Here is a 144,179-nt window from a genome sequence, read left to right as displayed (position 1 = left end):
CTAATTCTCTTTCTAATGATAAAAACCCATCTGTTTCCTCCGAAAAAACTTTCAGGGGATCGTTTGCAACACTTTGGCAGCATTTTTGAGTGAATTGCAGAACGTCAGATTTTTAATGAAATTGTGACCGCGCGGCTTAGGGATTTTTGCAAATAATAGTTGTTCAGACGTCGAGGTCTAATTCTCTTTCTGATGATAAAAACCCATCTGTTTCCTCCGAAAAAACTTTCAGGGGATCGTTTGCAACACTTTGGCAGCATTTTTGAGTGAATTGCAGAACGTCAGATTTTTAATGAAATTGTGACCGCGCGGCTTAGGGATTTTTGCAAAAAAAAGTTCTTCAGACGTCGAGGTCTAATTCTGTTTCTGATGATAAAAACCCATCTGTTTCCTCCGAAAAAACTTTCAGGGGAACGTTTGCAACACTTTGGCAGCATTTTTGAGTGAATTGCGGAATGTCAGATTTTTGCTTAAATTGTGACCGCGAGGCTTAGGGATTTTGCAAAAAAAAGTTGTTCAGACGTCGTGGTCTAATTCTCTTTCTAATGATAAAAACCCATCTGTTTCCTCCAAAAAAACTTTCAGGGGATCGTTTGCAACACTTTGGCAGCATTTTTGAGTGAATTGCAGAACGTCAGATTTTTAATGAAATTGTGACCGCGCGGCTTAGGGATTTTTGCAAAAAAAAGTTTTTCAGACGTCGAGGTCTAATTCTCTTTCCGATGATAAAAACCCATCTGTTTCCTCCGAAAAAACTTTCAGGGGATCATTTGCAACACTTTGGCAGCATTTTTGAGTGAATTGCAGAACGTCAGATTTTTGCTGAAATTGTGACCGCGCGGCTTCGGGATTTTTGCAAAAAAAGGTTGCTCAGACGTCGAGGTCTAATTCTCTTTCTGATGATAAAAACCCATCTGTTTCCTCCGAAAAAACTTTCAGGGGAACGTTTGCAACACTTTGGCAGCATTTTTGAGTGAATTGCGGAATGTCAGATTTTTGCTTAAATTTTGACCGCGCGGCTTATGGATTTTTGCAAAAAAAAGTTGTTCACACTTCGAGGGTTTATTCTCTTTCTGATGATAAAAACCCAGCTGTTTCCTCCGAAAAAACTTTCAGGGTATCGATTGCAACACTTTGGCAGCATTTTTGAGTGAATTGCAGAACGTCAGATTTCTGCTGAAATTGTGACCGCGCGGCTTAGGGATTTTTGCAAAAAAAAGTTGTTCAGACGTCGAAGTCTAATTCTCTTTCTAATGATAAAAACCCATCTGTTTCCTCCGAAAAAACTTTCAGGGGATCGTTTGCAACACTTTGGCATCATTTTTGAGTGAATTGCAGAACGTCAGATTTTTAATGAAATTGTGACCGCACGGCTTAGGGATCTTTGCAAAAAAAAGTTGTTCAGAGGTCGAGATCTAATTCTCTTTCCGATGATAAAAACCCATCTGTTTCCTCCGAAAAAACTTTCAGGGGATCATTTGCAACACTTTGGCAGCATTTTTGAGTGAATTGCAGAACGTCAGATTTTTGCTGAAATTGTGACCGCGCGGCTTAGGGATTTTTGCAAAAAAAAGTTGTTCAGACGTCGAGGTCTAATTCTCTTTCTGATGATAAAAACCCATCTGTTTCCTCCGAAAAAACTTTCAGGGGATCGTTTGCAACACTTTGGCAGCATTTTTAAGTGAATTGCAGAACGTCAGATTTTTGCTGAAATTGTGACCGCGCGGCTTCGGGATTTTTGGAAAAAAAAGTTGTTCAGACGTCGAAGTCTAATTCTCTTTCTAATGATAAAAACCCATCTGTTTCCTCCGAAAAAACTTTCAGGGGATCGTTTGCAACACTTTGGCAGCATTTTTGAGTGAATTGCAGAACGTCAGATTTTTAATGAAATTGTGACCGCGCGGCTTAGGGATTTTTGCAAATAATAGTTGTTCAGACGTAGAGGTCTAATTCTCTTTCTGATGATAAAAACCCATCTGTTTCCTCCGAAAAAACTTTCAGGGGATCGTTTGCAACACTTTGGCAGCATTTTTGAGTGAATTGCAGAACGTCAGATTTTTAATGAAATTGTGACCGCGCGGCTTAGGGATTTTTGCAAAAAAAAGTTCTTCAGACGTCGAGGTCTAATTCTGTTTCTGATGATAAAAACCCATCTGTTTCCTCCGAAAAAACTTTCAGGGGAACGTTTGCAACACTTTGGCAGCATTTTTGAGTGAATTGCGGAATGTCAGATTTTTGCTTAAATTGTGACCGCGAGGCTTAGCGATTTTGCAAAAAAAAGTTGTTCAGACGTCGTGGTCTAATTCTCTTTCTAATGATAAAAACCCATCTGTTTCCTCCAAAAAAACTTTCAGGGGATCGTTTGCAACACTTTGGCAGCATTTTTGAGTGAATTGCAGAACGTCAGATTTTTAATGAAATTGTGACCGCGCGGCTTAGGGATTTTTGCAAATAATAGTTGTTCACACGTCGAGGGTTTATTCTGTTTCCGATGATAAAAACCCATCTGTTTCCTCCGAAAAAACTTTCAGGGGATCGTTTGCAACACTTTGGCAGCATTTTTGAGTGAATTGCAGAACGTCAGATTTTTGCTGAAATTGTGACCGCGCGGCTTAGGGATTTTTGCAAAAAAAAGTTTTTCAGACGTCGAGGTCTAATTCTCTTTCCGATGATAAAAACCCATCTGTTTCCTCCGAAAAAACTTTCAGGGGATCATTTGCAACACTTTGGCAGCATTTTTGAGTGAATTGCAGAACGTCAGATTTTTGCTGAAATTGTGACCGCGCGGCTTCGGGATTTTTGCAAAAAAAGGTTGCTCAGACGTCGAGGTCTAATTCTCTTTCTGATGATAAAAACCCATCTGTTTCCTCCGAAAAAACTTTCAGGGGAACGTTTGCAACACTTTGGCAGCATTTTTGAGTGAATTGCGGAATGTCAGATTTTTGCTTAAATTGTGACCGCGCGGCTTAGGGATTTTTGCAAAAAAAAGTTGTTCACACTTCGAGGGTTTATTCTCTTTCTGATGATAAAAACCCAGCTGTTTCCTCCGAAAAAACTTTCAGGGGATCGTTTGCAACACTTTGGCAGCATTTTTGAGTGAATTGCAGAACGTCAGATTTCTGCTGAAATTGTGACCGCGCGGCTTAGGGATTTTTGCAAAAAAAAGTTTTTCAGACGTCGAGGTCTAATTCTCTTTCCGATGATAAAAACCCATCTGTTTCCTCCGAAAAAACTTTCAGGGGATCATTTGCAACACTTTGGCAGCATTTTTGAGTGAATTGCAGAACGTCAGATTTTTGCTGAAATTGTGACCGCGCGGCTTCGGGATTTTTGCAAAAAAAGGTTGCTCAGACGTCGAGGTCTAATTCTCTTTCTGATGATAAAAACCCATCTGTTTCCTCCGAAAAAACTTTCAGGGGAACGTTTGCAACACTTTGGCAGCATTTTTGAGTGAATTGCGGAATGTCAGATTTTTGCTTAAATTGTGACCGCGCGGCTTAGGGATTTTTGCAAAAAAAAGTTGTTCAGACGTCGAAGTCTAATTCTCTTTCTAATGATAAAAACCCATCTGTTTCCTCCGAAAAAACTTTCAGGGGATCGTTTGCAACACTTTGGCAGCATTTTTGAGTGAATTGCAGAACGTCAGATTTTTAATGAAATTGTGACCGCGCGGCTTAGGGATTTTTGCAAAAAAAAGTTCTTCAGACGTCGAGGTCTAATTCTGTTTCTGATGATAAAAACCCATCTGTTTCCTCCGAAAAAACTTTCAGGGGAACGTTTGCAACACTTTGGCAGCATTTTTGAGTGAATTGCGGAATGTCAGATTTTTGCTTAAATTGTGACCGCGAGGCTTAGGGATTTTGCAAAAAAAAGTTGTTCAGACGTCGTGGTCTAATTCTCTTTCTGATGATAAAAACCCATCTGTTTCCTCCGAAAAAACTTTCAGGGGATCGTTTGCAACACTTTGGCATCATTTTTGAGTGAATTGCAGAACGTCAGATTTTTAATGAAATTGTGACCGCACGGCTTAGGGATCTTTGCAAAAAAAAGTTGTTCAGACGTCGAGATCTAATTCTCTTTCCGATGATAAAAACCCATCTGTTTCCTCCGAAAAAACTTTCAGGGGATCATTTGCAACACTTTGGCAGCATTTTTGAGTGAATTGCAGAACGTCAGATTTTTGCTGAAATTGTGACCGCGCGGCTTAGGGATTTTTGCAAAAAAAAGTTGTTCAGACGTCGAAGTCTAATTCTCTTTCTAATGATAAAAACCCATCTGTTTCCTCCGAAAAAACTTTCAGGGGATCGTTTGCAACACTTTGGCATCATTTTTGAGTGAATTGCAGAACGTCAGATTTTTAATGAAATTGTGACCGCACGGCTTAGGGATCTTTGCAAAAAAAAGTTGTTCAGAGGTCGAGATCTAATTCTCTTTCCGATGATAAAAACCCATCTGTTTCCTCCGAAAAAACTTTCAGGGGATCATTTGCAACACTTTGGCAGCATTTTTGAGTGAATTGCAGAACGTCAGATTTTTGCTGAAATTGTGACCGCGCGGCTTAGGGATTTTTGCAAAAAAAAGTTGTTCAGACGTCGAGGTCTAATTCTCTTTCTGATGATAAAAACCCATCTGTTTCCTCCGAAAAAACTTTCAGGGGATCGTTTGCAACACTTTGGCAGCATTTTTAAGTGAATTGCAGAACGTCAGATTTTTGCTGAAATTGTGACCGCGCGGCTTCGGGATTTTTGGAAAAAAAAGTTGTTCAGACGTCGAAGTCTAATTCTCTTTCTAATGATAAAAACCCATCTGTTTCCTCCGAAAAAACTTTCAGGGGATCGTTTGCAACACTTTGGCAGCATTTTTGAGTGAATTGCAGAACGTCAGATTTTTAATGAAATTGTGACCGCGCGGCTTAGGGATTTTTGCAAATAATAGTTGTTCAGACGTAGAGGTCTAATTCTCTTTCTGATGATAAAAACCCATCTGTTTCCTCCGAAAAAACTTTCAGGGGATCGTTTGCAACACTTTGGCAGCATTTTTGAGTGAATTGCAGAACGTCAGATTTTTAATGAAATTGTGACCGCGCGGCTTAGGGATTTTTGCAAAAAAAAGTTCTTCAGACGTCGAGGTCTAATTCTGTTTCTGATGATAAAAACCCATCTGTTTCCTCCGAAAAAACTTTCAGGGGAACGTTTGCAACACTTTGGCAGCATTTTTGAGTGAATTGCGGAATGTCAGATTTTTGCTTAAATTGTGACCGCGAGGCTTAGGGATTTTGCAAAAAAAAGTTGTTCAGACGTCGTGGTCTAATTCTCTTTCTAATGATAAAAACCCATCTGTTTCCTCCAAAAAAACTTTCAGGGGATCGTTTGCAACACTTTGGCAGCATTTTTGAGTGAATTGCAGAACGTCAGATTTTTAATGAAATTGTGACCGCGCGGCTTAGGGATTTTTGCAAATAATAGTTGTTCACACGTCGAGGGTTTATTCTGTTTCCGATGATAAAAACCCATCTGTTTCCTCCGAAAAAACTTTCAGGGGATCGTTTGCAACACTTTGGCAGCATTTTTGAGTGAATTGCAGAACGTCAGATTTTTGCTGAAATTGTGACCGCGCGGCTTAGGGATTTTTGCAAAAAAAAGTTTTTCAGACGTCGAGGTCTAATTCTCTTTCCGATGATAAAAACCCATCTGTTTCCTCCGAAAAAACTTTCAGGGGATCATTTGCAACACTTTGGCAGCATTTTTGAGTGAATTGCAGAACGTCAGATTTTTGCTGAAATTGTGACCGCGCGGCTTCGGGATTTTTGCAAAAAAAGGTTGCTCAGACGTCGAGGTCTAATTCTCTTTCTGATGATAAAAACCCATCTGTTTCCTCCGAAAAAACTTTCAGGGGAACGTTTGCAACACTTTGGCAGCATTTTTGAGTGAATTGCGGAATGTCAGATTTTTGCTTAAATTGTGACCGCGCGGCTTAGGGATTTTTGCAAAAAAAAGTTGTTCACACTTCGAGGGTTTATTCTCTTTCTGATGATAAAAACCCAGCTGTTTCCTCCGAAAAAACTTTCAGGGGATCGTTTGCAACACTTTGGCAGCATTTTTGAGTGAATTGCAGAACGTCAGATTTCTGCTGAAATTGTGACCGCGCGGCTTAGGGATTTTTGCAAAAAAAAGTTTTTCAGACGTCGAGGTCTAATTCTCTTTCCGATGATAAAAACCCATCTGTTTCCTCCGAAAAAACTTTCAGGGGATCATTTGCAACACTTTGGCAGCATTTTTGAGTGAATTGCAGAACGTCAGATTTTTGCTGAAATTGTGACCGCGCGGCTTCGGGATTTTTGCAAAAAAAGGTTGCTCAGACGTCGAGGTCTAATTCTCTTTCTGATGATAAAAACCCATCTGTTTCCTCCGAAAAAACTTTCAGGGGAACGTTTGCAACACTTTGGCAGCATTTTTGAGTGAATTGCGGAATGTCAGATTTTTGCTTAAATTGTGACCGCGCGGCTTAGGGATTTTTGCAAAAAAAAGTTGTTCAGACGTCGAAGTCTAATTCTCTTTCTAATGATAAAAACCCATCTGTTTCCTCCGAAAAAACTTTCAGGGGATCGTTTGCAACACTTTGGCAGCATTTTTGAGTGAATTGCAGAACGTCAGATTTTTAATGAAATTGTGACCGCGCGGCTTAGGGATTTTTGCAAAAAAAAGTTCTTCAGACGTCGAGGTCTAATTCTGTTTCTGATGATAAAAACCCATCTGTTTCCTCCGAAAAAACTTTCAGGGGAACGTTTGCAACACTTTGGCAGCATTTTTGAGTGAATTGCGGAATGTCAGATTTTTGCTTAAATTGTGACCGCGAGGCTTAGGGATTTTGCAAAAAAAAGTTGTTCAGACGTCGTGGTCTAATTCTCTTTCTGATGATAAAAACCCATCTGTTTCCTCCGAAAAAACTTTCAGGGGATCGTTTGCAACACTTTGGCATCATTTTTGAGTGAATTGCAGAACGTCAGATTTTTAATGAAATTGTGACCGCACGGCTTAGGGATCTTTGCAAAAAAAAGTTGTTCAGACGTCGAGATCTAATTCTCTTTCCGATGATAAAAACCCATCTGTTTCCTCCGAAAAAACTTTCAGGGGATCATTTGCAACACTTTGGCAGCATTTTTGAGTGAATTGCAGAACGTCAGATTTTTGCTGAAATTGTGACCGCGCGGCTTAGGGATTTTTGCAAAAAAAAGTTGTTCACACTTCGAGGGTTTATTCTCTTTCTGATGATAAAAACCCAGCTGTTTCCTCCGAAAAAACTTTCAGGGGATCGTTTGCAACACTTTGGCAGCATTTTTGAGTGAATTGCAGAACGTCAGATTTCTGCTGAAATTGTGACCGCGCGGCTTAGGGATTTTTGCAAAAAAAAGTTGTTCAGACGTCGAAGTCTAATTCTCTTTCTAATGATAAAAACCCATCTGTTTCCTCCGAAAAAACTTTCAGGGGATCGTTTGCAACACTTTGGCATCATTTTTGAGTGAATTGCAGAACGTCAGATTTTTAATGAAATTGTGACCGCACGGCTTAGGGATCTTTGCAAAAAAAAGTTGTTCAGACGTCGAGATCTAATTCTCTTTCCGATGATAAAAACCCATCTGTTTCCTCCGAAAAAACTTTCAGGGGATCATTTGCAACACTTTGGCAGCATTTTTGAGTGAATTGCAGAACGTCAGATTTTTGCTGAAATTGTGACCGCGCGGCTTAGGGATTTTTGCAAAAAAAAGTTGTTCAGACGTCGAGGTCTAATTCTCTTTCTGATGATAAAAACCCATCTGTTTCCTCCGAAAAAACTTTCAGGGGATCGTTTGCAACACTTTGGCAGCATTTTTAAGTGAATTGCAGAACGTCAGATTTTTGCTGAAATTGTGACCGCGCGGCTTCGGGATTTTGCAAAAAAAAGTTGTTCAGACGTCGTGGTCTAATTCTCTTTCTGATAATAAAAACCCATCTGTTTCCTCCGAAAAAACTTTCAGGGGATCATTTGCAACACTTTGGCAGCATTTTTGAGTGAATTGCAGAACGTCAGATTTTTGCTGAAATTGTGACCGCGCGGCTTAGGGATTTTTGCAAAAAAAAGTTGTTCAGACGTCGAGGTCTAATTCTCTTTCTGATGATAAAAACCCATCTGTTTCCTCCGAAAAAACTTTCAGGGGATCGTTTGCAACACTTTGGCAGCATTTTTAAGTGAATTGCAGAACGTCAGATTTTTGCTGAAATTGTGACCGCGCGGCTTCGGGATTTTTGCAAAAAAAGGTTGCTCAGACGTCGAGGTCTAATTCTCTTTCTGATGATAAAAACCCATCTGTTTCCTCCGAAAAAACTTTCAGGGGAACGTTTGCAACACTTTGGCAGCATTTTTGAGTGAATTGCGGAATGTCAGATTTTTGCTTAAATTGTGACCGCGTGGCTTAGGGATTTTTGCAAAAAAAAGTTGTTCACACGTCGAAGTCTAATTCTCTTTCTAATGATAAAAACCCATCTGTTTCCTCCAAAAAAACTTTCAGGGGATCGTTTGCAACACTTTGGCAGCATTTTTGAGTGAATTGCAGAACGTCAGATTTTTAATGAAATTGTGACCGCGCGGCTTAGGGATTTTTGCAAATAATAGTTGTTCACACGTCGAGGGTTTATTCTGTTTCCGATGATAAAAACCCATCTGTTTCCTCCGAAAAAACTTTCAGGGGATCGTTTGCAACACTTTGGCAGCATTTTTGAGTGAATTGCAGAACGTCAGATTTTTGCTGAAATTGTGACCGCGCCGCTTAGGGATTTTTGCAAAAAAAAGTTGTTCAGACGTCGAGGTCTAATTCTCTTTCCGATGATAAAAACCCATCTGTTTCCTCCGAAAAAACATTCAGGGGATCATTTGCAACACTTTGGCAGCATTTTTGAGTGAATTGCAGAACGTCAGATTTTTGCTGAAATTGTGACCGCGCTGCTTCGGGATTTTTGCAAAAAAAGGTTGCTCAGACGTCGAGGTCTAATTCTCTTTCTGATGATAAAAACCCATCTGTTTCCTCCGAAAAAACTTTCAGGGGAACTTTTGCAACACTTTGGCAGCATTTTTGAGTGAATTGCGGAATGTCAGATTTTTGCTGAAATTGTGACCGCGCGGCTTAGGGATTTTTGCAAAAAAAAGTTGTTCAGACGTCGAGGTCTAATTCTCTTTCCGATGATAAAAACCCATCTGTTTCCTCCGAAAAAACTTTCAGGGGATCATTTGCAACACTTTGGCAGCATTTTTGAGTGAATTGCAGAACGTCAGATTTTTGCTGAAATTGTGACCGCGCGGCTTAGGGATTTTTGCAAAAAAAAGTTGTTCAGACGTCGAGGTCTAATTCTCTTTCTGATGATAAAAACCCATCTGTTTCCTCCGAAAAAACTTTCAGGGGATCGTTTGCAACACTTTGGCAGCATTTTTAAGTGAATTGCAGAACGTCAGATTTTTGCTGAAATTGTGACCGCGCGGCTTCGGGATTTTTGCAAAAAAAGGTTGCTCAGACGTCGAGGTCTAATTCTCTTTCTGATGATAAAAACCCATCTGTTTCCTCCGAAAAAACTTTCAGGGGAACGTTTGCAACACTTTGGCAGCATTTTTGAGTGAATTGCGGAATGTCAGATTTTTGCTTAAATTGTGACCGCGTGGCTTAGGGATTTTTGCAAAAAAAAGTTGTTCACACGTCGAAGTCTAATTCTCTTTCTAATGATAAAAACCCATCTGTTTCCTCCAAAAAAACTTTCAGGGGATCGTTTGCAACACTTTGGCAGCATTTTTGAGTGAATTGCAGAACGTCAGATTTTTAATGAAATTGTGACCGCGCGGCTTAGGGATTTTTGCAAATAATAGTTGTTCACACGTCGAGGGTTTATTCTGTTTCCGATGATAAAAACCCATCTGTTTCCTCCGAAAAAACTTTCAGGGGATCGTTTGCAACACTTTGGCAGCATTTTTGAGTGAATTGCAGAACGTCAGATTTTTGCTGAAATTGTGACCGCGCCGCTTAGGGATTTTTGCAAAAAAAAGTTGTTCAGACGTCGAGGTCTAATTCTCTTTCCGATGATAAAAACCCATCTGTTTCCTCCGAAAAAACATTCAGGGGATCATTTGCAACACTTTGGCAGCATTTTTGAGTGAATTGCAGAACGTCAGATTTTTGCTGAAATTGTGACCGCGCGGCTTCGGGATTTTTGCAAAAAAAGGTTGCTCAGACGTCGAGGTCTAATTCTCTTTCTGATGATAAAAACCCATCTGTTTCCTCCGAAAAAACTTTCAGGGGAACGTTTGCAACACTTTGGCAGCATTTTTGAGTGAATTGCGGAATGTCAGATTTTTGCTTAAATTGTGACCGCGAGGCTTAGGGATTTTTGCAAAAAAAAGTTGTTCAGACGTCGTGGTCTAATTCTCTTTCTGATGATTAAAAACCCATCTGTTTCCTCCGAAAAAACTTTCAGGGGATCGTTTGCAACACTTTGGCAGCATTTTTGAGTGAATTGCAGAACGTCAGATTTTTAATGAAATTGTGACCGCGCGGCTTAGGGATCTTTGCAAAAAAAAGTTGTTCAGACGTCGAGGTCTAATTCTCTTTCCGATGATAAAAACCCATCTGTTTCCTCCGAAAAAACTTTCAGGGGATCATTTGCAACACTTTGGCAGCATTTTTGAGTGAATTGCAGAACGTCAGATTTTTGCTGAAATTGTGACCGCGCGGCTTAGGGATTTTTGCAAAAAAAAGTTCTTCAGACGTCGAGGTCTAATTCTCTTTCTGATGATAAAAACCCATCTGTTTCCTCCGAAAAAACTTTCAGGGGAACGTTTGCAACACTTTGGCAGCATTTTTGAGTGAATTGCGGAATGTCAGATTTTTGCTTAAATTGTGACCGCGAGGCTTAGGGATTTTTGCAAAAAAAAGTTGTTCAGACGTCGTGGTCTAATTCTCTTTCTGATGATTAAAAACCCATCTGTTTCCTCCGAAAAAACTTTCAGGGGATCGTTTGCAACACTTTGGCAGCATTTTTGAGTGAATTGCAGAACGTCAGATTTTTAATGAAATTGTGACCGCGCGGCTTAGGGATCTTTGCAAAAAAAAGTTGTTCAGACGTCGAGGTCTAATTCTCTTTCCGATGATAAAAACCCATCTGTTTCCTCCGAAAAAACTTTCAGGGGATCATTTGCAACACTTTGGCAGCATTTTTTAGTGAATTGCAGAACGTCAGATTTTTGCTGAAATTGTGACCGCGCGGCTTAGGGATTTTTGCAAAAAAAAGTTGTTCAGACGTCGAGGTCTAATTCTCTTTCTGATGATAAAAACCCATCTGCTTCCTCCGAAAAAACTTTCAGGGGATCGTTTGCAACACTTTGGCAGCATTTTTAAGTGAATTGCAGAACGTCAGATTTTTGCTGAAATTGTGACCGCGCGGCTTCGGGATTTTTGCAAAAAAGGGTTGCTCAGACGACGAGGTCTAATTCTCTTTCTGATGATAAAAACCCATCTGTTTCCTCCGAAAAAACTTTCAGGGGAACGTTTGCAACACTTTGGCAGCATTTTTGAGTGAATTGCGGAATGTCAGATTTTTGCTTAAATTGTGACCGCGCGGCTTAGGGATTTTTGCAAAAAAAAGTTGTTCACACGTCGAAGTCTAATTCTCTTTCTAATGATAAAAACCCATCTGTTGCCTCCGAAAAAACTTTCAGGGGATCGTTTGCAACACTTTGGCAGCATTTTTGAGTGAATTGCAGAACGTCAGATTTTTAATGAAATTGTGACCGCGCGGCTTAGGGATTTTTGCAAAAAAAAGTTGTTCAGACGTCGAGGTCTAATTCTCTTTCTGTTGATAAAAACCCATCTGTTTCCTCCGAAAAAACTTTCAGGGGAACGTTTGCAACACTTTGGCAGCATTTTTGAGTGAATTGCGGAATGTCAGATTTTTAATGAAATTGTGACCGCGCGGCTTAGGGATTTTTGCAAAAAAAAGTTGTTCACACGTCGAGGGGTTATTCTATTTCCGATGATAAAAACCCATCTGTTTCCTCCGAAAAAACTTTCAGGGGATCTTTTGCAACACTTTGGCAGCATTTTTAAGTGAATTGCAGAACGTCAGATTTTTGCTGAAATTGTGACCGCGCGGCTTCGGGATTTTTGCAAAAAAAGGTTGCTCAGACGTCGAGGTCTAATTCTCTTTCTGATGATAAAAACCCATCTGTTTCCTCCGAAAAAACTTTCAGGGGAACGTTTGCAACACTTTGGCAGCATTTTTGAGTGAATTGCGGAATGTCAGATTTTTGCTTAAATTGTGACCGCGAGGCTTAGGGATTTTTGCAAAAAAAAGTTGTTCAGACGTCGTGGTCTAATTCTCTTTCTGATGATTAAAAACCCATCTGTTTCCTCCGAAAAAACTTTCAGGGGATCGTTTGCAACACTTTGGCAGCATTTTTGAGTGAATTGCAGAACGTCAGATTTTTAATGAAATTGTGACCGCGCGGCTTAGGGATCTTTGCAAAAAAAAGTTGTTCAGACGTCGAGGTCTAATTCTCTTTCCGATGATAAAAACCCATCTGTTTCCTCCGAAAAAACTTTCAGGGGATCATTTGCAACACTTTGGCAGCATTTTTGAGTGAATTGCAGAACGTCAGATTTTTGCTGAAATTGTGACCGCGCGGCTTAGGGATTTTTGCAAAAAAAAGTTCTTCAGACGTCGAGGTCTAATTCTCTTTCTGATGATAAAAACCCATCTGTTTCCTCCGAAAAAACTTTCAGGGGAACGTTTGCAACACTTTGGCAGCATTTTTGAGTGAATTGCGGAATGTCAGATTTTTGCTTAAATTGTGACCGCGAGGCTTAGGGATTTTTGCAAAAAAAAGTTGTTCAGACGTCGTGGTCTAATTCTCTTTCTGATGATTAAAAACCCATCTGTTTCCTCCGAAAAAACTTTCAGGGGATCGTTTGCAACACTTTGGCAGCATTTTTGAGTGAATTGCAGAACGTCAGATTTTTAATGAAATTGTGACCGCGCGGCTTAGGGATCTTTGCAAAAAAAAGTTGTTCAGACGTCGAGGTCTAATTCTCTTTCCGATGATAAAAACCCATCTGTTTCCTCCGAAAAAACTTTCAGGGGATCATTTGCAACACTTTGGCAGCATTTTTTAGTGAATTGCAGAACGTCAGATTTTTGCTGAAATTGTGACCGCGCGGCTTAGGGATTTTTGCAAAAAAAAGTTGTTCAGACGTCGAGGTCTAATTCTCTTTCTGATGATAAAAACCCATCTGCTTCCTCCGAAAAAACTTTCAGGGGATCGTTTGCAACACTTTGGCAGCATTTTTAAGTGAATTGCAGAACGTCAGATTTTTGCTGAAATTGTGACCGCGCGGCTTCGGGATTTTTGCAAAAAAGGGTTGCTCAGACGACGAGGTCTAATTCTCTTTCTGATGATAAAAACCCATCTGTTTCCTCCGAAAAAACTTTCAGGGGAACGTTTGCAACACTTTGGCAGCATTTTTGAGTGAATTGCGGAATGTCAGATTTTTGCTTAAATTGTGACCGCGCGGCTTAGGGATTTTTGCAAAAAAAAGTTGTTCACACGTCGAAGTCTAATTCTCTTTCTAATGATAAAAACCCATCTGTTGCCTCCGAAAAAACTTTCAGGGGATCGTTTGCAACACTTTGGCAGCATTTTTGAGTGAATTGCAGAACGTCAGATTTTTAATGAAATTGTGACCGCGCGGCTTAGGGATTTTTGCAAAAAAAAGTTGTTCAGACGTCGAGGTCTAATTCTCTTTCTGTTGATAAAAACCCATCTGTTTCCTCCGAAAAAACTTTCAGGGGAACGTTTGCAACACTTTGGCAGCATTTTTGAGTGAATTGCGGAATGTCAGATTTTTAATGAAATTGTGACCGCGCGGCTTAGGGATTTTTGCAAAAAAAAGTTGTTCACACGTCGAGGGGTTATTCTATTTCCGATGATAAAAACCCATCTGTTTCCTCCGAAAAAACTTTCAGGGGATCTTTTGCAACACTTTGGCAGCATTTTTAAGTGAATTGCAGAACGTCAGATTTTTGCTGAAATTGTGACCGCGCGGCTTCGGGATTTTTGCAAAAAAAGGTTGCTCAGACGTCGAGGTCTAATTCTCTTTCTGATGATAAAAACCCATCTGTTTCCTCCGAAAAAACTTTCAGGGGAACGTTTGCAACACTTTGGCAGCATTTTTGAGTGAATTGCGGAATGTCAGATTTTTGCTTAAATTGTGACCGCGCGGCTTAGGGATTTTTGCAAAAAAAAGTTGTTCACACGTCGAAGTCTAATTCTCTTTCTAATGATAAAAACCCATCTGTTGCCTCCGAAAAAACTTTCAGGGGATCGTTTGCAACACTTTGGCAGCATTTTTGAGTAAATTGCAGAACGTCAGATTTTTAATGAAATTGTGACCGCGCGGCTTAGGGATTTTTGCAAATAATAGTTGTTCAGACGTCGAGGTCTAATTCTCTTTCTGTTGATAAAAACCCATCTGTTTCCTCCGAAAAAACTTTCAGGGGATCGTTTGCAACACTTTGGCAGCATTTTTGAGTGAATTGCAGAACGTCAGATTTTTAATGAAATTGTGACCGCGCGGCTTACGGATTTTTGCAAATAATAGTTGTTCAGACGTCGAGGTCTAATTCTCTTTCTGATGATAAAAACCCATCTGTTTCCTCCGAAAAAACTTTCAGGGGATCGTTTGCAACACTTTGGCAGCATTTTTGAGTGAATTGCAGAACGTCAGATTTTAGCTTAAATTGTGACCGCGCGGCTTAGGGATTTTTGCAAAAAAACGTTGTTGAGACGTCGAGGTCTAATTCTCTTTCTGATGATAAAAACCCATCTGTTTCCTCCGAAAAAACTTTCAGGGGATCGTTTGCAACACTTTGGCAGCATTTTTGAGTGAATTGCAGAACGTCAGATTTTTGCTGAAATTGTGACCGCGCGGCTTAGGGATTTTTGCAAAAAAATGTTCTTCAGACGTTGAGGTCTAATTCTCTTTCTGATGATAAAAACCCATCTGTTTCCTCCGAAAAAACTTTCAGGGGAACGTTTGCAACACTTTGGCAGCATTTTTGAGTGAATTGCGGAATGTCAGATTTTTGCTTAAATTGTGACCGCGAGGCTTAGGGATTTTTGCAAAAAAAAGTTGTTCAGACGTCGTGGTCTAATTCTCTTTCTGATGATAAAAACCCATCTGTTTCCTCCGAAAAAACTTTCAGGGGATCGTTTGCAACACTTTGGCAGCATTTTTGAGTGAATTGCAGAACGTCAGATTTTTAATGAAATTGTGACCGCGCGGCTTAGGGATCTTTGCCAAAAAAAGTTGTTCAGACGTCGAGGTCTAATTCTCTTTCCGATGATAAAAACCCATCTGTTTCCTCCGAAAAAACTTTCAGGGGATCATTTGCAACACTTTGGCAGCATTTTTTAGTGAATTGCAGAACGTCAGATTTTTGCTGAAATTGTGACCGCGCGGCTTAGGGATTTTTGCAAAAAAAAGTTGTTCAGACGTCGAGGTCTAATTCTCTTTCTGATGATAAAAACCCATCTGTTTCCTCCGAAAAAACTTTCAGGGGATCGTTTGCAACACTTTGGCAGCATTTTTCAGTGAATTGCAGAACGTCAGATTTTTGCTGAAATTGTGACCGCGCGGCTTCGGGATTTTTGCAAAAAAAGGTTGCTCAGACGTCGAGGTCTAATTCTCTTTCTGATGATAAAAACCCATCTGTTTCCTCCGAAAAAACTTTCAGGGGAACGTTTGCAACACTTTGGCAGCATTTTTGAGTGAATTGCAGAATGTCAGATTTTTGCTTAAATTGTGACCGCGCGGCTTAGGGATTTTTGCAAAAAAAAGTTGTTCACACGTCGAAGTCTAATTCTCTTTCTAATGATAAAAACCCATCTGTTGCCTCCGAAAAAACTTTCAGGGGATCGTTTGCAACACTTTGGCAGCATTTTTGAGTGAATTGCAGAACGTCAGATTTTTAATGAAATTGTGACCGCGCGGCTTAGGGATTTTTGCAAATAATAGTTGTTCAGACGTCGAGGTCTAATTCTCTTTCTGTTGATAAAAACCCATCTGTTTCCTCCGAAAAAACTTTCAGGGGAACGTTTGCAACACTTTGGCAGCATTTTTGAGTGAATTGCGGAATGTCAGATTTTTGCTGAAATTGTGACCGCGCGGCTTAGGGATTTTTGCAAAAAAAAGTTGTTCACACGTCGAGGGGTTATTCTGTTTCCGATGATAAAAACCCATCTGTTTCCTCCGAAAAAACTTTCAGGGGATCGTTTGCAACACTTTGGCATCATTTTTAAGTGAATTGCAGAACGTCAGATTTTTGCTGAAATTGTGACCGCGCGGCTTCGGGATTTTTGCAAAAAAAGGTTGCTCAGACGTCGAGGTCTAATTCTCTTTCTGATGATAAAAACCCATCTGTTTCCTCCGAAAAAACTTTCAGGGGAACGTTTGCAACACTTTGGCAGCATTTTTGAGTGAATTGCGGAATGTCAGATTTTTGCTGAAATTGTGACCGCGCGGTTTAGGGATTTTTGCAAAAAAAAGTTGTTCAGACGTCGAGGTCTAATTCTCTTTCTGATGATAAAAACCCATCTGTTTCCTCCGAAAAAACTTTCAGGGGATCGTTTGCAACACTTTGGCAGCATTTTTAAGTGAATTGCAGAACGTCAGGTTTTTGCTTAAATTGTGACCGCGCGGCTTAGGGATTTTTGCAAAAAAAAGTTGTTCACACGTCGAGGGTTTATTCTGTTTCCGATGATAAAAACCCATCTGTTTCCTCCGAAAAAACTTTCAGGGGATCGTTTGCAACACTTTGGCAGCATTTTTGAGTGAATTGCAGAACGTCAGATTTTTGCTGAAATTGTGACCGCGCGGCTTAGGGATTTTTGCAAAAAAACGTTGTTCAGACGTCGAGGTCTAATTCTCTTTCTGTTGATAAAAACCCATCTGTTTCCTCCGAAAAAACTTTCAGGGGATCGTTTGCAACACTTTGGCAGCATTTTTCAGTGAATTGCAGAAGGACAGATTTTTGCTGAAATTGTGACCGCGCGGCTTAGGGATTTTTGCAAAAAAACGTTGTTGAGACGTTGAGGTCTAATTCTCTTTCTGATGATAAAAACCCATCTGTTTCCTCCGAAAAAACTTTCAGGGGATCGTTTGCAACACTTTGGCAGCATTTTTGAGTGAATTGCAGAACGTCAGATTTTTGCTGAAATTGTGACCGCGCGGCTTAGGGATTTTTGCAAAAAAATGTTCTTCAGACGTTGAGGTCTAATTCTCTTTCTGATGATAAAAACCCATCTGTTTCCTCCGAAAAAACTTTCAGGGGAACGTTTGCAACACTTTGGCAGCATTTTTGAGTGAATTGCGGAATGTCAGATTTTTGCTTAAATTGTGACCGCGAGGCTTAGGGATTTTTGCAAAAAAAAGTTGTTCAGACGTCGTGGTCTAATTCTCTTTCTGATGATAAAAACCCATCTGTTTCCTCCGAAAAAACTTTCAGGGGATCGTTTGCAACACTTTGGCAGCATTTTTGAGTGAATTGCAGAACGTCAGATTTTTAATGAAATTGTGACCGCGCGGCTTAGGGATCTTTGCCAAAAAAAGTTGTTCAGACGTCGAGGTCTAATTCTCTTTCCGATGATAAAAACCCATCTGTTTCCTCCGAAAAAACTTTCAGGGGATCATTTGCAACACTTTGGCAGCATTTTTTAGTGAATCGCAGAACGTCAGATTTTTGCTGAAATTGTGACCGCGCGGCTTAGGGATTTTTGCAAAAAAAAGTTGTTCAGACGTCGAGGTCTAATTCTCTTTCTGATGATAAAAACCCATCTGTTTCCTCCGAAAAAACTTTCAGGGGATCGTTTGCAACACTTTGGCAGCATTTTTCAGTGAATTGCAGAACGTCAGATTTTTGCTGAAATTGTGACCGCGCGGCTTCGGGATTTTTGCAAAAAAAGGTTGCTCAGACGTCGAGGTCTAATTCTCTTTCTGATGATAAAAACCCATCTGTTTCCTCCGAAAAAACTTTCAGGGGAACGTTTGCAACACTTTGGCAGCATTTTTGAGTGAATTGCAGAATGTCAGATTTTTGCTTAAATTGTGACCGCGCGGCTTAGGGATTTTTGCAAAAAAAAGTTGTTCACACGTCGAAGTCTAATTCTCTTTCTAATGATAAAAACCCATCTGTTGCCTCCGAAAAAACTTTCAGGGGATCGTTTGCAACACTTTGGCAGCATTTTTGAGTGAATTGCAGAATGTCAGATTTTTAATGAAATTGTGACCGCGCGGCTTAGGGATTTTTGCAAATAATAGTTGTTCAGACGTCGAGGTCTAATTCTCTTTCTGTTGATAAAAACCCATCTGTTTCCTCCGAAAAAACTTTCAGGGGAACGTTTGCAACACTTTGGCAGCATTTTTGAGTGAATTGCGGAATGTCAGATTTTTGCTGAAATTGTGACCGCGCGGCTTAGGGATTTTTGCAAAAAAAAGTTGTTCACACGTCGAGGGGTTATTCTGTTTCCGATGATAAAAACCCATCTGTTTCCTCCGAAAAAACTTTCAGGGGATCGTTTGCAACACTTTGGCATCATTTTTAAGTGAATTGCAGAACGTCAGATTTTTGCTGAAATTGTGACCGCGCGGCTTAGGGATTTTTGCAAAAAAATGTTCTTCAGACGTTGAGGTCTAATTCTCTTTCTGATGATAAAAACCCATCTGTTTCCTCCGAAAAAACTTTCAGGGGAACGTTTGCAACACTTTGGCAGCATTTTTGAGTGAATTGCGGAATGTCAGATTTTTGCTTAAATTGTGACCGCGAGGCTTAGGGATTTTTGCAAAAAAAAGTTGTTCAGACGTCGTGGTCTAATTCTCTTTCTGATGATAAAAACCCATCTGTTTCCTCCGAAAAAACTTTCAGGGGATCGTTTGCAACACTTTGGCAGCATTTTTGAGTGAATTGCAGAACGTCAGATTTTTAATGAAATTGTGACCGCGCGGCTTAGGGATCTTTGCCAAAAAAAGTTGTTCAGACGTCGAGGTCTAATTCTCTTTCCGATGATAAAAACCCATCTGTTTCCTCCGAAAAAACTTTCAGGGGATCATTTGCAACACTTTGGCAGCATTTTTTAGTGAATCGCAGAACGTCAGATTTTTGCTGAAATTGTGACCGCGCGGCTTAGGGATTTTTGCAAAAAAAAGTTGTTCAGACGTCGAGGTCTAATTCTCTTTCTGATGATAAAAACCCACCTGTTTCCTCCGAAAAAACTTTCAGGGGATCGTTTGCAACACTTTGGCAGCATTTTTCAGTGAATTGCAGAACGTCAGATTTTTGCTGAAATTGTGACCGCGCGGCTTCGGGATTTTTGCAAAAAAAGGTTGCTCAGACGTCGAGGTCTAATTCTCTTTCTGATGATAAAAACCCATCTGTTTCCTCCGAAAAAACTTTCAGGGGAACGTTTGCAACACTTTGGCAGCATTTTTGAGTGAATTGCAGAATGTCAGATTTTTGCTTAAATTGTGACCGCGCGGCTTAGGGATTTTTGCAAAAAAAAGTTGTTCACACGTCGAAGTCTAATTCTCTTTCTAATGATAAAAACCCATCTATTGCCTCCGAAAAAACTTTCAGGGGATCGTTTGCAACACTTTGGCAGCATTTTTGAGTGAATTGCAGAACGTCAGAATTTTAATGAAATTGTGACCGCGCGGCTTAGGGATTTTTGCAAATAATAGTTGTTCAGACGTCGAGGTCTAATTCTCTTTCTGTTGATAAAAACCCATCTGTTTCCTCCGAAAAAACTTTCAGGGGAACGTTTGCAACACTTTGGCAGCATTTTTGAGTGAATTGCGGAATGTCAGATTTTTGCTGAAATTGTGACCGCGCGGCTTAGGGATTTTTGCAAAAAAAAGTTGTTCACACGTCGAGGGGTTATTCTGTTTCCGATGATAAAAACCCATCTGTTTCCTCCGAAAAAACTTTCAGGGGATCGTTTGCAACACTTTGGCATCATTTTTAAGTGAATTGCAGAACGTCAGATTTTTGCTGAAATTGTGACCGCGCGGCTTCGGGATTTTTGCAAAAAAAGGTTGCTCAGACGTCGAGGTCTAATTCTCTTTCTGATGATAAAAACCCATCTGTTTCCTCCGAAAAAAACTTTCAGGGGAACGTTTGCAACACTTTGGCAGCATTTTTGAGTGAATTGCGGAATGTCAGATTTTTGCTTAAACTGTGACCGCGCGGCTTAGGGATTTTTGCAAAAAAAAGTTGTTCACACGTCGAAGTCTAATTCTCTTTCTAATGATAAAAACCCATCTGTTTCCTCCGAAAAAACTTTCAGGGGATCGTTTGCAACACTTTGGCAGCATTTTTGAGTGAATTGCAGAACGTCAAATTTTTAATGAAATTGTGACCGCGCGGCTTAGGGATTTTTGCAAATAATAGTTGTTCAGACGTCGAGGTCTAATTCTCTTTCTGATGATAAAAACCCATCTGTTTCCTCCGAAAAAACTTTCAGGGGATCGTTTGCAACACTTTGGCAGCATTTTTGAGTGAATTGCAGAACGTCAGATTTTAGCTTAAATTGTGACCGCGCGGCTTAGGGATTTTTGCAAAAAAACGTTGTTGAGACGTCGAGGTCTAATTCTCTTTCTGATGATAAAAACCCATCTGTTTCCTCCGAAAAAACTTTCAGGGGATCGTTTGCAACACTTTGGCAGCATTTTTGAGTGAATTGCAGAAGGTCAGATTTTTGCTGAAATTGTGACCGCGCGGCTTAGGGATTTTTGCAAAAAAAAGTTGTTCAGACGTTGAGATCTAATTCTCTTTCTGATGATATAAACCCATCTGTTTCCTCCGAAAAAACTTTCAGGGGATCGTTTGCAACAGTTTGGCAGCATTTTTGAGTGAATTGCAGAACGTCAGATTTTTGCTGAAATTGTGACCGCGCGGCTTAGGGATTTTTGCAAAAAAAAGTTGTTCACACGTCGAGGGTTTATTCTGTTTCCGATGATAAAAACCCATCTGTTTCCTCCGAAAAAACTTTCAGGGGATCGTTTGCAACACTTTGGCAGCATTTTTGAGTGAATTGCAGAACGTCAGATTTTTGCTGAAATTGTGACCGCGCGGCTTAGGGATTTTTGCAAAAAAAAAGTTGCTCAGACGTTGAGATCTAATTCTCTTTCTGATGATATAAACCCATCTGTTTCCTCCGAAAAAACTTTCAGGGGATCGTTTGCAACACTTTGGCAGCATTTTTCAGTGAATTGCAGAAGGACAGATTTTTGCTGAAATTGTGACCGCGCGGCTTAGGGATTTTTGCAAAAAAAAGTTGTTCAGACGTTGAGATCTAATTCTCTTTCTGATGATATAAACCCATCTGTTTCCTCCGAAAAAACTTTCAGGGGATCGTTTTCAACAGTTTGGCAGCATTTTTGAGTGAATTGCAGAACGTCAGATTTTTGCTGAAATTGTGACCGCGCGGCTTAGGGATTTTTGCAAAAAAAAGTTGCTCAGACGTCGAGGTCTAATTCTCTTTCAGATGATAAAAACCCATCTGTTTCCTCCGAAAAAACTTTCAGGGGATCGTTAGCAACACTTTGGCAGCATTTTTGAGTGAATTGCAGAACGTCAGATTTTTGCTGAAATTGTGACCGCGCGGCTTAGGGATTTTTGCAAAAAAAAGTTCTTCAGACGTCGAGGTCTAATTCTCTTTCTGATGATAAAAACCCATCTGTTTCCTCCGAAAAAACTTTCAGGGGAACGTTTGCAACACTTTGGCAGCATTTTTGAGTGAATTTCGGAATGTCAGATTTTTGCTTAAATTGTGACCGCGAGGCTTAGGGATTTTGCAAAAAAAAGTTGTTCAGACGTCGTGGTCTAATTCTCTTTCTGATGATAAAAACCCATCTGTTTCCTCCGAAAAAACTTTCAGGGGATCGTTTGCAACACTTTGGCAGCATTTTTGAGTGAATTGCAGAACGTCAGATTTTTAATGAAATTGTGACCGCGCGGCTTAGGGATCTGTGCAAAAAAAAGTTGTTCAGACGTCGAGGTCTAATTCTCTTTCCGATGATAAAAACCCATCTGTTTCCTCCGAAAAAACTTTCAGGGGATCATTTGCAACACTTTGGCAGCATTTTTGAGTGAATTGCAGAACGTCAGATTTTTGCTGAAATTGTGACCGCGCGGCTTAGGGATTTTTGCAAAAAAAAGTTGTTCAGATGTCGAGGTCTAATTCTCTTTCTGATGATAAAAACCCATCTGTTTCTTCCGAAAAAACTTTCAGGGGATCGTTTGCAACACTTTGGCAGCATTTATAAGTGAATTGCAGAACGTCAGATTTTTGCTGAAATTGTGACCGCGCGGCTTCGGGATTTTTGCAAAAAAAGGTTGCTCACACGTCGAAGTCTAATTCTCTTTCTAATGATAAAAACCCATCTGTTTCCTCCAAAAAAACTTTCAGGGGATCGTTTGCAACACTTTGGCAGCATTTTTGAGTGAATTGCAGAACGTCAGATTTTTAATGAAATTGTGACCGCGCGGCTTACGGATTTTTGCAAATAATAGTTGTTCAGACGTCGAGGTCTAATTCTCTTTCTGATGATAAAAACCCATCTGTTTCCTCCGAAAAAACTTTCAGGGGAACGTTTGCAACACTTTGGCAGCATTTTTGAGTGAATTGCAGAACGTCAGATTTTAGCTTAAATTGTGACCGCGCGGCTTAGGGATTTTTGCAAAAAAACGTTGTTGAGACGTCGAGGTCTAATTCTCTTTCTGATGATAAAAACCCATCTGTTTCCTCCGAAAAAACTTTCAGGGGATCGTTTGCAACACTTTAGCAGCATTTTTGAGTGAATTGCAGAAGGTCAGATTTTTGCTGAAATTGTGACCGCGCGGCTTAGGGATTTTTGAAAAAAAAAGTTGTTCAGACGTTGAGGTCTAATTCTCTTTCTGATGATAAAAACCCATCTGTTTCCTCCGAAAAAACTTTCAGGGGATCGTTTGCAACACTTTGGCAGCATTTTTGAGTGAATTGCAGAACGTCAGATTTTTGCTGAAATTGTGACCGCGCGGCTTAGGGATTTTTGCAAAAAAACGTTGAGACGTCGAGGTCTAATTCTCTTTCTGATGATAAAAACCCATCTGTTTCCTCCGAAAAAACTTTCAGGGGATCGTTTGCAACACTTTGGCAGCATTTTTGAGTGAATTGCAGAAGGCCAGATTTTTGCTGAAATTGTGACCGCGCGGCTTAGGGATTTTTGCAAAAAAAAGTTGTTCAGACGTTGAGATCTAATTCTCTTTCTGATGATATAAACCCATCTGTTTCCTCCGAAAAAACTTTCAGGGGATCGTTTTCAACAGTTTGGCAGCATTTTTGAGTGAATTGCAGAACGTCAGATTTTTGCTGAAATTGTGACCGCGCGGCTTAGGGATTTTTGCAAAAAAAAGTTGCTCAGACGTCGAGGTCTAATTCTCTTTCAGATGATAAAAACCCATCTGTTTCCTCCGAAAAAACTTTCAGGGGATCGTTTGCAACACTTTGGCAGCATTTTTGAGTGAATTGCAGAACGTCAGATTTTTGCTGAAATTGTGACCGCGCGGCTTAGGGATTTTTGCAAAAAAAAGTTCTTCAGACGTCGAGGTCTAATTCTCTTTCTGATGATAAAAACCCATCTGTTTCCTCCGAAAAAACTTTCAGGGGAACGTTTGCAACACTTTGGCAGCATTTTTGAGTGAATTTCGGAATGTCAGATTTTTGCTTAAATTGTGACCGCGAGGCTTAGGGATTTTGCAAAAAAAAGTTGTTCAGACGTCGTGGTCTAATTCTCTTTCTGATAATAAAAACCCATCTGTTTCCTCCGAAAAAACTTTCAGGGGATCGTTTGCAACACTTTGGCAGCATTTTTGAGTGAATTGCAGAACGTCAGATTTTTAATGAAATTGTGACCGCGCGGCTTAGGGATCTTTGCAAAAAAAAGTTGTTCAGACGTCGAGGTCTAATTCTCTTTCCGATGATAAAAACCCGTCTGTTTCCTCCGAAAAAACTTTCAGGGGATCATTTGCAACACTTTGGCAGCATTTTTGAGTGAATTGCAGAACGTCAGATTTTTGCTGAAATTATGACCGCGCGGCTTAGGGATTTTTGCAAAAAAAAGTTGTTCAGATGTCGAGGTCTAATTCTCTTTCTGATGATAAAAACCCATCTGTTTCTTCCGAAAAAACTTTCAGGGGATCGTTTGCAACACTTTGGCAGCATTTTTAAGTGAATTGCAGAACGTCAGATTTTTGCTGAAATTGTGACCGCGCGGCTTCGGGATTTTTGCAAAAAAAGGTTGCTCACACGTCGAAGTCTAATTCTCTTTCTAATGATAAAAACCCATCTGTTTCCTCCAAAAAAACTTTCAGGGGATCGTTTGCAACACTTTGGCAGCATTTTTGAGTGAATTGCAGAACGTCAGATTTTTAATGAAATTGTGACCGCGCGGCTTACGGATTTTTGCAAATAATAGTTGTTCAGACGTCGAGGTCTAATTCTCTTTCTGATGATAAAAACCCATCTGTTTCCTCCGAAAAAACTTTCAGGGGAACGTTTGCAACACTTTGGCAGCATTTTTGAGTGAATTGCAGAACGTCAGATTTTTGCTTAAATTGTGACCGCGCGGCTTAGGGATTTTTGCAAAAAAAAGTTGTTGAGACGTCGAGGTCTAATTCTCTTTCTGATGATAAAAACCCATCTGTTTCCTCCGAAAAAACTTTCAGGGGATCGTTTGCAACACTTTGGCAGCATTTTTGAGTGAATTGCAGAAGGTCAGATTTTTGCTGAAATTGTGACCGCGCGGCTTAGGGATTTTTGAAAAAAAAAGTTGTTCAGACGTTGAGGTCTAATTCTCTTTCTGATGATAAAAACCCATCTGTTTCCTCCGAAAAAACTTTCAGGGGATCGTTTGCAACACTTTGGCAGCATTTTTGAGTGAATTGCAGAACGTCAGATTTTTGCTGAAATTGTGACCGCGAGGCTTAGGGATTTTTGAAAAAAAAATTTGCTCAGACGTCGAGGTCTAATTCTCTTTCTGATGATAAAAACCCATTTGTTTCCTCCGAAAGAACTTTCAGGGGATCGTTTGCAACACTTTGGCAGCATTTTTGAGTGAATTGCAGAACGTCAGATTTTTGCTGAAATTGTGACCGCGAGGCTTAGGGATTTTGCAAAAAAAAGTTATTCAGACATCGTGGTCTAATTCTCTTTCTGATGATAAAAACCCATCTGTTTCCTCCGAAAAAACTTTCAGGGGATCGTTTGCAACACTTTGGCAGCATTGTTGAGTGAATTGCAGAACGTTAGATTTTTGCTTAAATTGTGACCGCGCGCCTTAGGGATCTTTGCAAAAAAAAGTTGTTCACACGTCGAGCTCTAATTCTCTTTCCGATGATAAAAACCCATCTGTTTCCTCCGAAAAAACTTTCAGGGGATCGTTTGCAACACTTTGGCAGCATTTTTGAGTGAATTGCAGAAGGTCAGATTTTTGCTGAAATTGTGACCGCGCGGCTTAGGGATTTTTGAAAAAAAAAGTTGTTCAGACGTTGAGGTCTAATTCTCTTTCTGATGATAAAAACCCATCTGTTTCCTCCGAAAAAACTTTCAGGGGATCGTTTGCAACACTTTGGCAGCATTTTTGAGTGAATTGCAGAACGTCAGATTTTTGCTGAAATTGTGACCGCGAGGCTTAGGGATTTTTGAAAAAAAAATTTGCTCAGACGTCGAGGTCTAATTCTCTTTCTGATGATAAAAACCCATTTGTTTCCTCCGAAAGAACTTTCAGGGGATCGTTTGCAACACTTTGGCAGCATTTTTGAGTGAATTGCGGAACGTCAGATTTTTGCTGAAATTGTGACCGCGAGGCTTAGGGATTTTGCAAAAAAAAGTTATTCAGACATCGTGGTCTAATTCTCTTTCTGATGATAAAAACCCATCTGTTTCCTCCGAAAAAACTTTCAGGGGATCGTTTGCAACACTTTGGCAGCATTGTTGAGTGAATTGCAGAACGTTAGATTTTTGCTTAAATTGTGACCGCGCGCCTTAGGGATCTTTGCAAAAAAAAGTTGTTCACACGTCGAGCTCTAATTCTCTTTCCGATGATAAAAACCCATCTGTTTCCTCCGAAAAAACTTTCAGGGGATCATTTGCAACACTTTGGCAGCATTTTTGAGTGAATTGCAGAACGTCAGATTTTTGCTGAAATTGTGACCGCGCGGTTTAGGGATTTTTGCAAAAAAAAGTTGTTCAGACGTCGAGGTCTAATTCTCTTTCTGATGATAAAAACCCATCTGTTTCCTCCGAAAAAACTTTCAGGGGATCGTTTGCAACACTTTGGCAGCATTTTTAAGTGAATTGCAGAACGTCAGATTTTTGCTGAAATTGTGACCGCGCGGCTTCGGGATTTTTGCAAAAAAAGGTTGCTCAGACGTCGAGGTCTAATTCTCTTTCTGATGATAAAAACCCATCTGTTTCCTCCGAAAAAACTTTCAGGGGAACGTTTGCAACACTTTGGCAGCATTTTTGAGTGAATTGCGGAATGTCAGATTTTTGCTTAAATTGTGACCGCGCGGCTTAGGGATTTTTGCAAAAAAAAGTTGTTCACACGTCGAAGTCTAATTCTCTTTCTAATGATAAAAACCCATCTGTTTCCTCCAAAAAAACTTTCAGGGGATCGTTTGCAACACTTTGGCAGCATTTTTGAGTGAATTGCAGAACGTCAGATTTTTAATGAAATTGTGACCGCGCGGCTTAGGGATCTTTGCAAATAATAGTTGTTCAGACGTCGAGGTCTAATTCTCTTTCTGATGATAAAAACCCATCTGTTTCCTCCGAAAAAACTTTCAGGGGAACGTTTGCAACACTTTGGCAGCATTTTTGAGTGAATTGCGGAATGTCAGATTTTTGCTGAAATTGTGACCGCACGGCTTAGGGATTTTTGCAAAAAAAAGTTGTTCACACGTCGTGGGTTTATTCTGTTTCCGATGATAAAAACCCATCTGTTTCCTCCGAAAAAACTTTCAGGGGATCGTTTGCAACACTTTGGCAGCATTTTTGAGTGAATTGCAGAACGTCAGATTTCTGCTGAAATTGTGACCGCGCGGCTTAGGGATTTTTGCAAAAAAAAGTTGTTCAGACGTCGAAGTCTAATTCTCTTTCTAATGATAAAAACCCATCTGTTTCCTCCGAAAAAACTTTCAGGGGATCGTTTGCAACACTTTGGCAGCATTTTTGAGTGAATTGCAGAACGTCAGATTTTTAATGAAATTGTGACCGCGCGGCTTAGGGATCTTTGCAAATAATAGTTGTTCAGACGTCGAGGTCTAATTCTCTTTCTGATGATAAAAACCCATCTGTTTCCTCCGAAAAAACTTTCAGGGGAACGTTTGCAACACTTTGGCAGCATTTTTGAGTGAATTGCGGAATGTCAGATTTTTGCTGAAATTGTGACCGCACGGCTTAGGGATTTTTGCAAAAAAAAGTTGTTCACACGTCGTGGGTTTATTCTGTTTCCGATGATAAAAACCCATCTGTTTCCTCCGAAAAAACTTTCAGGGGATCGTTTGCAACACTTTGGCAGCATTTTTGAGTGAATTGCAGAACGTCAGATTTCTGCTGAAATTGTGACCGCGCGGCTTAGGGATTTTTGCAAAAAAAAGTTGTTCAGACGTCGAAGTCTAATTCTCTTTCTAATGATAAAAACCCATCTGTTTCCTCCGAAAAAACTTTCAGGGGATCGTTTGCAACACTTTGGCAGCATTTTTGAGTGAATTGCAGAACGTCAGATTTTTAATGAAATTGTGACCGCGCGGCTTAGGGATTTTTGCAAATAATAGTTGTTCAGACGTCGAGGTCTAATTTTCTTTCTGATGATAAAAACCCATCTGTTTCCTCCGAAAAAACTTTCAGGGGATCGTTTGCAACACTTTGGCAGCATTTTTGAGTGAATTGCAGAACGTCAGATTTTAGCTTAAATTGTGACCGCGCGGCTTAGGGATTTTTGCAAAAAAACGTTGTTGAGACGTCGAGGTCTAATTCTCTTTCTGATGATAAAAACCCATCTGTTTCCTCCGAAAAAACTTTCAGGGGATCGTTTGCAACACTTTGGCAGCATTTTTGAGTGAATTGCAGAACGTCAGATTTTTGCTGAAATTGTGACCGCGCGGCTTAGGGATTTTTGCAAAAAAAACTTCTTCAGACGTCGAGGTCTAATTCTCTTTCTGATGATAAAAACCCATCTGTTTCCTCCGAAAAAACTTTCAGGGGAACGTTTGCAACACTTTGGCAGCATTTTTGAGTGAATTGCGGAATGTCAGATTTTTGCTTAAATTGTGACCGCGAGGCTTAGGGATTTTTGCAAAAAAAAGTTGTTCAGACGTCGTGGTCTAATTCTCTTTCTGATGATTAAAAACCCATCTGTTTCCTCCGAAAAAACTTTCAGGGGATCGTTTGCAACACTTTGGCAGCATTTTTGAGTGAATTGCAGAACGTCAGATTTTTAATGAAATTGTGACCGCGCGGCTTAGGGATTTTTGCAAAAAAAAGTTGTTCAGACGTCGAGGTCTAATTCTCTTTCTGATGATAAAAACCCATCTGCTTCCTCCGAAAAAACTTTCAGGGGATCGTTTGCAACACTTTGGCAGCATTTTTAAGTGAATTGCAGAACGTCAGATTTTTGCTGAAATTGTGACCGCGCGGCTTCGGGATTTTTGCAAAAAAGGGTTGCTCAGACGACGAGGTCTAATTCTCTTTCTGATGATAAAAACCCATCTGTTTCCTCCGAAAAAACTTTCAGGGGATCGTTTGCAACACTTTGGCAGCATTTTTGAGTGAATTGCAGAACGTCAGATTTTTAATGAAATTGTGACCGCGCGGCTTAGGGATTTTTGCAAAAAAAAGTTGTTCAGACGTCGAGGTCTAATTCTCTTTCTGTTGATAAAAACCCATCTGTTTCCTCCGAAAAAACTTTCAGGGGAACGTTTGCAACACTTTGGCAGCATTTTTGAGTGAATTGCGGAATGTCAGATTTTTGCTGAAATTGTGACCGCGCGGCTTAGGGATTTTTGCAAAAAAAAGTTGTTCACACGTCGAGGGGTTATTCTATTTCCGATGATAAAAACCCATCTGTTTCCTCCGAAAAAACTTTCAGGGGATCGTTTGCAACACTTTGGCAGCATTTTTAAGTGAATTGCAGAACGTCAGATTTTTGCTGAAATTGTGACCGCGCGGCTTCGGGATTTTTGCAAAAAAAGGTTGCTCAGACGTCGAGGTCTAATTCTCTTTCTGATGATAAAAACCCATCTGTTTCCTCCGAAAAAACTTTCAGGGGATCGTTTGCAACACTTTGGCAGCATTTTTGAGTGAATTGCAGAACGTCAGATTTTAGCTTAAATTGTGACCGCGCGGCTTAGGGATTTTTGCAAAAAAAAGTTGTTGAGACGTCGAGGTCTAATTCTCTTTCTGATGATAAAAACCCATCTGTTTCCTCCGAAAAAACTTTCAGGGGATCGTTTGCAACACTTTGGCAGCATTTTTGAGTGAATTGCAGAAGGTCAGATTTTTGCTGAAATTGTGACCGCGCGGCTTAGGGATTTTTGAAAAAAAAAGTTGTTCAGACGTTGAGGTCTAATTCTCTTTCTGATGATAAAAACCCATCTGTTTCCTCCGAAAAAACTTTCAGGGGATCGTTTGCAACACTTTGGCAGCATTTTTGAGTGAATTGCAGAACGTCAGATTTTTGCTGAAATTGTGACCGCGAGGCTTAGGGATTTTTGAAAAAAAAATTTGCTCAGACGTCGAGGTCTAATTCTCTTTCTGATGATAAAAACCCATCTGTTTCCTCCGAAAGAACTTTCAGGGGATCGTTTGCAACACTTTGGCAGCATTTTTGAGTGAATTGCAGAACGTCAGATTTTTGCTGAAATTGTGACCGCGAGGCTTAGGGATTTTGCAAAAAAAAGTTGTTCAGACATCGTGGTCTAATTCTCTTTCTGATGATAAAAACCCATCTGTTTCCTCCGAAAAAACTTTCAGGGGATCGTTTGCAACACTTTGGCAGCATTTTTGAGTGAATTGCAGAACGTCAGATTTTTGCTTAAATTGTGACCGCGCGCCTTAGGGATCTTTGCAAAAAAAAGTTGTTCACACGTCGAGCTCTAATTCTCTTTCCGATGATAAAAACCCATCTGTTTCCTCCGAAAAAACTTTCAGGGGATCATTTGCAACACTTTGGCAGCATTTTTGAGTGAATTGCAGAACGTCAGATTTTTGCTGAAATTGTGACCGCGCGGTTTAGGGATTTTTGCAAAAAAAAGTTGTTCAGACGTCGAGGTCTAATTCTCTTTCTGATGATAAAAACCCATCTGTTTCCTCCGAAAAAACTTTCAGGGGATCGTTTGCAACACTTTGGCAGCATTTTTAAGTGAATTGCAGAACGTCAGATTTTTGCTGAAATTGTGACCGCGCGGCTTCGGGATTTTTGCAAAAAAAGGTTGCTCAGACGTCGAGGTCTAATTCTCTTTCTGATGATAAAAACCCATCTGTTTCCTCCGAAAAAACTTTCAGGGGAACGTTTGCAACACTTTGGCAGCATTTTTGAGTGAATTGCGGAATGTCAGATTTTTGCTTAAATTGTGACCGCGCGGCTTAGGGATTTTTGCAAAAAAAAGTTGTTCACACGTCGAAGTCTAATTCTCTTTCTAATGATAAAAACCCATCTGTTTCCTCCAAAAAAACTTTCAGGGGATCGTTTGCAACACTTTGGCAGCATTTTTGAGTGAATTGCAGAACGTCAGATTTTTAATGAAATTGTGACCGCGCGGCTTAGGGATCTTTGCAAATAATAGTTGTTCAGACGTCGAGGTCTAATTCTCTTTCTGATGATAAAAACCCATCTGTTTCCTCCGAAAAAACTTTCAGGGGAACGTTTGCAACACTTTGGCAGCATTTTTGAGTGAATTGCGGAATGTCAGATTTTTGCTTAAATTGTGACCGCACGGCTTAGTGATTTTTGCAAAAAAAAGTTGTTCACACGTCGTGGGTTTATTCTGTTTCCGATGATAAAAACCCATCTGTTTCCTCCGAAAAAACTTTCAGGGGATCGTTTGCAACACTTTGGCAGCATTTTTGAGTGAATTGCAGAACGTCAGATTTTAGCTTAAATTGTGACCGCGCGGCTTAGGGATTTTTGCAAAAAAAAGTTGTTCAGACATCGTGGTCTAATTCTCTTTCTGATGATAAAAACCCATCTGTTTCCTCCGAAAAAACTTTCAGGGGATCGTTTGCAACACTTTGGCAGCATTGTTGAGTGAATTGCAGAACGTCAGATTTTTGCTTAAATTGTGACCGCGCGCCTTAGGGATCTTTGCAAAAAAAAGTTGTTCACACGTCGAGCTCTAATTCTCTTTCCGATGATAAAAACCCATCTGTTTCCTCCGAAAAAACTTTCAGGGGATCATTTGCAACACTTTGGCAGCATTTTTGAGTGAATTGCAGAACGTCAGATTTTTGCTGAAATTGTGACCGCGCGGTTTAGGGATTTTTGCAAAAAAAAGTTGTTCAGACGTCGAGGTCTAATTCTCTTTCTGATGATAAAAACCCATCTGTTTCCTCCGAAAAAACTTTCAGGGGATCGTTTGCAACACTTTGGCAGCATTTTTAAGTGAATTGCAGAACGTCAGATTTTTGCTGAAATTGTGACCGCGCGGCTTCGGGATTTTTGCAAAAAAAGGTTGCTCAGACGTCGAGGTCTAATTCTCTTTCTGATGATAAAAACCCATCTGTTTCCTCCGAAAAAACTTTCAGGGGAACGTTTGCAACACTTTGGCAGCATTTTTGAGTGAATTGCGGAATGTCAGATTTTTGCTTAAATTGTGACCGCGCGGCTTAGGGATTTTTGCAAAAAAAAGTTGTTCACACGTCGAAGTCTAATTCTCTTTCTAATGATAAAAACCCATCTGTTTCCTCCAAAAAAACTTTCAGGGGATCGTTTGCAACACTTTGGCAGCATTTTTGAGTGAATTGCAGAACGTCAGATTTTTAATGAAATTGTGACCGCGCGGCTTAGGGATCTTTGCAAATAATAGTTGTTCAGACGTCGAGGTCTAATTCTCTTTCTGATGATAAAAACCCATCTGTTTCCTCCGAAAAAACTTTCAGGGGAACGTTTGCAACACTTTGGCAGCATTTTTGAGTGAATTGCGGAATGTCAGATTTTTGCTTAAATTGTGACCGCACGGCTTAGTGATTTTTGCAAAAAAAAGTTGTTCACACGTCGTGGGTTTATTCTGTTTCCGATGATAAAAACCCATCTGTTTCCTCCGAAAAAACTTTCAGGGGATCGTTTGCAACACTTTGGCAGCATTTTTGAGTGAATTGCAGAACGTCAGATTTCTGCTGAAATTGTGACCGCGCGGCTTCGGGATTTTTGCAAAAAAAAGTTGTTCAGACGTCGAAGTCTAATTCTCTTTCTAATGATAAAAACCCATCTGTTTCCTCCGAAAAAACTTTCAGGGGATCGTTTGCAACACTTTGGCAGCATTTTTGAGTGAATTGCAGAACGTCAGATTTTTAATGAAATTGTGACCGCGCGGCTTAGGGATTTTTGCAAATAATAGTTGTTCAGACGTCGAGGTCTAATTTTCTTTCTGATGATAAAAACCCATCTGTTTCCTCCGAAAAAACTTTCAGGGGATCGTTTGCAACACTTTGGCAGCATTTTTGAGTGAATTGCAGAACGTCAGATTTTAGCTTAAATTGTGACCGCGCGGCTTAGGGATTTTTGCAAAAAAACGTTGTTGAGACGTTGAGGTCTAATTCTCTTTCTGATGATAAAAACCCATCTGTTTCCTCCGAAAAAACTTTCAGGGGATCGTTTGCAACACTTTGGCAGCATTTTTGAGTGAATTGCAGAACGTCAGATTTTTGCTGAAATTGTGACCGCGCGGCTTAGGGATTTTTGCAAAAAAAACTTCTTCAGACGTCGAGGTCTAATTCTCTTTCTGATGATAAAAACCCATCTGTTTCCTCCGAAAAAACTTTCAGGGGAACGTTTGCAACACTTTGGCAGCATTTTTGAGTGAATTGCGGAATGTCAGATTTTTGCTTAAATTGTGACCGCGAGGCTTAGGGATTTTTGCAAAAAAAAGTTGTTCAGACGTCGTGGTCTAATTCTCTTTCTGATGATTAAAAACCCATCTGTTTCCTCCGAAAAAACTTTCAGGGGATCGTTTGCAACACTTTGGCAGCATTTTTGAGTGAATTGCAGAACGTCAGATTTTTAATGAAATTGTGACCGCGCGGCTTAGGGATCTTTGCAAAAAAAAGTTGTTCAGACGTCGAGGTCTAATTCTCTTTCCGATGATAAAAACCCATCTGTTTCCTCCGAAAAAACTTTCAGGGGATCGTTTGCAACACTTTGGCAGCATTTTTGAGTGAATTGCAGAACGTCAGATTTTTAATGAAATTGTGACCGCGCGGCTTAGGGATCTTTGCAAATAATAGTTGTTCAGACGTCGAGGTCTAATTCTCTTTCTGATGATAAAAACCCATCTGTTTCCTCCGAAAAAACTTTCAGGGGAACGTTTGCAACACTTTGGCAGCATTTTTGAGTGAATTGCGGAATGTCAGATTTTTGCTTAAATTGTGACCGCACGGCTTAGTGATTTTTGCAAAAAAAAGTTGTTCACACGTCGTGGGTTTATTCTGTTTCCGATGATAAAAACCCATCTGTTTCCTCCGAAAAAACTTTCAGGGGATCGTTTGCAACACTTTGGCAGCATTTTTGAGTGAATTGCAGAACGTCAGATTTTAACTTAAATTGTGACCGCGCGGCTTAGGGATTTTTGCAAAAAAAAGTTGTTCAGACATCGTGGTCTAATTCTCTTTCTGATGATAAAAACCCATCTGTTTCCTCCGAAAAAACTTTCAGGGGATCGTTTGCAACACTTTGGCAGCATTGTTGAGTGAATTGCAGAACGTCAGATTTTTGCTTAAATTGTGACCGCGCGCCTTAGGGATCTTTGCAAAAAAAAGTTGTTCACACGTCGAGCTCTAATTCTCTTTCCGATGATAAAAACCCATCTGTTTCCTCCGAAAAAACTTTCAGGGGATCATTTGCAACACTTTGGCAGCATTTTTGAGTGAATTGCAGAACGTCAGATTTTTGCTGAAATTGTGACCGCGCGGTTTAGGGATTTTTGCAAAAAAAAGTTGTTCAGACGTCGAGGTCTAATTCTCTTTCTGATGATAAAAACCCATCTGTTTCCTCCGAAAAAACTTTCAGGGGATCGTTTGCAACACTTTGGCAGCATTTTTAAGTGAATTGCAGAACGTCAGATTTTTGCTGAAATTGTGACCGCGCGGCTTCGGGATTTTTGCAAAAAAAGGTTGCTCAGACGTCGAGGTCTAATTCTCTTTCTGATGATAAAAACCCATCTGTTTCCTCCGAAAAAACTTTCAGGGGAACGTTTGCAACACTTTGGCAGCATTTTTGAGTGAATTGCGGAATGTCAGATTTTTGCTTAAATTGTGACCGCGCGGCTTAGGGATTTTTGCAAAAAAAAGTTGTTCACACGTCGAAGTCTAATTCTCTTTCTAATGATAAAAACCCATCTGTTTCCTCCAAAAAAACTTTCAGGGGATCGTTTGCAACACTTTGGCAGCATTTTTGAGTGAATTGCAGAACGTCAGATTTTTAATGAAATTGTGACCGCGCGGCTTAGGGATCTTTGCAAATAATAGTTGTTCAGAAGTCGAGGTCTAATTCTCTTTCTGATGATAAAAACCCATCTGTTTCCTCCGAAAAAACTTTCAGGGGAACGTTTGCAACACTTTGGCAGCATTTTTGAGTGAATTGCGGAATGTCAGATTTTTGCTGAAATTGTGACCGCGCGGCTTAGGGATTTTTGCAAAAAAAAGTTGTTCACACGTCGTGGGTTTATTCTGTTTCCGATGATAAAAACCCATCTGTTTCCTCCGAAAAAACTTTCAGGGGATCGTTTGCAACACTTTGGCAGCATTTTTGAGTGAATTGCAGAACGTCAGATTTCTGCTGAAATTGTGACCGCGCGGCTTCGGGATTTTTGCAAAAAAAAGTTGTTCAGACGTCGAAGTCTAATTCTCTTTCTAATGATAAAAACCCATCTGTTTCCTCCGAAAAAACTTTCAGGGGATCGTTTGCAACACTTTGGCAGCATTTTTGAGTGAATTGCAGAACGTCAGATTTTTAATGAAATTGTGACCGCGCGGCTTAGGGATTTTTGCAAATAATAGTTGTTCAGACGTCGAGGTCTAATTTTCTTTCTGATGATAAAAACCCATCTGTTTCCTCCGAAAAAACTTTCAGGGGATCGTTTGCAACACTTTGGCAGCATTTTTGAGTGAATTGCAGAACGTCAGATTTTAGCTTAAATTGTGACCGCGCGGCTTAGGGATTTTTGCAAAAAAACGTTGTTGAGACGTCGAGGTCTAATTCTCTTTCTGATGATAAAAACCCATCTGTTTCCTCCGAAAAAACTTTCAGGGGATCGTTTGCAACACTTTGGCAGCATTTTTGAGTGAATTGCAGAACGTCAGATTTTTGCTGAAATTGTGACCGCGCGGCTTAGGGATTTTTGCAAAAAAAACTTCTTCAGACGTCGAGGTCTAATTCTCTTTCTGATGATAAAAACCCATCTGTTTCCTCCGAAAAAACTTTCAGGGGAACGTTTGCAACACTTTGGCAGCATTTTTGAGTGAATTGCGGAATGTCAGATTTTTGCTTAAATTGTGACCGCGAGGCTTAGGGATTTTTGCAAAAAAAAGTTGTTCAGACGTCGTGGTCTAATTCTCTTTCTGATGATTAAAAACCCATCTGTTTCCTCCGAAAAAACTTTCAGGGGATCGTTTGCAACACTTTGGCAGCATTTTTGAGTGAATTGCAGAACGTCAGATTTTTAATGAAATTGTGACCGCGCGGCTTAGGGATCTTTGCAAAAAAAAGTTGTTCAGACGTCGAGGTCTAATTCTCTTTCCGATGATAAAAACCCATCTGTTTCCTCCGAAAAAACTTTCAGGGGATCATTTGCAACACTTTGGCAGCATTTTTTAGTGAATTGCAGAACGTCAGATTTTTGCTGAAATTGTGACCGCGCGGCTTAGGGATTTTTGCAAAAAAAAGTTGTTCAGACGTCGAGGTCTAATTCTCTTTCTGATGATAAAAACCCATCTGCTTCCTCCGAAAAAACTTTCAGGGGATCGTTTGCAACACTTTGGCAGCATTTTTAAGTGAATTGCAGAACGTCAGATTTTTGCTGAAATTGTGACCGCGCGGCTTCGGGATTTTTGCAAAAAAGGGTTGCTCAGACGACGAGGTCTAATTCTCTTTCTGATGATAAAAACCCATCTGTTTCCTCCGAAAAAACTTTCAGGGGATCGTTTGCAACACTTTGGCAGCATTTTTGAGTGAATTGCAGAACGTCAGATTTTTAATGAAATTGTGACCGCGCGGCTTAGGGATTTTTGCAAAAAAAAGTTGTTCAGACGTCGAGGTCTAATTCTCTTTCTGTTGATAAAAACCCATCTGTTTCCTCCGAAAAAACTTTCAGGGGAACGTTTGCAACACTTTGGCAGCATTTTTGAGTGAATTGCGGAATGTCAGATTTTTGCTGAAATTGTGACCGCGCGGCTTAGGGATTTTTGCAAAAAAAAGTTGTTCACACGTCGAGGGGTTATTCTATTTCCGATGATAAAAACCCATCTGTTTCCTCCGAAAAAACTTTCAGGGGATCGTTTGCAACACTTTGGCAGCATTTTTAAGTGAATTGCAGAACGTCAGATTTTTGCTGAAATTGTGACCGCGCGGCTTCGGGATTTTTGCAAAAAAAGGTTGCTCAGACGTCGAGGTCTAATTCTCTTTCTGATGATAAAAACCCATCTGTTTCCTCCGAAAAAACTTTCAGGGGAACGTTTGCAACACTTTGGCAGCATTTTTGAGTGAATTGCGGAATGTCAGATTTTTGCTTAAATTGTGACCGCGCGGCTTAGGGATTTTTGCAAAAAAAAGTTGTTCACACGTCGAAGTCTAATTCTCTTTCTAATGATAAAAACCCATCTGTTGCCTCCGAAAAAACTTTCAGGGGATCGTTTGCAACACTTTGGCAGCATTTTTGAGTAAATTGCAGAACGTCAGATTTTTAATGAAATTGTGACCGCGCGGCTTAGGGATTTTTGCAAATAATAGTTGTTCAGACGTCGAGGTCTAATTCTCTTTCTGTTGATAAAAACCCATCTGTTTCCTCCGAAAAAACTTTCAGGGGAACGTTTGCAACACTTTGGCAGCATTTTTGAGTGAATTGCGGAATGTCAGATTTTTGCTGAAATTGTGACCGCGCGGCTTAGGGATTTTTGAAAAAAAAAGTTGTTCAGACGTTGAGGTCTAATTCTCTTTCTGATGATAAAAACCCATCTGTTTCCTCCGAAAAAACTTTCAGGGGATCGTTTGCAACACTTTGGCAGCATTTTTGAGTGAATTGCAGAACGTCAGATTTTTGCTGAAATTGTGACCGCGAGGCTTAGGGATTTTTGAAAAAAAAATTTGCTCAGACGTCGAGGTCTAATTCTCTTTCTGATGATAAAAACCCATCTGTTTCCTCCGAAAGAACTTTCAGGGGATCGTTTGCAACACTTTGGCAGCATTTTTGAGTGAATTGCAGAACGTCAGATTTTTGCTGAAATTGTGACCGCGAGGCTTAGGGATTTTGAAAAAAAAGTTGTTCAGACATCGTGGTCTAATTCTCTTTCTGATGATAAAAACCCATCTGTTTCCTCCGAAAAAACTTTCAGGGGATCGTTTGCAACACTTTGGCAGCATTGTTGAGTGAATTGCAGAACGTCAGATTTTTGCTTAAATTGTGACCGCGCGCCTTAGGGATCTTTGCAAAAAAAAAGTTGTTCACACGTCGAGCTCTAATTCTCTTTCCGATGATAAAAACCCATCTGTTTCCTCCGAAAAAACTTTCAGGGGATCATTTGCAACACTTTGGCAGCATTTTTGAGTGAATTGCAGAACGTCAGATTTTTGCTGAAATTGTGACCGCGCGGCTTAGGGATCTTTGCAAATAATAGTTGTTCAGACGTCGAGGTCTAATTCTCTTTCTGATGATAAAAACCCATCTGTTTCCTCCGAAAAAACTTTCAGGGGAACGTTTGCAACACTTTGGCAGCATTTTTGAGTGAATTGCGGAATGTCAGATTTTTGCTTAAATTGTGACCGCACGGCTTAGGGATTTTTGCAAAAAAAAGTTGTTCACACGTCGTGGGTTTATTCTGTTTCCGATGATAAAAACCCATCTGTTTCCTCCGAAAAAACTTTCAGGGGATCGTTTGCAACACTTTGGCAGCATTTTTGAGTGAATTGCAGAACGTCAGATTTCTGCTGAAATTGTGACCGCGCGGCTTAGGGATTTTTGCAAAAAAAAGTTGTTCAGACGTCGAAGTCTAATTCTCTTTCTAATGATAAAAACCCATCTGTTTCCTCCGAAAAAACTTTCAGGGGATCGTTTGCAACACTTTGGCAGCATTTTTGAGTGAATTGCAGAACGTCAGATTTTTAATGAAATTGTGACCGCGCGGCTTAGGGATTTTTGCAAATAATAGTTGTTCAGACGTCGAGGTCTAATTTTCTTTCTGATGATAAAAACCCATCTGTTTCCTCCGAAAAAACTTTCACGGGATCGTTTGCAACACTTTGGCAGCATTTTTGAGTGAATTGCAGAACGTCAGATTTTAGCTTAAATTGTGACCGCGCGGCTTAGGGATTTTTGCAAAAAAACGTTGTTGAGACGTCGAGGTCTAATTCTCTTTCTGATGATAAAAACCCATCTGTTTCCTCCGAAAAAACTTTCAGGGGATCGTTTGCAACACTTTGGCAGCATTTTTGAGTGAATTGCAGAACGTCAGATTTTTGCTGAAATTGTGACCGCGCGGCTTAGGGATTTTTGCAAAAAAAAGTTCTTCAGACGTCGAGGTCTAATTCTCTTTCTGATGATAAAAACCCATCTGTTTCCTCCGAAAAAACTTTCAGGGGAACGTTTGCAACACTTTGGAAGCATTTTTGAGTGAATTGCGGAATGTCAGATTTTTGCTTAAATTGTGACCGCGAGGCTTAGGGATTTTTGCAAAAAAAAGTTGTTCAGACGTCGTGGTCTAATTCTCTTTCTGATGATTAAAAACCCATCTGTTTCCTCCGAGAAAACTTTCAGGGGATCGTTTGCAACACTTTGGCAGCATTTTTGAGTGAATTGCAGAACGTCAGATTTTTGCTGAAATTGTGACCGCGCGGCTTCGGGATTTTTGCAAAAAAAGGTTGCTCAGACGTCGAGGTCTAATTCTCTTTCTGATGATAAAAACCCATCTGTTTCCTCCGAAAAAACTTTCAGGGGAACGTTTGCAACACTTTGGCAGCATTTTTGAGTGAATTGCGGAATGTCAGATTTTTGCTTAAATTGTGACCGCGCGGCTTAGGGATTTTTGCAAAAAAAAGTTTTTCACACGTCGAAGTCTAATTCTCTTTCTAATGATAAAAACCCATCTGTTTCCTCCAAAAAAACTTTCAGGGGATCGTTTGCAACACTTTGGCAGCATTTTTGAGTGAATTGCAGAACGTCAGATTTTTAATGAAATTGTGACCGCGCGGCTTAGGGATCTTTGCAAATAATAGTTGTTCAGACGTCGAGGTCTAATTCTCTTTCTGATGATAAAAACCCATCTGTTTCCTCCGAAAAAACTTTCAGGGGAACGTTTGCAACACTTTGGCAGCATTTTTGAGTGAATTGCGGAATGTCAGATTTTTGCTTAAATTGTGACCGCACGGCTTAGGGATTTTTGCAAAAAAAAGTTGTTCACACGTCGTGGGTTTATTCTGTTTCCGATGATAAAAACCCATCTGTTTCCTCCGAAAAAACTTTCAGGGGATCGTTTGCAACACTTTGGCAGCATTTTTGAGTGAATTGCAGAACGTCAGATTTCTGCTGAAATTGTGACCGCGCGGCTTAGGGATTTTTGCAAAAAAAAGTTGTTCAGACGTCGAAGTCTAATTCTCTTTCTAATGATAAAAACCCATCTGTTTCCTCCGAAAAAACTTTCAGGGGATCGTTTGCAACACTTTGGCAGCATTTTTGAGTGAATTGCAGAACGTCAGATTTTTAATGAAATTGTGACCGCGCGGCTTAGGGATTTTTGCAAATAATAGTTGTTCAGACGTCGAGGTCTAATTTTCTTTCTGATGATAAAAACCCATCTGTTTCCTCCGAAAAAACTTTCACGGGATCGTTTGCAACACTTTGGCAGCATTTTTGAGTGAATTGCAGAACGTCAGATTTTAGCTTAAATTGTGACCGCGCGGCTTAGGGATTTTTGCAAAAAAACGTTGTTGAGACGTCGAGGTCTAATTCTCTTTCTGATGATAAAAACCCATCTGTTTCCTCCGAAAAAACTTTCAGGGGATCGTTTGCAACACTTTGGCAGCATTTTTGAGTGAATTGCAGAACGTCAGATTTTTGCTGAAATTGTGACCGCGCGGCTTAGGGATTTTTGCAAAAAAAAGTTCTTCAGACGTCGAGGTCTAATTCTCTTTCTGATGATAAAAACCCATCTGTTTCCTCCGAAAAAACTTTCAGGGGAACGTTTGCAACACTTTGGCAGCATTTTTGAGTGAATTGCGGAATGTCAGATTTTTGCTTAAATTGTGACCGCGAGGCTTAGGGATTTTTGCAAAAAAAAGTTGTTCAGACGTCGTGGTCTAATTCTCTTTCTGATGATTAAAAACCCATCTGTTTCCTCCGAAAAAACTTTCAGGGGATCGTTTGCAACACTTTGGCAGCATTTTTGAGTGAATTGCAGAACGTCAGATTTTTAATGAAATTGTGACCGCGCAGCTTAGGGATCTTTGCAAAAAAAAGTTGTTCAGACGTCGAGGTCTAATTCTCTTTCCGATGATAAAAACCCATCTGTTTCCTCCGAAAAAACTTTCAGGGGATCATTTGCAACACTTTGGCAGCATTTTTTAGTGAATTGCAGAACGTCAGATTTTTGCTGAAATTGTGACCGCGCGGCTTAGGGATTTTTGCAAAAAAAAGTTGTTCAGACGTCGAGGTCTAATTCTCTTTCTGATGATAAAAACCCATCTGCTTCCTCCGAAAAAACTTTCAGGGGATCGTTTGCAACACTTTGGCAGCATTTTTAAGTGAATTGCAGAACGTCAGATTTTTGCTGAAATTGTGACAGCGCGGCTTCGGCATTTTTGCAAAAAAGGGTTGCTCAGACGACGAGGTCTAATTCTCTTTCTGATGATAAAAACCCATCTGTTTCCTCCGAAAAAACTTTCAGGGGATCGTTTGCAACACTTTGGCAGCATTTTTGAGTGAATTGCAGAACGTCAGATTTTTAATGAAATTGTGACCGCGCGGCTTAGGGATTTTTGCAAAAAAAAGTTGTTCAGACGTCGAGGTCTAATTCTCTTTCTGTTGATAAAAACCCATATGTTTCCTCCGAAAAAACTTTCAGCGGAACGTTTGCAACACTTTGGCAGCATTTTTGAGTGAATTGCGGAATGTCAGATTTTTGCTGAAATTGTGACCGCGCGGCTTAGGGATTTTTGCAAAAAAAAGTTGTTCACACGTCGAGGGGTTATTCTATTTCCGATGATAAAAACCCATCTGTTTCCTCCGAAAAAACTTTCAGGGGATCGTTTGCAACACTTTGGCAGCATTTTTAAGTGAATTGCAGAACGTCAGATATTTGCTGAAATTGTGACCGCGCGGCTTAGGGATTTTTGCAAAAAAAAGTTGTTCAGACGTCGAGGTCTAATTCTCTTTCTGATGATAAAAACCCATCTGTTTCCTCCGAAAAAACTTTCAGGGGAACGTTTGCAACACTTTGGCAGCATTTTTGAGTGAATTGCGGAATGTCAGATTTTTGCTTAAATTGTGACCGCGCGGCTTAGGGATTTTTGCAAAAAAAAGTTGTTCACACGTCGAAGTCTAATTCTCTTTCTAATGATAAAAACCCATCTGTTGCCTCCGAAGAAACTTTCAGGGGATCGTTTGCAACACTTTGGCAGCATTTTTGAGTAAATTGCAGAACGTCAGATTTTTAATGAAATTGTGACCGCGCGGCTTAGGGATTTTTGCAAATAATAGTTGTTCAGACGTCGAGGTCTAATTCTCTTTCTGTTGATAAAAACCCATCTGTTGCCTCCGAAAAAACTTTCAGGGGATCGTTTGCAACACTTTGGCAGCATTTTTGAGTAAATTGCAGAACGTCAGATTTTTAATGAAATTGTGACCGCGCGGCTTAGGGATTTTTGCAAATAATAGTTGTTCAGACGTCGAGGTCTAATTCTCTTTCTGTTGATAAAAACCCATCTGTTTCCTCCGAAAAAACTTTCAGGGGAACGTTTGCAACACTTTGGCAGCATTTTTGAGTGAATTGCGGAATGTCAGATTTTTGCTGAAATTGTGACCGCGCGGCTTAGGGATTTTTGAAAAAAAAAGTTGTTCAGACGTTGAGGTCTAATTCTCTTTCTGATGATAAAAACCCATCTGTTTCCTCCGAAAAAACTTTCAGGGGATCGTTTGCAACACTTTGGCAGCATTTTTGAGTGAATTGCAGAACGTCAGATTTTTGCTGAAATTGTGACCGCGAGGCTTAGGGATTTTTGAAAAAAAAATTTGCTCAGACGTCGAGGTCTAATTCTCTTTCTGATGATAAAAACCCATCTGTTTCCTCCGAAAGAACTTTCAGGGGATCGTTTGCAACACTTTGGCAGCATTTTTGAGTGAATTGCAGAACGTCAGATTTTTGCTGAAATTGTGACCGCGAGGCTTAGGGATTTTGCAAAAAAAAGTTGTTCAGACATCGTGGTCTAATTCTCTTTCTGATGATAAAAACCCATCTGTTTCCTCCGAAAAAACTTTCAGGGGATCGTTTGCAACACTTTGGCAGCATTGTTGAGTGAATTGCAGAACGTCAGATTTTTGCTTAAATTGTGACCGCGCGCCTTAGGGATCTTTGCAAAAAAAAGTTGTTCACACGTCGAGCTCTAATTCTCTTTCCGATGATAAAAACCCATCTGTTTCCTCCGAAAAAACTTTCAGGGGATCATTTGCAACACTTTGGCAGCATTTTTGAGTGAATTGCAGAACGTCAGATTTTTGCTGAAATTGTGACCGCGCGGTTTAGGGATTTTTGCAAAAAAAAGTTGTTCAGACGTCGAGGTCTAATTCTCTTTCTGATGATAAAAACCCATCTGTTTCCTCCGAAAAAACTTTCAGGGGATCGTTTGCAACAATTTGGCAGCATTTTTAAGTGAATTGCAGAACGTCAGATTTTTGCTGAAATTGTGACCGCGCGGCTTCGGGATTTTTGCAAAAAAAGGTTGCTCAGACGTCGAGGTCTAATTCTCTTTCTGATGATAAAAACCCATCTGTTTCCTCCGAAAAAACTTTCAGGGGAACGTTTGCAACACTTTGGCAGCATTTTTGAGTGAATTGCGGAACGTCAGATTTTAGCTTAAATTGTGACCGCGCGGCTTAGGGATTTTTGCAAAAAAAAGTTGTTCACACGTCGAAGTCTAATTCTCTTTCTAATGATAAAAACCCATCTGTTTCCTCCGAAAAAACTTTCAGGGGATCGTTTGCAACACTTTGGCAGCATTTTTGAGTGAATTGCAGAACGTCAGATTTTTAATGAAATTGTGACCGCGCGGCTTAGGGATTTTTGCAAAAAAAAGTTCTTCAGACGTCGAGGTCTAATTCTCTTTCTGATGATAAAAACCCATCTGTTTCCTCCGAAAAAACTTTCAGGGGAACGTTTGCAACACTTTGGCAGCATTTTTGAGTGAATTGCGGAATGTCAGATTTTTGCTTAAATTGTGACCGCGAGGCTTAGGGATTTTTGCAAAAAAAAGTTGTTCAGACGTCGTGGTCTAATTCTCTTTCTGATGATTAAAAACCCATCTGTTTCCTCCGAAAAAACTTTCAGGGGATCGTTTGCAACACTTTGGCAGCATTTTTGAGTGAATTGCAGAACGTCAGATTTTTAATGAAATTGTGACCGCGCGGCTTAGGGATCTTTGCAAAAAAAAGTTGTTCAGACGTCGAGGTCTAATTCTCTTTCCGATGATAAAAACCCATCTGTTTCCTCCGAAAAAACTTTCAGGGGATCATTTGCAACACTTTGGCAGCATTTTTTAGTGAATTGCAGAACGTCAGATTTTTGCTGAAATTGTGACCGCGCGGCTTAGGGATTTTTGCAAAAAAAAGTTGTTCAGACGTCGAGGTCTAATTCTCTTTCTGATGATAAAAACCCATCTGTTTCCTCCGAAAAAACTTTCAGGGGATCGTTTGCAACACTTTGGCAGCATTTTTGAGTGAATTGCAGAACGTCAGATTTTTAATGAAATTGTGACCGCGCGGCTTAGGGATTTTTGCAAAAAAAAGTTGTTCAGACGTCGAGGTCTAATTCTCTTTCTGATGATAAAAACCCATCTGTTTCCTCCGAAAAAACTTTCAGGGGATCGTTTGCAACACTTTGGCAGCATTGTTGAGTGAATTGCAGAACGTCAGATTTTTGCTTAAATTGTGACCGCGCGCCTTAGGGATCTTTGCAAAAAAAAGTTGTTCACACGTCGAGCTCTAATTCTCTTTCCGATGATAAAAACCCATCTGTTTCCTCCGAAAAAACTTTCAGGGGATCGTTTGCAACACTTTGGCAGCATTTTTGAGTGAATTGCAGAACGTCAGATTTTTGCTGAAATTGTGACCGCGCGGCTTCGGGATTTTTGCAAAAAAAGGTTGCTCAGACGTCGAGGTCTAATTCTCTTTCTGATGATAAAAACCCATCTGTTTCCTCCGAAAAAACTTTCAGGGGAACGTTTGCAACACTTTGGCAGCATTTTTGAGTGAATTGCGGAATGTCAGATTTTTGCTTAAATTGTGACCGCGCGGCTTAGGGATTTTTGCAAAAAAAAGTTGTTCACACGTCGAAGTCTAATTCTCTTTCTAATGATAAAAACCCATCTGTTTCCTCCAAAAAAACTATCAGGGGATCGTTTGCAACACTTTGGCAGCATTTTTGAGTGAATTGCAGAACGTCAGATTTTTAATGAAATTGTGACCGCGCGGCTTAGGGATCTTTGCAAATAATAGTTGTTCAGACGTCGAGGTCTAATTCTCTTTCTGATGATAAAAACCCATCTGTTTCCTCCGAAAAAACTTTCAGGGGAACGTTTGCAACACTTTGGCAGCATTTTTGAGTGAATTGCGGAATGTCAGATTTTTGCTTAAATTGTGACCGCACGGCTTAGGGATTTTTGCAAAAAAAAGTTGTTCACACGTCGTGGGTTTATTCTGTTTCCGATGATAAAAACCCATCTGTTTCCTCCGAAAAAACTTTCAGGGGATCGTTTGCAACACTTTGGCAGCATTTTTGAGTGAATTGCAGAACGTCAGATTTCTGCTGAAATTGTGACCGCGCGGCTTAGGGATTTTTGCAAAAAAAAGTTGTTCAGACGTCGAAGTCTAATTCTCTTTCTAATGATAAAAACCCATCTGTTTCCTCCGAAAAAACTTTCAGGGGATCGTTTGCAACACTTTGGCAGCATTTTTGAGTGAATTGCAGAACGTCAGATTTTTAATGAAATTGTGACCGCGCGGCTTAGGGATTTTTGCAAATAATAGTTGTTCAGACGTCGAGGTCTAATTTTCTTTCTGATGATAAAAACCCATCTGTTTCCTCCGAAAAAACTTTCAGGGGATCGTTTGCAACACTTTGGCAGCATTTTTGAGTGAATTGCAGAACGTCAGATTTTAGCTTAAATTGTGACCGCGCGGCTTAGGGATTTTTGCAAAAAAACGTTGTTGAGACGTCAAGGTCTAATTCTCTTTCTGATGATAAAAACCCATCTGTTTCCTCCGAAAAAACTTTCAGGGGATCGTTTGCAACACTTTGGCAGCATTTTTGAGTGAATTGCAGAACGTCAGATTTTTGCTGAAATTGTGACCGCGCGGCTTAGGGATTTTTGCAAAAAAAAGTTCTTCAGACGTCGAGGTCTAATTCTCTTTCTGATGATAAAAACCCATCTGTTTCCTCCGAAAAAACTTTCAGGGGAACGTTTGCAACACTTTGGCAGCATTTTTGAGTGAATTGCGGAATGTCAGATTTTTGCTTAAATTGTGACCGCGAGGCTTAGGGATTTTTGCAAAAAAAAGTTGTTCAGACGTCGTGGTCTAATTCTCTTTCTGATGATTAAAAACCCATCTGTTTCCTCCGAAAAAACTTTCAGGGGATCGTTTGCAACACTTTGGCAGCATTTTTGAGTGAATTGCAGAACGTCAGATTTTTAATGAAATTGTGACCGCGCGGCTTAGGGATCTTTGCAAAAAAAAGTTGTTCAGACGTCGAGGTCTAATTCTCTTTCCGATGATAAAAACCCATCTGTTTCCTCCGAAAAAACTTTCAGGGGATCATTTGCAACACTTTGGCAGCATTTTTTGTGAATTGCAGAACGTCAGATTTTTGCTGAAATTGTGACCGCGCGGCTTAGGGATTTTTGCAAAAAAAAGTTGTTCAGACGTCGAGGTCTAATTCTCTTTCTGATGATAAAAACCCATCTGCTTCCTCCGAAAAAACTTTCAGGGGATCGTTTGCAACACTTTGGCAGCATTTTTAAGTGAATTGCAGAACGTCAGATTTTTGCTGAAATTGTGACCGCGCGGCTTCGGGATTTTTGCAAAAAAGGGTTGCTCAGACGACGAGGTCTAATTCTCTTTCTGATGATAAAAACCCATCTGTTTCCTCCGAAAAAACTTTCAGGGGATCGTTTGCAACACTTTGGCAGCATTTTTGAGTGAATTGCAGAACGTCAGATTTTTAATGAAATTGTGACCGCGCGGCTTAGGGATCTTTGCCAAAAAAAGTTGTTCAGACGTCGAGGTCTAATTCTCTTTCCGATGATAAAAACCCATCTGTTTCCTCCGAAAAAACTTTCAGGGGATCATTTGCAACACTTTGGCAGCATTTTTTAGTGAATTGCAGAACGTCAGATTTTTGCTGAAATTGTGACCGCGCGGCTTAGGGATCTTTGCAAATAATAGTTGTTCAGACTTCGAGGTCTAATTCTCTTTCTGATGATAAAAACCCATCTGTTTCCTCCGAAAAAACTTTCAGGGGAACGTTTGCAACACTTTGGCAGCATTTTTGAGTGAATTGCGGAATGTCAGATTTTTGCTTAAATTGTGACCGCACGGCTTAGGGATTTTTGCAAAAAAAAGTTGTTCACACGTCGAGGGGTTATTCTATTTCCGATGATAAAAACCCATCTGTTTCCTCCGAAAAAACTTTCAGGGGATCGTTTGCAACACTTTGGCAGCATTTTTAAGTGAATTGCAGAACGTCAGATTTTTGCTGAAATTGTGACCGCGCGGCTTCGGGATTTTTGCAAAAAAAGGTTGCTCAGACGTCGAGGTCTAATTCTCTTTCTGATGATAAAAACCCATCTGTTTCCTCCGAAAAAACTTTCAGGGGAACGTTTGCAACACTTTGGCAGCATTTTTGAGTGAATTGCGGAATGTCAGATTTTTGCTTAAATTGTGACCGCGCGGCTTAGGGATTTTTGCAAAAAAAAGTTGTTCACACGTCGAAGTCTAATTCTCTTTCTAATGATAAAAACCCATCTGTTGCCTCCGAAAAAACTTTCAGGGGATCGTTTGCAACACTTTGGCAGCATTTTTGAGTAAATTGCAGAACGTCAGATTTTTAATGAAATTGTGACCGCGCGGCTTAGGGATTTTTGCAAATAATAGTTGTTCAGACGTCGAGGTCTAATTCTCTTTCTGTTGATAAAAACCCATCTGTTTCCTCCGAAAAAACTTTCAGGGGAACGTTTGCAACACTTTGGCAGCATTTTTGAGTGAATTGCGGAATGTCAGATTTTTGCTTAAATTGTGACCGCGCGGCTTAGGGATTTTTGCAAAAAAAAGTTGTTCACACGTCGAGGGTTTATTCTCTTTCTGATGATAAAAACCCAGCTGTTTCCTCCGAAAAAACTTTCAGGGGATCGTTTGCAACACTTTGGCAGCATTTTTGAGTGAATTGCAGAACGTCAGATTTCTGCTGAAATTGTGACCGCGCGGCTTAGGGATTTTTGCAAAAAAAAGTTGTTCAGACGTCGAAGTCTAATTCTCTTTCTAATGATAAAAACCCATCTGTTTCCTCCGAAAAAACTTTCAGGGGATCGTTTGCAACACTTTGGCAGCATTTTTGAGTGAATTGCAGAACGTCAGATTTTTAATGAAATTGTGACCGCGCGGCTTAGGGATTTTTGCAAATAATAGTTGTTCAGACGTCGAGGTCTAATTCTCTTTCTGATGATAAAAACCCATCTGTTTCCTCCGAAAAAACTTTCAGGGGATCGTTTGCAACACTTTGGCAGCATTTTTGAGTGAATTGCAGAACGTCAGATTTTAGCTTAAATTGTGACCGCGCGGCTTAGGGATTTTTGCAAAAAAACGTTGTTGAGACGTCGAGGTCTAATTCTCTTTCTGATGATAAAAACCCATCTGTTTCCTCCGAAAAAACTTTCAGGGGATCGTTTGCAACACTTTGGCAGCATTTTTGAGTGAATTGCAGAACGTCAGATTTTTGCTGAAATTGTGACCGCGCGGCTTAGGGATTTTTGCAAAAAAAAGTTCTTCAGACGTTGAGGTCTACTTCTCTTTCTGATGATAAAAACCCATCTGTTTCCTCCGAAAAAACTTTCAGGGGAACGTTTGCAACACTTTGGCAGCATTTTTGAGTGAATTGCGGAATGTCAGATTTTTGCTTAAATTGTGACCGCGAGGCTTAGGGATTTTTGCAAAAAAAAGTTGTTCAGACGTCGTGGTCTAATTCTCTTTCTGATGATAAAAACCCATCTGTTTCCTCCGAAAAAACTTTCAGGGGATCGTTTGCAACACTTTGGCAGCATTGTTGAGTGAATTGCAGAACGTCAGATTTTTGCTTAAATTGTGACCGCGCGCCTTAGGGATCTTTGCAAAAAAAAGTTGTTCACACGTCGAGCTCTAATTCTCTTTCCGATGATAAAAACCCATCTGTTTCCTCCGAAAAAACTTTCAGGGGATCGTTTGCAACACTTTGGCAGCATTTTTGAGTGAATTGCAGAACGTCAGATTTTTGCTGAAATTGTGACCGCGCGGCTTCGGGATTTTTGCAAAAAAAGGTTGCTCAGACGTCGAGGTCTAATTCTCTTTCTGATGATAAAAACCCATCTGTTTCCTCCGAAAAAACTTTCAGGGGAACGTTTGCAACACTTTGGCAGCATTTTTGAGTGAATTGCGGAATGTCAGATTTTTGCTTAAATTGTGACCGCGCGGCTTAGGGATTTTTGCAAAAAAAAGTTGTTCACACGTCGAAGTCTAATTCTCTTTCTAATGATAAAAACCCATCTGTTTCCTCCAAAAAAACTATCAGGGGATCGTTTGCAACACTTTGGCAGCATTTTTGAGTGAATTGCAGAACGTCAGATTTTTAATGAAATTGTGACCGCGCGGCTTAGGGATCTTTGCAAATAATAGTTGTTCAGACGTCGAGGTCTAATTCTCTTTCTGATGATAAAAACCCATCTGTTTCCTCCGAAAAAACTTTCAGGGGAACGTTTGCAACACTTTGGCAGCATTTTTGAGTGAATTGCGGAATGTCAGATTTTTGCTTAAATTGTGACCGCACGGCTTAGGGATTTTTGCAAAAAAAAGTTGTTCACACGTCGTGGGTTTATTCTGTTTCCGATGATAAAAACCCATCTGTTTCCTCCGAAAAAACTTTCAGGGGATCGTTTGCAACACTTTGGCAGCATTTTTGAGTGAATTGCAGAACGTCAGATTTCTGCTGAAATTGTGACCGCGCGGCTTAGGGATTTTTGCAAAAAAAAGTTGTTCAGACGTCGAAGTCTAATTCTCTTTCTAATGATAAAAACCCATCTGTTTCCTCCGAAAAAACTTTCAGGGGATCGTTTGCAACACTTTGGCAGCATTTTTGAGTGAATTGCAGAACGTCAGATTTTTAATGAAATTGTGACCGCGCGGCTTAGGGATTTTTGCAAATAATAGTTGTTCAGACGTCGAGGTCTAATTTTCTTTCTGATGATAAAAACCCATCTGTTTCCTCCGAAAAAACTTTCAGGGGATCGTTTGCAACACTTTGGCAGCATTTTTGAGTGAATTGCAGAACGTCAGATTTTAGCTTAAATTGTGACCGCGCGGCTTAGGGATTTTTGCAAAAAAACGTTGTTGAGACGTCAAGGTCTAATTCTCTTTCTGATGATAAAAACCCATCTGTTTCCTCCGAAAAAACTTTCAGGGGATCGTTTGCAACACTTTGGCAGCATTTTTGAGTGAATTGCAGAACGTCAGATTTTTGCTGAAATTGTGACCGCGCGGCTTAGGGATTTTTGCAAAAAAAAGTTCTTCAGACGTCGAGGTCTAATTCTCTTTCTGATGATAAAAACCCATCTGTTTCCTCCGAAAAAACTTTCAGGGGAACGTTTGCAACACTTTGGCAGCATTTTTGAGTGAATTGCGGAATGTCAGATTTTTGCTTAAATTGTGACCGCGAGGCTTAGGGATTTTTGCAAAAAAAAGTTGTTCAGACGTCGTGGTCTAATTCTCTTTCTGATGATTAAAAACCCATCTGTTTCCTCCGAAAAAACTTTCAGGGGATCGTTTGCAACACTTTGGCAGCATTTTTGAGTGAATTGCAGAACGTCAGATTTTTAATGAAATTGTGACCGCGCGGCTTAGGGATCTTTGCAAAAAAAAGTTGTTCAGACGTCGAGGTCTAATTCTCTTTCCGATGATAAAAACCCATCTGTTTCCTCCGAAAAAACTTTCAGGGGATCATTTGCAACACTTTGGCAGCATTTTTTGTGAATTGCAGAACGTCAGATTTTTGCTGAAATTGTGACCGCGCGGCTTAGGGATTTTTGCAAAAAAAAGTTGTTCAGACGTCGAGGTCTAATTCTCTTTCTGATGATAAAAACCCATCTGCTTCCTCCGAAAAAACTTTCAGGGGATCGTTTGCAACACTTTGGCAGCATTTTTAAGTGAATTGCAGAACGTCAGATTTTTGCTGAAATTGTGACCGCGCGGCTTCGGGATTTTTGCAAAAAAGGGTTGCTCAGACGACGAGGTCTAATTCTCTTTCTGATGATAAAAACCCATCTGTTTCCTCCGAAAAAACTTTCAGGGGATCGTTTGCAACACTTTGGCAGCATTTTTGAGTGAATTGCAGAACGTCAGATTTTTAATGAAATTGTGACCGCGCGGCTTAGGGATCTTTGCCAAAAAAAGTTGTTCAGACGTCGAGGTCTAATTCTCTTTCCGATGATAAAAACCCATCTGTTTCCTCCGAAAAAACTTTCAGGGGATCATTTGCAACACTTTGGCAGCATTTTTTAGTGAATTGCAGAACGTCAGATTTTTGCTGAAATTGTGACCGCGCGGCTTAGGGATCTTTGCAAATAATAGTTGTTCAGACTTCGAGGTCTAATTCTCTTTCTGATGATAAAAACCCATCTGTTTCCTCCGAAAAAACTTTCAGGGGAACGTTTGCAACACTTTGGCAGCATTTTTGAGTGAATTGCGGAATGTCAGATTTTTGCTTAAATTGTGACCGCACGGCTTAGGGATTTTTGCAAAAAAAAGTTGTTCACACGTCGAGGGGTTATTCTATTTCCGATGATAAAAACCCATCTGTTTCCTCCGAAAAAACTTTCAGGGGATCGTTTGCAACACTTTGGCAGCATTTTTAAGTGAATTGCAGAACGTCAGATTTTTGCTGAAATTGTGACCGCGCGGCTTCGGGATTTTTGCAAAAAAAGGTTGCTCAGACGTCGAGGTCTAATTCTCTTTCTGATGATAAAAACCCATCTGTTTCCTCCGAAAAAACTTTCAGGGGAACGTTTGCAACACTTTGGCAGCATTTTTGAGTGAATTGCGGAATGTCAGATTTTTGCTTAAATTGTGACCGCGCGGCTTAGGGATTTTTGCAAAAAAAAGTTGTTCACACGTCGAAGTCTAATTCTCTTTCTAATGATAAAAACCCATCTGTTGCCTCCGAAAAAACTTTCAGGGGATCGTTTGCAACACTTTGGCAGCATTTTTGAGTAAATTGCAGAACGTCAGATTTTTAATGAAATTGTGACCGCGCGGCTTAGGGATTTTTGCAAATAATAGTTGTTCAGACGTCGAGGTCTAATTCTCTTTCTGTTGATAAAAACCCATCTGTTTCCTCCGAAAAAACTTTCAGGGGAACGTTTGCAACACTTTGGCAGCATTTTTGAGTGAATTGCGGAATGTCAGATTTTTGCTTAAATTGTGACCGCGCGGCTTAGGGATTTTTGCAAAAAAAAGTTGTTCACACGTCGAGGGTTTATTCTCTTTCTGATGATAAAAACCCAGCTGTTTCCTCCGAAAAAACTTTCAGGGGATCGTTTGCAACACTTTGGCAGCATTTTTGAGTGAATTGCAGAACGTCAGATTTCTGCTGAAATTGTGACCGCGCGGCTTAGGGATTTTTGCAAAAAAAAGTTGTTCAGACGTCGAAGTCTAATTCTCTTTCTAATGATAAAAACCCATCTGTTTCCTCCGAAAAAACTTTCAGGGGATCGTTTGCAACACTTTGGCAGCATTTTTGAGTGAATTGCAGAACGTCAGATTTTTAATGAAATTGTGACCGCGCGGCTTAGGGATTTTTGCAAATAATAGTTGTTCAGACGTCGAGGTCTAATTCTCTTTCTGATGATAAAAACCCATCTGTTTCCTCCGAAAAAACTTTCAGGGGATCGTTTGCAACACTTTGGCAGCATTTTTGAGTGAATTGCAGAACGTCAGATTTTAGCTTAAATTGTGACCGCGCGGCTTAGGGATTTTTGCAAAAAAACGTTGTTGAGACGTCGAGGTCTAATTCTCTTTCTGATGATAAAAACCCATCTGTTTCCTCCGAAAAAACTTTCAGGGGATCGTTTGCAACACTTTGGCAGCATTTTTGAGTGAATTGCAGAACGTCAGATTTTTGCTGAAATTGTGACCGCGCGGCTTAGGGATTTTTGCAAAAAAAAGTTCTTCAGACGTTGAGGTCTACTTCTCTTTCTGATGATAAAAACCCATCTGTTTCCTCCGAAAAAACTTTCAGGGGAACGTTTGCAACACTTTGGCAGCATTTTTGAGTGAATTGCGGAATGTCAGATTTTTGCTTAAATTGTGACCGCGAGGCTTAGGGATTTTTGCAAAAAAAAGTTGTTCAGACGTCGTGGTCTAATTCTCTTTCTGATGATAAAAACCCATCTGTTTCCTCCGAAAAAACTTTCAGGGGATCGTTTGCAACACTTTGGCAGCATTTTTGAGTGAATTGCAGAACGTCAGATTTTTAATGAAATTGTGACCGCGCGGCTTAGGGATCTTTGCCAAAAAAAGTTGTTCAGACGTCGAGGTCTAATTCTCTTTCCGATGATAAAAACCCATCTGTTTCCTCCGAAAAAACTTTCAGGGGATCATTTGCAACACTTTGGCAGCATTTTTTAGTGAATTGCAGAACGTCAGATTTTTGCTGAAATTGTGACCGCGCGGCTTAGGGATCTTTGCAAATAATAGTTGTTCAGACGTCGAGGTCTAATTCTCTTTCTGATGATAAAAACCCATCTGTTTCCTCCGAAAAAACTTTCAGGGGAACGTTTGCAACACTTTGGCAGCATTTTTGAGTGAATTGCGGAATGTCAGATTTTTGCTTAAATTGTGACCGCACGGCTTAGGGATTTTTGCAAAAAAAAGTTGTTCACACGTCGTGGGTTTATTCTGTTTCCGATGATAAAAACCCATCTGTTTCCTCCGAAAAAACTTTCAGGGGATCGTTTGCAACACTTTGGCAGCATTTTTGAGTGAATTGCAGAACGTCAGATTTCTGCTGAAATTGTGACCGCGCGGCTTAGGGATTTTTGCAAAAAAAAGTTGTTCAGACGTCGAAGTCTAATTCTCTTTCTAATGATAAAAACCCATCTGTTTCCTCCGAAAAAACTTTCAGGGGATCGTTTGCAACACTTTGGCAGCATTTTTGAGTGAATTGCAGAACGTCAGATTTTTAATGAAATTGTGACCGCGCGGCTTAGGGATTTTTGCAAATAATAGTTGTTCAGACGTCGAGGTCTAATTCTCTTTCTGATGATAAAAACCCATCTGTTTCCTCCGAAAAAACTTTCAGGGGATCGTTTGCAACACTTTGGCAGCATTTTTGAGTGAATTGCAGAACGTCAGATTTTAGCTTAAATTGTGACCGCGCGGCTTAGGGATTTTTGCAAAAAAACGTTGTTGAGACGTCGAGGTCTAATTCTCTTTCTGATGATAAAAACCCATCTGTTTCCTCCGAAAAAACTTTCAGGGGATCGTTTGCAACACTTTGGCAGCATTTTTGAGTGAATTGCAGAACGTCAGATTTTTGCTGAAATTGTGACCGCGCGGCTTAGGGATTTTTGCAAAAAAAAGTTCTTCAGACGTTGAGGTCTAATTCTCTTTCTGATGATAAAAACCCATCTGTTTCCTCCGAAAAAACTTTCAGGGGAACGTTTGCAACACTTTGGCAGCATTTTTGAGTGAATTGCGGAATGTCAGATTTTTGCTTAAATTGTGACCGCGAGGCTTAGGGATTTTTGCAAAAAAAAGTTGTTCAGACGTCGTGGTCTAATTCTCTTTCTGATGATAAAAACCCATCTGTTTCCTCCGAAAAAACTTTCAGGGGATCGTTTGCAACACTTTGGCAGCATTTTTGAGTGAATTGCAGAACGTCAGATTTTTAATGAAATTGTGACCGCGCGGCTTAGGGATCTTTGCCAAAAAAAGTTGTTCAGACCTCGAGGTCTAATTCTCTTTCCGATGATAAAAACCCATCTGTTTCCTCCGAAAAAACTTTCAGGGGATCATTTGCAACACTTTGGCAGCATTTTTTAGTGAATTGCAGAACGTCAGATTTTTGCTGAAATTGTGACCGCGCGGCTTAGGGATCTTTGCAAATAATAGTTGTTCAGACGTCGAGGTCTAATTCTCTTTCTGATGATAAAAACCCATCTGTTTCCTCCGAAAAAACTTTCAGGGGAACGTTTGCAACACTTTGGCAGCATTTTTGAGTGAATTGCGGAATGTCAGATTTTTGCTTAAATTGTGACCGCACGGCTTAGGGATTTTTGCAAAAAAAAGTTGTTCACACGTCGTGGGTTTATTCTGTTTCCGATGATAAAAACCCATCTGTTTCCTCCGAAAAAACTTTCAGGGGATCGTTTGCAACACTTTGGCAGCATTTTTGAGTGAATTGCAGAACGTCAGATTTCTGCTGAAATTGTGACCGCGCGGCTTAGGGATTTTTGCAAAAAAAAGTTGTTCAGACGTCGAAGTCTAATTCTCTTTCTAATGATAAAAACCCATCTGTTTCCTCCGAAAAAACTTTCAGGGGATCGTTTGCAACACTTTGGCAGCAATTTTGAGTGAATTGCAGAACGTCAGATTTTTAATGAAATTGTGACCGCGCGGCTTAGGGATTTTTGCAAATAATAGTTGTTCAGACGTCGAGGTCAAATTTTCTTTCTGATGATAAAAACCCATCTGTTTCCTCCGAAAAAACTTTCAGGGGATCGTTTGCAACACTTTGGCAGCATTTTTGAGTGAATTGCAGAACGTCAGATTTTAGCTTAAATTGTGACCGCGCGGCTTAGGGATTTTTGCAAAAAAACGTTGTTGAGACGTCGAGGTCTAATTCTCTTTCTGATGATAAAAACCCATCTGTTTCCTCCGAAAAAACTTTCAGGGGAACGTTTGCAACACTTTGGCAGCATTTTTGAGTGAATTGCGGAATGTCAGATTTTTGCTTAAATTGTGACCGCGAGGCTTAGGGATTTTTGCAAAAACAAGTTGTTCAGACGTCGTGGTCTAATTCTCTTTCTGATGATTAAAAACCCATCTGTTTCCTCCGAAAAAACTTTCAGGGGATCGTTTGCAACACTTTGGCAGCATTTTTGAGTGAATTGCAGAACGTCAGATTTTTAATGAAATTGTGACCGCGCGGCTTAGGGATCTTTGCAAAAAAAAGTTGTTCAGACGTCGAGGTCTAATTCTCTTTCCGATGATAAAAACCCATCTGTTTCCTCCGAAAAAACTTTCAGGGGATCATTTGCAACACTTTGGCAGCATTTTTTAGTGAATTGCAGAACGTCAGATTTTTGCTGAAATTGTGACCGCGCGGCTTAGGGATTTTTGCAAAAAAAAGTTGTTCAGACGTCGAGGTCTAATTCTCTTTCTGATGATAAAAACCCATCTGCTTCCTCCGAAAAAACTTTCAGGGGATCGTTTGCAACACTTTGGCAGCATTTTTAAGTGAATTGCAGAACGTCAGATTTTTGCTGAAATTGTGACCGCGCGGCTTCGGGATTTTTGCAAAAAAGGGTTGCTCAGACGACGAGGTCTAATTCTCTTTCTGATGATAAAAACCCATCTGTTTCCTCCGAAAAAACTTTCAGGGGATCGTTTGCAACACTTTGGCAGCATTTTTGAGTGAATTGCAGAACGTCAGATTTTTAATGAAATTGTGACCGCGCGGCTTAGGGATTTTTGCAAAAAAAAGTTGTTCAGACGTCGAGGTCTAATTCTCTTTCTGTTGATAAAAACCCATCTGTTTCCTCCGAAAAAACTTTCAGGGGATCGTTTGCAACACTTTGGCAGCATTTTTGAGTGAATTGCAGAACGTCAGATTTTAGCTTAAATTGTGACCGCGCGGCTTAGGGATTTTTGCAAAAAAACGTTGTTGAGACGTCGAGGTCTAATTCTCTTTCTGATGATAAAAACCCATCTGTTTCCTCCGAAAAAACTTTCAGGGGATCGTTTGCAACACTTTGGCAGCATTTTTGAGTGAATTGCAGAACGTCAGATTTTTGCTGAAATTGTGACCGCGCGGCTTAGGGATTTTTGCAAAAAAAAGTTCTTCAGACGTCGAGGTCTAATTCTCTTTCTGATGATAAAAACCCATCTGTTTCCTCCGAAAAAACTTTCAGGGGAACGTTTGCAACACTTTGGCAGCATTTTTGAGTGAATTGCGGAATGTCAGATTTTTGCTTAAATTGTGACCGCGAGGCTTAGGGATTTTTGCAAAAAAAAGTTGTTCAGACGTCGTGGTCTAATTCTCTTTCTGATGATTAAAAACCCATCTGTTTCCTCCGAAAAAACTTTCAGGGGATCGTTTGCAACACTTTGGCAGCATTTTTGAGTGAATTGCAGAACGTCAGATTTTTAATGAAATTGTGACCGCGCGGCTTAGGGATCTTTGCAAAAAAAAGTTGTTCAGACGTCGAGGTCTAATTCTCTTTCCGATGATAAAAACCCATCTGTTTCCTCCGAAAAAACTTTCAGGGGATCATTTGCAACACTTTGGCAGCATTTTTTAGTGAATTGCAGAACGTCAGATTTTTGCTGAAATTGTGACCGCGCGGCTTAGGGATTTTTGCAAAAAAAAGTTGTTCAGACGTCGAGGTCTAATTCTCTTTCTGATGATAAAAACCCATCTGCTTCCTCCGAAAAAACTTTCAGGGGATCGTTTGCAACACTTTGGCAGCATTTTTAAGTGAATTGCAGAACGTCAGATTTTTGCTGAAATTGTGACCGCGCGGCTTCGGGATTTTTGCAAAAAAGGGTTGCTCAGACGACGAGGTCTAATTCTCTTTCTGATGATAAAAACCCATCTGTTTCCTCCGAAAAAACTTTCAGGGGATCGTTTGCAACACTTTGGCAGCATTTTTGAGTGAATTGCAGAACGTCAGATTTTTAATGAAATTGTGACCGCGCGGCTTAGGGATTTTTGCAAAAAAAAGTTGTTCAGACGTCGAGGTCTAATTCTCTTTCTGTTGATAAAAACCCATCTGTTTCCTCCGAAAAAACTTTCAGGGGAACGTTTGCAACACTTTGGCAGCATTTTTGAGTGAATTGCGGAATGTCAGATTTTTGCTGAAATTGTGACCGCGCGGCTTAGGGATTTTTGCAAAAAAAAGTTGTTCACACGTCGAGGGGTTATTCTATTTCCGATGATAAAAACCCATCTGTTTCCTCCGAAAAAACTTTCAGGGGATCGTTTGCAACACTTTGGCAGCATTTTTAAGTGAATTGCAGAACGTCAGATTTTTGCTGAAATTGTGACCGCGCGGCTTCGGGATTTTTGCAAAAAAAGGTTGCTCAGACGTCGAGGTCTAATTCTCTTTCTGATGATAAAAACCCATCTGTTTCCTCCGAAAAAACTTTCAGGGGAACGTTTGCAACACTTGGGCAGCATTTTTGAGTGAATTGCGGAATGTCAGATTTTTGCTTAAATTGTGACCGCGCGGCTTAGGGATTTTTGCAAAAAAAAGTTGTTCACACGTCGAAGTCTAATTCTCTTTCTAATGATAAAAACCCATCTGTTGCCTCCGAAAAAACTTTCAGGGGATCGTTTGCAACACTTTGGCAGCATTTTTGAGTGAATTGCAGAACGTCAGATTTTTAATGAAATTGTGACCGCGCGGCTTAGGGATTTTTGCAAATAATAGTTGTTCAGACGTCGAGGTCTAATTCTCTTTCTGTTGATAAAAACCCATCTGTTTCCTCCGAAAAAACTTTCAGGGGAACGTTTGCAACACTTTGGCAGCATTTTTGAGTGAATTGCGGAATGTCAGATTTTTGCTGAAATTGTGACCGCGCGGCTTAGGTATTTTTGCAAAAAAAAGTTCTTCACACGTCGAGGGTTTATTCTCTTTCTGATGATAAAAACCCAGCTGTTTCCTCCGAAAAAACTTTCAGGGGATCGTTTGCAACACTTTGGCAGCATTTTTGAGTGAATTGCAGAACGTCAGATTTCTGCTGAAATTGTGACCGCGCGGCTTAGGGATTTTTGCAAAAAAAAGTTGTTCAGACGTCGAAGTCTAATTCTCTTTCTAATGATAAAAACCCATCTGTTTCCTCCGAAAAAACTTTCAGGGGATCGTTTGCAACACTTTGGCAGCATTTTTGAGTGAATTGCAGAACGTCAGATTTTTAATGAAATTGTGACCGCGCGGCTTAGGGATTTTTGCAAATAATAGTTGTTCAGACGTCGAGGTCTAATTCTCTTTCTGATGATAAAAACCCATCTGTTTCCTCCGAAAAAACTTTCAGGGGATCGTTTGCAACACTTTGGCAGCATTTTTGAGTGAATTGCAGAACGTCAGATTTTAGCTTAAATTGTGACCGCGCGGCTTAGGGATTTTTGCAAAAAAACGTTGTTGAGACGTCGAGGTCTAATTCTCTTTCTGATGATAAAAACCCATCTGTTTCCTCCGAAAAAACTTTCAGGGGATCGTTTGCAACACTTTGGCAGCATTTTTGAGTGAATTGCAGAACGTCAGATTTTTGCTGAAATTGTGACCGCGCGGCTTAGGGATTTTTGCAAAAAAAAGTTCTTCAGACGTTGAGGTCTAATTCTCTTTCTGATGATAAAAACCCATCTGTTTCCTCCGAAAAAACTTTCAGGGGAACGTTTGCAACACTTTGGCAGCATTTTTGAGTGAATTGCGGAATGTCAGATTTTTGCTTAAATTGTGACCGCGAGGCTTAGGGATTTTTGCAAAAAAAAGTTGTTCAGACGTCGTGGTCTAATTCTCTTTCTGATGATAAAAACCCATCTGTTTCCTCCGAAAAAACTTTCAGGGGATCGTTTGCAACACTTTGGCAGCATTTTTGAGTGAATTGCAGAACGTCAGATTTTTAATGAAATTGTGACCGCGCGGCTTAGGGATCTTTGCCAAAAAAAGTTGTTCAGACGTCGAGGTCTAATTCTCTTTCCGATGATAAAAACCCATCTGTTTCCTCCGAAAAAACTTTCAGGGGATCATTTGCAACACTTTGGCAGCATTTTTTAGTGAATTGCAGAACGTCAGATTTTTGCTGAAATTGTGACCGCGCGGCTTAGGGATTTTTGCAAAAAAAAGTTGTTCAGACGTCGAGGTCTAATTCTCTTTCTGATGATAAAAACCCATCTGTTTCCTCCGAAAAAACTTTCAGGGGATCGTTTGCAACACTTTGGCAGCATTTTTAAGTGAATTGCAGAACATCAGATTTTTGCTGAAATTGTGACCGCGCGGCTTCGGGATTTTTGCAAAAAAAGGTTGCTCAGACGTCGAGGTCTAATTCTCTTTCTGATGATAAAAACCCATCTGTTTCCTCCGAAAAAACTTTCAGGGGAACGTTTGCAACACTTTGGCAGCATTTTTGAGTGAATTGCAGAATGTCAGATTTTTGCTTAAATTGTGACCGCGCGGCTTAGGGATTTTTGCAAAAAAAAGTTGTTCACACGTCGAAGTCTAATTCTCTTTCTGATGATAAAAACCCATCTGTTGCCTCCGAAAAAACTTTCAGGGGATCGTTTGCAACACTTTGGCAGCATTTTTGAGTGAATTGCAGAACGTCAGATTTTTAATGAAATTGTGACCGCGCGGCTTAGGGATTTTTGCAAATAATAGTTGTTCAGACGTCGAGGTCTAATTCTCTTTCTGTTGATAAAAACCCATCTGTTTCCTCCGAAAAAACTTTCAGGGGAACGTTTGCAACACTTTGGCAGCATTTTTGAGTGAATTGCGGAATGTCAGATTTTTGCTGAAATTGTGACCGCGCGGCTTAGGGATTTTTGCAAAAAAAAGTTGTTCACACGTCGAGGGGTTATTCTGTTTCCGATGATAAAAACCCATCTGTTTCCTCCGAAAAAACTTTCAGGGGATCGTTTGCAACACTTTGGCAGCATTTTTAAGTGAATTGCAGAACGTCAGATTTTTGCTGAAATTGTGACCGCGCGGCTTCGGGATTTTTGCAAAAAAAGGTTGCTCAGACGTCGAGGTCTAATTCTCTTTCTGATGATAAAAACCCATCTGTTTCCTCCGAAAAAACTATCAGGGGAACGTTTGCAACACTTTGGCAGCATTTTTGAGTGAATTGCGGAATGTCAGATTTTTGCTTAAATTGTGACCGCGCGGCTTAGGGATTTTTGCAAAAAAAAGTTATTCACACGTCGAAGTCTAATTCTCTTTCTAATGATAAAAACCCATCTGTTTCCTCCAAAAAAACTTTCAGGGGATCGTTTGCAACACTTTGGCAGCATTTTTGAGTGAATTGCAGAACGTCAGATTTTTAATGAAATTGTGACCGCGCGGCTTACGGATTTTTGCAAATAATAGTTGTTCAGACGTCGAGGTCTAATTCTCTTTCTGATGATAAAAACCCATCTGTTTCCTCCGAAAAAACTTTCAGGGGAACGTTTGCAACACTTTGGCAGCATTTTTGAGTGAATTGCAGAACGTCAGATTTTAGCTTGAATTGTGACCGCGCGGCTTAGGGATTTTTGAAAAAAAAAGTTGTTCAGACGTTGAGGTCTAATTCTCTTTCTGATGATAAAAACCCATCTGTTTCCTCCGAAAAAACTTTCAGGGGATCGTTTGCAACACTTTGGCAGCATTTTTGAGTGAATTGCGGAATGTCAGATTTTTGCTTAAATTGTGACCGCACGGCTTAGGGATTTTTGCAAAAAAAAGTTGTTCACACGTCGTGGGTTTATTCTGTTTCCGATGATAAAAACCCATCTGTTTCCTCCGAAAAAACTTTCAGGGGATCGTTTGCAACACTTTGGCTGCATTTTTGAGTGAATTGCAGAACGTCAGATTTCTGCTGAAATTGTGACCACGCGGCTTAGGGATTTTTGCAAAAAAAAGTTGTTCAGACGTCGAAGTCTAATTCTCTTTCTAATGATAAAAACCCATCTGTTTCCTCCAAAAAAACTTTCAGGGGATCGTTTGCAACACTTTGGCAGCATTTTTGAGTGAATTGCAGAACGTCAGATTTTTAATGAAATTGTGACCGCGCGGCTTACGGATTTTTGCAAATAATAGTTGTTCAGACGTCGAGGTCTAATTCTCTTTCTGATGATAAAAACCCATCTGTTTCCTCCGAAAAAACTTTCAGGGGAACGTTTGCAACACTTTGGCAGCATTTTTGAGTGAATTGCAGAACGTCAGATTTTAGCTTGAATTGTGACCGCGCGGCTTAGGGATTTTTGCAAAAAAACGTTGTTGAGACGTCGAGGTCTAATTCTCTTTCTGATGATAAAAACCCATCTGTTTCCTCCAAAAAAACTTTCAGGGGATCGTTTGCAACACTTTGGCAGCATTTTTGAGTGAATTGCAGAAGGTCAGATTTTTGCTGAAATTGTGACCGCGCGGCTTAGGGATTTTTGAAAAAAAAAGTTGTTCAGACGTTGAGGTCTAATTCTCTTTCTGATGATAAAAACCCATCTGTTTCCTCCGAAAAAACTTTCAGGGGATCGTTTGCAACACTTTGGCAGCATTTTTGAGTGAATTGCAGAACGTCAGATTTTTGCTGAAATTGTGACCGCGCGGCTTAGGGATTTTTGCAAAAAAACGTTGTTGAGACGTCGAGGTCTAATTCTCTTTCTGATGATAAAAACCCATCTGTTTCCTCCGAAAAAACTTTCAGGGGATCGTTTGCAACACTTTGGCAGCATTTTTGAGTGAATTGCGGAATGTCAGATTTTTGCTTAAATTGTGACCGCACGGCTTAGGGATTTTTGCAAAAAAAAGTTGTTCACACGTCGTGGGTTTATTCTGTTTCCGATGATAAAAACCCATCTGTTTCCTCCGAAAAAACTTTCAGGGGATCGTTTGCAACACTTTGGCTGCATTTTTGAGTGAATTGCAGAACGTCAGATTTCTGCTGAAATTGTGACCACGCGGCTTAGGGATTTTTGCAAAAAAAAGTTGTTCAGACGTCGAAGTCTAATTCTCTTTCTAATGATAAAAACCCATCTGTTTCCTCCGAAAAAACTTTCAGGGGATCGTTTGCAACACTTTGGCAGCATTTTTGAGTGAATTGCAGAACGTCAGATTTTTAATGAAATTGTGACCGCGCGGCTTAGGGATTTTTGCAAATAATAGTTGTTCAGACGTCGAGGTCTAATTTTCTTTCTGATGATAAAAACCCATCTGTTTCCTCCGAAAAAACTTTCAGGGGATCGTTTGCAACACTTTGGCAGCATTTTTGAGTGAATTGCAGAACGTCAGATTTTAGCTTAAATTGTGACCGCGCGGCTTAGGGATTTTTGCAAAAAAACGTTGTTGAGACGTCGAGGTCTAATTCTCTTTCTGATGATAAAAACCCATCTGTTTCCTCCGAAAAAACTTTCAGGGGAACGTTTGCAACACTTTGGCAGCATTTTTGAGTGAATTGCAGAAGGTCAGATTTTTGCTTAAATTGTGACCGCGCGGCTTAGGGATTTTTGCAAAAAAAAGTTGTTCACACGTCGAGGGTTTATTCTGTTTCCGATGATAAAAACCCATCTGTTTCCTCCGAAAAAACTTTCAGGGGATCGTTTGCAACACTTTGGCAGCATTTTTGAGTGAATTGCAGAACGTCAGATTTTTAATGAAATTGTGACCGCGCGGCTTAGGGATTTTTGCAAATAATAGTTGTTCAGACGTCGAGGTCTAATTCTCTTTCTGATGATAAAAACACACCTATTTCTACAGAAAAACCTTCAGCGGATTGTTTGCAACAGTCTGGCAGCATTTTTGAGTGAATTGCAGAACGTCACATTTTTGCTGAAATTGTGACCGCGCGGCTTAGGGATTTTTGCAAAAAAAAGTTGTTCACACGTCGAGGGTTTATTCTGTTTCCGATGATAAAAACCCATCTGTTTCCTCCGAAAAAACTTTCAGGGGATCGTTTGCAACACTTTGGCAGCATTTTTGAGTGAATTGCAGAACGTCAGATTTTTGCTGAAATTGTGACCGCGCGGCTTAGGGATTTTTGCAAAAAAAAAGTTGCTCAGACGTCGAGGTCTAATTCTCTTTCTGATGATAAAAACCCATCTGTTTCCTCCGAAAAAACTTTCAGGGGATCGTTTGCAACACTTTGGCAGCATTTTTGAGTGAATTGCAGAACGTCAGATTTTTAATGAAATTGTGACCGCGCGGCTTAGGGATTTTTGCAAATAATAGTTGTTCAGACGTCGAGGTCTAATTCTCTTTCTGATGATAAAAACACACCTATTTCTACAGAAAAACCTTCAGCGGATTGTTTGCAACAGTCTGGCAGCATTTTTGAGTGAATTGCAGAACGTCACATTTTTGCTGAAATTGTGACCGCGCGGCTTAGGGATTTTTGCAAAAAAAAGTTGTTCACACGTCGAGGGTTTATTCTGTTTCCGATGATAAAAACCCATCTGTTTCCTCCGAAAAAACTTTCAGGGGATCGTTTGCAACACTTTGGCAGCATTTTTGAGTGAATTGCAGAACGTCAGATTTTTGCTGAAATTGTGACCGCGCGGCTTAGGGATTTTTGCAAAAAAAAAGTTGCTCAGACGTCGAGGTCTAATTCTCTTTCTGATGATAAAAACCCATCTGTTTCCTCCGAAAAAACTTTCAGGGGATCGTTTGCAACACTTTGGCAGCATTTTTGAGTGAATTGCAGAACGTCAGATTTTTGCTGAAATTGTGACCGCGTGGCTTAGGGATTTTTGCAAAAAAAAGTTGCTCAGACGTCGAGGTCTAATTCTCTTTCTGATGATAAAAACCCATCTGTTTCCTCCGAAAAAACTTTCAGGGGAACGTTTGCAACACTTTGGCAGCATTTTTGAGTGAATTGCGGAATGTCAGATTTTTAATGAAATTGTGACCGCGCGGCTTAGGGATCTTTGCAAATAATAGTTGTTCAGACGTCGAGGTCTAATTCTCTTTCTGATGATAAAAACCCATCTGTTTCCTCCGAAAAAACTTTCAGGGGATCGTTTGCAACACTTTGGCAGCATTTTTGAGTGAATTGCAGAACGTCAGATTTTTAATGAAATTGTGACCGCGCGGCTTAGGGATTTTTGCAAAAAAAAGTTGCTCAGACGTCGAGGTCTAATTCTCTTTCTGATGATAAAAACCCATCTGTTTCCTCCGAAAAAACTTTCAGGGGATCGTTTGCAACACTTTGGCAGCATTTTTGAGTGAATTGCAGAACGTCAGATTTTTGCTGAAATTGTGACCGCGCGGCTTAGGGATTTTTGCAAAAAAAAGTTCTTCAGACGTCGAGGTTTAATTCTCTTTCTGATGATAAAAACACACCTATTTCTACAGAAAAACCTTCAGCGGATTGTTTGCAACAGTCTGGCAGCATTTTTGAGTGAATTGCAGAACGTCACATTTTTGCTGAAATTGTGACCGCGCGGCTTAGGGGTTTTTGCAAAAAAAAAGTTGTTCAGACGTCGAGTTCTAATTCTCTTTCCGATGATAAAAACCCATCTGTTTCCTCCGAAAAAACTTTCAGGGGAACGTTTGCAACACTTTGGCAGCATTTTTGAGTGAATTGCAGAAGGTCAGATTTTTGCTTAAATTGTGACCGCGCGGCTTAGGGATTTTTGCAAAAAAAAGTTGTTCACACGTCGAGGGTTTATTCTGTTTCCGATGATAAAAACCCATCTGTTTCCTCCGAAAAAACTTTCAGGGGATCGTTTGCAACACTTTGGCAGCATTTTTGAGTGAATTGCAGAACGTCAGATTTCTGCTGAAATTGTGACCGCGCGGCTTAGGGATTTTTGCAAAAAAAAGTTGTTCAGACGTCGAGGTCTAATTCTCTTTCTGATGATAAAAACCCATCTGTTTCCTCCGAAAGAACTTTCAGGGGATCGTTTGCAACACTTTGGCAGCATTTTTGAGTGAATTGCAGAACGTCAGATTTTTAATGAAATTGTGACCGCGCGGCTTAGGGATTTTTGCAAAAAAAAGTTGTTCAGACGTCGAGGTCTAATTCTCTTTCTGATGATAAAAACCCATCTGTTTCCTCCGAAAAAACTTTCAGGGGATCGTTTGCAACACTTTGGCAGCATTTTTGAGTGAATTGCAGAACGTCACATTTTTAATGAAATTGTGACCGCGCGGCTTAGGGATTTTTGCAAAAAAAAGTTGCTCAGACGTCGAGGTCTAATTCTCTTTCTGATGATAAAAACCCATCTGTTTCCTCCGAAAAAACTTTCAGGGGATCGTTTGCAACACTTTGGCAGCATTTTTGAGTGAATTGCAGAACGTCAGATTTTTGCTGAAATTGTGACCGCGCGGCTTAGGGATTTTTGCAAAAAAAAGTTCTTCAGACGTCGAGGTTTAATTCTCTTTCTGATGATAAAAACACACCTATTTCTACAGAAAAACCTTCAGCGGATTGTTTGCAACAGTCTGGCAGCATTTTTGAGTGAATTGCAGAACGTCACATTTTTGCTGAAATTGTGACCGCGCGGCTTAGGGGTTTTTGCAAAAAAAAAGTTGTTCAGACGTCGAGTTCTAATTCTCTTTCCGATGATAAAAACCCATCTGTTTCCTCCGAAAAAACTTTCAGGGGAACGTTTGCAACACTTTGGCAGCATTTTTGAGTGAATTGCAGAAGGTCAGATTTTTGCTTAAATTGTGACCGCGCGGCTTAGGGATTTTTGCAAAAAAAAGTTGTTCACACGTCGAGGGTTTATTCTGTTTCCGATGATAAAAACCCATCTGTTTCCTCCGAAAAAACTTTCAGGGGATCGTTTGCAACACTTTGGCAGCATTTTTGAGTGAATTGCAGAACGTCAGATTTCTGCTGAAATTGTGACCGCGCGGCTTAGGGATTTTTGCAAAAAAAAGTTGTTCAGACGTCGAGGTCTAATTCTCTTTCTGATGATAAAAACCCATCTGTTTCCTCCGAAAGAACTTTCAGGGGATCGTTTGCAACACTTTGGCAGCATTTTTGAGTGAATTGCAGAACATCAGATTTTTAATGAAATTGTGACCGCGCGGCTTAGGGATTTTTGCAAATAATAGTTGTTCAGACGTTGAGGTCTAATTCTCTTTCTGATGATAAAAACACACCTATTTCTACAGAAAAACCTTCAGCGGATTGTTTGCAACAGTCTGGCAGCATTTTTGAGTGAATTGCAGAACGTCACATTTTTGCTGAAATTGTGACCGCGCGGCTTAGGGATTTTTGCAAAAAAAAGTTGTTCAGACGTCGAGGTCTAATTCTCTTTCCGATGATAAAAACCCATCTGTTTCCTCCGAAAAAACTTTCAGGGGATCGTTTGCAACACTTTGGCAGCATTTTTGAGTGAATTGCAGAACGTCAGATTTTTGCTGAAATTGTGACCGCGCGGCTTAGGGATTTTTGCAAAAAAACGTTGTTGAGACGTCGAGGTCTAATTCTCTTTCTGATGATAAAAACCCATCTGTTTCCTCCGAAAAAACTTTCAGGGGATCGTTTGCAACACTTTGGCAGCATTTTTGAGTGAATTGCAGAACGTCAGATTTTTAATGAAATTGTGACCGCGCGGCTTAGGGGTTTTTGCAAAAAAAAGTTGTTCAGACGTCGAGGTCTAATTCTCTTTCCGATGATAAAAACCCATCTGTTTCCTCCGAAAAAACTTTCAGGGGAACGTTTGCAACACTTTGGCAGCATTTTTGAGTTAATTGCGGAATGTCAGATTTTTGCTTAAATTGTGACCGCGCGGCTTAGGGATTTTTGCAAAAAAAAGTTGTTCACACGTCGAGGGTTTATTCTGTTTCCGATGATAAAAACCCATCTGTTTCCTCCGAAAAAACTTTCAGGGGATCGTTTGCAACACTTTGGCAGCATTTTTGAGTGAATTGCAGAACGTGAGATTTTTAATGAAATTGTGAGCGCGCGGCTTAGGGATTTTTGCAAAAAAAAGTTCTTCAGACGTCGAGGTCTAATTCTCTTTCTGATGATAAAAACACACCTATTTCTACAGAAAAACCTTCAGCGGATTGTTTGCAACAGTCTGGCAGCATTTTTGAGTGAATTTCAGAACGTCACATTTTTGCTTAAATTGTGACCGCGAGGCTTAGGGATTTTGCCAAAAAAATTTGTTCAGACGTCGTGGTCTAATTCTCTTTCTGATGATAAAAACCCATCTGTTTCCTCCGAAAAAACTTTCAGGGGATCGTTTGCAACACTTTGGCAGCATTTTTGAGTGAATTGCAGAACGTCAGATTTTTGCTGAAATTGTGACCGCGCGGCTTAGGGATTTTTGCAAAAAAAAGTTGCTCAGACGTCGAGGTCTAATTCTCTTTCTGATGATAAAAACCCATCTGTTTCCTCCGAAAAAACTTTCAGGGGATCGTTTGCAACACTTTGGCAGCATTTTTGAGTGAATTGCAGAACGTCAGATTTTTGCTGAAATTGTGACCGCGCGGCTTAGGGATTTTTGCAAAAAAAAGTTCTTCAGACGTCGAGGTTTAATTCTCTTTCTGATGATAAAAACACACCTATTTCTACAGAAAAACCTTCAGCGGATTGTTTGCAACAGTCTGGCAGCATTTTTGAGTGAATTGCAGAACGTCAGATTTTTGCTTAAATTGTGACCGCGCGGCTTAGGGATTTTTGCAAAAAAAAGTTGTTCACACGTCGAGGGTTTATTCTGTTTCCGATGATAAAAACCCATCTGTTTCCTCCGAAAAAACTTTCAGGGGATCGTTTGCAACACTTTGGCAGCATTTTTGAGTGAATTGCAGAACGTCAGATTTCTGCTGAAATTGTGACCGCGCGGCTTAGGGATTTTTGCAAAAAAAAGTTGTTCAGACGTCGAGGTCTAATTCTCTTTCTGATGATAAAAACCCATCTGTTTCCTCCGAAAAAACTTTCAGGGGATCGTTTGCAACACTTTGGCAGCATTTTTGAGTGAATTGCAGAACGTCAGATTTTTAATGAAATTGTGACCGCGCGGCTTAGGGATTTTTGCAAAAAAAAGTTGTTCAGACGTCGAGGTCTAATTCTCTTTCTGATGATAAAAACCCATCTGTTTCCTCCGAAAAAACTTTCAGGGGATCGTTTGCAACACTTTGGCAGCATTTTTGAGTGAATTGCAGAACGTCAGATTTTTAATGAAATTGTGACCGCGCGGCTTAGGGATTTTTGCAAAAAAAAGTTGCTCAGACGTCGAGGTCTAATTCTCTTTCTGATGATAAAAACCCATCTGTTTCCTCCGAAAAAACTTTCAGGGGATCGTTTGCAACACTTTGGCAGCATTTTTGAGTGAATTGCAGAACGTCAGATTTTTGCTGAAATTGTGACCGCGCGGCTTAGGGATTTTTGCAAAAAAAAGTTCTTCAGACGTCGAGGTTTAATTCTCTTTCTGATGATAAAAACACACCTATTTCTACAGAAAAACCTTCAGCGGATTGTTTGCAACAGTCTGGCAGCATTTTTGAGTGAATTGCAGAACGTCACATTTTTGCTGAAATTGTGACCGCGCGGCTTAGGGGTTTTTGCAAAAAAAAAGTTGTTCAGACGTCGAGTTCTAATTCTCTTTCCGATGATAAAAACCCATCTGTTTCCTCCGAAAAAACTTTCAGGGGAACGTTTGCAACACTTTGGCAGCATTTTTGAGTGAATTGCAGAAGGTCAGATTTTTGCTTAAATTGTGACCGCGCGGCTTAGGGATTTTTGCAAAAAAAAGTTGTTCACACGTCGAGGGTTTATTCTGTTTCCGATGATAAAAACCCATCTGTTTCCTCCGAAAAAACTTTCAGGGGATCGTTTGCAACACTTTGGCAGCATTTTTGAGTGAATTGCAGAACGTCAGATTTCTGCTGAAATTGTGACCGCGCGGCTTAGGGATTTTTGCAAAAAAAAGTTGTTCAGACGTCGAGGTCTAATTCTCTTTCTGATGATAAAAACCCATCTGTTTCCTCCGAAAGAACTTTCAGGGGATCGTTTGCAACACTTTGGCAGCATTTTTGAGTGAATTGCAGAACATCAGATTTTTAATGAAATTGTGACCGCGCGGCTTAGGGATTTTTGCAAATAATAGTTGTTCAGACGTTGAGGTCTAATTCTCTTTCTGATGATAAAAACACACCTATTTCTACAGAAAAACCTTCAGCGGATTGTTTGCAACAGTCTGGCAGCATTTTTGAGTGAATTGCAGAACGTCACATTTTTGCTGAAATTGTGACCGCGCGGCTTAGGGATTTTTGCAAAAAAAAGTTGTTCAGACGTCGAGGTCTAATTCTCTTTCCGATGATAAAAACCCATCTGTTTCCTCCGAAAAAACTTTCAGGGGATCGTTTGCAACACTTTGGCAGCATTTTTGAGTGAATTGCAGAACGTCAGATTTTAGCTTAAATTGTGACCTCGCGGCTTAGGGATTTTTGCAAAAAAACGTTGTTGAGACGTCGAGGTCTAATTCTCTTTCTGATGATAAAAACCCATCTGTTTACTCCGAAAAAACTTTCAGGGGATCGTTTGCAACACTTTGGCAGCATTTTTGAGTGAATTGCAGAACGTCAGATTTTTAATGAAATTGTGACCGCGCGGCTTAGGGGTTTTTGCAAAAAAAAGTTGTTCAGACGTCGAGGTCTAATTCTCTTTCCGATGATAAAAACCCATCTGTTTCCTCCGAAAAAACTTTCAGGGGAACGTTTGCAACACTTTGGCAGCATTTTTGAGTTAATTGCGGAATGTCAGATTTTTGCTTAAATTGTGACCGCGCGGCTTAGGGATTTTTGCAAAAAAAAGTTGTTCACACGTCGAGGGTTTATTCTGTTTCCGATGATAAAAACCCATCTGTTTCCTCCGAAAAAACTTTCAGGGGATCGTTTGCAACACTTTGGCAGCATTTTTGAGTGAATTGCAGAACGTGAGATTTTTAATGAAATTGTGAGCGCGCGGCTTAGGGATTTTTGCAAAAAAAAGTTCTTCAGACGTCGAGGTCTAATTCTCTTTCTGATGATAAAAACACACCTATTTCTACAGAAAAACCTTCAGCGGATTGTTTGCAACAGTCTGGCAGCATTTTTGAGTGAATTTCAGAACGTCACATTTTTGCTTAAATTGTGACCGCGAGGCTTAGGGATTTTGCCAAAAAAATTTGTTCAGACGTCGTGGTCTAATTCTCTTTCTGATGATAAAAACCCATCTGTTTCCTCCGAAAAAACTTTCAGGGGATCGTTTGCAACACTTTGGCAGCATTTTTGAGTGAATTGCAGAACATCAGATTTTTAATGAAATTGTGACCGCGCGGCTTAGGGATTTTTGCAAATAATAGTTGTTCAGACGTTGAGGTCTAATTCTCTTTCTGATGATAAAAACACACCTATTTCTACAGAAAAACCTTCAGCGGATTGTTTGCAACAGTCTGGCAGCATTTTTGAGTGAATTGCAGAACGTCACATTTTTGCTGAAATTGTGACCGCGCGGCTTAGGGATTTTTGCAAAAAAAAGTTGTTCAGACGTCGAGGTCTAATTCTCTTTCCGATGATAAAAACCCATCTGTTTCCTCCGAAAAAACTTTCAGGGGATCGTTTGCAACACTTTGGCAGCATTTTTGAGTGAATTGCAGAACGTCAGATTTTAGCTTAAATTGTGACCTCGCGGCTTAGGGATTTTTGCAAAAAAACGTTGTTGAGACGTCGAGGTCTAATTCTCTTTCTGATGATAAAAACCCATCTGTTTACTCCGAAAAAACTTTCAGGGGATCGTTTGCAACACTTTGGCAGCATTTTTGAGTGAATTGCAGAACGTCAGATTTTTAATGAAATTGTGACCGCGCGGCTTAGGGGTTTTTGCAAAAAAAAGTTTTTCAGACGTCGAGGTCTAATTCTCTTTCCGATGATAAAAACCCATCTGTTTCCTCCGAAAAAACTTTCAGGGGAACGTTTGCAACACTTTGGCAGCATTTTTGAGTTAATTGCGGAATGTCAGATTTTTGCTTAAATTGTGACCGCGCGGCTTAGGGATTTTTGCAAAAAAAAGTTGTTCACACGTCGAGGGTTTATTCTGTTTCCGATGATAAAAACCCATCTGTTTCCTCCGAAAAAACTTTCAGGGGATCGTTTGCAACACTTTGGCAGCATTTTTGAGTGAATTGCAGAACGTGAGATTTTTAATGAAATTGTGAGCGCGCGGCTTAGGGATTTTTGCAAAAAAAAGTTCTTCAGACGTCGAGGTCTAATTCTCTTTCTGATGATAAAAACACACCTATTTCTACAGAAAAACCTTCAGCGGATTGTTTGCAACAGTCTGGCAGCATTTTTGAGTGAATTTCAGAACGTCACATTTTTGCTTAAATTGTGACCGCGAGGCTTAGGGATTTTGCCAAAAAAATTTGTTCAGACGTCGTGGTCTAATTCTCTTTCTGATGATAAAAACCCATCTGTTTCCTCCGAAAAAACTTTCAGGGGATCGTTTGCAACACTTTGGCAGCATTTTTGAGTGAATTGCAGAACGTCAGATTTTTGCTGAAATTGTGACCGCGCGGCTTAGGGATTTTTGCAAAAAAAAGTTCTTCAGACGTCGAGGTTTAATTCTCTTTCTGATGATAAAAACACACCTATTTCTACAGAAAAACCTTCAGCGGATTGTTTGCAACAGTCTGGCAGCATTTTTGAGTGAATTGCAGAACGTCACATTTTTGCTGAAATTGTGACCGCGCGGCTTAGGGGTTTTTGCAAAAAAAAAGTTGTTCAGACGTCGAGTTCTAATTCTCTTTCCGATGATAAAAACCCATCTGTTTCCTCCGAAAAAACTTTCAGGGGAACGTTTGCAACACTTTGGCAGCATTTTTGAGTGAATTGCAGAAGGTCAGATTTTTGCTTAAATTGTGACCGCGCGGCTTAGGGATTTTTGCAAAAAAAAGTTGTTCACACGTCGAGGGTTTATTCTGTTTCCGATGATAAAAACCCATCTGTTTCCTCCGAAAAAACTTTCAGGGGATCGTTTGCAACACTTTGGCAGCATTTTTGAGTGAATTGCAGAACGTCAGATTTCTGCTGAAATTGTGACCGCGCGGCTTAGGGATTTTTGCAAAAAAAAGTTGTTCAGACGTCGAGGTCTAATTCTCTTTCTGATGATAAAAACCCATCTGTTTCCTCCGAAAGAACTTTCAGGGGATCGTTTGCAACACTTTGGCAGCATTTTTGAGTGAATTGCAGAACATCAGATTTTTAATGAAATTGTGACCGCGCGGCTTAGGGATTTTTGCAAATAATAGTTGTTCAGACGTTGAGGTCTAATTCTCTTTCTGATGATAAAAACACACCTATTTCTACAGAAAAACCTTCAGCGGATTGTTTGCAACAGTCTGGCAGCATTTTTGAGTGAATTGCAGAAAGTCACATTTTTGCTGAAATTGTGACCGCGCGGCTTAGGGGTTTTTGCAAAAAAAAGTTGTTCACACGTCGAGGGTTTATTCTGTTTCCGATGATAAAAACCCATCTGTTTCCTCCGAAAAAACTTTCAGGGGAACGTTTGCAACACTTTGGCAGCATTTTTGAGTGAATTGCGGAATGTCAGATTTTTGCTTAAATTGTGACCGCGCGGCTTAGGGATTTTTGCAAAAAAAAGTTGTTCACACGTCGAGGGTTTATTCTGTTTCCGATGATAAAAAACCATCTGTTTCCTCCGAAAAAACTTTCAGGGGATCGTTTGCAACACTTTGGCAGCATTTTTGAGTGAATTGCAGAACGTCAGATTTCTGCTGAAATTGTGACCGCGCGGCTTAGGGATTTTTGCAAAAAAAAGTTGTTCAGACGTCGAGGTCTAATTCTCTTTCTGATGATAAAAACCCATCTGTTTCCTCCGAAAGAACTTTCAGGGGATCGTTTGCAACACTTTGGCAGCATTTTTGAGTGAATTGCAGAACATCAGATTTTTAATGAAATTGTGACCGCGCGGCTTAGGGATTTTTGCAAATAATAGTTGTTCAGACGTTGAGGTCTAATTCTCTTTCTGATGATAAAAACACACCTATTTCTACAGAAAAACCTTCAGCGGATTGTTTGCAACAGTCTGGCAGCATTTTTGAGTGAATTGCAGAACGTCACATTTTTGCTGAAATTGTGACCGCGCGGCTTAGGGGTTTTTGCAAAAAAAAGTTGTTCACACGTCGAGGGTTTATTCTGTTTCCGATGATAAAAACCCATCTGTTTCCTCCGAAAAAACTTTCAGGGGAACGTTTGCAACACTTTGGCAGCATTTTTGAGTGAATTGCGGAATGTCAGATTTTTGCTTAAATTGTGACCGCGCGGCTTAGGGATTTTTGCAAAAAAAAGTTGTTCACACGTCGAGGGTTTATTCTGTTTCCGATGATAAAAAACCATCTGTTTCCTCCGAAAAAACTTTCAGGGGATCGTTTGCAACACTTTGGCAGCATTTTTGAGTGAATTGCAGAACGTCAGATTTTAGCTTAAATTGTGACCGCGCGGCTTAGGGATTTTTGCAAAAAAACGTTGTTGAGACGTCGAGGTCTAATTCTCTTTCTGATGATAAAAACCCATCTGTTTCCTCCGAAAAAACTTTCAGGGGATCGTTTGCAACACTTTGGCAGCATTTTTGAGTGAATTGCAGAACGTCAGATTTTTAATGAAATTGTGACCGCGCGGCTTAGGGGTTTTTGCAAAAAAAAGTTGTTCAGACGTCGAGGTCTAATTCTCTTTCCGATGATAAAAACCCATCTGTTTCCTCCGAAAAAACTTTCAGGGGAACGTTTGCAACACTTTGGCAGCATTTTTGAGTTAATTGCGGAATGTCAGATTTTTGCTTAAATTGTGACCGCGCGGCTTAGGGATTTTTGCAAAAAAAAGTTGTTCACACGTCGAGGGTTTATTCTGTTTCCGATGATAAAAACCCATCTGTTTCCTCCGAAAAAACTTTCAGGGGATCGTTTGCAACACTTTGGCAGCATTTTTGAGTGAATTGCAGAACGTCAGATTTTAGCTTAAATTGTGACCGCGCGGCTTAGGGATTTTTGCAAAAAAACGTTGTTGAGACGTCGAGGTCTAATTCTCTTTCTGATGATAAAAACCCATCTGTTTCCTCCGAAAAAACTTTCAGGGGATCGTTTGCAACACTTTGGCAGCATTTTTGAGTGAATTGCAGAACGTGAGATTTTTAATGAAATTGTGAGCGCGCGGCTTAGGGATTTTTGCAAAAAAAAGTTCTTCAGACGTCGAGGTCTAATTCTCTTTCTGATGATAAAAACACACCTATTTCTACAGAAAAACCTTCAGCGGATTGTTTGCAACAGTCTGGCAGCATTTTTGAGTGAATTTCAGAACGTCACATTTTTGCTTAAATTGTGACCGCGAGGCTTAGGGATTTTGCCAAAAAAATTTGTTCAGACGTCGTGGTCTAATTCTCTTTCTGATGATAAAAACCCATCTGTTTCCTCCGAAAAAACTTTCAGGGGATCGTTTGCAACACTTTGGCAGCATTTTTGAGTGAATTGCAGAACGTCAGATTTTTGCTGAAATTGTGACCGCGCGGCTTAGGGATTTTTGCAAAAAAAAGTTCTTCAGACGTCGAGGTCTAATTCTCTTTCTGATGATAAAAACCCATCTGTTTCCTCCGAAAAAACTTTCAGGGGAACGTTTGCAACACTTTGGCAGCATTTTTGAGTGAATTTCGGAATGTCAGATTTTTGCTTAAATTGTGACCGCGAGGCTTAGGGATTTTGCAAAAAAAAGTTGTTCAGACGTCGTGGTCTAATTCTCTTTCTGATGATAAAAACCCATCTGTTTCCTCCGAAAAAACTTTCAGGGGATCGTTGGCAACACTTTGGCAGCATTTTTGAGTGAATTGCAGAACGTCAGATTTTTAATGAAATTGTGACCGCGCGGCTTAGGGATTTTTGCAAAAAAACGTTGTTGAGACGTCGAGGTCTAATTCTCTTTCCGATGATAAAAACCCATCTGTTTCCTCCGAAAAAACTTTCAGGGGATCATTTGCAACACTTTGGCAGCATTTTTGAGTGAATTGCAGAACGTCAGATTTTTGCTGAAATTGTGACCGCGCGGCTTAGGGATTTTTGCAAAAAAAAGTTGTTCAGATGTCGAGGTCTAATTCTCTTTCTGATGATAAAAACCCATCTGTTTCCTCCGAAAAAAGTTTCAGGGGATCGTTTGCAACACTTTGGCAGCATTTTTAAGTGAATTGCAGAACGTCAGATTTTTGCTGAAATTGTGACCGCGCGGCTTCGGGATTTTTGCAAAAAAAGGTTGCTCACACGTCGAAGTCTAATTCTCTTTCTAATGATAAAAACCCATCTGTTTCCTCCAAAAAAACTTTCAGGGGATCGTTTGCAACACTTTGGCAGCATTTTTGAGTGAATTGCAGAACGTCAGATTTTTAATGAAATTGTGACCGCGCGGCTTACGGATTTTTGCAAATAATAGTTGTTCAGACGTCGAGGTCTAATTCTCTTTCTGATGATAAAAACCCATCTGTTTCCTCCGAAAAAACTTTCAGGGGAACGTTTGCAACACTTTGGCAGCATTTTTGAGTGAATTGCAGAACGTCAGATTTTAGCTTAAATTGTGACCGCGCGGCTTAGGGATTTTTGCAAAAAAAACGTTGCTCAGACGTCGAGGTCTAATTCTCTTTCTGATGATAAAAACCCATCTGTTTCCTCCGAAAAAACTTTCAGGGGATCGTTTGCAACACTTTGGCAGCATTTTTGAGTGAATTGCAGAACGTCAGATTTTTGCTGAAATTGTGACCGCGAGGCTTAGGGATTTTGCAAAAAAAAGTTGTTCAGACATCGTGGTCTAATTCTCTTTCTGATGATAAAAACCCATCTGTTTCCTCCGAAAAAACTTTCAGGGGATCGTTTGCAACACTTTGGCAGCATTTTTGAGTGAATTGCAGAACGTCAGATTTTTGCTGAAATTGTGACCTTAGTGATCTTTGCAAAAAAAAGTTGTTCACACGTCGAGGTCTAATTCTCTTTCCGATGATAAAAACCCATCTGTTTCCTCCGAAAAAACTTTCAGGGGATCATTTGCAACACTTTGGCAGCATTTTTGAGTGAATTGCAGAACGTCAGATTTTTGCTGAAATTGTGACCGCGCGGTTTAGGGATTTTTGCAAAAAAAAGTTGTTCAGACGTCGAGGTCTAATTCTCTTTCTGATGATAAAAACCCATCTGTTTCCTCCGAAAAAACTTTCAGGGGATCGTTTGCAACACTTTGGCAGCATTTTTAAGTGAATTGCAGAACGTCAGGTTTTTGCTTAAATTGTGACCGCGCGGCTTAGGGATTTTTGCAAAAAAAAGTTGTTCACACGTCGAGGGTTTATTCTGTTTCCGATGATAAAAACCCATCTGTTTCCTCCGAAAAAACTTTCAGGGGATCGTTTGCAACACTTTGGCAGCATTTTTGAGTGAATTGCAGAACGTCAGATTTCTGCTGAAATTGTGACCGCGCGGCTTAGGGATTTTTGCAAAAAAAAGTTGTTCAGACGTCGAAGTCTAATTCTCTTTCTAATGATAAAAACCCATCTGTTTCCTCCGAAAAAACTTTCAGGGGATCGTTTGCAACACTTTGGCAGCATTTTTGAGTGAATTGCAGAACGTCAGATTTTTAATGAAATTGTGACCGCGCGGCTTAGGGATTTTTGCAAATAATAGTTGTTCAGACGTCGAGGTCTAATTTTCTTTCTGATGATAAAAACCCATCTGTTTCCTCCGAAAAAACTTTCAGGGGATCGTTTGCAACACTTTGGCAGCATTTTTGAGTGAATTGCAGAACGTCAGATTTTAGCTTAAATTGTGACCGCGCGGCTTAGGGATTTTGCAAAAAAACGTTGTTGAGACGTCGAGGTCTAATTCTCTTTCTGATGATAAAAACCCATCTGTTTCCTCCGAAAAAACTTTCAGGGGATCGTTTGCAACACTTTGGCAGCATTTTTGAGTGAATTGCAGAAGGTCAGATTTTTGCTGAAATTGTGACCGCGCGGCTTAGGGATTTTTGAAAAAAAAAGTTGCTCAGACGTCGAGGTCTAATTCTCTTTCTGATGATAAAAACCCATCTGTTTCCTCCGAAAAAACTTTCAGGGGATCGTTTGCAACACTTTGGCAGCATTTTTGAGTGAATTGCAGAACGTCAGATTTTTGCTGAAATTGTGACCGCGAGGCTTAGGGATTTTTGAAAAAAAAATTTGCTCAGACGTCGAGGTCTAATTCTCTTTCTGATGATAAAAACCCATCTGTTTCCTCCGAAAGAACTTTCAGGGGATCGTTTGCAACACTTTGGCAGCATTTTTGAGTGAATTGCAGAACATCAGATTTTTAATGAAATTGTGACCGCGCGGCTTAGGGATTTTTGCAAATAATAGTTGTTCAGAGGTCGAGGTCTAATTCTCTTTCTGATGATAAAAACACACCTATTTCTACAGAAAAACCTTCAGCGGATTGTTTGCAACAGTCTGGCAGCATTTTTGAGTGAATTGCAGAACGTCACATTTTTGCTGAAATTGTGACCGCGCGGCTTAGGGGTTTTTGCAAAAAAAAGTTGTTCAGACGTCGAGGTCTAATTCTCTTTCAGATGATAAAAACCCATCTGTTTCCTCCGAAAAAACTTTCAGGGGAACGTTTGCAACACTTTGGCAGCATTTTTGAGTGAATTGCGGAATGTCAGATTTTTGCTTAAATTGTGACGGCGCGGCTTTGGGATTTTTGCAAAAAAAAGTTGTTCACACGTCGAGGGTTTATTCTGTTTCCGATGATAAAAACCCATCTGTTTCCTCCGAAAAAACTTTCAGGGGATCGTTTGCAACACTTTGGCAGCATTTTTGAGTGAATTGCAGAACGTCAGATTTTTGCTGAAATTGTGACCGCGCGGTTTAGGGATTTTTGCAAAAAAAAGTTGTTCAGACGTCGAGGTCTAATTCTCTTTCTGATGATAAAAACCCATCTGTTTCCTCCGAAAAAACTTTCAGGGGATCGTTTGCAACACTTTGGCAGCATTTTTAAGTGAATTGCAGAACGTCAGGTTTTTGCTTAAATTGTGACCGCGCGGCTTAGGGATTTTTGCAAAAAAAAGTTGTTCACACGTCGAGGGTTTATTCTGTTTCCGATGATAAAAACCCATCTGTTTCCTCCGAAAAAACTTTCAGGGGATCGTTTGCAACACTTTGGCAGCATTTTTGAGTGAATTGCAGAACGTCAGATTTCTGCTGAAATTGTGACCGCACGGCTTAGGGATTTTTGCAAAAAAAAGTTGTTCAGACGTCGAAGTCTAATTCTCTTTCTAATGATAAAAACCCATCTGTTTCCTCCGAAAAAACTTTCAGGGGATCGTTTGCAACACTTTGGCAGCATTTTTGAGTGAATTGCAGAACGTCAGATTTTTAATGAAATTGTGACCGCGCGGCTTAGGGATTTTTGCAAATAATAGTTGTTCAGACGTCGAGGTCTAATTTTCTTTCTGATGATAAAAACCCATCTGTTTCCTCCGAAAAAACTTTCAGGGGATCGTTTGCAACACTTTGGCAGCATTTTTGAGTGAATTGCAGAACGTCAGATTTTAGCTTAAATTGTGACCGCGCGGCTTAGGGATTTTTGCAAAAAAACGTTGTTGAGACGTCGAGGTCTAATTCTCTTTCTGATGATAAAAACCCATCTGTTTCCTCCGAAAAAACTTTCAGGGGATCGTTTGCAACACTTTGGCAGCATTTTTGAGTGAATTGCAGAACGTCACATTTTTGCTGAAATTGTGACCGCGCGGCTTAGGGGTTTTTGCAAAAAAAAGTTGTTCAGACGTCGAGGTCTAATTCTCTTTCAGATGATAAAAACCCATCTGTTTCCTCCGAAAAAACTTTCAGGGGAACGTTTGCAACACTTTGGCAGCATTTTTGAGTGAATTGCGGAATGTCAGATTTTTGCTGAAATTGTGACTGCGCGGTTTAGGGATTTTTGCAAAAAAAAGTTGTTCAGACGTCGAGGTCTAATTCTCTTTCTGATGATAAAAACCCATCTGTTTCCTCCGAAAAAACTTTCAGGGGATCGTTTGCAACACTTTGGCAGCATTTTTAAGTGAATTGCAGAACGTCAGGTTTTTGCTTAAATTGTGACCGCGCGGCTTAGGGATTTTTGCAAAAAAAAGTTGTTCACACGTCGAGGGTTTATTCTGTTTCCGATGATAAAAACCCATCTGTTTCCTCCGAAAAAACTTTCAGGGGATCGTTTGCAACACTTTGGCAGCATTTTTGAGTGAATTGCAGAACGTCAGATTTCTGCTGAAATTGTGACCGCGCGGCTTAGGGATTTTTGCAAAAAAAAGTTGTTCAGACGTCGAAGTCTAATTCTCTTTCTAATGATAAAAACCCATCTGTTTCCTCCGAAAAAACTTTCAGGGGATCGTTTGCAACACTTTGGCAGCATTTTTGAGTGAATTGCAGAACGTCAGATTTTTAATGAAATTGTGACCGCGCGGCTTAGGGATTTTTGCAAATAATAGTTGTTCAGACGTCGAGGTCTAATTTTCTTTCTGATGATAAAAACCCATCTGTTTCCTCCGAAAAAACTTTCAGGGGATCGTTTGCAACACTTTGGCAGCATTTTTGAGTGAATTGCAGAACGTCAGATTTTAGCTTAAATTGTGACCGCGCGGCTTAGGGATTTTTGCAAAAAAACGTTGTTGAGACGTCGAGGTCTAATTCTCTTTCTGATGATAAAAACCCATCTGTTTCCTCCGAAAAAACTTTCAGGGGATCGTTTGCAACACTTTGGCAGCATTTTTGAGTGAATTGCAGAAGGTCAGATTTTTGCTGAAATTGTGACCGCGCGGCTTAGGGATTTTTGAAAAAAAAAGTTGCTCAGACGTCGAGGTCTAATTCTCTTTCTGATGATAAAAACCCATCTGTTTCCTCCGAAAAAACTTTCAGGGGATCGTTTGCAACACTTTGGCAGCATTTTTGAGTGAATTGCAGAACGTCAGATTTTTGCTGAAATTGTGACCGCGAGGCTTAGGGATTTTTGAAAAAAAAATTTGCTCAGACGTCGAGGTCTAATTCTCTTTCTGATGATAAAAACCCATCTGTTTCCTCCGAAAGAACTTTAAGGGGATCGTTTGCAACACTTTGGCAGCATTTTTGAGTGAATTGCAGAACATCAGATTTTTAATGAAATTGTGACCGCGCGGCTTAGGGATTTTTGCAAATAATAGTTGTTCAGAGGTCGAGGTCTAATTCTCTTTCTGATGATAAAAACACACCTATTTCTACAGAAAAACCTTCAGCGGATTGTTTGCAACAGTCTGGCAGCATTTTTGAGTGAATTGCAGAACGTCACATTTTTGCTGAAATTGTGACCGCGCGGCTTAGGGGTTTTTGCAAAAAAAAGTTGTTCAGACGTCGAGGTCTAATTCTCTTTCAGATGATAAAAACCCATCTGTTTCCTCCGAAAAAACTTTCAGGGGAACGTTTGCAACACTTTGGCAGCATTTTTGAGTGAATTGCGGAATGTCAGATTTTTGCTGAAATTGTGACCGCGCGGCTTAGGGATTTTTGCAAAAAAAAGGTTGCTCAGACGTCGAGGTCTAATTCTCTTTCTGATGATAAAAACCCATCTGTTTCCTCCGAAAAAACTTTCAGGGGATCGTTTGCAACACTTTGGCAGCATTTTTGAGTGAATTGCAGAACGTCAGATTTTTGCTTAAATTGTGACCGCGCGGCTTAGGGATTTTTGCAAAAAAAAGTTGTTCAGTCGTCGTGGTCTAATTCTCTTTCTGATGATAAAAACCCATCTGTTTCCTCCGAAAAAACTTTCAGGGGATCGTTTGCAACACTTTGGCAGCATTTTTGAGTGAATTGCAGAACGTCAGATTTTTAATGAAATTGTGACCGCGCGGCTTAGGGATCTTTGCAAATAATAGTTGTTCAGACGTCGAGGTCTAATTCTCTTTCTGATGATAAAAACCCATCTGTTTCCTCCGAAAAAACTTTCAGGGGATCGTTTGCAACACTTTGGCAGCATTTTTGAGTGAATTGCAGAACGTCAGATTTTTAATGAAATTGTGACCGCGCGGCTTAGGGATTTTTGCAAAAAAAAGTTGCTCAGACGTCGAGGTCTAATTCTCTTTCTGATGATAAAAACCCATCTGTTTCCTCCGAAAAAACTTTCAGGGGATCGTTTGCAACACTTTGGCAGCATTTTTGAGTGAATTGCAGAACGTCAGATTTTTGCTGAAATTGTGACCGCGCGGCTTAGGGATTTTTGCAAAAAAAAGTTCTTCAGACGTCGAGGTTTAATTCTCTTTCTGATGATAAAAACACACCTATTTCTACAGAAAAACCTTCAGCGGATTGTTTGCAACAGTCTGGCAGCATTTTTGAGTGAATTGCAGAACGTCACATTTTTGCTGAAATTGTGACCGCGCGGCTTAGGGGTTTTTGCAAAAAAAAAGTTGTTCAGACGTCGAGTTCTAATTCTCTTTCCGATGATAAAAACCCATCTGTTTCCTCCGAAAAAACTTTCAGGGGAACGTTTGCAACACTTTGGCAGCATTTTTGAGTGAATTGCAGAAGGTCAGATTTTTGCTTAAATTGTGACCGCGCGGCTTAGGGATTTTTGCAAAAAAAAGTTGTTCACACGTCGAGGGTTTATTCTGTTTCCGATGATAAAAACCCATCTGTTTCCTCCGAAAAAACTTTCAGGGGATCGTTTGCAACACTTTGGCAGCATTTTTGAGTGAATTGCAGAACGTCAGATTTCTGCTGAAATTGTGACCGCGCGGCTTAGGGATTTTTGCAAAAAAAAGTTGTTCAGACGTCGAGGTCTAATTCTCTTTCTGATGATAAAAACCCATCTGTTTCCTCCGAAAGAACTTTCAGGGGATCGTTTGCAACACTTTGGCAGCATTTTTGAGTGAATTGCAGAACATCAGATTTTTAATGAAATTGTGACCGCGCGGCTTAGGGATTTTTGCAAATAATAGTTGTTCAGACGTCGAGGTCTAATTCTCTTTCTGATGATAAAAACACACCTATTTCTACAGAAAAACCTTCAGCGGATTGTTTGCAACAGTCTGGCAGCATTTTTGAGTGAATTGCAGAACGTCACATTTTTGCTGAAATTGTGACCGCGCGGCTTAGGGGTTTTTGCAAAAAAAAGTTGTTCAGACGTCGAGGTCTAATTCTCTTTCCGATGATAAAAACCCATCTGTTTCCTCCGAAAAAACTTTCAGGGGAACGTTTGCAACACTTTGGCAGCATTTTTGAGTGAATTGCGGAATGTCAGATTTTTGCTTAAATTGTGACCGCGCGGCTTAGGGATTTTTGCAAAAAAAAGTTGTTCACACGTCGAGGGTTTATTCTGTTTCCGATGATAAAAACCCATCTGTTTCCTCCGAAAAAACTTTCAGGGGATCGTTTGCAACACTTTGGCAGCATTTTTGAGTGAATTGCAGAACGTCACATTTTAGCTTAAATTGTGACCGCGCGGCTTAGGGATTTTTGCAAAAAAACGTTGTTGAGACGTCGAGGTCTAATTCTCTTTCTGATGATAAAAACCCATCTGTTTCCTCCGAAAAAACTTTCAGGGGATCGTTTGCAACACTTTGGCAGCATTTTTGAGTGAATTGCAGAACGTCAGATTTTTAATGAAATTGTGACCGCGCGGCTTAGGGGTTTTTGCAAAAAAAAGTTGTTCAGACGTCGAGGTCTAATTCTCTTTCCGATGATAAAAACACACCTATTTCTACAGAAAAACCTTCAGCGGATTGTTTGCAACAGTCTGGCAGCATTTTTGAGTGAATTGCAGAACGTCACATTTTTGCTGAAATTGTGACCGCGCGGCTTAGGGATCTTTGCAAATAATAGTTGTTCAGACGTCGAGGTCTAATTCTCTTTCTGATGATAAAAACCCATCTGTTTCCTCCGAAAAAACTTTCAGGGGATCGTTTGCAACACTTTGGCAGCATTTTTGAGTGAATTGCAGAACGTCAGATTTTTAATGAAATTGTGACCGCGCGGCTTAGGGATTTTTGCAAAAAAAAGTTGCTCAGACGTCGAGGTCTAATTCTCTTTCTGATGATAAAAACCCATCTGTTTCCTCCGAAAAAACTTTCAGGGGATCGTTTGCAACACTTTGGCAGCATTTTTGAGTGAATTGCAGAACGTCAGATTTTTGCTGAAATTGTGACCGCGCGGCTTAGGGATTTTTGCAAAAAAAAGTTCTTCAGACGTCGAGGTTTAATTCTCTTTCTGATGATAAAAACACACCTATTTCTACAGAAAAACCTTCAGCGGATTGTTTGCAACAGTCTGGCAGCATTTTTGAGTGAATTGCAGAACGTCACATTTTTGCTGAAATTGTGACCGCGCGGCTTAGGGGTTTTTGCAAAAAAAAAGTTGTTCAGACGTCGAGTTCTAATTCTCTTTCCGATGATAAAAACCCATCTGTTTCCTCCGAAAAAACTTTCAGGGGAACGTTTGCAACACTTTGGCAGCATTTTTGAGTGAATTGCAGAAGGTCAGATTTTTGCTTAAATTGTGACCGCGCGGCTTAGGGATTTTTGCAAAAAAAAGTTGTTCACACGTCGAGGGTTTATTCTGTTTCCGATGATAAAAACCCATCTGTTTCCTCCGAAAAAACTTTCAGGGGATCGTTTGCAACACTTTGGCAGCATTTTTGAGTGAATTGCAGAACGTCAGATTTCTGCTGAAATTGTGACCGCGCGGCTTAGGGATTTTTGCAAAAAAAAGTTGTTCAGACGTCGAGGTCTAATTCTCTTTCTGATGATAAAAACCCATCTGTTTCCTCCGAAAGAACTTTCAGGGGATCTTTTGCAACACTTTGGCAGCATTTTTGAGTGAATTGCAGAACATCAGATTTTTAATGAAATTGTGACCGCGCGGCTTAGGGATTTTTGCAAATAATAGTTGTTCAGACGTCGAGGTCTAATTCTCTTTCTGATGATAAAAACACACCTATTTCTACAGAAAAACCTTCAGCGGATTGTTTGCAACAGTCTGGCAGCATTTTTGAGTGAATTGCAGAACGTCACATTTTTGCTGAAATTGTGACCGCGCGGCTTAGGGGTTTTTGCAAAAAAATGTTGTTCAGACGTCGAGGTCTAATTCTCTTTCCGATGATAAAAACCCATCTGTTTCCTCCGAAAAAACTTTCAGGGGAACGTTTGCAACACTTTGACAGCATTTTTGAGAGAATTGCGGAATGTCAGATTTTTAATGAAATTGTGACCGCGCGGCTTAGGGATTTTTGCAAAAAAAAGTTGTTCACACGTCGAGGGTTTATTCTGTTTCCGATGATAAAAACCCATCTGTTTCCTCCGAAAAAACTTTCAGGGGATCGTTTGCAACACTTTGGCAGCATTTTTGAGTGAATTGCAGAACGTCAGATTTTAGCTTAAATTGTGACCGCGCGGCGTAGGGATTTTTGCAAAAAAACGTTGTTGAGACGTCGAGGTCTAATTCTCTTTCTGATGATAAAAACCCATCTGTTTCCTCCGAAAAAACTTTCAGGGGATCGTTTGCAACACTTTGGCAGCATTTTTGAGTGAATTGCAGAACGTCAGATTTTTAATGAAATTGTGACCGCGCGGCTTAGGGGTTTTTGCAAAAAAAAGTTGTTCAGACGTCGAGGTCTAATTCTCTTTCCGATGATAAAAACCCATCTGTTTCCTCCGAAAAAACTTTCAGGGGAACGTTTGCAACACTTTGGCAGCATTTTTGAGTTAATTGCGGAATGTCAGATTTTTGCTTAAATTGTGACCGCGCGGCTTAGGGATTTTTGCAAAAAAAAGTTGTTCACACGTCGAGGGTTTATTCTGTTTCCGATGATAAAAACCCATCTGTTTCCTCCGAAAAAACTTTCAGGGGATCGTTTGCAACACTTTGGCAGCATTTTTGAGTGAATTGCAGAACGTCAGATTTTTGCTGAAATTGTGACCGCGCGGCTTAGGGATTTTTGCAAAAAAAAAGTTGCTCAGACGTCGAGGTCTAATTCTCTTTCTGATGATAAAAACCCATCTGTTTCCTCCGAAAAAACTTTCAGGGGATCGTTTACAACACTTTGGCAGCATTTTTGAGTGAATTGCAGAACGTCAGATTTTTGCTGAAATTGTGACCGCGTGGCTTAGGGATTTTTGCAAAAAAAAGTTGCTCAGACGTCGAGGTCTAATTCTCTTTCTGATGATAAAAACACACCTATTTCTACAGAAAAACCTTCAGCGGATTGTTTGCAACAGTCTGGCAGCATTTTTGAGTGAATTGCAGAACGTCACATTTTTGCTTAAATTGTGACCGCGAGGCTTAGGGATTTTGCAAAAAAAAGTTGTTCAGACGTCGTGGTCTAATTCTCTTTCTGATGATAAAAACCCATCTGTTTCCTCCGAAAAAACTTTCAGGGGATCGTTTGCAACACTTTGGCAGCATTTTTGAGTGAATTGCAGAACGTCAGATTTTTGCTGAAATTGTGACCGCGCGCCTTAGGGATCTTTGCAAAAAAAAGTTGTTCAGACGTCGAGGTCTAATTCTCTTTCCGATGATAAAAACCCATCTGTTTCCTCCGAAAAAACTTTCAGGGGATCATTTGCAACACTTTGGCAGCATTTTTGAGTGAATTGCAGAACGTCAGATTTTTGCTGAAATTGTGACCGCGCGGCTTAGGGATTTTTGCAAAAAAAAGTTGTTCAGACGTCGAGGTCTAATTCTCTTTCTGATGATAAAAACCCATCTGTTTCCTCCGAAAAAACTTTCAGGGGATCGTTTGCAACACTTTGGCAGCATTTTTAAGTGAATTGCAGAACGTCAGATTTTTGCTGAAATTGTGACCGCGCGGCTTCGGGATTTTTGCAAAAAAAGGTTGCTCAGACGTCGAGGTCTAATTCTCTTTCTGATGATAAAAACCCATCTGTTTCCTCCGAAAAAACTTTCAGGGGAACGTTTGCAACACTTTGGCAGCATTTTTGAGTGAATTGCGGAATGTCAGATTTTTGCTTAAATTGTGACCGCGCGGCTTAGGGATTTTTCCAAAAAAAGTTGTTCACACGTCGAGGGTTTATTCTGTTTCCGATGATAAAAACCCATCTGTTTCCTCCGAAAAAACTTTCAGGGGATCGTTTGCAACACTTTGGCAGCATTTTTGAGTGAATTGCAGAACGTCAGATTTCTGCTGAAATTGTGACCGCGCGGCTTAGGGATTTTTGCAAAAAAAATTTGTTCAGACGTCGAAGTCTAATTCTCTTTCTAATGATAAAAACCCATCTGTTTCCTCCGAAAAAACTTTCAGGGGAACGTTTGCAACACTTTGGCAGCATTTTTGAGTGAATTGCAGAACGTCAGATTTTTAATGAAATTGTGACCGCGCGGCTTAGGGATTTTTGCAAATAATAGTTGTTCAGACGTCGAGGTCTAATTTTCTTTCTGATGATAAAAACCCATCTGTTTCCTCCGAAAAAACTTTCAGGGGATCGTTTGCAACACTTTGGCAGCATTTTTGAGTGAATTGCAGAACGTCAGATTTTAGCTTAAATTGTGACCGCGCGGCTTAGGGAATTTTGCAAAAAAACGTTGTTGAGACGTCGAGGTCTAATTCTCTTTCTGATGATAAAAACCCATCTGTTTCCTCCGAAAAAACTTTCAGGGGATCGTTTGCAACACTTTGGCAGCATTTTTGAGTGAATTGCAGAACGTCAGATTTTTAATGAAATTGTGACCGCGCGGCTTAGGGATTTTTGCAAAAAAAAGTTGCTCAGACGTCGAGGTCTAATTCTCTTTCTGATGATAAAAACCCATCTGTTTCCTCCGAAAAAACTTTCAGGGGATCGTTTGCAACACTTTGGCAGCATTTTTGAGTGAATTGCAGAACGTCAGATTTTTGCTGAAATTGTGACCGCGCGGCTTAGGGATTTTTGCAAAAAAAAGTTCTTCAGACGTCGAGGTTTAATTCTCTTTCTGATGATAAAAACACACCTATTTCTACAGAAAAACCTTCAGCGGATTGTTTGCAACAGTCTGGCAGCATTTTTGAGTGAATTGCAGAACGTCACATTTTTGCTGAAATTGTGACCGCGCGGCTTAGGGGTTTTTGCAAAAAAAAAGTTGTTCAGACGTCGAGTTCTAATTCTCTTTCCGATGATAAAAACCCATCTGTTTCCTCCGAAAAAACTTTCAGGGGAACGTTTGCAACACTTTGGCAGCATTTTTGAGTGAATTGCAGAAGGTCAGATTTTTGCTTAAATTGTGACCGCGCGGCTTAGGGATTTTTGCAAAAAAAAGTTGTTCACACGTCGAGGGTTTATTCTGTTTCCGATGATAAAAACCCATCTGTTTCCTCCGAAAAAACTTTCAGGGGATCGTTTGCAACACTTTGGCAGCATTTTTGAGTGAATTGCAGAACGTCAGATTTCTGCTGAAATTGTGACCGCGCGGCTTAGGGATTTTTGCAAAAAAAAGTTGTTCAGACGTCGAGGTCTAATTCTCTTTCTGATGATAAAAACCCATCTGTTTCCTCCGAAAGAACTTTCAGGGGATCTTTTGCAACACTTTGGCAGCATTTTTGAGTGAATTGCAGAACATCAGATTTTTAATGAAATTGTGACCGCGCGGCTTAGGGATTTTTGCAAATAATAGTTGTTCAGACGTCGAGGTCTAATTCTCTTTCTGATGATAAAAACACACCTATTTCTACAGAAAAACCTTCAGCGGATTGTTTGCAACAGTCTGGCAGCATTTTTGAGTGAATTGCAGAACGTCACATTTTTGCTGAAATTGTGACCGCGCGGCTTAGGGGTTTTTGCAAAAAAATGTTGTTCAGACGTCGAGGTCTAATTCTCTTTCCGATGATAAAAACCCATCTGTTTCCTCCGAAAAAACTTTCAGGGGAACGTTTGCAACACTTTGACAGCATTTTTGAGTGAATTGCGGAATGTCAGATTTTTAATGAAATTGTGACCGCGCGGCTTAGGGATTTTTGCAAAAAAAAGTTGTTCACACGTCGAGGGTTTATTCTGTTTCCGATGATAAAAACCCATCTGTTTCCTCCGAAAAAACTTTCAGGGGATCGTTTGCAACACTTTGGCAGCATTTTTGAGTGAATTGCAGAACGTCAGATTTTAGCTTAAATTGTGACCGCGCGGCGTAGGGATTTTTGCAAAAAAACGTTGTTGAGACGTCGAGGTCTAATTCTCTTTCTGATGATAAAAACCCATCTGTTTCCTCCGAAAAAACTTTCAGGGGATCGTTTGCAACACTTTGGCAGCATTTTTGAGTGAATTGCAGAACGTCAGATTTTTAATGAAATTGTGACCGCGCGGCTTAGGGGTTTTTGCAAAAAAAAGTTGTTCAGACGTCGAGGTCTAATTCTCTTTCCGATGATAAAAACCCATCTGTTTCCTCCGAAAAAACTTTCAGGGGAACGTTTGCAACACTTTGGCAGCATTTTTGAGTTAATTGCGGAATGTCAGATTTTTGCTTAAATTGTGACCGCGCGGCATAGGGATTTTTGCAAAAAAAAGTTGTTCACACGTCGAGGGTTTATTCTGTTTCCGATGATAAAAACCCATCTGTTTCCTCCGAAAAAACTTTCAGGGGATCGTTTGCAACACTTTGGCAGCATTTTTGAGTGAATTGCAGAACGTCAGATTTTTGCTGAAATTGTGACCGCGCGGCTTAGGGATTTTTGCAAAAAAAAAGTTGCTCAGACGTCGAGGTCTAATTCTCTTTCTGATGATAAAAACCCATCTGTTTCCTCCGAAAAAACTTTCAGGGGATCGTTTACAACACTTTGGCAGCATTTTTGAGTGAATTGCAGAACGTCAGATTTTTGCTGAAATTGTGACCGCGTGGCTTAGGGATTTTTGCAAAAAAAAGTTGCTCAGACGTCGAGGTCTAATTCTCTTTCTGATGATAAAAACACACCTATTTCTACAGAAAAACCTTCAGCGGATTGTTTGCAACAGTCTGGCAGCATTTTTGAGTGAATTGCAGAACGTCACATTTTTGCTTAAATTGTGACCGCGAGGCTTAGGGATTTTGCAAAAAAAAGTTGTTCAGACGTCGTGGTCTAATTCTCTTTCTGATGATAAAAACCCATCTGTTTCCTCCGAAAAAACTTTCAGGGGATCGTTTGCAACACTTTGGCAGCATTTTTGAGTGAATTGCAGAACGTCAGATTTTTGCTGAAATTGTGACCGCGCGCCTTAGGGATCTTTGCAAAAAAAAGTTGTTCAGACGTCGAGGTCTAATTCTCTTTCCGATGATAAAAACCCATCTGTTTCCTCCGAAAAAACTTTCAGGGGATCATTTGCAACACTTTGGCAGCATTTTTGAGTGAATTGCAGAACGTCAGATTTTTGCTGAAATTGTGACCGCGCGGCTTAGGGATTTTTGCAAAAAAAAGTTGTTCAGACGTCGAGGTCTAATTCTCTTTCTGATGATAAAAACCCATCTGTTTCCTCCGAAAAAACTTTCAGGGGATCGTTTGCAACACTTTGGCAGCATTTTTAAGTGAATTGCAGAACGTCAGATTTTTGCTGAAATTGTGACCGCGCGGCTTCGGGATTTTTGCAAAAAAAGGTTGCTCAGACGTCGAGGTCTAATTCTCTTTCTGATGATAAAAACCCATCTGTTTCCTCCGAAAAAACTTTCAGGGGAACGTTTGCAACACTTTGGCAGCATTTTTGAGTGAATTGCGGAATGTCAGATTTTTGCTTAAATTGTGACCGCGCGGCTTAGGGATTTTTCCAAAAAAAGTTGTTCACACGTCGAGGGTTTATTCTGTTTCCGATGATAAAAACCCATCTGTTTCCTCCGAAAAAACTTTCAGGGGATCGTTTGCAACACTTTGGCAGCATTTTTGAGTGAATTGCAGAACGTCAGATTTCTGCTGAAATTGTGACCGCGCGGCTTAGGGATTTTTGCAAAAAAAATTTGTTCAGACGTCGAAGTCTAATTCTCTTTCTAATGATAAAAACCCATCTGTTTCCTCCGAAAAAACTTTCAGGGGAACGTTTGCAACACTTTGGCAGCATTTTTGAGTGAATTGCAGAACGTCAGATTTTTAATGAAATTGTGACCGCGCGGCTTAGGGATTTTTGCAAATAATAGTTGTTCAGACGTCGAGGTCTAATTTTCTTTCTGATGATAAAAACCCATCTGTTTCCTCCGAAAAAACTTTCAGGGGATCGTTTGCAACACTTTGGCAGCATTTTTGAGTGAATTGCAGAACGTCAGATTTTAGCTTAAATTGTGACCGCGCGGCTTAGGGAATTTTGCAAAAAAACGTTGTTGAGACGTCGAGGTCTAATTCTCTTTCTGATGATAAAAACCCATCTGTTTCCTCCGAAAAAACTTTCAGGGGATCGTTTGCAACACTTTGGCAGCATTTTTGAGTGAATTGCAGAAGGTCAGATTTTTGCTGAAATTGTGACCGCGCGGCTTAGGGATTTTTGAAAAAAAAAGTTGCTCAGACGTCGAGGTCTAATTCTCTTTCTGATGATAAAAACCCATCTGTTTCCTCCGAAAAAACTTTCAGGGGATCGTTTGCAACACTTTGGCAGCATTTTTGAGTGAATTGCAGAACGTCAGATTTTTGCTGAAATTGTGACCGCGAGGCTTAGGGATTTTTGAAAAAAAAATTTGCTCAGACGTCGAGGTCTAATTCTCTTTCTGATGATAAAAACCCATCTGTTTCCTCCGAAAAAACTTTCAGGGGAACGTTTGCAACACTTTGGCAGCATTTTTGAGTGAATTGCGGAACGTCAGATTTTTGCTTAAATTGTGACCGCGCGGCTTAGGGATTTTTGCATAAAAAAGTTTTTCACACGTCGAGGGCTTATTCTGTTTCCGATGATAAAAACCCATCTGTTTCCTCCTAAAAAACTTTCAGGGGATCGTTTGCAACACTTTGGCAGCATTTTTGAGTGAATTGCAGAACGTCAGATTTTTGCTGAAATTGTGACCGCGCGGCTTAGGGATTTTTGCAAAAAAAAAGTTGCTCAGACGTCGAGGTCTAATTCTCTTTCTGATGATAAAAACCCATCTGTTTCCTCCGAAAAAACTTTCAGGGGATCGTTTGCAACACTTTGGCAGCATTTTTGAGTGAATTGCAGAACGTCAGATTTTTGCTGAAATTGTGACCGCGTGGCTTAGGGATTTTTGCAAAAAAAAGTTGCTCAGACGTCGAGGTCTAATTCTCTTTCTGATGATAAAAACCCATCTGTTTCCTCCGAAAAAACTTTCAGGGGAACGTTTGCGACACTTTGGCAGCATTTTTGAGTGAATTGCGGAATGTCAGATTTTTGCTTAAATTGTGACCGCGCGGCTTAGGGATTTTTGCAAAAAAAAGTTGTTCAGACGTCGTGGTCTAATTCTCTTTCTGCTGATAAAAACCCATCTGTTTCCTCCGAAAAAACTTTCAGGGGATCGTTTGCAACACTTTGGCAGCATTTTTGAGTGAATTGCAGAACGTCAGATTTTTGCTGAAATTGTGACCGCACGCCTTAGGGATCTTTGCAAAAAAAAGTTGTTCAGACGTCGAGGTCTAATTCTCTTTCCGATGATAAAAACCCATCTGTTTCCTCCGAAAAAACTTTCAGGGGATCATTTGCAACACTTTGGCAGCATTTTTGAGTGAATTGCAGAACGTCAGATTTTTGCTGAAATTGTGACCGCGCGGCTTAGGGATTTTTGCAAAAAAAAGTTGTTCAGACGTCGAGGTCTAATTCTCTTTCTGATGATAAAAACCCATCTGTTTCCTCCGAAAAAACTTTCAGGGGATCGTTTGCAACACTTTGGCAGCATTTTTAAGTGAATTGCAGAACGTCAGATTTTTGCTGAAATTGTGACCGCGCGGCTTCGGGATTTTTGCAAAAAAAGGTTGCTCAGACGTCGAGGTCTAATTCTCTTTCTGATGATAAAAACCCATCTGTTTCCTCCGAAAAAACTTTCAGGGGAACGTTTGCAACACTTTGGCAGCATTTTTGAGTGAATTGCGGAATGTCAGATTTTTGCTTAAATTGTGACCGCGCGGCTTAGGGATTTTTGCAAAAAAAAGTTGTTCACACGTCGAAGTCTAATTCTCTTTCTAATGATAAAAACCCATCTGTTTCCTCCAAAAAAACTTTCAGGGGATCGTTTGCAACACTTTGGCAGCATTTTTGAGTGAATTGCAGAACGTCAGATTTTTAATGAAATTGTGACCGCGCGGCTTACGGATTTTTGCAAATAATAGTTGTTCAGACGTCGAGGTCTAATTCTCTTTCTGATGATAAAAACCCATCTGTTTCCTCCGAAAAAACTTTCAGGGGAAGGTTTGCAACACTTTGGCAGCATTTTTGAGTGAATTGCGGAATGTCAGATTTTTGCTTAAATTGTGACCGCGCGGCTTAGGGATTTTTGCAAAAAAAAGTTGTTCACACGTCGAGGGTTTATTCTGTTTCCGATGATAAAAACCCATCTGTTTCCTCCGAAAAAACTTTCAGGGGATCGTTTGCAACACTTTGGCAGCATTTTTGAGTGAATTGCAGAACGTCAGATTTCTGCTGAAATTGTGACCGCGCGGCTTAGGGATTTTTGCAAAAAAAAGTTGTTCAGACGTCGAAGTCTAATTCTCTTTCTAATGATAAAAACCCATCTGTTTCCTCCGAAAAAACTTTCAGGGGATCGTTTGCAACACTTTGGCAGCATTTTTGAGTGAATTGCAGAACGTCAGATTTTTGCTGAAATTGTGACCGCGAGGCTTAGGGATTTTTGAAAAAAAAATTTGCTCAGACGTCGAGGTCTAATTCTCTTTCTGATGATAAAAACCCATCTGTTTCCTCCGAAAAAACTTTCAGGGGATCGTTTGCAACACTTTGGCAGCATTTTTGAGTGAATTGCAGAACGTCAGATTTCTGCTGAAATTGTGACCGCGCGGCTTAGGGATTTTTGCAAAAAAAAGTTGTTCAGACGTCGAAGTCTAATTCTCTTTCTAATGATAAAAACCCATCTGTTTCCTCCGAAAAAACTTTCAGGGGATCGTTTGCAACACTTTGGCAGCATTTTTGAGTGAATTGCAGAACGTCAGATTTTTGCTGAAATTGTGACCGCGAGGCTTAGGGATTTTTGAAAAAAAAATATGCTCAGACGTCGAGGTCTAATTCTCTTTCTGATGATAAAAACCCATCTGTTTCCTCCGAAAAAACTTTCAGGGGAACGTTTGCAACACTTTGGCAGCATTTTTGAGTGAATTGCGGAACGTCAGATTTTTGCTTAAATTGTGACCGCGCGGCTTAGGGATTTTTGCATAAAAAAGTTTTTCACACGTCGAGGGCTTATTCTGTTTCCGATGATAAAATCCCATCTGTTTCCTCCTAAAAAACTTTCAGGGGATCGTTTGCAACACTTTGGCAGCATTTTTGAGTGAATTGCAGAACGTCAGATTTTTGCTGAAATTGTGACCGCGCGGCTTAGGGATTTTTGCAAAAAAAAAGTTGCTCAGACGTCGAGGTCTAATTCTCTTTCCGATGATAAAAACCCATCTGTTTCCTCCGAAAAAACTTTCAGGGGATCGTTTGCAACACTTTGGCAGCATTTTTGAGTGAATTGCAGAACGTCAGATTTTTGCTGAAATTGTGACCGCGTGGCTTAGGGATTTTTGCAAAAAAAAGTTGCTCAGACGTTGAGGTCTAATTCTCTTTCTGATGATAAAAACCCATCTTTTTCCTCCGAAAAAACTTTCAGGGGAACGTTTGCAACACTTTGGCAGCATTTTTGAGTGAATTGCGGAATGTCAGATTTTTGCTTAAATTGTGACCGCGCGGCTTAGGGATTTTTGCAAAAAAAAGTTGTTCAGACGTCGTGGTCTAATTCTCTTTCTGATGATAAAAACCCATCTGTTTCCTCCGAAAAAACTTTCAGGGGATCGTTTGCAACACTTTGGCAGCATTTTTGAGTGAATTGCAGAACGTCAGATTTTTAATGAAATTGTGACCGCGCGGCTTAGGGATCTTTGCAAATAATAGTTGTTCAGACGTCGAGGTCTAATTCTCTTTCTGATGATAAAAACCCATCTGTTTCCTCCGAAAAAACTTTCAGGGGATCGTTTGCAACACTTTGGCAGCATTTTTGAGTGAATTGCAGAACGTCAGATTTTTAATGAAATTGTGACCGCGCGGCTTAGGGATTTTTGCAAAAAAAAGTTGCTCAGACGTCGAAGTCTAATTCTCTTTCTAATGATAAAAACCCATCTGTTTCCTCCGAAAAAACTTTCAGGGGATCGTTTGCAACACTTTGGCAGCATTTTTGAGTGAATTGCAGAACGTCAGATTTTTGCTGAAATTGTGACCGCGAGGCTTAGGGATTTTTGAAAAAAAAATTTGCTCAGACGTCGAGGTCTAATTCTCTTTCTGATGATAAAAACCCATCTGTTTCCTCCGAAAAAACTTTCAGGGGATCGTTTGCAACACTTTGGCAGCATTTTTGAGTGAATTGCAGAACGTCAGATTTCTGCTGAAATTGTGACCGCGCGGCTTAGGGATTTTTGCAAAAAAAAGTTGTTCAGACGTCGAAGTCTAATTCTCTTTCTAATGATAAAAACCCATCTGTTTCCTCCGAAAAAACTTTCAGGGGATCGTTTGCAACACTTTGGCAGCATTTTTGAGTGAATTGCAGAACGTCAGATTTTTGCTGAAATTGTGACCGCGAGGCTTAGGGATTTTTGAAAAAAAAATTTGCTCAGACGTCGAGGTCTAATTCTCTTTCTGATGATAAAAACCCATCTGTTTCCTCCGAAAAAACTTTCAGGGGAACGTTTGCAACACTTTGGCAGCATTTTTGAGTGAATTGCGGAACGTCAGATTTTTGCTTAAATTGTGACCGCGCGGCTTAGGGATTTTTGCATAAAAAAGTTTTTCACACGTCGAGGGCTTATTCTGTTTCCGATGATAAAATCCCATCTGTTTCCTCCTAAAAAACTTTCAGGGGATCGTTTGCAACACTTTGGCAGCATTTTTGAGTGAATTGCAGAACGTCAGATTTTTGCTGAAATTGTGACCGCGCGGCTTAGGGATTTTTGCAAAAAAAAAGTTGCTCAGACGTCGAGGTCTAATTCTCTTTCCGATGATAAAAACCCATCTGTTTCCTCCGAAAAAACTTTCAGGGGATCGTTTGCAACACTTTGGCAGCATTTTTGAGTGAATTGCAGAACGTCAGATTTTTGCTGAAATTGTGACCGCGTGGCTTAGGGATTTTTGCAAAAAAAAGTTGCTCAGACGTTGAGGTCTAATTCTCTTTCTGATGATAAAAACCCATCTTTTTCCTCCGAAAAAACTTTCAGGGGAACGTTTGCAACACTTTGGCAGCATTTTTGAGTGAATTGCGGAATGTCAGATTTTTGCTTAAATTGTGACCGCGCGGCTTAGGGATTTTTGCAAAAAAAAGTTGTTCAGACGTCGTGGTCTAATTCTCTTTCTGATGATAAAAACCCATCTGTTTCCTCCGAAAAAACTTTCAGGGGATCGTTTGCAACACTTTGGCAGCATTTTTGAGTGAATTGCAGAACGTCAGATTTTTAATGAAATTGTGACCGCGCGGCTTAGGGATCTTTGCAAATAATAGTTGTTCAGACGTCGAGGTCTAATTCTCTTTCTGATGATAAAAACCCATCTGTTTCCTCCGAAAAAACTTTCAGGGGATCGTTTGCAACACTTTGGCAGCATTTTTGAGTGAATTGCAGAACGTCAGATTTTTAATGAAATTGTGACCGCGCGGCTTAGGGATTTTTGCAAAAAAAAGTTGCTCAGACGTCGAGGTCTAATTCTCTTTCTGATGATAAAAACCCATCTGTTTCCTCCGAAAAAACTTTCAGGGGATCGTTTGCAACACTTTGGCAGCATTTTTGAGTGAATTGCAGAACGTCAGATTTTTGCTGAAATTGTGACCGCGCGGCTTAGGGATTTTTGCAAAAAAAAGTTGCTCAGACGTCGAGGTCTAATTCTCTTTCTGATGATAAAAACCCATCTGTTTCCTCCGAAAAAACTTTCAGGGGATCGTTTGCAACACTTTGGCAGCATTTTTGAGTGAATTGCAGAATGTCACATTTTTGCTGAAATTGTGACCGCGCGGCTTAGGGGTTTTTGCAAAAAAAAAGTTGTTCAGACGTCGAGTTCTAATTCTCTTTCCGATGATAAAAACCCATCTGTTTCCTCCGAAAAAACTTTCAGGGGAACGTTTGCAACACTTTGGCAGCATTTTTGAGTGAATTGCAGAAGGTCAGATTTTTGCTTAAATTGTGACCGCGCGGCTTAGGGATTTTTGCAAAAAAAAGTTGTTCACACGTCGAGGGTTTATTCTGTTTCCGATGATAAAAACCCATCTGTTTCCTCCGAAAAAACTTTCAGGGGATCGTTTGCAACACTTTGGCAGCATTTTTGAGTGAATTGCAGAACGTCAGATTTCTGCTGAAATTGTGACCGCGCGGCTTAGGGATTTTTGCAAAAAAAAGTTGCTCAGACGTCGAGGTCTAATTCTCTTTCTGATGATAAAAACCCATCTGTTTCCTCCGAAAAAACTTTCAGGGGATCGTTTGCAACACTTTGGCAGCATTTTTGAGTGAATTGCAGAATGTCACATTTTTGCTGAAATTGTGACCGCGCGGCTTAGGGATTTTTGCAAAAAAAAGTTGTTCAGACGTCGTGGTCTAATTCTCTTTCTGATGATAAAAACCCATCTGTTTCCTCCGAAAAAACTTTCAGGGGATCGTTTGCAACACTTTGGCAGCATTTTTGAGTGAATTGCAGAACGTCAGATTTTTAATGAAATTGTGACCGCGCGGCTTAGGGATCTTTGCAAATAATAGTTGTTCAGACGTCGAGGTCTAATTCTCTTTCTGATGATAAAAACCCATCTGTTTCCTCCGAAAAAACTTTCAGGGGATCGTTTGCAACACTTTGGCAGCATTTTTGAGTGAATTGCAGAACGTCAGATTTTTAATGAAATTGTGACCGCGCGGCTTAGGGATTTTTGCAAAAAAAAGTTGCTCAGACGTCGAAGTCTAATTCTCTTTCTAATGATAAAAACCCATCTGTTTCCTCCGAAAAAACTTTCAGGGGATCGTTTGCAACACTTTGGCAGCATTTTTGAGTGAATTGCAGAACGTCAGATTTTTGCTGAAATTGTGACCGCGAGGCTTAGGGATTTTTGAAAAAAAAATTTGCTCAGACGTCGAGGTCTAATTCTCTTTCTGATGATAAAAACCCATCTGTTTCCTCCGAAAAAACTTTCAGGGGATCGTTTGCAACACTTTGGCAGCATTTTTGAGTGAATTGCAGAACGTCAGATTTCTGCTGAAATTGTGACCGCGCGGCTTAGGGATTTTTGCAAAAAAAAGTTGTTCAGACGTCGAAGTCTAATTCTCTTTCTAATGATAAAAACCCATCTGTTTCCTCCGAAAAAACTTTCAGGGGATCGTTTGCAACACTTTGGCAGCATTTTTGAGTGAATTGCAGAACGTCAGATTTTTGCTGAAATTGTGACCGCGAGGCTTAGGGATTTTTGAAAAAAAAATTTGCTCAGACGTCGAGGTCTAATTCTCTTTCTGATGATAAAAACCCATCTGTTTCCTCCGAAAAAACTTTCAGGGGAACGTTTGCAACACTTTGGCAGCATTTTTGAGTGAATTGCGGAACGTCAGATTTTTGCTTAAATTGTGACCGCGCGGCTTAGGGATTTTTGCATAAAAAAGTTTTTCACACGTCGAGGGCTTATTCTGTTTCCGATGATAAAATCCCATCTGTTTCCTCCTAAAAAACTTTCAGGGGATCGTTTGCAACACTTTGGCAGCATTTTTGAGTGAATTGCAGAACGTCAGATTTTTGCTGAAATTGTGACCGCGCGGCTTAGGGATTTTTGCAAAAAAAAAGTTGCTCAGACGTCGAGGTCTAATTCTCTTTCCGATGATAAAAACCCATCTGTTTCCTCCGAAAAAACTTTCAGGGGATCGTTTGCAACACTTTGGCAGCATTTTTGAGTGAATTGCAGAACGTCAGATTTTTGCTGAAATTGTGACCGCGTGGCTTAGGGATTTTTGCAAAAAAAAGTTGCTCAGACGTTGAGGTCTAATTCTCTTTCTGATGATAAAAACCCATCTTTTTCCTCCGAAAAAACTTTCAGGGGAACGTTTGCAACACTTTGGCAGCATTTTTGAGTGAATTGCGGAATGTCAGATTTTTGCTTAAATTGTGACCGCGCGGCTTAGGGATTTTTGCAAAAAAAAGTTGTTCAGACGTCGTGGTCTAATTCTCTTTCTGATGATAAAAACCCATCTGTTTCCTCCGAAAAAACTTTCAGGGGATCGTTTGCAACACTTTGGCAGCATTTTTGAGTGAATTGCAGAACGTCAGATTTTTAATGAAATTGTGACCGCGCGGCTTAGGGATCTTTGCAAATAATAGTTGTTCAGACGTCGAGGTCTAATTCTCTTTCTGATGATAAAAACCCATCTGTTTCCTCCGAAAAAACTTTCAGGGGATCGTTTGCAACACTTTGGCAGCATTTTTGAGTGAATTGCAGAACGTCAGATTTTTAATGAAATTGTGACCGCGCGGCTTAGGGATTTTTGCAAAAAAAAGTTGCTCAGACGTCGAGGTCTAATTCTCTTTCTGATGATAAAAACCCATCTGTTTCCTCCGAAAAAACTTTCAGGGGATCGTTTGCAACACTTTGGCAGCATTTTTGAGTGAATTGCAGAACGTCAGATTTTTGCTGAAATTGTGACCGCGCGGCTTAGGGATTTTTGCAAAAAAAAGTTGCTCAGACGTCGAGGTCTAATTCTCTTTCTGATGATAAAAACCCATCTGTTTCCTCCGAAAAAACTTTCAGGGGATCGTTTGCAACACTTTGGCAGCATTTTTGAGTGAATTGCAGAATGTCACATTTTTGCTGAAATTGTGACCGCGCGGCTTAGGGGTTTTTGCAAAAAAAAAGTTGTTCAGACGTCGAGTTCTAATTCTCTTTCCGATGATAAAAACCCATCTGTTTCCTCCGAAAAAACTTTCAGGGGAACGTTTGCAACACTTTGGCAGCATTTTGGAGTGAATTGCAGAAGGTCAGATTTTTGCTTAAATTGTGACCGCGCGGCTTAGGGATTTTTGCAAAAAAAAGTTGTTCACACGTCGAGGGTTTATTCTGTTTCCGATGATAAAAACCCATCTGTTTCCTCCGAAAAAACTTTCAGGGGATCGTTTGCAACACTTTGGCAGCATTTTTGAGTGAATTGCAGAACGTCAGATTTCTGCTGAAATTGTGACCGCGCGGCTTAGGGATTTTTGCAAAAAAAAGTTGCTCAGACGTCGAGGTCTAATTCTCTTTCTGATGATAAAAACCCATCTGTTTCCTCCGAAAAAACTTTCAGGGGATCGTTTGCAACACTTTGGCAGCATTTTTGAGTGAATTGCAGAATGTCACATTTTTGCTGAAATTGTGACCGCGCGGCTTAGGGATTTTTGCAAAAAAAAGTTGTTCAGACGTCGAGGGTTTATTCTGTTTCCGATGATAAAAACCCATCTGTTTCCTCCGAAAAAACTTTCAGGGGATCGTTTGCAACACTTTGGCAGCATTTTTGAGTGAATTGCAGAACGTCAGATTTCTGCTGAAATTGTGACCGCGCGGCTTAGGGATTTTTGCAAAAAAAAGTTGTTCAGACGTCGAGGTCTAATTCTCTTTCTGATGATAAAAACCCATCTGTTTCCTCCGAAAGAACTTTCAGGGGATCGTTTGCAACACTTTGGCAGCATTTTTGAGTGAATTGCAGAACATCAGATTTTTAATTAAATTGTGACCGCGCGACTTAGGGATTTTTGCAAATAATAGTTGTTCAGACGTCGAGGTCTAATTCTCTTTCTGATGATAAAAACCCATCTGTTTCCTCCGAAAAAACTTTCAGGGGATCGTTTGCAACACTTTGGCAGCATTTTTGAGTGAATTGCAGAACGTCAGATTTTTGCTTAAATTGTGACCGCGCGGCTTAGGGATCTTTGCAAATAATAGTTGTTCAGACGTCGAGGTCTAATTCTCTTTCTGATGATAAAAACACACCTATTTCTACAGAAAAACCTTCAGCGGATTGTTTGCAACAGTCTGGCAGCATTTTTGAGTGAATTGCAGAACGTCACATTTTTGCTGAAATTGTGACCGCGCGGCTTAGGGATTTTTGCAAAAAAAAGTTGTTCAGACGTCGAGGTCTAATTCTCTTTCCGATGATAAAAACCCATCTGTTTCCTCCGAAAAAACTTTCAGGGGAACGTTTGCAACACTTTGGCAGCATTTTTGAGTGAATTGCGGAATGTCAGATTTTTGCTTAAATTGTGACCGCGCGGCTTAGGGATTTTTGCAAAAAAAAGTTGTTCAGACTTCGATGTCTAATTCTCTTTCTGATGATAAAAACCCATCTGTTTCCTCCGAAAAAACTTTCAGGGGAAGGTTTGCAACACTTTGGCAGCATTTTTGAGTGAATTGCGGAATGTCAGATTTTTGCTTAAATTGTGACCGCGCGGCTTAGGGATTTTTGCAAAAAAAAGTTGTTCACACGTCGAGGGTTTATTCTGTTTCCGATGATAAAAACCCATCTGTTTCCTCCGAAAAAACTTTCAGGGGATCGTTTGCAACACTTTGGCAGCATTTTTGAGTGAATTGCAGAACGTCAGATTTCTGCTGAAATTGTGACCGCGCGGCTTAGGGATTTTTGCAAAAAAAAGTTGTTCAGACGTCGAAGTCTAATTCTCTTTCTAATGATAAAAACCCATCTGTTTCCTCCGAAAAAACTTTCAGGGGATCGTTTGCAACACTTTGGCAGCATTTTTGAGTGAATTGCAGAACGTCAGATTTTTGCTGAAATTGTGACCGCGAGGCTTAGGGATTTTTGAAAAAAAAATTTGCTCAGACGTCGAGGTCTAATTCTCTTTCTGATGATAAAAACCCATCTGTTTCCTCCGAAAAAACTTTCAGGGGAATGTTTGCAACACTTTGGCAGCATTTTTGAGTGAATTGCGGAACGTCAGATTTTTGCTTAAATTGTGACCGCGCGGCTTAGGGATTTTTGCATAAAAAAGTTTTTCACACGTCGAGGGCTTATTCTGTTTCCGATGATAAAATCCCATCTGTTTCCTCCTAAAAAACTTTCAGGGGATCGTTTGCAACACTTTGGCAGCATTTTTGAGTGAATTGCAGAACGTCAGATTTTTGCTGAAATTGTGACCGCGCGGCTTAGGGATTTTTGCAAAAAAAAAGTTGCTCAGACGTCGAGGTCTAATTCTCTTTCCGATGATAAAAACCCATCTGTTTCCTCCGAAAAAACTTTCAGGGGATCGTTTGCAACACTTTGGCAGCATTTTTGAGTGAATTGCAGAACGTCAGATTTTTGCTGAAATTGTGACCGCGTGGCTTAGGGATTTTTGCAAAAAAAAGTTGCTCAGACGTTGAGGTCTAATTCTCTTTCTGATGATAAAAACCCATCTGTTTCCTCCGAAAAAACTTACAGGGGAACGTTTGCAACACTTTGGCAGCATTTTTGAGTGAATTGCGGAATGTCAGATTTTTGCTTAAATTGTGACCGCGCGGCTTAGGGATTTTTGCAAAAAAAAGTTGTTCAGACGTCGTGGTCTAATTCTCTTTCTGATGATAAAAACCCATCTGTTTCCTCCGAAAAAACTTTCAGGGGATCGTTTGCAACACTTTGGCAGCATTTTTGAGTGAATTGCAGAACGTCAGATTTTTAATGAAATTGTGACCGCGCGGCTTAGGGATCTTTGCAAATAATAGTTGTTCAGACGTCGAGGTCTAATTCTCTTTCTGATGATAAAAACCCATCTGTTTCCTCCGAAAAAACTTTCAGGGGATCGTTTGCAACACTTTGGCAGCATTTTTGAGTGAATTGCAGAACGTCAGATTTTTGCTGAAATTGTGACCGCGCGGCTTAGGGATTTTTGCAAAAAAAAGTTGCTCAGACGTCGAGGTCTAATTCTCTTTCTGATGATAAAAACCCATCTGTTTCCTCCGAAAAAACTTTCAGGGGATCGTTTGCAACACTTTGGCAGCATTTTTGAGTGAATTGCAGAACGTCAGATTTTTGCTGAAATTGTGACCGCGCGGCTTAGGGATTTTTGCAAAAAAAAGTTGCTCAGACGTCGAGGTCTAATTCTCTTTCTGATGATAAAAACCCATCTGTTTCCTCCGAAAAAACTTTCAGGGGATCGTTTGCAACACTTTGGCAGCATTTTTGAGTGAATTGCAGAATGTCACATTTTTGCTGAAATTGTGACCGCGCGGCTTAGGGGTTTTTGCAAAAAAAAAGTTGTTCAGACGTCGAGTTCTAATTCTCTTTCCGATGATAAAAACCCATCTGTTTCCTCCGAAAAAACTTTCAGGGGAACGTTTGCAACACTTTGGCAGCATTTTTGAGTGAATTGCAGAAGGTCAGATTTTTGCTTAAATTGTGACCGCGCGGCTTAGGGATTTTTGCAAAAAAAAGTTGTTCACACGTCGAGGGTTTATTCTGTTTCCGATGATAAAAACCCATCTGTTTCCTCCGAAAAAACTTTCAGGGGATCATTTGCAACACTTTGGCAGCATTTTTGAGTGAATTGCAGAACGTCAGATTTCTGCTGAAATTGTGACCGCGCGGCTTAGGGATTTTTGCAAAAAAAAGTTGCTCAGACGTCGAGGTCTAATTCTCTTTCTGATGATAAAAACCCATCTGTTTCCTCCGAAAAAACTTTCAGGGGATCGTTTGCAACACTTTGGCAGCATTTTTGAGTGAATTGCAGAATGTCACATTTTTGCTGAAATTGTGACCGCGCGGCTTAGGGGTTTTTGCAAAAAAAAAGTTGTTCAGACGTCGAGTTCTAATTCTCTTTCCGATGATAAAAACCCATCTGTTTCCTCCGAAAAAACTTTCAGGGGAACGTTTGCAACACTTTGGCAGCATTTTTGAGTGAATTGCAGAAGGTCAGATTTTTGCTTAAATTGTGACCGCGCGGCTTAGGGATTTTTGCAAAAAAAAGTTGTTCACACGTCGAGGGTTTATTCTGTTTCCGATGATAAAAACCCATCTGTTTCCTCCGAAAAAACTTTCAGGGGATCGTTTGCAACACTTTGGCAGCATTTTTGAGTGAATTGCAGAACGTCAGATTTCTGCTGAAATTGTGACCGCGCGGCTTAGGGATTTTTGCAAAAAAAAGTTGTTCAGACGTCGAGGTCTAATTCTCTTTCTGATGATAAAAACCCATCTGTTTCCTCCGAAAGAACTTTCAGGGGATCGTTTGCAACACTTTGGCAGCATTTTTGAGTGAATTGCAGAACATCAGATTTTTAATTAAATTGTGACCGCGCGACTTAGGGATTTTTGCAAATAATAGTTGTTCAGACGTCGAGGTCTAATTCTCTTTCTGATGATAAAAACCCATCTGTTTCCTCCGAAAAAACTTTCAGGGGATCGTTTGCAACACTTTGGCAGCATTTTTGAGTGAATTGCAGAACGTCAGATTTTTGCTTAAATTGTGACCGCGCGGCTTAGGGATCTTTGCAAATAATATTTGTTCAGACGTCGAGGTCTAATTCTCTTTCTGATGATAAAAACACACCTATTTCTACAGAAAAACCTTCAGCGGATTGTTTGCAACAGTCTGGCAGCATTTTTGAGTGAATTGCAGAACGTCACATTTTTGCTGAAATTGTGACCGCGCGGCTTAGGGGTTTTTGCAAAAAAAAGTTGTTCAGACGTCGAGGTCTAATTCTCTTTCCGATGATAAAAACCCATCTGTTTCCTCCGAAAAAACTTTCAGGGGAACGTTTGCAACACTTTGGCAGCATTTTTGAGTGAATTGCGGAATGTCAGATTTTTGCTTAAATTGTGACCGCGCGGCTTAGGGATTTTTGCAAAAAAAAGTTGTTCACACGTCGAGGGTTTATTCTGTTTCCGATGATAAAAACCCATCTGTTTCCTCCGAAAAAACTTTCAGGGGAACGTTTGCAACACTTTGGCAGCATTTTTGAGTGAATTGCGGAATGTCAGATTTTTGCTTAAATTGTGACCGCGCGGCTTAGGGATTTTTGCAAAAAAAAGTTGTTCAGACGTCGTGGTCTAATTCTCTTTCTGATGATAAAAACCCATCTGTTTCCTCCGAAAAAACTTTCAGGGGATCGTTTGCAACACTTTGGCAGCATTTTTGAGTGAATTGCAGAACGTCAGATTTCTGCTGAAATTGGGACCGCGCGGCTTAGGGATTTTTGCAAAAAAAAGTTGTTCAGACGTCGAGGTCTAATTCTCTTTCTGATGATAAAAACCCATCTGTTTCCTCCGAAAGAACTTTCAGGGGATCGTTTGCAACACTTTGGCAGCATTTTTGAGTGAATTGCAGAACATCAGATTTTTAATTAAATTGTGACCGCGCGACTTAGGGATTTTTGCAAATAATAGTTGTTCAGACGTCGAGGTCTAATTCTCTTTCTGATGATAAAAACCCATCTGTTTCCTCCGAAAAAACTTTCAGGGGATCGTTTGCAACACTTTGGCAGCATTTTTGAGTGAATTGCAGAACGTCAGATTTTTAATGAAATTGTGACCGCGCGGCTTAGGGATCTTTGCAAATAATAGTTGTTCAGACGTCGAGGTCTAATTCTCTTTCTGATGATAAAAACACACCTATTTCTACAGAAAAACCTTCAGCGGATTGTTTGCAACAGTCTGGCAGCATTTTTGAGTGAATTGCAGAACGTCACATTTTTGCTGAAATTGTGACCGCGCGGCTTAGGGGTTTTTGCAAAAAAAAGTTGTTCAGACGTCGAGGTCTAATTCTCTTTCCGATGATAAAAACCCATCTGTTTCCTCCGAAAAAACTTTCAGGGGAACGTTTGCAACACTTTGGCAGCATTTTTGAGTGAATTGCGGAATGTCAGATTTTTGCTTAAATTGTGACCGCGCGGCTTAGGGATTTTTGCAAAAAAAAGTTGTTCACACGTCGAGGGTTTATTCTGTTTCCGATGATAAAAACCCATCTGTTTCCTCCGAAAAAACTTTCAGGGGATCGTTTGCAACACTTTGGCAGCATTTTTGAGTGAATTGCAGAACGTCAGATTTTAGCTTAAATTGTGACCGCGCGGCTTAGGGATTTTTGCAAAAAAACGTTGTTGAGACGTCGAGGTCTAATTCTCTTTCTGATGATAAAAACCCATCTGTTTCCTCCGAAAAAACTTTCAGGGGATCGTTTGCAACACTTTGGCAGCATTTTTGAGTGAATTGCAGAACGTCAGATTTTTAATGAAATTGTGACCGCGCGGCTTAGGGATTTTTGCAAAAAAAAGTTGCTCAGACGTCGAGGTCTAATTCTCTTTCTGATGATAAAAACCCATCTGTTTCCTCCGAAAAAACTTTCAGGGGATCGTTTGCAACACTTTGGCAGCATTTTTGAGTGAATTGCAGAACGTCAGATTTTTGCTGAAATTGTGACCGGGCGGCTTAGGGATTTTTGCAAAAAAAAGTTGCTCAGACGTCGAGGTCTAATTCTCTTTCTGATGATAAAAACCCATCTGTTTCCTCCGAAAAAACTTTCAGGGGATCGTTTGCAACACTTTGGCAGCATTTTTGAGTGAATTGCAGAACGTCAGATTTTTGGTGAAATTGTGACCGCGCGGCTTAGGGATTTTTGCAAAAAAAAGTTCTTCAGACGTCGAGGTCTAATTCTCTTTCTGATGATAAAAACACACCTATTTCTACAGAAAAACCTTCAGCGGATTGTTTGCAACAGTCTGGCAGCATTTTTGAGTGAATTGCAGAACGTCACATTTTTGCTGAAATTGTGACCGCGCGGCTTAGGGGTTTTTGCAAAAAAAAAGTTGTTCAGACGTCGAGTTCTAATTCTCTTTCCGATGATAAAAACCCATCTGTTTCCTCCGAAAAAACTTTCAGGGGAACGTTTGCAACACTTTGGCAGCATTTTTGAGTGAATTGCAGAAGGTCAGATTTTTGCTTAAATTGTGACCGCGCGGCTTAGGGATTTTTGCAAAAAAAAGTTGTTCACACGTCGAGGGTTTATTCTGTTTCCGATGATAAAAACCCATCTGTTTCCTCCGAAAAAACTTTCAGGGGATCGTTTGCAACACTTTGGCAGCATTTTTGAGTGAATTGCAGAACATCAGATTTTTAATTAAATTGTGACCGCGCGACTTAGGGATTTTTGCAAATAATAGTTGTTCAGACGTCAAGGTCTAATTCTCTTTCTGATGATAAAAACCCATCTGTTTCCTCCGAAAAAACTTTCAGGGGATCGTTTGCAACACTTTGGCAGCATTTTTGAGTGAATTGCAGAACGTCAGATTTTTAATGAAATTGTGACCGCGCGGCTTAGGGATCTTTGCAAATAATAGTTGTTCAGACGTCGAGGTCTAATTCTCTTTCTGATGATAAAAACACACCTATTTCTACAGAAAAACCTTCAGCGGATTGTTTGCAATAGTCTGGCAGCATTTTTGAGTGAATTGCAGAACGTCACATTTTTGCTGAAATTGTGACCGCGCGGCTTAGGGGTTTTTGCAAAAAAAAGTTGTTCAGACGTCGAGGTCTAATTCTCTTTCCGATGATAAAAACCCATCTGTTTCCTCCGAAAAAACTTTCAGGGGAACTTTTGCAACACTTTGGCAGCATTTTTAAGTGAATTGCAGAACGTCAGATTTTTGCTGAAATTGTGACCGCGCGGCTTCGGGATTTTTGCAAAAAAGGGTTGCTCAGACGACGAGGTCTAATTCTCTTTCTGATGATAAAAACCCATCTGTTTCCTCCGAAAAAACTTTCAGGGGATCGTTTGCAACACTTTGGCAGCATTTTTGAGTGAATTGCAGAACGTCAGATTTTTAATGAAATTGTGACCGCGCGGCTTAGGGATTTTTGCAAAAAAAAGTTGCTCAGACGTCGAGGTCTAATTCTCTTTCTGATGATAAAAACCCATCTGTTTCCTCCGAAAAAACTTTCAGGGGATCGTTTGCAACACTTTGGCAGCATTTTTGAGTGAATTGCAGAACGTCAGATTTTTGCTGAAATTGTGACCGGGCGGCTTAGGGATTTTTGCAAAAAAAAGTTGCTCAGACGTCGAGGTCTAATTCTCTTTCTGATGATAAAAACCCATCTGTTTCCTCCGAAAAAACTTTCAGGGGATCGTTTGCAACACTTTGGCAGCATTTTTGAGTGAATTGCAGAACGTCAGATTTTTGGTGAAATTGTGACCGCGCGGCTTAGGGATTTTTGCAAAAAAAAGTTCTTCAGACGTCGAGGTCTAATTCTCTTTCTGATGATAAAAACACACCTATTTCTACAGAAAAACCTTCAGCGGATTGTTTGCAACAGTCTGGCAGCATTTTTGAGTGAATTGCAGAACGTCACATTTTTGCTGAAATTGTGACCGCGCGGCTTAGGGGTTTTTGCAAAAAAAAAGTTGTTCAGACGTCGAGTTCTAATTCTCTTTCCGATGATAAAAACCCATCTGTTTCCTCCGAAAAAACTTTCAGGGGAACGTTTGCAACACTTTGGCAGCATTTTTGAGTGAATTGCAGAAGGTCAGATTTTTGCTTAAATTGTGACCGCGCGGCTTAGGGATTTTTGCAAAAAAAAGTTGTTCACACGTCGAGGGTTTATTCTGTTTCCGATGATAAAAACCCATCTGTTTCCTCCGAAAAAACTTTCAGGGGATCGTTTGCAACACTTTGGCAGCATTTTTGAGTGAATTGCAGAACATCAGATTTTTAATTAAATTGTGACCGCGCGACTTAGGGATTTTTGCAAATAATAGTTGTTCAGACGTCGAGGTCTAATTCTCTTTCTGATGATAAAAACCCATCTGTTTCCTCCGAAAAAACTTTCAGGGGATCGTTTGCAACACTTTGGCAGCATTTTTGAGTGAATTGCAGAACGTCAGATTTTTAATGAAATTGTGACCGCGCGGCTTAGGGATCTTTGCAAATAATAGTTGTTCAGACGTCGAGGTCTAATTCTCTTTCTGATGATAAAAACACACCTATTTCTACAGAAAAACCTTCAGCGGATTGTTTGCAACAGTCTGGCAGCATTTTTGAGTGAATTGCAGAACGTCACATTTTTGCTGAAATTGTGACCGCGCGGCTTAGGGGTTTTTGCAAAAAAAAGTTGTTCAGACGTCGAGGTCTAATTCTCTTTCCGATGATAAAAACCCATCTGTTTCCTCCGAAAAAACTTTCAGGGGAACTTTTGCAACACTTTGGCAGCATTTTTGAGTGAATTGCGGAATGTCAGATTTTTGCTTAAATTGTGACCGCGCGGCTTAGGGATTTTTGCAAAAAAAAGTTGTTCACACGTCGAGGGTTTATTCTGTTTCCGATGATAAAAACCCATCTGTTTCCTCCGAAAAAACTTTCAGGGGATCGTTTGCAACACTTTGGCAGCATTTTTGAGTGAATTGCAGAACGTCAGATTTTAGCTTAAATTGTGACCGCGCGGCTTAGGGATTTTTGCAAAAAAACGTTGTTGAGACGTCGAGGTCTAATTCTCTTTCTGATGATAAAAACACACCTATTTCTACAGAAAAACCTTCAGCGGATTGTTTGCAACAGTCTGGCAGCATTTTTGAGTGAATTGCAGAACGTCACATTTTTGCTGAAATTGTGACCGCGCGGCTTAGGGGTTTTTGCAAAAAAAAGTTGTTCAGACGTCGAGGTCTAATTCTCTTTCCGATGATAAAAACCCATCTGTTTCCTCCGAAAAAACTTTCAGGGGAACGTTTGCAACACTTTGGCAGCATTTTTGAGTGAATTGCGGAATGTCAGATTTTTGCTTAAATTGTGACCGCGCGGCTTAGGGATTTTTGCAAAAAAAAGTTGTTCACACGTCGAGGGTTTATTCTGTTTCCGATGATAAAAACCCATCTGTTTCCTCCGAAAAAACTTTCAGGGGATCGTTTGCAACACTTTGGCAGCATTTTTGAGTGAATTGCAGAACGTCAGATTTTAGCTTAATTTGTGACCGCGCGGCTTAGGGATTTTTGCAAAAAAACGTTGTTGAGACGTCGAGGTCTAATTCTCTTTCTGATGATAAAAACCCATCTGTTTCCTCCGAAAAAACTTTCAGGGGATCGTTTGCAACACTTTGGCAGCATTTTTGAGTGAATTGCAGAACGTGAGATTTTTAATGAAATTGTGAGCGCGCGGCTTAGGGATTTTTGCAAAAAAAAGTTCTTCAAACGTCGAGGTCTAATTCTCTTTCTGATGATAAAAACACACCTATTTCTACAGAAAAACCTTCAGCGGATTGTTTGCAACAGTCTGGCAGCATTTTTGAGTGAATTGCAGAACGTCACATTTTTGCTTAAATTGTGACCGCGCGGCTTAGGGATTTTTGCAAAAAAAAGTTGCTCAGACGTCGAGGTCTAATTCTCTTTCTGATGATAAAAACCCATCTGTTTCCTCCGAAAAAACTTTCAGGGGATCGTTTGCAACACTTTGGCAGCATTTTTGAGTGAATTCCAGAAGGTCAGATTTTTGCTGAAATTGTGACCGCGCGGCTTAGGGATTTTTGCAAAAAAAAGTTGTTCAGACTTCGATGTCTAATTCTCTTTCTGATGATATAAACCCACCTGTTTCCTCTGAAAAAAATTTCAGGGGATCGTTTGCAACAGTTTGGCAGCATTTTTGAGTGAATTGCAGAACGTCAGATTTTTCCTTAAATTGTAACCGCGCGGCTTAGGGATTTTTGCAAAAAAAAGTTGCTCAGACGTCGAGGTCTAATTCTCTTTCTGATGATAAAAACCCATCGGTTTCCTCCGAAAAATCTTTCAGGGGATCGTTTGCAACACTTTGGCAGCATTTTTGAGTGAATTGCAGAACGTCAGATTTTTGCTGAAATTGTGACCGCGCGGCTTCGGGATTTTTGCAAAAAAGGTTGCTCAGACGTCGAGGTCTAATTCTCTTTCTGATGATAAAAACACACCTATTTCTACAGAAAAACCTTCAGCGGATTGTTTGCAACAGTCTGGCAGCATTTTTGAGTGAATTGCAGAACGTCACATTTTTGCTTAAATTGTGACCGCGCGGCTTAGGGATTTTTGCAAAAAAAAGTTGTTCACACGTCGAGGGTTTATTCTGTTTCCAATGATAAAAACCCATCTGTTTCCTCCGAAAGAACTTTCAGGGGATCGTTTGCAAAACTTTGGCAGCATTTTTGAGTGAATTGCAGAACGTCAGATTTTAGCTTAAATTGTGACCGCGCGGCTTAGGGATTTTTGCAAAAAAACTTTGTTGAGACGTCGAGGTCTAATTCTCTTTCTGATGATAAAAACCCATCTGTTTCCTCCGAAAAAACTTTCAGCGGATCGTTTGCAACAGTTTGGCAGCATTTTTGAGTGAATTGCAGAACGTCAGATTTTTGCTGAAATTGTGACCGCGCGGCTTAGGGATTTTTGCAAAAAAAAGTTGCTCAGACGTCGAGGTCTAAATCTCTTTCTGATGATAAAAACCCATCTGTTTCCTCCGAAAAAACTTTCAGGGTATCGATTGCAACACTTTGGCAGCATTTTTGAGTGAATTGCAGAAGGTCAGATTTTTGCTGAAATTGTGACCGCGCAGCTTAGGGATTTTTGCAAAAAAAAGTTCTTCAGACTTCGATGTCTAATTCTCTTTCTGATGATATAAACCCATCTGTTTCCTCCGAAAAAACTTTCAGGGGATCGTTTGCAACAGTTTGGCAGCATTTTTGAGTGAATTGCAGAACGTCAGATTTTTCCTTAAATTGTGACCGCGCGGCTTAGGGATTTTTGCAAAAAAAAGTTGCTCAGACGTCGAGGTCTAATTCTCTTTCTGATGATAAAAACCCATCTGTTTCCTCCGAAAAAACTTTCAGGGGATCGTTTGCAACACTTTGGCAGCATTTTTGAGTGAATTGCAGAACGTCAGATTTTTGCTGAAATTGTGACCGCGCGGCTTAGGGATTTTTGCAAAAAAAAGTTCTTCAGACGTCGAGGTCTAATTCTCTTTCTGATGATAAAAACCCATCTGTTTCCTCCGAAAAAACTTTCAGGGGAACGTTTGCAACACTTTGGCAGCATTTTTGAGTGAATTGCGGAATGTCAGATTTTTGCTGAAATTGTGACCACGCGGCTTAGGGATTTTTGCAAAAAAAAGTTGTTCACACGTCGAGGGTTTATTCTGTTTCCGATGATAAAAACCCATCTGTTTCCTCCGAAAAAACTTTCAGGGGATCGTTTGCAACACTTTGGCAGCATTTTTGAGTGAATTGCAGAAGGTCAGATTTTTGCTGAAATTGTGACCGCGCAGCTTAGGGATTTTTGCAAAAAAAAGTTCTTCAGACTTCGATGTCTAATTCTCTTTCTGATGATATAAACCCATCTGTTTCCTCCGAAAAAACTTTCAGGGGATCGTTTGCAACAGTTTGGCAGCATTTTTGAGTGAATTGCAGAACGTCAGATTTTTCCTTAAATTGTGACCGCGCGGCTTAGGGATTTTTGCAAAAAAAAGTTGCTCAGACGTCGAGGTCTAATTCTCTTTCTGATGATAAAAACCCATCTGTTTCCTCCGAAAAAACTTTCAGGGGATCGTTTGCAACACTTTGGCAGCATTTTTGAGTGAATTGCAGAACGTCAGATTTTTGCTGAAATTGTGACCGCGCGGCTTAGGGATTTTTGCAAAAAAAAGTTCTTCAGACGTCGAGGTCTAATTCTCTTTCTGATGATAAAAACCCATCTGTTTCCTCCGAAAAAACTTTCAGGGGAACGTTTGCAACACTTTGGCAGCATTTTTGAGAAAATTACGGAATGTCAGATTTTTCCTGAAATTGTGACCACGCGGCTTAGGGATTTTTGCAAAAAAAAGTTGTTCACACGTCGAGGGTTTATTCTGTCTCCGATGATAAAAACCCATCTGTTTCCTCCGAAAAAACTTTCAGGGGATCGTTTGCAACACTTTGGCAGCATTTTTGAGTGAATTGCAGAACGTCAGATTTTTAATGAAATTGTGACAGCGCGGCTTAGGGATCTTTGCAAATAATAGTTGTTCAGACGTCGAGGTCTAATTCTCTTTCTGATGATAAAAACCCATCTGTTTCCTCCGAAAAAACTTTCAGGGGATCGTTTGCAACACTTTGGCAGCATTTTTGAGTGAATTGCAGAACGTCAGATTTTTGCTGAAATTGTGACCGCGCGGCTTAAGGGATTTTTGCAAAAAAAAGTTGTTCAGACGTCGAGGTCTAATTCTCTTTCTGATGATAAAAACCCATCTGTTTCCTCCGAAAAAACTTTCAGGGGATCGTTTGCAACACTTTGGCAGCATTTTTAAGTGAATTGCAGAACGTCAGATTTTTGCTGAAATTGTGACCGCGCGGCTTCGGGATTTTTGCAAAAAAAGGTTGCTCAGACGTCGAGGTCTAATTCTCTTTCTGATGATAAAAACCCATCTGTTTCCTCCGAAAAAACTTTCAGGGGAACGTTTGCAACACTTTGGCAGCATTTTTGAGTGAATTGCGGAATGTCAGATTTTTGCTTAAATTGTGACCGCGCGGCTTAGGGATTTTTGCAAAAAAAAGTTGTTCACACGTCGAAGTCTAATTCTCTTTCTAATGATAAAAACCCATCTGTTTCCTCCAAAAAAACTTTCAGGGGATCGTTTGCAACACTTTGGCAGCATTTTTGAGTGAATTGCAGAACGTCAGATTTTTAATGAAATTGTGACCGCGCGGCTTATGGATTTTTGCAAATAATAGTTGTTCAGATGTCGAGGTCTAATTCTCTTTCTGATGATAAAAACCCATCTGTTTCCTCCAAAAAAACTTTCAGGGGAACGTTTGCAACACTTTGGCAGCATTTTTGAGTGAATTGCGGAATGTCAGATTTTTGCTTAAATTGTGACCGCGCGGCTTAGGGATTTTTGCAAAAAAAAGTTGTTCACACGTCGAGGGTTTATTCTGTTTCCGATGATAAAAACCCATCTGTTTCCTCCGAAAAAACTTTCAGGGGATCGTTTGCAACACTTTGGCAGCATTTTTGAGTGAATTGCAGAACGTCAGATTTCTGCTGAAATTGTGACCGCGCGGCATAGGGATTTTTGCAAAAAAAAGTTGTTCAGACGTCGAAGTCTAATTCTCTTTCTAATGATAAAAACCCATCTGTTTCCTCCGAAAAAACTTTCAGGGGATCGTTTGCAACACTTTGGCAGCATTTTTGAGTGAATTGCAGAACGTCAGATTTTTAATGAAATTGTGACCGCGCGGCTTAGGGATCTTTGCAAATAATAGTTGTTCAGACGTCGAGGTCTAATTCTCTTTCTGATGATAAAAACCCATCTGTTTCCTCCGAAAAAACTTTCAGGGGATCGTTTGCAACACTTTGGCAGCATTTTTGAGTGAATTGCAGAACGTCAGATTTTTGCTGAAATTGTGACCGCGCGGCTTAAGGGATTTTTGCAAAAAAAAGTTGTTCAGACGTCGAGGTCTAATTCTCTTTCTGATGATAAAAAACCATCTGTTTCCTCCGAAAAAACTTTCAGGGGATCGTTTGCAACACTTTGGCAGCATTTTTAAGTGAATTGCAGAACGTCAGATTTTTGCTGAAATTGTGACCGCGCGGCTTAGGGATTTTTGCAAAAAAAGGTTGCTCAGACGTCGAGGTCTAATTCTCTTTCTGATGATAAAAACCCATCTGTTTCCTCCGAAAAAACTTTCAGGGGATCGCTTGCAACACTTTGGCAGCATTTTTGAGTGAATTGCAGAACGTCAGATTTTAGCTTAAATTGTGACCGCGCGGCTTAGGGATTTTTGCAAAAAAACTTTGTTGAGACGTCGAGGTCTAATTCTCTTTCTGATGATAAAAACCCATCTGTTTCCTCCGAAAAAACTTTCAGGGGATCGTTTGCAACAGTTCGGCAGCATTTTTGAGTGAATTGCAGAACGTCAGATTTTTGCTGAAATTGTGACCGCGCGGCTTAGGGATTTTTGCAAAAAAAAGTTGCTCAGACGTCGAGGTCTAAATCTCTTTCTGATGATAAAAACCCATCTGTTTCCTCCGAAAAAACTTTCAGGGTATCGATTGCAACACTTTGGCAGCATTTTTGAGTGAATTGCAGAAGGTCAGATTTTTGCTGAAATTGTGACCGCGCAGCTTAGGGATTTTTGCAAAAAAAAGTTCTTCAGACTTCGATGTCTAATTCTCTTTCTGATGATATAAACCCATCTGTTTCCTCCGAAAAAACTTTCAGGGGATCGTTTGCAACAGTTCGGCAGCATTTTTGAGTGAATTGCAGAACGTCAGATTTTTGCTGAAATTGTGACCGCGCAGCTTAGGGATTTTTGCAAAAAAAAGTTCTTCAGACTTCGATGTCTAATTCTCTTTCTGATGATATAAACCCATCTGTTTCCTCCGAAAAAACTTTCAGGGGATCGTTTGCAACAGTTTGGCAGCATTTTTGAGTGAATTGCAGAACGTCAGATTTTTCCTTAAATTGTGACCGCGCGGCTTAGGGATTTTTGCAAAAAAAAGTTGCTCAGACGTCGAGGTCTAATTCTCTTTCTGATGATAAAAACCCATCTGTTTCCTCCGAAAAAACTTTCAGGGGATCGTTTGCAACACTTTGGCAGCATTTTTGAGTGAATTGCAGAACGTCAGATTTTTGCTGAAATTGTGACCGCGCGGCTTAGGGATTTTTGCAAAAAAAAGTTCTTAAGACGTCGAGGTCTAATTCTCTTTCTGATGATAAAAACCCATCTGTTTCCTCCGAAAAAACTTTCAGGGGAACGTTTGCAACACTTTGGCAGCATTTTTGAGTGAATTGCGGAATGTCAGATTTTTGCTGAAATTGTGACCACGCGGCTTAGGGATTTTTGCAAAAAAAAGTTGTTCACACGTCGAGGGTTTATTCTGTTTCCGATGATAAAAACCCATCTGTTTCCTCCGAAAAAACTTTCAGGGGATCGTTTGCAACACTTTGGCAGCATTTTTGAGTGAATTGCAGAACATCAGATTTTTAATGAAATTGTGACCGCGCGGCTTAGGGATCTTTGCAAATAATAGTTGTTCAGACGTCGAGGTCTAATTCTCTTTCTGATGATAAAAACCCATCTGTTTCCTCCGAAAAAACTTTCAGGGGATCGTTTGCAACACTTTGGCAGCATTTTTGAGTGAATTGCAGAACGTCAGATTTTTGCTGAAATTGTGACCGCGCGGCTTAAGGGATTTTTGCAAAAAAAAGTTGTTCAGACGTCGAGGTCTAATTCTCTTTCTGATGATAAAAACCCATCTGTTTCCTCCGAAAAAACTTTCAGGGGATCGTTTGCAACACTTTGGCAGCATTTTTAAGTGAATTGCAGAACGTCAGATTTTTGCTGAAATTGTGACTGCGCGGCTTCGGGATTTTTGCAAAAAAAGGTTGCTCAGACGTCGAGGTCTAATTCTCTTTCTGATGATAAAAACCCATCTGTTTCCTCCGAAAAAACTTTCAGTGGAACGTTTGCAACACTTTGGCAGCATTTTTGAGTGAATTGCGGAATGTCAGATTTTTGCTTAAATTGTGACCGCGGGGCTTAGGGATTTTTGCAAAAAAAAGTTGTTCACACGTCGAAGTCTATTTCTCTTTCTAATGATAAAAACCCATCTGTTTCCTCCAAAAAAACTTTCAGGGGATCGTTTGCAACACTTTGGCAGCATTTTTGAGTGAATTGCAGAACGTCAGATTTTTAATGAAATTGTGACCGCGCGGCTTATGGATTTTTGCAAATAATAGTTGTTCAGACGTCGAGGTCTAATTCTCTTTCTGATGATAAAAACCCATCTGTTTCCTCCAAAAAAACTTTCAGGGGAACGTTTGCAACACTTTGGCAGCATTTTTGAGTGAATTGCGGAATGTCAGATTTTTGCTTAAATTGTGACCGCGCGGCTTAGGGATTTTTGCAAAAAAAAGTTGTTCACACGTCGAGGGTTTATTCTGTTTCCGATGATAAAAACCCATCTGTTTCCTCCGAAAAAACTTTCAGGGGATCGTTTGCAACACTTTGGCAGCATTTTTGAGTGAATTGCAGAACGTCAGATTTCTGCTGAAATTGTGCCCGCGCGGCTTAGGGATTTTTGCAAAAAAAAGTTGTTCAGACGTGGAAGTCTAATTCTCTTTCTAATGATAAAAACCCATCTGTTTCCTCCGAAAAAACTTTCAGGGGATCGTTTGCAACACTTTGGCAGCATTTTTGAGTGAATTGCAGAACGTCAGATTTTTAATGAAATTGTGACCGCGCGGCTTAGGGATTTTTGCAAATAATAGTTGTTCAGACGTCGAGGTCTAATTTTCTTTCTGATGATAAAAACCCATCTGTTTCCTCCGAAAAAACTTTCAGGGTATCGATTGCAACACTTTGGCAGCATTTTTGAGTGAATTGCAGAAGGTCAGATTTTTGCTGAAATTGTGACCGCGCGGCTTAGGGATTTTTGCAAAAAAAAGTTGTTCAGACTTCGATGTCTAATTCTCTTTCTGATGATATAAACCCATCTGTTTCCTCCGAAAAAACTTTCAGGGGATCGTTTGCAACAGTTTGGCAGCATTTTTGAGTGAATTGCAGAACGTCAGATTTTTCCTTAAATTGTGACCGCGCGGCTTAGGGATTTTTGCAAAAAAAAGTTGCTCAGACGTCGAGGTCTAATTCTCTTTCTGATGATAAAAACCCATCTGTTTCCTCCGAAAAAACTTTCAGGGGATCGTTTGCAACACTTTGGCAGCATTTTTGAGTGAATTGCAGAACGTCAGATTTTTGCTGAAATTGTGACCGCGCGGCTTAGGGATTTTTGCAAAAAAAAGTTGCTCAGACGTCGAGGTCTAATTCTCTTTCTGATGATAAAAACCCATCTGTTTCCTCCGAAAAAACTTTCAGGGGAACGTTTGCAACACTTTGGCAGCATTTTTGAGTGAATTGCGGAATGTCAGATTTTTGCTGAAATTGTGACCGCGCGGCTTAGGGATTTTTGCAAAAAAAAGTTGTTCACATGTCGAGGGTTTATTCTGTTTCCGATGATAAAAACCCATCTGTTTCCTCCGAAAAAACTTTCAGGGGATCGTTTGCAACACTTTGGCAGCATTTTTGAGTGAATTGCAGAACATCAGATTTTTAATGAAATTGTGACCGCGCGGCTTAGGGATCTTTGCAAATAATAGTTGTTCAGACGTCGAGGTCTAATTCTCTTTCTGATGATAAAAACCCATCTGTTTCCTCCGAAAAAACTTTCAGGGGATCGTTTGCAACACTTTGGCAGCATTTTTGAGTGAATTGCAGAACGTCAGATTTTTGCTGAAATTGTGACCGCGCGGCTTAAGGGATTTTTGCAAAAAAAAGTTGTTCAGACGTCGAGGTCTAATTCTCTTTCTGATGATAAAAACCCATCTGTTTCCTCCGAAAAAACTTTCAGGGGATCGTTTGCAACACTTTGGCAGCATTTTTAAGTGAATTGCAGAACGTCAGATTTTTGCTGAAATTGTGACTGCGCGGCTTCGGGATTTTTGCAAAAAAAGGTTGCTCAGACGTCGAGGTCTAATTCTCTTTCTGATGATAAAAACCCATCTGTTTCCTCCGAAAAAACTTTCAGTGGAACGTTTGCAACACTTTGGCAGCATTTTTGAGTGAATTGCGGAATGTCAGATTTTTGCTTAAATTGTGACCGCGGGGCTTAGGGATTTTTGCAAAAAAAAGTTGTTCACACGTCGAAGTCTATTTCTCTTTCTAATGATAAAAACCCATCTGTTTCCTCCAAAAAAACTTTCAGGGGATCGTTTGCAACACTTTGGCAGCATTTTTGAGTGAATTGCAGAACGTCAGATTTTTAATGAAATTGTGACCGCGCGGCTTATGGATTTTTGCAAATAATAGTTGTTCAGACGTCGAGGTCTAATTCTCTTTCTGATGATAAAAACCCATCTGTTTCCTCCAAAAAAACTTTCAGGGGAACGTTTGCAACACTTTGGCAGCATTTTTGAGTGAATTGCGGAATGTCAGATTTTTGCTTAAATTGTGACCGCGCGGCTTAGGGATTTTTGCAAAAAAAAGTTGTTCACACGTCGAGGGTTTATTCTGTTTCCGATGATAAAAACCCATCTGTTTCCTCCGAAAAAACTTTCAGGGGATCGTTTGCAACACTTTGGCAGCATTTTTGAGTGAATTGCAGAACGTCAGATTTCTGCTGAAATTGTGCCCGCGCGGCTTAGGGATTTTTGCAAAAAAAAGTTGTTCAGACGTGGAAGTCTAATTCTCTTTCTAATGATAAAAACCCATCTGTTTCCTCCGAAAAAACTTTCAGGGGATCGTTTGCAACACTTTGGCAGCATTTTTGAGTGAATTGCAGAACGTCAGATTTTTAATGAAATTGTGACCGCGCGGCTTAGGGATTTTTGCAAATAATAGTTGTTCAGACGTCGAGGTCTAATTTTCTTTCTGATGATAAAAACCCATCTGTTTCCTCCGAAAAAACTTTCAGGGTATCGATTGCAACACTTTGGCAGCATTTTTGAGTGAATTGCAGAAGGTCAGATTTTTGCTGAAATTGTGACCGCGCGGCTTAGGGATTTTTGCAAAAAAAAGTTGTTCAGACTTCGATGTCTAATTCTCTTTCTGATGATATAAACCCATCTGTTTCCTCCGAAAAAACTTTCAGGGGATCGTTTGCAACAGTTTGGCAGCATTTTTGAGTGAATTGCAGAACGTCAGATTTTTCCTTAAATTGTGACCGCGCGGCTTAGGGATTTTTGCAAAAAAAAGTTGCTCAGACGTCGAGGTCTAATTCTCTTTCTGATGATAAAAACCCATCTGTTTCCTCCGAAAAAACTTTCAGGGGATCGTTTGCAACACTTTGGCAGCATTTTTGAGTGAATTGCAGAACGTCAGATTTTTGCTGAAATTGTGACCGCGCGGCTTCGGGATTTTTGCAAAAAAAAGTTGCTCAGACGTCGAGGTCTAATTCTCTTTCTGATGATAAAAACCCATCTGTTTTCTCCGAAAAAACTTTCAGGGGAACGTTTGCAACACTTTGGCAGCATTTTTGAGTGAATTGCGGAATGTCAGATTTTTGCTGAAATTGTGACCGCGCGGCTTAGGGATTTTTGCAAAAAAAAGTTGTTCACATGTCGAGGGTTTATTCTGTTTCCGATGATAAAAACCCATCTGTTTCCTCCGAAAAAACTTTCAGGGGATCGTTTGCAACACTTTGGCAGCATTTTTGAGTGAATTGCAGAACGTCAGATTTTTGCTTAAATTGTGACCGCGCGGCTTAGGGATCTTTGCAAATAATAGTTGTTCAGACGTCGAGGTCTAATTCTCTTTCTGATGATAAAAACCCATCTGTTTCCTCCGAAAAAACTTTCAGGGGATCGTTTGCAACACTTTGGCAGCATTTTTGAGTGAATTGCAGAACGTCAGATTTTTGCTGAAATTGTGACCGCGCGGCTTAAGGGATTTTTGCAAAAAAAAGTTGTTCAGACGTCGAGGTCTAATTCTCTTTCTGATGATAAAAACCCATCTGTTTCCTCCGAAAAAACTTTCAGGGGATCGTTTGCAACACTTTGGCAGCATTTTTAAGTGAATTGCAGAACGTCAGATTTTTGCTGAAATTGTGACCGCGCGGCTTCTGGATTTTTGCAAAAAAAGGTTGCTCAGACGTCGAGGTCTAATTCTCTTTCTGATGATAAAAACCCATCTGTTTCCTCCGAAAAAACTTTCAGGGGAACGTTTGCAACACTTTGGCAGCATTTTTGAGTGAATTGCGGAATGTCAGATTTTTGCTTAAATTGTGACCGCGCGGCTTAGGGATTTTTGCAAAAAAAAGTTCTTCACACGTCGAAGTCTAATTCTCTTTCTAATGATAAAAACCCATCTGTTTCCTCCAAAAAAAACTTTCAGGGGATCGTTTGCAACACTTTGGCAGCATTTTTGAGTGAATTGCAGAACGTCAGATTTTTAATGAAATTGTGACCGCGCGGCTTACGGATTTTTGCAAATAATAGTTGTTCAGACGTCAAGGTCTAATTCTCTTTCTGATGATTAAAAACCCATCTGTTTCCTCTGAAAAAACTTTCAGGGGAACGTTTGCAACACTTTGGCAGCATTTTTGAGTGAATTGCGGAATGTCAGATTTTTGCTGAAATTGTGACCGCGCGGCTTAGGGATTTTTGCAAAAAAAAAGTTGTTCAGACTTCGATGTCTAATTCTCTTTCTGATGATATAAACCCATCTGTTTCCTCCGAAAAAACTTTCAGGGGATCGTTTGCAACAGTTTGGCAGCATTTTTGAGTGAATTGCAGAACGTCAGATTTTTCCTTAAATTGTGACCGCGCAGCTTAGGGATTTTTGCAAAAAAAAGTTGCTCAGACGTCGAGGTCTAATTCTCTTTCTGATGATAAAAACCCATCTGTTTCCTCCGAAAAAACTTTCAGGGGATCGTTTGCAACACTTTGGCAGCATTTTTGAGTGAATTGCAGAACGTCAGATTTTTGCTGAAATTGTGACCGCGCGGCTTAGGGATTTCTGCAAAAAAAAGTTCTTCAGACGTCGAGGTCTAATTCTCTTTCTGATGATAAAAACCCATCTGTTTCCTCCGAAAAAACTTTCAGGGGAACGTTTGCAACACTTTGGCAGCATTTTTGAGTGAATTGCGGAATGTCAGATTTTTGCTGAAATTGTGACCACGCGGCTTAGGGATTTTTTTCAAAAAAAAGTTGTTCACACGTCGAGGGTTTATTCTGTTTCCGATGATAAAAACCCATCTGTTTCCTCCGAAAAAACTTTCAGGGGATCGTTTGCAACACTTTGGCAGCATTTTTGAGCGAATTGCAGAACGTCAGATTTTTAATGAAATTGTGACCGCGCGGCTTAGGGATCTTTGCAAATAATAGTTGTTCAGACGTCGAGGTCTAATTCTCTTTCTGATGATAAAAACCCATCTGTTTCCTCCGAAAAAACTTTCAGGGGATCGTTTGCAACACTTTGGCAGCATTTTTGAGTGAATTGCAGAACGTCAGATTTTTGCTGAAATTGTGACCGCGCGGCTTAAGGGATTTTTGCAAAAAAAAGTTGTTCAGACGTCGAGGTCTAATTCTCTTTCTGATGATAAAAACCCATCTGTTTCCTCCGAAAAAACTTTCAGGGGATCGTTTGCAACACTTTGGCAGCATTTTTGAGTGAATTGCAGAACGTCAGATTTTTGCTGAAATTTTGACTGCGCGGCTTCGGGATTTTTGCAAAAAAAGGTTGCTCAGACGTCGAGGTCTAATTCTCTTTCTGATGATAAAAACCCATCTGTTTCCTCCGAAAAAACTTTCAGGGGAACGTTTGCAACACTTTGGCAGCATCTTTGAGTGAATTGCGGAATGTCAGATTTTTGCTTAAATTGTGACCGCGCGGCTTAGGGATTTTTGCAAAAAAAAGTTGTTCACACGTCGAAGTCTAATTCTCTTTCTAATGATAAAAACCCATCTGTTTCCTCCGAAAAAACTTTCAGGGGATCGTTTGCAACACTTTGGCAGCATTTTTGAGTGAATTGCAGAACGTCAGATTTTTGCTGAAATTGTAATCGCGCGGCTTAAGGGATTTTTGCAAAAAAAAGTTGTTCAGACGTCGAGGTCTAATTCTCTTTCTGATGATAAAAACCCATCTGTTTCCTCCGAAAAAACTTTCAGGGTATCGATTGCAACACTTTGGCAGCATTTTTGAGTGAATTGCAGAACGTCAGATTTTTGCTGAAATTGTGACCGCGCGGCTTAAGGGATTTTTGCAAAAAAAAGTTGTTCAGACGTCGAGGTCTAATTCTCTTTCTGATGATAAAAACCCATCTGTTTCCTCCGAAAAAACTTTCAGGGGATCGTTTGCAACACTTTGGCAGCATTTTTGAGTGAATTGCAGAACGTCAGATTTTTGCTGAAATTGTGACCGCGCGGCTTCGGGATTTTTGCAAAAAAAGGTTGCTCAGACGTCGAGGTCTAATTCTCTTTCTGATGATAAAAACCCATCTGTTTCCTCCGAAAAAACTTTCAGGGGATCGTTTGCAACACTTTGGCAGCATTTTTGAGTGAATTGCGGAATGTCAGATTTTTGCTTAAATTGTGACCGCGCGGCTTAGGGATTTTTGCAAAAAAAAGTTGTTCACACGTCGAAGTCTAATTCTCTTTCTAATGATAAAAACCCATCTGTTTCCTCCAAAAAAACTTTCAGGGGATCGTTTGCAACACTTTGGCAGCATTTTTGAGTGAATTGCAGAACGTCAGATTTTTAATGAAATTGTGACCGCGCGGCTTATGGATTTTTGCAAATAATAGTTGTTCAGACGTCGAGGTCTAATTCTCTTTCTGATGATAAAAACCCATCTGTTTCCTCCAAAAAAACTTTCAGGGGAACGTTTGCAACACTTTGGCAGCATTTTTGAGTGAATTGCGGAATGTCAGATTTTTGCTTAAATTGTGACCGCGCAGCTTAGGGATTTTTGCAAAAAAAAGTTGTTCACACGTCGAGGGTTTATTCTGTTTCCGATGATAAAAACCCATCTGTTTCCTCCGAAAAAACTTTCAGGGGATCGTTTGCAACACTTTGGCAGCATTTTTGAGTGAATTGCAGAACGTCAGATTTTTGCTGAAATTGTGACCGCGCAGCTTAGGGATTTTTGCAAAAAAAAGTTGTTCACACGTCGAGGGTTTATTCTGTTTCCGATGATAAAAACCCATCTGTTTCCTCCGAAAAAACTTTCAGGGGATCGTTTGCAACACTTTGGCAGCATTTTTGAGTGAATTGCAGAACGTCAGATTTCTGCTGAAATTGTGACCGCGCGGCTTAGGGATTTTTGCAAAAAAAAGTTGTTCAGACGTCGAAGTCTAATTCTCTTTCTAATGATAAAAACCCATCTGTTTCCTCCGAAAAAACTTTCAGGGGATCGTTTGCAACACTTTGGCAGCATTTTTGAGTGAATTGCAGAACGTCAGATTTTTAATGAAATTGTGACCGCGCGGCTTAGGGATTTTTGCAAATAATAGTTGTTCAGACGTCGAGGTCTAATTTTCTTTCTGATGATAAAAACCCATCTGTTTCCTCCGAAAAAACTTTCAGGGTATCGATTGCAACACTTTGGCAGCATTTTTGAGTGAATTGCAGAAGGTCAGATTTTTGCTGAAATTGTGACCGCGCGGCTTAGGGATTTTTGCAAAAAAAAGTTGTTCAGACTTCGATGTCTAATTCTCTTTCTGATGATATAAACCCATCTGTTTCCTCCGAAAAAACTTTCAGGGGATCGTTTGCAACAGTTTGGCAGCATTTTTGAGTGAATTGCAGAACGTCAGATTTTTCCTTAAATTGTGACCGCGCGGCTTAGGGATTTTTGCAAAAAAACGTTGTTCACACGTCGAAGTCTAATTCTCTTTCTAATGATAAAAACCCATCTGTTTCCTCCAAAAAAACTTTCAGGGGATCGTTTGCAACACTTTGGCAGCATTTTTGAGTGAATTGCAGAACGTCAGATTTTTAATGAAATTGTGACCGCGCGGCTTACGGATTTTTGCAAATAATAGTTGTTCAGACGTCGAGGTCTAATTCTCTTTCTGATGATAAAAACCCATCTGTTTCCTCCGAAAAAACTTTCAGGGGAACGTTTGCAACACTTTGGCAGCATTTTTGAGTGAATTGCGGAATGTCAGATTTTTGCTTAAATTGTGACCGTGCGGCTTAGGGATTTTTGCAAAAAAAAAGTTGTTCAGACTTCGATGTCTAATTCTCTTTCTGATGATATAAACCCATCTGTTTCCTCCGAAAAAACTTTCAGGGGATCGTTTGCAACAGTTTGGCAGCATTTTTGAGTGAATTGCAGAACGTCAGATTTTTCCTTAAATTGTGACCGCGCGGCTTAGGGATTTTTGCAAAAAAAAGTTGCTCAGACGTCGAGGTCTAATTCTCTTTCTGATGATAAAAACCCATCTGTTTCCTCCGAAAAAACTTTCAGGGGATCGTTTGCAACACTTTGGCAGCATTTTTGAGTGAATTGCAGAACGTCAGATTTTTGCTGAAATTGTGACCGCGCGGCTTAGGGATTTCTGCAAAAAAAAGTTGTTCAGACGTCGAGGTCTAATTCTCTTTCTGATGATAAAAACCCATCTGTTTCCTCCGAAAAAACTTTCAGGGGATCGTTTGCAACACTTTGGCAGCATTTTTGAGTGAATTGCAGAACGTCAGATTTTTAATGAAATTGTGACCGCGCGGCTTAGGGATTTTTGCAAATAATAGTTGTTCAGACGTCGAGGTCTAATTTTCTTTCTGATGATAAAAACCCATCTGTTTCCTCCGAAAAAACTTTCAGGGTATCGATTGCAACACTTTGGCAGCATTTTTGAGTGAATTGCAGAAGGTCAGATTTTTGCTGAAATTGTGACCGCGCGGCTTAGGGATTTTTGCAAAAAAAAGTTGTTCAGACTTCGATGTCTAATTCTCTTTCTGATGATATAAACCCATCTGTTTCCTCCGAAAAAACTTTCAGGGGATCGTTTGCAACAGTTTGGCAGCATTTTTGAGTGAATTGCAGAACGTCAGATTTTTCCTTAAATTGTGACCGCGCGGCTTAGGGATTTTTGCAAAAAAACGTTGTTCACACGTCGAAGTCTAATTCTCTTTCTAATGATAAAAACCCATCTGTTTCCTCCAAAAAAACTTTCAGGGGATCGTTTGCAACACTTTGGCAGCATTTTTGAGTGAATTGCAGAACGTCAGATTTTTAATGAAATTGTGACCGCGCGGCTTACGGATTTTTGCAAATAATAGTTGTTCAGACGTCGAGGTCTAATTCTCTTTCTGATGATAAAAACCCATCTGTTTCCTCCGAAAAAACTTTCAGGGGAACGTTTGCAACACTTTGGCAGCATTTTTGAGTGAATTGCGGAATGTCAGATTTTTGCTTAAATTGTGACCGTGCGGCTTAGGGATTTTTGCAAAAAAAAAGTTGTTCAGACTTCGATGTCTAATTCTCTTTCTGATGATATAAACCCATCTGTTTCCTCCGAAAAAACTTTCAGGGGATCGTTTGCAACAGTTTGGCAGCATTTTTGAGTGAATTGCAGAACGTCAGATTTTTCCTTAAATTGTGACCGCGCGGCTTAGGGATTTTTGCAAAAAAAAGTTGCTCAGACGTCGAGGTCTAATTCTCTTTCTGATGATAAAAACCCATCTGTTTCCTCCGAAAAAACTTTCAGGGGATCGTTTGCAACACTTTGGCAGCATTTTTGAGTGAATTGCAGAACGTCAGATTTTTGCTGAAATTGTGACCGCGCGGCTTAGGGATTTCTGCAAAAAAAAGTTGTTCAGACGTCGAGGTCTAATTCTCTTTCTGATGATAAAAACCCATCTGTTTCCTCCGAAAAAACTTTCAGGGGATCGTTTGCAACACTTTGGCAGCATTTTTAAGTGAATTGCAGAACGTCAGATTTTTGCTGAAATTGTGACCGCGCGGCTTCGGGATTTTTGCAAAAAAAGGTTGGTCAGACGTCGATGTCTAATTCTCTTTCTGATGATAAAAACCCATCTGTTTCCTCCGAAAAAACTTTCAGGGGAACGTTTGCAACACTTTGGCAGCATTTTTGAGTGAATTGCGGAATGTCAGATTTTTGCTTAAATTGTGACCGCGCGGCTTAGGGATTTTTGCAAAAAAAAGTTGTTCACACGTCGAAGTCTAATTCTCTTTCTAATGATAAAAACCCATCTGTTTCCTCCAAAAAAATTTTCAGGGGATCGTTTGCAACACTTTGGCAGCATTTTTGAGTGAATTGCAGAACGTCAGATTTTTAATGAAATTGTGACCGCGCAGCTTATGGATTTTTGCAAATAATAGTTGTTCAGACGTCGAGGTCTAATTCTCTTTCTGATGATAAAAACCCATCTGTTTCCTCCAAAAAAACTTTCAGGGGAACGTTTGCAACACTTTGGCAGCATTTTTGAGTGAATTGCGGAATGTCAGATTTTTGCTTAAATTGTGACCGCGCGGCTTAGGGATTTTTGCAAAAAAAAGTTGTTCACACGTCGAGGGTTTATTCTGTTTCCGATGATAAAAACCCATCTGTTTCCTCCGAAAAAACTTTCAGGGGATCGTTTGCAACACTTTGGCAGCATTTTTGAGCGAATTGCAGAACGTCAGATTTTTAATGAAATTGTGACCGCGCGGCTTAGGGATCTTTGCAAATAATAGTTGTTCAGACGTCGAGGTCTAATTCTCTTTCTGATGATAAAAACCCATCTGTTTCCTCCGAAAAAACTTTCAGGGGATCGTTTGCAACACTTTGGCAGCATTTTTGAGTGAATTGCAGAACGTCAGATTTTTGCTGAAATTGTGACCGCGCGGCTTAAGGGATTTTTGCAAAAAAAAGTTGTTCAGACGTCGAGGTCTAATTCTCTTTCTGATGATAAAAACCCATCTGTTTCCTCCGAAAAAACTTTCAGGGGATCGTTTGCAACACTTTGGCAGCATTTTTGAGTGAATTGCAGAACGTCAGATTTTTGCTGAAATTGTGACCGCGCGGCTTCGGGATTTTTGCAAAAAAAGGTTGCTCAGACGTCGAGGTCTAATTCTCTTTCTGATGATAAAAACCCATCTGTTTCCTCCGAAAAAACTTTCAGGGGAACGTTTGCAACACTTTGGCAGCATTTTTGAGTGAATTGCGGAATGTCAGATTTTTGCTTAAATTGTGACCGCGCGGCTTAGGGATTTTTGCAAAAAAAAGTTCTTCACACGTCGAAGTCTAATTCTCTTTCTAATGATAAAAACCCATCTGTTTCCTCCAAAAAAAACTTTCAGGGGATCGTTTGCAACACTTTGGCAGCATTTTTGAGTGAATTGCAGAACGTCAGATTTTTAATGAAATTGTGACCGCGCGGCTTACGGATTTTTGCAAATAATAGTTGTTCAGACGTCGAGGTCTAATTCTCTTTCTGATGATTAAAAACCCATCTGTTTCCTCCGAAAAAACTTTCAGGGGAACGTTTGCAACACTTTGGCAGCATTTTTGAGTGAATTGCGGAATGTCAGATTTTTGCTGAAATTGTGACCGCGCGGCTTAGGGATTTTTGCAAAAAAAAAGTTGTTCAGACTTCGATGTCTAATTCTCTTTCTGATGATATAAACCCATCTGTTTCCTCCGAAAAAACTTTCAGGGGATCGTTTGCAACAGTTTGGCAGCATTTTTGAGTGAATTGCAGAACGTCAGATTTTTCCTTAAATTGTGACCGCGCAGCTTAGAGATTTTTGCAAAAAAAAGTTGCTCAGACGTCGAGGTCTAATTCTCTTTCTGATGATAAAAACCCATCTGTTTCCTCCGAAAAAACTTTCAGGGGATCGTTTGCAACACTTTGGCAGCATTTTTGAGTGAATTGCAGAACGTCAGATTTTTGCTGAAATTGTGACCGCGCGGCTTAGGGATTTCTGCAAAAAAAAGTTCTTCAGACGTCGAGGTCTAATTCTCTTTCTGATGATAAAAACCCATCTGTTTCCTCCGAAAAAACTTTCAGGGGAACGTTTGCAACACTTTGGCAGCATTTTTGAGTGAATTGCGGAATGTCAGATTTTTGCTGAAATTGTGACCACGCGGCTTAGGGATTTTTTTCAAAAAAAAGTTGTTCACACGTCGAGGGTTTATTCTGTTTCCGATGATAAAAACCCATCTGTTTCCTCCGAAAAAACTTTCAGGGGATCGTTTGCAACACTTTGGCAGCATTTTTGAGCGAATTGCAGAACGTCAGATTTTTAATGAAATTGTGACCGCGCGGCTTAGGGATCTTTGCAAATAATAGTTGTTCAGACGTCGAGGTCTAATTCTCTTTCTGATGATAAAAACCCATCTGTTTCCTCCGAAAAAACTTTCAGGGGATCGTTTGCAACACTTTGGCAGCATTTTTGAGTGAATTGCAGAACGTCAGATTTTTGCTGAAATTGTGACCGCGCGGCTTAAGGGATTTTTGCAAAAAAAAGTTGTTCAGACGTCGAGGTCTAATTCTCTTTCTGATGATAAAAACCCATCTGTTTCCTCCGAAAAAACTTTCAGGGGATCGTTTGCAACACTTTGGCAGCATTTTTGAGTGAATTGCAGAACGTCAGATTTTTGCTGAAATTTTGACTGCGCGGCTTCGGGATTTTTGCAAAAAAAGGTTGCTCAGACGTCGAGGTCTAATTCTCTTTCTGATGATAAAAACCCATCTGTTTCCTCCGAAAAAACTTTCAGGGGAACGTTTGCAACACTTTGGCAGCATCTTTGAGTGAATTGCGGAATGTCAGATTTTTGCTTAAATTGTGACCGCGCGGCTTAGGGATTTTTGCAAAAAAAAGTTGTTCACACGTCGAAGTCTAATTCTCTTTCTAATGATAAAAACCCATCTGTTTCCTCCGAAAAAACTTTCAGGGGATCGTTTGCAACACTTTGGCAGCATTTTTGAGTGAATTGCAGAACGTCAGATTTTTAATGAAATTGTGACCGCGCGGCTTAGGGATTTTTGCAAATAATAGTTGTTCAGACGTCGAGGTCTAATTTTCTTTCTGATGATAAAAACCCATCTGTTTCCTCCGAAAAAACTTTCAGGGTATCGATTGCAACACTTTGGCAGCATTTTTGAGTGAATTGCAGAAGGTCAGATTTTTGCTGAAATTGTGACCGCGCGGCTTAGGGATTTTTGCAAAAAAAAGTTGTTCAGACTTCGATGTCTAATTCTCTTTCTGATGATATAAACCCATCTGTTTCCTCCGAAAAAACTTTCAGGGGATCGTTTGCAACAGTTTGGCAGCATTTTTGAGTGAATTGCAGAACGTCAGATTTTTCCTTAAATTGTGACCGCGCGGCTTAGGGATTTTTGCAAAAAAACGTTGTTCACACGTCGAAGTCTAATTCTCTTTCTAATGATAAAAACCCATCTGTTTCCTCCAAAAAAACTTTCAGGGGATCGTTTGCAACACTTTGGCAGCATTTTTGAGTGAATTGCAGAACGTCAGATTTTTAATGAAATTGTGACCGCGCGGCTTACGGATTTTTGCAAATAATAGTTGTTCAGACGTCGAGGTCTAATTCTCTTTCTGATGATAAAAACCCATCTGTTTCCTCCGAAAAAACTTTCAGGGGAACGTTTGCAACACTTTGGCAGCATTTTTGAGTGAATTGCGGAATGTCAGATTTTTGCTTAAATTGTGACCGTGCGGCTTAGGGATTTTTGCAAAAAAAAAGTTGTTCAGACTTCGATGTCTAATTCTCTTTCTGATGATATAAACCCATCTGTTTCCTCCGAAAAAACTTTCAGGGGATCGTTTGCAACAGTTTGGCAGCATTTTTGAGTGAATTGCAGAACGTCAGATTTTTCCTTAAATTGTGACCGCGCGGCTTAGGGATTTTTGCAAAAAAAAGTTGCTCAGACGTCGAGGTCTAATTCTCTTTCTGATGATAAAAACCCATCTGTTTCCTCCGAAAAAACTTTCAGGGGATCGTTTGCAACACTTTGGCAGCATTTTTGAGTGAATTGCAGAACGTCAGATTTTTGCTGAAATTGTGACCGCGCGGCTTAGGGATTTCTGCAAAAAAAAGTTGTTCAGACGTCGAGGTCTAATTCTCTTTCTGATGATAAAAACCCATCTGTTTCCTCCGAAAAAACTTTCAGGGGATCGTTTGCAACACTTTGGCAGCATTTTTAAGTGAATTGCAGAACGTCAGATTTTTGCTGAAATTGTGACCGCGCGGCTTCGGGATTTTTGCAAAAAAAGGTTGGTCAGACGTCGATGTCTAATTCTCTTTCTGATGATAAAAACCCATCTGTTTCCTCCGAAAAAACTTTCAGGGGAACGTTTGCAACACTTTGGCAGCATTTTTGAGTGAATTGCGGAATGTCAGATTTTTGCTTAAATTGTGACCGCGCGGCTTAGGGATTTTTGCAAAAAAAAGTTGTTCACACGTCGAAGTCTAATTCTCTTTCTAATGATAAAAACCCATCTGTTTCCTCCAAAAAAATTTTCAGGGGATCGTTTGCAACACTTTGGCAGCATTTTTGAGTGAATTGCAGAACGTCAGATTTTTAATGAAATTGTGACCGCGCAGCTTATGGATTTTTGCAAATAATAGTTGTTCAGACGTCGAGGTCTAATTCTCTTTCTGATGATAAAAACCCATCTGTTTCCTCCAAAAAAACTTTCAGGGGAACGTTTGCAACACTTTGGCAGCATTTTTGAGTGAATTGCGGAATGTCAGATTTTTGCTTAAATTGTGACCGCGCGGCTTAGGGATTTTTGCAAAAAAAAGTTGTTCACACGTCGAGGGTTTATTCTGTTTCCGATGATAAAAACCCATCTGTTTCCTCCGAAAAAACTTTCAGGGGATCGTTTGCAACACTTTGGCAGCATTTTTGAGCGAATTGCAGAACGTCAGATTTTTAATGAAATTGTGACCGCGCGGCTTAGGGATCTTTGCAAATAATAGTTGTTCAGACGTCGAGGTCTAATTCTCTTTCTGATGATAAAAACCCATCTGTTTCCTCCGAAAAAACTTTCAGGGGATCGTTTGCAACACTTTGGCAGCATTTTTGAGTGAATTGCAGAACGTCAGATTTTTGCTGAAATTGTGACCGCGCGGCTTAAGGGATTTTTGCAAAAAAAAGTTGTTCAGACGTCGAGGTCTAATTCTCTTTCTGATGATAAAAACCCATCTGTTTCCTCCGAAAAAACTTTCAGGGGATCGTTTGCAACACTTTGGCAGCATTTTTAAGTGAATTGCAGAACGTCAGATTTTTGCTGAAATTGTGACCGCGCGGCTTCGGGATTTTTGCAAAAAAAGGTTGGTCAGACGTCGATGTCTAATTCTCTTTCTGATGATAAAAACCCATCTGTTTCCTCCGAAAAAACTTTCAGGGGAACGTTTGCAACACTTTGGCAGCATTTTTGAGTGAATTGCGGAATGTCAGATTTTTGCTTAAATTGTGACCGCGCAGCTTAGGGATTTTTGCAAAAAAAAGTTGTTCACACGTCGAAGTCTAATTCTCTTTCTAATGATAAAAACCCATCTGTTTCCTCCAAAAAAATTTTCAGGGGATCGTTTGCAACACTTTGGCAGCATTTTTGAGTGAATTGCAGAACGTCAGATTTTTAATGAAATTGTGACCGCGCAGCTTATGGATTTTTGCAAATAATAGTTGTTCAGACGTCGAGGTCTAATTCTCTTTCTGATGATAAAAACCCATCTGTTTCCTCCAAAAAAACTTTCAGGGGAACGTTTGCAACACTTTGGCAGCATTTTTGAGTGAATTGCGGAATGTCAGATTTTTGCTTAAATTGTGACCGCGCGGCTTAGGGATTTTTGCAAAAAAAAGTTGTTCACACGTCGAGGGTTTATTCTGTTTCCGATGATAAAAACCCATCTGTTTCCTCCGAAAAAACTTTCAGGGGATCGTTTGCAACACTTTGGCAGCATTTTTGAGTGAATTGCAGAACGTCAGATTTCTGCTGAAATTGTGACCGCGCGGCTTAGGGATTTTTGCAAAAAAAAGTTGTTCAGACGTCGAAGTCTAATTCTCTTTCTAATGATAAAAACCCATCTGTTTCCTCCGAAAAAACTTTCAGGGGATCGTTTGCAACACTTTGGCAGCATTTTTGAGTGAATTGCGGAATGTCAGATTTTTGCTGAAATTGTGACCGCGCGGCTTAGGGATTTTTGCAAAAAAAAGTTGTTCAGACGTCGAGGTCTAATTTTCTTTCTGATGATAAAAACCCATCTGTTTCCTCCGAAAAAACTTTCAGGGTATCGATTGCAACACTTTGGCAGCATTTTTGAGTGAATTGCAGAACGTCAGATTTTTGCTGAAATTGTGACCGCGTGGCTTAGGGATTTTTGCAAAAAAAAGTTGTTCAGACTTCGATGTCTAATTCTCTTTCTGATGATATAAACCCATCTGTTTCCTCCGAAAAACTTTCAGGGGATCGTTTGCAACACTTTGGCAGCATTTTTGAGTGAATTGCAGAACGTCAGATTTTTCCTTAAATTGTGACCGCGCGGCTTAGGGATTTTTGCAAAAAAAAGTTGTTCACACGTCGAAGTCTAATTCTCTTTCTAATGATAAAAACCCATCTGTTTCCTCCAAAAAAACTTTCAGGGGATCGTTTGCAACACTTTGGCAGCATTTTTGAGTGAATTGCAGAACGTCAGATTTTTAATGAAATTGTGACCGCGCGGCTTAAGGATTTTTGCAAATAATAGTTGTTCAGACGTCGAGGTCTAATTCTCTTTCTGATGATAAAAACCCATCTGTTTCCTCCGAAAAAACTTTCAGGGGAACGTTTGCAACACTTTGGCAGCATTTTTGAGTGAATTGCGGAATGTCAGATTTTTGCTTAAATTGTGACCGCGCAGCTTAGGGATTTTTGCAAAAAAAAAGTTGTTCACACGTCGAGGGTTTATTCCGTTTCCGATGATAAAAACCCATCTGTTTCCTCCGAAAAAACTTTCAGGGGATCGTTTGCAACACTTTGGCAGCATTTTTGAGTGAATTGCAGAACGTCAGATTTCTGCTGAAATTGTGACCGCGCGGCTTAGGGATTTTTGCAAAAAAAAGTTGTTCAGACGTTGAAGTCTAATTCTCTTTCTAATGATAAAAACCCATCTGTTTCCTCCGAAAAAACTTTCAGGGGATCGTTTGCAACACTTTGGCAGCATTTTTGAGTGAATTGCAGAACGTCAGATTTTTAATGAAATTGTGACCGCGCGGCTTAGGGATTTTTGCAAATAATAGTTGTTCAGACGTCGAGGTCTAATTTTCTTTCTGATGATAAAAACCCATCTGTTTCCTCCGAAAAAACTTTCAGGGGATCGTTTGCAACACTTTGGCAGCATTTTTGAGTGAATTGCAGAACGTCAGATTGTTAATGAAATTGTGACCGCGCGGCTTAGGGATTTTTGCAAATAATAGTTGTTCAGACGTCGAGGTCTAATTCTCTTTCTGATGATAAAAACCCATCTGTTTCCTCCAAAAAAACTTTCAGGGGAACTTTTGCAACACTTTGGCAGCATTTTTGAGTGAATTGCGGAATGTCAGATTTTTGCTTAAATTGTGACCGCGCGGCTTAGGGATTTTTGCAAAAAAAAGTTGTTCACACGTCAAGGGTTTATTCTGTTTCCGATGATAAAAACCCATCTGTTTCCTCCGAAAAAACTTTCAGGGGATCGTTTGCAACACTTTGGCAGCATTTTTGAGTGAATTGCAGAACGTCAGATTTCTGCTGAAATTGTGACCGCGCGGCTTAGGGATTTTTGCAAAAAAAAGTTGTTCACACGTCGAAGTCTAATTCTCTTTCTAATGATAAAAACCCATCTGTTTCCTCCGAAAAAACTTTCAGGGGATCGTTTGCAACACTTTGGCAGCATTTTTGAGTGAATTGCAGAAGGTCAGATTTTTGCTGAAATTGTGACCGCGCGGCTTAGGGATTTTTGCAAAAAAAAGTTGTTCAGACTTCGAAGTCTAATTCTCTTTCTGATGATAAAAACCCATCTGTTTCCTCCGAAAAAACTTTCAGGGGAACGTTTGCAACACTTTGGCAGCATTTTTGAGTGAATTGCGGAATGTCAGATTTTTGCTTAAATTGTGACCGCGCGGCTTAGGGATTTTTGCAAAAAAAAGTTGTTCACACGTCGAAGTCTAATTCTCTTTCTAATGATAAAAACCCATCTGTTTCCTCCAAAAAAACTTTCAGGGGATCGTTTGCAACACTTTGGCAGCATTTTTGAGTGAATTGCAGAACGTCAGATTTTTAATGAAATTGTGACCGCGCGGCTTACGGATTTTTGCAAATAATAGTTGTTCAGACGTCGAGGTCTAATTCTCTTTCTGATGATAAAAACCCATCTGTTTCCTCCGAAAAAACTTTCAGGGGAACTTTTGCAACACTTTGGCAGCATTTTTGAGTGAATTGCGGAATGTCAGATTTTTGCTTAAATTGTGACCGCGCGGCTTAGGGATTTTTGCAAAAAAAAGTTGTTCACACGTCAAGGGTTTATTCTGTTTCCGATGATAAAAACCCATCTGTTTCCTCCGAAAAAACTTTCAGGGGATCGTTTGCAACACTTTGGCAGCATTTTTGAGTGAATTGCAGAACGTCAGATTTCTGCTGAAATTGTGACCGCGCGGCTTAGGGATTTTTGCAAAAAAAAGTTGTTCACACGTCGAAGTCTAATTCTCTTTCTAATGATAAAAACCCATCTGTTTCCTCCAAAAAAACTTTCAGGGGATCGTTTGCAACACTTTGGCAGCATTTTTGAGTGAATTGCAGAACGTCAGATTTTTAATGAAATTGTGACCGCGCGGCTTACGGATTTTTGCAAATAATAGTTGTTCAGACGTCGAGGTCTAATTCTCTTTCTGATGATAAAAACCCATCTGTTTCCTCCGAAAAAACTTTCAGGGGAACGTTTGCAACACTTTGGCAGCATTTTTGAGTGAATTGCGGAATGTCAGATTTTTGCTTAAATTGTGACCGCGCGGCTTAGGGATTTTTGCAAAAAAAAAGTTGTTCACACGTCGAGGGTTTATTCTGTTTCCGATGATAAAAACCCATCTGTTTCCTCCGAAAAAACTTTCAGGGGATCGTTTGCAACACTTTGGCAGCATTTTTGAGTGAATTGCAGAACGTCAGATTTCTGCTGAAATTGTGACCGCGCGGCTTAGGGATTTTTGCAAAAAAAAGTTGTTCAGACGTCGAAGTCTAATTCTCTTTCTAATGATAAAAACCCATCTGTTTCCTCCGAAAAAACTTTCAGGGGATCGTTTGCAACACTTTGGCAGCATTTTTGAGTGAATTGCAGAACGTCAGATTTTTAATGAAATTGTGACCGCGCGGCTTAGGGATTTTTGCAAATAATAGTTGTTCAGACGTCGAGGTCTAATTTTCTTTCTGATGATAAAAACCCATGTGTTTCCTCCGAAAAAACTTTCAGGGGATCGTTTGCAACACTTTGGCAGCATTTTTGAGTGAATTGCAGAACGTCAGATTGTTAATGAAATTGTGACCGCGCGGCTTAGGGATTTTTGCAAAAAAACGTTGTTGAGACGTCGAGGTCTAATTCTCTTTCTGATGATAAAAACCCATCTGTTTCCTCCGAAAAAACTTTCAGGGGATCGTTTGCAACAGTTTGGCAGCATTTTTGAGTGAATTGCAGAACGTCAGATTTTTCCTTAAATTGTGACCGCGCGGCTTAGGGATTTTTGCAAAAAAAAGTTGCTCAGACGTCGAGGTCTAATTCTCTTTCTGATGATAAAAACCCATCTGTTTCCTCCGAAAAAACTTTCAGGGGATCGTTTGCAACACTTTGGCAGCATTTTTGAGTGAATTGCAGAACGTCAGATTTTTGCTGAAATTGTGACCGCGCGGCTTAGGGATTTTTGCAAAAAAAAGTTGCTCAGACGTCGAGGTCTAATTCTCTTTCTAATGATAAAAACCCATCTGTTTCCTCCGAAAAAACTTTCAGGGGAACGTTTGCAACACTTTGGCAGCATTTTTGAGTGAATTGCGGAATGTCAGATTTTTGGTGAAATTGTGACCGCGCGGCTTAGGGATTTTTGCAAAAAAAAGTTATTCACACGTCGAGGGTTTATTCTGTTTCCGATGATAAAAACCCATCTGTTTCCTCCGAAAAAACTTTCAGGGGATCGTTTGCAACACTTTGGCAGCATTTTTGAGTGAATTGCAGAACGTCAGATTGTTAATGAAATTGTGACCGCGCGGCTTAGGGATTTTTGCAAATAATAGTTGTTCAGACGTCGAGGTCTAATTCTCTTTCTGATGATAAAAACCCATCTGTTTCCTCCAAAAAAACTTTCAGGGGAACTTTTGCAACACTTTGGCAGCATTTTTGAGTGAATTGCGGAATGTCAGATTTTTGCTTAAATTGTGACCGCGCGGCTTAGGGATTTTTGCAAAAAAAAGTTGTTCACACGTCAAGGGTTTATTCTGTTTCCGATGATAAAAACCCATCTGTTTCCTCCGAAAAAACTTTCAGGGGATCGTTTGCAACACTTTGGCAGCATTTTTGAGTGAATTGCAGAACGTCAGATTTCTGCTGAAATTGTGACCGCGCGGCTTAGGGATTTTTGCAAAAAAAAGTTGTTCACACGTCGAAGTCTAATTCTCTTTCTAATGATAAAAACCCATCTGTTTCCTCCGAAAAAACTTTCAGGGGATCGTTTGCAACACTTTGGCAGCATTTTTGAGTGAATTGCAGAACGTCAGATTTTTAATGAAATTGTGACCGCGCGGCTTAGGGATTTTTGCAAATAATAGTTGTTCAGACGTCGAGGTCTAATTTTCTTTCTGATGATAAAAACCCATCTGTTTCCTCCGAAAAAACTTTCAGGGTATCGATTGCAACACTTTGGCAGCATTTTTGAGTGAATTGCAGAAGGTCAGATTTTTGCTGAAATTGTGACCGCGCGGCTTAGGGATTTTTGCAAAAAAAAGTTGTTCAGACTTCGAAGTCTAATTCTCTTTCTGATGATAAAAACCCATCTGTTTCCTCCGAAAAAACTTTCAGGGGAACGTTTGCAACACTTTGGCAGCATTTTTGAGTGAATTGCGGAATGTCAGATTTTTGCTTAAATTGTGACCGCGCGGCTTAGGGATTTTTGCAAAAAAAAGTTGTTCACACGTCGAAGTCTAATTCTCTTTCTAATGATAAAAACCCATCTGTTTCCTCCAAAAAAACTTTCAGGGGATCGTTTGCAACACTTTGGCAGCATTTTTGAGTGAATTGCAGAACGTCAGATTTTTAATGAAATTGTGACCGCGCGGCTTACGGATTTTTGCAAATAATAGTTGTTCAGACGTCGAGGTCTAATTCTCTTTCTGATGATAAAAACCCATCTGTTTCCTCCGAAAAAACTTTCAGGGGAACGTTTGCAACACTTTGGCAGCATTTTTGAGTGAATTGCGGAATGTCAGATTTTTGCTTAAATTGTGACCGCGCGGCTTAGGGATTTTTGCAAAAAAAAAGTTGTTCACACGTCGAGGGTTTATTCTGTTTCCGATGATAAAAACCCATCTGTTTCCTCCGAAAAAACTTTCAGGGGATCGTTTGCAACACTTTGGCAGCATTTTTGAGTGAATTGCAGAACGTCAGATTTCTGCTGAAATTGTGACCGCGCGGCTTAGGGATTTTTGCAAAAAAAAGTTGTTCAGACGTCGAAGTCTAATTCTCTTTCTAATGATAAAAACCCATCTGTTTCCTCCGAAAAAACTTTCAGGGGATCGTTTGCAACACTTTGGCAGCATTTTTGAGTGAATTGCAGAACGTCAGATTTTTAATGAAATTGTGACCGCGCGGCTTAGGGATTTTTGCAAATAATAGTTGTTCAGACGTCGAGGTCTAATTTTCTTTCTGATGATAAAAACCCATGTGTTTCCTCCGAAAAAACTTTCAGGGGATCGTTTGCAACACTTTGGCAGCATTTTTGAGTGAATTGCAGAACGTCAGATTGTTAATGAAATTGTGACCGCGCGGCTTAGGGATTTTTGCAAAAAAACGTTGTTGAGACGTCGAGGTCTAATTCTCTTTCTGATGATAAAAACCCATCTGTTTCCTCCGAAAAAACTTTCAGGGGATCGTTTGCAACAGTTTGGCAGCATTTTTGAGTGAATTGCAGAACGTCAGATTTTTCCTTAAATTGTGACCGCGCGGCTTAGGGATTTTTGCAAAAAAAAGTTGCTCAGACGTCGAGGTCTAATTCTCTTTCAGATGATAAAAACCCATCTGTTTCCTCCGAAAAAACTTTCAGGGGATCGTTTGCAACACTTTGGCAGCATTTTTGAGTGAATTGCAGAACGTCAGATTTTTGCTGAAATTGTGACCGCGCGGCTTAGGGATTTTTGCAAAAAAAAGTTGCTCAGACGTCGAGGTCTAATTCTCTTTCTAATGATAAAAACCCATCTGTTTCCTCCGAAAAAACTTTCAGGGGAACGTTTGCAACACTTTGGCAGCATTTTTGAGTGAATTGCGGAATGTCAGATTTTTGGTGAAATTGTGACCGCGCGGCTTAGGGATTTTTGCAAAAAAAAGTTATTCACACGTCGAGGGTTTATTCTGTTTCCGATGATAAAAACCCATCTGTTTCCTCCGAAAAAACTTTCAGGGGATCGTTTGCAACACTTTGGCAGCATTTTTGAGTGAATTGCAGAACGTCAGATTTTTGCTGAAATTGTGACCGCGCGGCTTAAGGGATTTTTGCAAAAAAAAGTTGTTCAGACGTCGAGGTCTAATTCTCTTTCTGATGATAAAAACCCATCTGTTTCCTCCGAAAAAACTTTCAGGGGATCGTTTGCAACACTTTGGCAGCATTTTTAAGTGAATTGCAGAACGTCAGATTTTTGCTGAAATTGTGACCGCGTGGCTTCGGGATTTTTGCAAAAAAAGGTTGCTCAGACGTCGAGGTCTAATTCTCTTTCTGATGACAAAAACCCATCTGTTTCCTCCGAAAAAACTTTCAGGGGAACGTTTGCAACACTTTGGCAGCATTTTTGAGTGAATTGCGGAATGTCAGATTTTTGCTTAAATTGTGACCGCGCGGCTTAGGGATTTTTGCAAAAAAAAGTTGTTCACACGTCGAAGTCTAATTCTCTTTCTAATGATAAAAACCCATCTGTTTCCTCCAAAAAAACTTTCAGGGGATCGTTTGCAACACTTTGGCAGCATTTTTGAGTGAATTGCAGAACGTCAGATTTTTAATGAAATTGTGACCGCGCGGCTTACGGATTTTTGCAAATAATAGTTGTTCAGACGTCGAGGTCTAATTCTCTTTCTGATGATAAAAACCCATCTGTTTCCTCCGAAAAAACTTTCAGGGGAACGTTTGCAACACTTTGGCAGCATTTTTGAGTGAATTGCGGAATGTCAGATTTTTGCTTAAATTGTGACCGCGCGGCTTAGGGATTTTTGCAAAAAAAAAGTTGTTCACACGTCGAGGGTTTATTCTGTTTCTGATGATAAAAACCCATCTGTTTCCTCCGAAAAAACTTTCAGGGGATCGTTTGCAACACTTTGGCAGCATTTTTGAGTGAATTGCAGAACGTCAGATTTCTGCTGAAATTGTGCCCGCGCGGCTTAGGGATTTTTGCAAAAAAAAGTTGTTCAGACGTCGAAGTCTAATTCTCTTTCTAATGATAAAAACCCATCTGTTTCCTCCGAAAAAACTTTCAGGGGATCGTTTGCAACACTTTGGCAGCATTTTTGAGTGAATTGCAGAACGTCAGATTTTTTATGAAATTGTGACCGCGCGGCTTAGGGATTTTTGCAAATAATAGTTGTTCAGACGTCGAGGTCTAATTTTCTTTCTGATGATAAAAACCCATCTGTTTCCTCCGAAAAAACTTTCAGGGGATCGTTTGCAACACTTTGGCAGCATTTTTGAGTGAATTGCAGAACGTCAGATTTTAGCTTAAATTGTGACCGCGCGGCTTAGGGATTTTTGCAAAAAAACGTTGTTGAGACGTCGAGGTCTAATTCTCTTTCTGATGATAAAAACCCATCTGTTTCCTCCGAAAAAACTTTCAGGGGATCGTTTGCAACACTTTGGCAGCATTTTTGAGTGAATTGCAGAAGGTCAGATTTTTGCTGAAATTGTGACCGCGCGGCTTAGGGATTTTTGAAAAAAAAAGTTGCTCAGACGTCGAGGTCTAATTCTCTTTCTGATGATAAAAACCCATCTGTTTCCTCCGAAAAAACTTTCAGGGGAACGTTTGCAACACTTTGGCAGCATGTTTGAGTGAATTGCAGAACGTCAGATTTTTGCTGAAATTGTGACCGCGCGGCTTAGGGATTTTTGCAAAAAAAAGTTGCTCAGACGTCGAGGTCTAATTCTCTTTCTGATGATAAAAACCCATCTGTTTCCTCCGAAAAAACTTTCAGGGGATCGTTTGCAACACTTTGGCAGCATTTTTGAGTCAATTGCAGAACGTCAGATTTTTGCTGAAATTGTGACCGCGTGGCTTAGGGATTTTTGCAAAAAAAAGTTGCTCAGACGTCGAGGTCTAATTCTCTTTCTGATGATAAAAACCCATCTGTTTCCTCCGAAAAAAACTTTCAGGGGAACGTTTGCAACACTTTGGCAGCATTTTTGAGTGAATTGCGGAATGTCAGATTTTTGCTTAAATTGTGACCGCGCGGCTTAGGGATTTTTGCAAAAAAAAGTTGTTCAGACGTCGTGGTCTAATTCTCTTTCTGATGATAAAAACCCATCTGTTTCCTCCGAAAAAACTTTCAGGGGATCGTTTGCAACTCTTTGGCAGCATTTTTGAGTGAATTGCAGAATGTCAGATTTTTAATGAAATTGTGACCGCGCGGCTTAGGGATCTTTGCAAATAATAGTTGTTCAGACGTCGAGGTCTAATTCTCTTTCTGATGATAAAAACCCATCTGTTTCCTCCGAAAAAACTTTCAGGGGATCGTTTGCAACACTTTGGCAGCATTTTTGAGTGAATTGCAGAACGTCAGATTTTTAATGAAATTGTGACCGCGCGGCTTAGGGATATTTGCAAAAAAAAGTTGTTCACACGTCGAGGGTTTATTCTGTTTCCGATGATAAAAACCCATCTGTTTCCTCCGAAAAAACTTTCAGGGGATCGTTTGCAACACTTTGGCAGCATTTTTGAGTGAATTGCAGAACGTCAGATTTCTGCTGAAATTGTGACCGCGCGGCTTAGGGATTTTTGCAAAAAAAAGTTGTTCAGACGTCGTGGTCTAATTCTCTTTCTGATGATAAAAACCCATCTGTTTCCTCCGAAAGAACTTTCAGGGGATCGTTTGCAACACTTTGGCAGCATTTTTGAGTGAATTGCAGAACATCAGATTTTTAATGAAATTGTGACCGCGCGGCTTAGGGATTTTTGCAAATAATAGTTGTTCAGACGTCGAGGTCTAATTCTCTTTCTGATGATAAAAACCCATCTGTTTCCTCCGAAAAAACTTTCAGGGGATCGTTTGCAAAACTTTGGCAGCATTTTTGAGTGAATTGCAGAACGTCAGATTTTAGCTTAAATTGTGACCGCGCGGCTTAGGGATTTTTGCAAAAAAACGTTGTTGAGACGTCGAGGTCTAATTCTCTTTCTGATGATAAAAACCCATCTGTTTCCTCCAAAAAAACTTTCAGGGGTGAGGTCGGAGTGAAACAATATAAATTGAAAGCATTTGCAGATGACTTGGTATTAACACTTCAGGAACCAGTCTCCAGCACTAAAAGAGTGTTAGAATTAATTTCTGATTTTGGTCGGGTGGCGGGGTTTAAGTTAAATAAGCAAAAAACCAAGTTTTTAGCAAAAAATTTGACAGCTACAGAAACAGATGAGTTCTCCAAAGAAACGGAGTTGAATGTGGTTAAAAAAGTAAAATACCTAGGGGTGTACTTGACCTCCAAAAATTTGAATTTGTTTAAAGATAATTATGAGAAATGCTGGTCAGAAATCAAAAGAGACTTGGATATATGGTCAAGACTGAAACTTTCCTTGTTAGGCCGAATAGCTGCTGTAAAGATGAATGTATTGCCGAAAATGTTATTTTTGTTTCAGGCCCTACAGATCGTGGACAAGGTGGAATGTTTTGGAAAGTGGCAGAAGGATATTTCTAAGTTTGTTTGGCAGGGCAAAAAGCCCCGAATAAAGTTTAAAATATTAACTGATGCGAAAGAAAGAGGGGGATTTGCCCTGCCAGACTTGAGGCTATATTATGAATCTGCAGCCTTCTGCTGGTTGAAAGATTGGATTTTATTGGAGAACACTGACGTCCTGGATCTGGAAGGGTTTGACAATGCGTTTGGGTGGCATGCATATCTGTGGTATGACAAGGCTAAAGTGCACAAATTGTTTAAAAACCATATTGTCAGAAGAGCAATTTGGAGGGTCTGGATAAAATACAAAGACTTATTGGAGAGTAAAACTCCGAGGTGGCTCTCACCGGTGGAGGCCAAGGCACGTAAGAGACCCAACATGGAGGCCCACTGGCCTAAATATTGGGAAATAATTGAAAAAACTGGAGACAATTGGAGGTTGCTAAGTTTGGAGAAATTGAAAACTAAGGTACGAGATTGGTTGCACTATGCGCAAATTCAAGAGGTATTTAAAATAGATAAAAAAGTTGGATTCCAGGTGGAAAAATCGAAACTAGAGACTGAATTGTTAGAGCCAAAAAGTAAACTACTTTCGAGAATGTATAACTTGCTGCTTAAGTGGAATACACAGGATGAGACAGTCAAATCCGCTATGATAAAATGGGCTCAGGATGTGGGGCATAACATTATGTTTGCAGACTGGGAAAGGTTATGGAACACCGGTTTGAAATTCACGGCATGTACTGCCTTGAAGGAAAATATTATGAAAATGGTATACCGGTGGTACATGACCCCAGTCAAGTTAGCTAAGATATATCATCTGTCTGACAACAAATGTTGGAAATGTGGAGAGGCGGAAGGGACATTCTTTCATCTCTGGTGGACCTGCCCGAAAGTGAAGGCCTTCTGGGAAATGATCCATAATGAACTAAAAAAGGTATTGAGATTTACCTTACCTAAAAAACCAGAGGCCTTCCTTCTGGGCATGGTGGACCAGAGAGTGCTTAAGAAGGACAGAACCTTTTTTATGTATGCTACCACAGCAGCAAGGATCCTGATTGCAAAATACTGGAAGACACAAGATTTACCCACGCTGGAGGAATGGCAATCGCAGTTGATGGACTATATGGAACTGGCTGAAATGACTGGCAGAATCCGAGACGCGGGAGAAGAAACAACTGAGGAGGATTGGGAAAAGTTTAAGGACTATTTGAAAAAACACTATAAGTTGTATGAATGTTAAAAAAAAAAAATGCACCTTTCAGGAAATTCTAGCTTCAGCAAATGTAAGTTATTGGAATGAAAATTAAGACACAAGAATTCAGAGGTAAAATAATGAAATAACTTTATTGTGTTTAATATAAAACATATAAGAATTGAGCGACAGTAAAATTGAAAATAGGGAACATGATAAAATGGAAGTTACAATAAGTTTTGAAATAAGTTAACAAATTGCTGATGCTTTATAAGACAGAGAACGCAGGGTTCGGAGGATGTGGGGAAGTCCTATAGGTTAGATGGAAAAAGAATATGGAAATTTGTTATTT

The sequence above is a fragment of the Podarcis gaigeae genome (assembly GCF_964106915.1).
Source record: "Podarcis gaigeae genome assembly, chromosome: 5".
NCBI classification, from domain to species: domain Eukaryota; kingdom Metazoa; phylum Chordata; class Lepidosauria; order Squamata; family Lacertidae; genus Podarcis; species Podarcis gaigeae.
The sequence above is the reverse complement of the archived record's forward strand: the minus strand, read 5'-3'. Positions refer to the sequence as shown.